This window comes from Nerophis ophidion, linkage group LG13 (assembly GCF_033978795.1).
Source record: "Nerophis ophidion isolate RoL-2023_Sa linkage group LG13, RoL_Noph_v1.0, whole genome shotgun sequence".
In the NCBI taxonomy this organism is placed as follows: domain Eukaryota; kingdom Metazoa; phylum Chordata; class Actinopteri; order Syngnathiformes; family Syngnathidae; genus Nerophis; species Nerophis ophidion.
This window is the reverse complement of record NC_084623.1, coordinates 20,882,269-20,988,245: the sequence shown is the minus strand read 5'-3', so window position 1 is coordinate 20,988,245 and position 105,977 is coordinate 20,882,269. Positions and strand designations below refer to the sequence as shown.

Here is a 105,977-nt window from a genome sequence, read left to right as displayed (position 1 = left end):
CTTTCATTAAGAAAATGCAGCTCATTTTTATCTTTCGGGTGGCGAGATGTATTATACCTTTTTGACACCCATGGCATAGATTAAAACCCAACCACGCCCCTTGTGTAACTTGAGTAGAGAGTGTGCAGCTTCACTGCCAGGAAGGGTGGTTTACTAAAATATCTGTTGCATGGCCTTTGAAAACGCAGTATAGGAGGATCAGATGGTGGAATATTGATTTCACTCGTCTGTGGCCCCAGCTGCTGCCTTTACAGTAAGATGCGATACCACAAATGCTACACAGGCTTGTTCAGAGTGTAATGCCGTAGTTTGGAGTTCAAACTGCAATTCACATTGAGTTAAGAAGGAGTGGACTACACCTGAATCCCTGGAGAATGGCTCAGGCCTTGACAGCTGCGGGAAAAGGGCTGAAATGTTGACATCAGAAGTCACGTGTAGGGATGAGGTTGGGTGGAGTCTCAGCAATGAGCAGCAGGTGTAGAGAGCAAGACACTCTCTTGTAGTGAGGAACGGAGGCTGTAGAGTGGAATCTCAACCAGCTCTTCACGATTCGATTCAAAATCGATTTTTTTCCCGATTTAAAAAGATTCTCTATTCATTCAATACATAAGATTTCAGCAGGATCTACCCCATTCTGCTGACATGCAAGCAGAGTAGGAGATTTTTGTAAAAAGCTTTTAGAACTGAACTCTCGCGGCTGTGTTGGAGCCACTATGGATTGAACTTTCACAGTATCATGTTAGACCCACTCGACATCCATTGCTTTCGGTCCCCCAGAGGGGGGGGGGTCCTCTCCAAGGTTCTCATAGTCATCATTGATTGATTGATTGATTGATACTTTTATTAGTAGATTGCACAGTACAGTACATATTCCGTACAATTGACCACTAAATGGTAACACCCGAATACGTTTTTCAACTTGTTTAAGTCGGGGTTCACGTTAATGAATTCATGGTATTGTCACTGGCGTCCCACTGGGTGTGAGTTTTCCTTCCCCTTATGTGGGTTCTTCCGAGGATATTGTAGTCGTAGTGGTTTGTACAGTCCTTTGAAACATTTGTGATTTAGGTCTATATAAATAAACATTGATTGATTAATTGATTGATAGAATTGTAAAGGACAATGTTTTATCAACTGATTGCAATAATGTAAATTTGTTTTAACCATTAAACAAACCAAAAATATGATTTATTTAATCTCTGTGAAAACATTGGACACAGTGTGTTGTCAAGCTTATGAGATGCCATACAAGTGTAAGCCACTGTGACACTATTGTTCTTTTTTTTATTTTTATAAATGTCTAATGATAATGTCAATGAGGGATTTTTAATCACTGCTATGCTGAAATTATACCTAATATTGATACTGTTGTTGATAATATTCATTTTGGTTTCAGTACTTTTGGTGTGTTCTGTGTCGTGTTTGTGTCTCCTCTCAATTGCTCTGTTTATTGCAATTCTGAGTGTTGCTGGGTCAGGTTTGGTTTTGGAATTGGATTTGCATTGTTATGGTATTGTTGTGTATTGTTTTGTTGGATTGGTAAAAAAGAAAAAAAAATTGATTACAAAAAAAAAAAATCGATTTTTTAAAAATGAGAATCGATTCTGAATCGCACAATGTGAGAATCGCTATTCAAATCCGAATCGATTTTTTCCCACACTCCTACTGAACAATATCCGGTGTTCTGGTATTTCAATTAACTGGAATCCAGTGTAGGTCAGCATGGTGGGACAGGGGTTAGTGCATCTGCCTCACAATACGAAGGTCCTGAGTTCAATCCCGGGCTCGGCATATTTCTGTGTGGAGTTTGCATGTTCTCCCCGTGACTGCGTGGGTTTCCTCCGGGTTATCTGGCTTCCTCCCACTTCCAAAGACATGCACCTGGGGATATTTTGATTGGCCACACTAAATTGGCCCTAGTGTGTGAATGTGAGTGTGAATGTTGTCTGTCTATCTGTGTTGGCCCTGCGATGAGGTGGCGACTTGTCCAGGGTGTACCCCGCCTACAGCTGAGATAGGCTCCAGCACCTGTGAATCCAAAAGGTACAAGTGGTAGGAAATGGATGGATGGATGGATGGACTCCAGTGTGCTGTGGGGCCCTATTGTAGTGAATCACACCTGAGCCATCATAAATTAATCAAATCTCTATTAGAAACGTAAACAATGTGATAAAGAACATTTTACAACAATCTATCTAAGGATCCAGATATGCAGACAAGACACTCTTCACTCTTTTGCCTTCACTTTCATTGTCCATTCGTTTTTGGTGACTTATATACTCTGGACCTATATGTTGAGTTTGCGACATACAAGGCAGACAATAACTGATACAGTCTGCTTTGCCAGTCCAAATGCATTTGTTGTTTTCTGTAGTTTTCCCTTGCCTTCCCTCAATGGCCAGGTAATACAAAGCACACACTAGCTTTTTTTTAAATCACATCCACGGGAGCTCGCATTCTCGTTGTCTCTCCTTCGACAAATGGACAAAGTTTTTCGCAAAGTAGAATCACAGTTGACATTCGAAAGTTCTCTTGCCATCTGAGAATTTATCTATCCGAAATAGCTGCAATCGCTTTCTCTTAAGGTATTCATGTGTGATTCCCACAACCCTCTGCACATGTAGAACAGGGGTCGGCAACCCGCGGCTCCGGAGCCGCATACGGCTCTTTGGCCACTCAGATGTGGCTCAGCTGCACAATTGCCGACTCCCCCGATTGTTACGGGGGATTCCGGTTCTCGAAGCCTCTTCCGGTCATCACCTGGGGTCAACATTCGTCGATTTTCACTTGGACAACAATATTGAGGGCGTGCCGTGATGGCTTTACTTTTAGCGCCCTCTACATTTTGACGCGTTTCACAAATTAAAGAAGACAATTGGAGCCGCAACCATTCTCGCGAATAACCGCTGGTGGTCACCCCTTAAACATTTATAAGGGGGTTCAATGAAGCCATTGCCTTTAACGCCTTCTACAACATGTACAGACAGCTTGCCAGTACAGTAACATGTTGTATGTGGCTTCCGAAGATACACATACACGACTGCAAGGCATACTGGGTGACACAGAGTACACTGAAGATTGTGATTAAAATAACTTTAACACTCTTACTAATATGCACCACACTGTGAAGCCACACCAAACAAGAATGACAAACACATTTCCGGAGAACATCCTCATAGTAACACAACATAAACGCAACACAACAAATACCCAGAATCCTTTGCATCCATGACTATGCCTGACTATATTATACACCCCCGCCCACCTCAACCGGCGCGCGGAAGGGGGGGGGGGGGGTTTGGTGCTAGCGAGGTGTATAATATAGCCTGAAAGAGTCATGGATACATAGCATTCTGGGTAATTGTTATGTTGCGTTTATAATGTGTTACAGTGCGGATGTTCTCCAGAAATGTGTTTGTCATTCTTGTTTGGTGTGGGTTCACAGTGTGGTGCATATTAGTAAGAGTGTTAAAACTGTTTATATCACAACCTTCGGTGTACTCTGTGTCACCCAGTATGCCTTGCAGTCGTGTATGTGTATCTGCGGAGGCCACATACAACATGCAGCTGTACTGGCAAACTGTCTGTACGTATTGTAGAAGGCGTTGAAGGCAATGGCTTCATGGCACCCCCTTATTACTTTTATATGGGGGACCACCAGCAGATATTCCCTAGAATAATTGCAGCTAACCTTGTCTTCTTTCATTTGTGAAACGGGTCAAAATGGCTCTTTGAGTGGTAAAGGTTGCCGACCCCTGATGTAGAAGAATGAGAAACGCAGGAATGTCTGGATGTCTCGTCTTCATATTTCCAGTGGTTAGCTCCGAGCTACGAAACCGCTTTATTATGAAGCTGGCTGTGGCACATTTTTTCTGGCGTCACTGCCTGTGTGGGCGCGGTCTTTCTGGCCTCACTTTCTTTCCGAAGTCACTTTGTAATGGATCAATGAGTCCATACAAAGCTAAGTGCCGGAGATTCAAGAAATACACGGCTGACTTACCCGTGTAAAAATTTGTCCGAAGAGGCGAATCTTTAACGCTGGTTTAGTGTGGCTGAAACGGGGCTTAGGCTAAATAATTAGTTGTTTAAGGGGATAAACGACTCAGTGTAAACATGGCCTTAGTGTAAACACGGCCTAAGTATTGCCTTTTTATATGCACTTTTCTACTTTGCTAGCTTCTGGGTGGCCTTTTGTCACCCGTAAATTTCAGTTGTAGTTTTTGTAGTGCGTTTCTTGTTATTTATTAATTGTATTGTTACGTCATCCTGCCTCTGCCTCTGCTTTGGGGGTCAGACTTCTGGCTTAGGGCCAGTCGCAACACTTTCTTTGTCATTTGGAGGCTCAGGTAGGCTGCATGCAGGCTACTTTACGCAGCTGCTTCATGTTTCTTCTGAGAGGGTTTTTTTTTAGCCCCTCAAAAGTAAAATTTAGGATTCAGGGCTTTTCAGAAAACATCCACGGCATAGGCCTAGGTAGCCACACCCTAATGGCGCCCCTGGGCCTGCCTAGGCATGCAGCTTAAAGGGACATGTCACATGTAGTTATTATTATGCTTTTCAAAGACTCTCCACAAGAACCACATACTATACTACATACTACAGTACTACTTATAACTAAGTTTTTTCATGACTGAGCACACACGCACAGTTTGACAGAAATTGCTGCCCTATTTTATTTTTTCTTTACCTTATCTGTGTAAGAAAACCCCAACCAACAAACATTACCTCCAGCCTTCTCCGAAGTACCGTACAGCAGTGGTCCCCAACCTTTTTGTATCCGCGTACCTTTTTGTATACGCGTACTGGTCAATGCTTAATAATTAATGAAAAAGTAAATAAATAAATTAAATGGGTTGTACTTGTATAGCGCTTTTCTCCCTTCAAGGTACTCAAAGCGCTTTGACACTACTTCCACATTTACCCATTCACACACACATTCACACACTGATGGAGGGAGCTGCCATGCAAGGCGCCAACCAGCACCCATCAGGAGCAAGGGTGAAGTGTCTTGCTCAGGACACAACGGACGTGACGAGGTTGGTACTAGGTGGGATTTGAACCAGGGACCCTCGGGTTCCGCACGGCCACTCTTCCACTGCGCCACTCCGTCCCAAAAAGGGATGTTTTTGTCATGAAAAAGGGAGGTTTTTGTGGTTGGTGCAATAATTGTAAGTGTATATTGTGTTTTTTATGTTGATTTAGTAAAAAAAAAAAAAAAAAAAAAAAAAAATTTTTTTTTTTTTAGTAAAAATGAAGAAAAAATTATTCTGCGGCCGGGTACCAATAGAGCCACGGCCCGGTGGTTGGGGACCACTGCCGTACAGGATAACAATCCTAGCTATCACTAGTTTGTTCAAGCCCATTTAGCTGCATGCCTACGGCGAACCTAGCAGGGGAAAAGTGCCAGCAGGGTATTCCATTGCTTATGTTGAGTTCCATTTGTACTGGAAAGTGGACATTTCCGTGTTCCTAGTTGGGAGTTTCAACTGGAACGCTGCATCTAGGTCAGGTTCCCTTTTCGGGAAGTCCAAAAGTACTCACCAACCCCCGAGTTGGCTTTCAAAGATGGCTGTTTTAAGTGTAAACAATAATAGAAGCTCCTGTAGTAGCCAATATTATCACTTCTGGCTAGTGTATGACGAAATACATCAGCCATACAGGTTGTATTGTTGGACGTATAAGGCAATGTTAGTGCTGTATAAATTACCTTTTTTATGTTGTATATTGGTGTCTACCCTCGACCCCAAAAGGGAATAAGCGGTAGAAAATGGATGCATGGATGGATATTGGTGTCTTTGTGTTTCCTTTTAGCCCACCATGTCTGAATGTCGCAAAAGGAGCGAATATTTGTCCAGAAGTTGTTTATATTCACACAAAGCAAGCGCTAGATTAGTGTTTGTGGATGTGGCTATTTTTATTTGTGACTTTGTAACTGCGATGTTCACACTGCAAAAAGTCAGTGTTCAAAAACAAGAAAAAAAATACAAAAATTAGGGTTATCTTATTGGAAGAAAGCAAAATTATCTGCCAAAACAACAAGAAAATGTGGCTTGTCAAGACTTTCCAAAATAAGTAAAATTAGCTAACCTCAAAGAACCCAAAAATACCTTAAAATAAGTATATTCTCTCTATTCGGGCGGTATAGCTCGGTTGGTAGAACGGCCGTGCCAGCAACTTGAGGGTTGCAGGTTCGATCCCCGCTTACACCATCCTAGTCACTGCCGTCGTGTCCTTGGGCAAGACACTTTACGCACCTGCTCCCAGTGCCACCCACACTGGTTTAAAATGTAACATAGATATTGGGTTTCCCTATGTAAAGCGCTTTGAGTCACTAGAGAAAAAGCGCTATATAAATCTAATAACAAGTGCACTTTTCTTGGTAGAAAAAAAATGAGACGTTTTTGCTCAAGATGTTGAAAAAATATCGTTAAATTAAGTGAATGCTAGTGCCATTATCTTGACATAATGATATGCGATCGGCATCATGATTTTTTTTTTTTCATGCTTGAAGTAAGAAATTATTTATTTAAAAAAGTAGTTTTATACTGGTCAGTACTGAAGACACAGCTTTGCAACAGTTGATATTCTAGTTTCAAGCATGTTTTACTCAATATACAAACGTAGGTCATAAAATCAGCAACAGGCTGTAATATCTTAATGAGATCATTTAGGACCAAAACCCTTAAAACAAGTAAAACAATCTAACATAAAATTTGCTTTGTGTGAAGAATTATCCTGTTAGACAGAAAATAAGCAAATATCACCCTTATTTGAGATATTTTATCTTACTTAGATTTCAGTTTTTCCAGTGCATAACTTGGCTGTGATACAAGTCCCATCTCCGACTAGTAACTTCCGAGATAAATGGGAAACAATGACATGTGGCATGGGGGGAAGACAAAAAAAATGCTGGTGTTCTGAAAAATGTGCTGCTTCATTAAAAAAAGGAACCAGTTGCGTATCCCGATAGTTAGCAACTTAAGTAATGGACGTATTTGGATGCAATGTTCATAAAATGTCTGGAATAGGTCCTGGAACAAGTGCTTTTGTAGTTGTTATTATCATTCATACATGAGCTTATCAAAATACTTATTGTTGACATTATTCAGTCACCATACGGTATAGACCAGTTATTCTGAAACTATAGTCAGAGTCGTGTATAGAGAGAATGTGGACAACTAAACAAGAGGCTCCATGTTTGGTCTCGAGGACGTGTGCGGCTGTGCCCGGAAGCATGCAACTGAGTCGTTCTGATGTTAGTTCTCCTGATGAAATAAATCAAAATAATAATTCTAAATATACAGTAGTTGTAAATACACTATATTGCCAAAAGTATTTGGCCTCCTAATCACTTGGCCCGGCCACAGGCATATATATATATATATATACATATATACATATATATATATATATATATATATATATATATATATATATATATATGTATATATATATGGATATATATATGTGTATATATATATATATATATATATATATATGTATGTGTATATATATATATATATATGTATGTGTATATATATATATATATATATATATATATATATGTATATATATATGGATATATATATGTGTACATATATATATATATATATATATATATATATATATATATATATATATATATATCCAGCCATTTTCTACCGCTTATTCCCTTTCGGGGTCGCGGGGGGCGCTGGCGCCTATCTCAGCTACAACCATGGGCTGTGAATCTTTGGGTGTCCCACGATTCGATACAATATCGATTCTTGGGGTCACGATTCAATAATATATCGATTTTTTTCGATTTGATTTGATTCTCGATTCAAAAACTATATTTTTCCGATTCAAAACGATTCTGTATTCATTCAATAAAATAGGATTTCAGCAGGATATACCCTAGTCTGCTGACATGCTAGCAGAGTAGTAGATTTTTCAAAAAAAGAAAGCTTTTATAATTGGAAAGAACAATGTTTTATCAACTGATTGCAGTAAGGTAAATTTGTTTTAACTATTAAACGAACCACAAATATGACTCATTTTATCTTTGTGAAAACATTGGACACAGTGTGTTGTCAAGCTTATGAGATGCCATGCAAGTGTAAGCCACTGTGACACCATTGTTCTTTTTTTATTATTTTTACAAATGTCTAATGATAATGTCAGTGAGGGATTTTTAATCACTGCTATGCTGAAATTATAATTAATATTGATACTGTTGTTGATAATATTCATTTTTGTTTCATTACTTTTGGTTTGTTCTGTGTCGTGTTTGTGTCTCCTCAATTGCTTTGTTTATTGCAGTTCTGAGTGTTGCTGGGTCAGGTTTGGTTTTGGAATTGGATTGCATTGTTATGGTATTGCTGTGTAGTGGTTTGTTGGATTGCTTAAAATAAAAAAAATAAAAAATTTATTTAAAAAAAAAAAGATTTTTTTAAAAATGAGAATCGATTCTGAATCGCACATTCGTATTCAAATCGATTTTTCCCCACACCCCTAATATATATATATATATATATATATATATATATATATATATATATATATATATATATATATATATATATATATATATATATATGTATATGTATATATATATATATATATATATATATATATATATATATATATGTATATGTATATATATATATATATATATATATATATATATATATGTATGTATATATATATATATATATATATATATATATATATATATATATATATATATATATATATATATATATATATATGTATAATATAGTCTATATAGGGCTTCACAGTGGAAGAGGGGTTAGTGCGTCTGCCTCACAATACGAAGGTCCTGAGTAATCCTGTGATCAATCCTGGGCTCGGGATATATCTGTGTGGAGTTTGCATGTCCTCCCCGTGAATGCGTGGGTTCCCTCCGGGTACGCCGCTTTCCTCCCATTTCCAAAGACATGCACCTGGGGATAGGTTTATTGGCAACACTAAATTGGCCGTAGTGTGTGAATGTGAGTGTGAATGTTGTCTGTCTCTCTGTGTTGGCCCTGCGATGAGTTGGCGACTTGTCTAGGGTGTACTCCGCCTTCCGCCCGATTGTAACTGAGCGCCCCCCGCAACCCCAAAGGGAATAAGCGGTAGAAAATGGATTAATGGATAGTCTATATATATATATATATATATATATATATATATATATATATATATATATGTGTGTATATATATATATATATATATATATATGTGTGTATATATATATATATGTATATATATATATATATATATATATATATATATATATATATATAGGTGTATATATATGTAGGTGTGGGAAAAAATCACAAGACTACTTCATCTCTGAGATGAAGTAGTCTTGTGATTTTTTCCCACACCTACATATTGCGCTCTACCACGGTATCGAGCACTATTCTCCGGATAATCCAATCAAGACATAGGTGTATATATATATATGTGTGTATATATATATATATATGTGTATATATATATATATATATATATATATATATATATATATATATATATATATATAGGTGTATATATATATATGTGTATATATATATATATATACATGTATATGTATATATATATATATATATATATATATATATATATATATATATATATATATATATATATATATATATGTATGTATGTATGTAACAACATGTAAAGCCATTGGCTCAAACAAGTTCCGTAAATAATCCAAATTTGGAACACAGTATCTTAGTGTAGGAGGGGATTGTGGTTTTCACAGCTTTTTGGTTGTTAGAGGTAGAAAGTGTTGTAGAGTTCTAATTAATTTTTTAAAGGCACAAAAAAACAGGTCGGGTATTGAGAAACTGACATTTATGAATATAAAACTTAGCCAATAGCATAATGAGGTTGCAAAGGTAAAATTCCTTTTCAACATTTTTTTCATACAGTGCAAAACCCAATAGCACATTGAAAAAAAAAAGCACAAATTTGTCATGAATATTTTCCAGGATGAAACGACAGATGCTGGACCCTGCTGTAATGGCCGCCACGTAGGTATGGTTAACCTGTAATATATGTTAATAAGCGCCGTGCTCTTTTTCTTTTCCGGCATGCATTAGCGTCATCGTTGACGTCATATGCTTTAAACCAATAGGAGTGGAGGGGGCGTGAGCGTGCTACTGTATTTATATGGAGGAGGCGCCAAACATGAGTCATTTCCTCAGACGTTCAGCTTGGGTCTCTTTTCATCTCTTTACACGCAAGGATATATTTGAAGCTAATATTGTGTCTCACCTAGCCGGACAGGATTGAGATGTTCCATTTTAGGTTTTCCACATTGCTTCAGGAGTTGCTAAAAGCCAACCTAAAGCGTCCTTCGGCCAGCTCCAGACAGACGAACTGCTGGGGGTTAGCGCCCCGCCGCCGCCGCTTCGGTACCGCCTCCGTGGACTGCAGATCGAGCCAGCAGATTCTCCTCCATGGCCGCACACTGCGCACATCATACCACGCGGCTACTTTCCGTCCGTACTGCGCGAAAGCCGAAGGGGAGTTGAAAGCGGACGAAGTGACGAAGAAGGATGGCGTCGTCAGTGAAGAAGCCGCCAAGAAGTAAGTCCTGTTTGAGGAGGAAAATATCCGACTCAATGACAGGATGTTATCTAGCTATGACGTGGTTAGCGGAAAATGTACAGGTTTTGCCTCTCTTAACACACCGCGTTAAAGTAGAGTCGTGTTCCTCTAGGTCAGTGGTTCTCAACCTTGTTGGAGGTACCGAACCCCACCAGTTTCATATGCGCATTCACCGAACCCTTTAGAGAAAATAATAATAATAATAAAATATATGTTTTTGGTAACGCTTTTGAATGGGGAACACATTATAAGTAACAAAGACTTAATATAGAGTTATTTGGACAGTAGTGGAACATATTCTAAGTAATAAAGACTTATTTTAGAGTTATTTGGTTTGGGTTTGTGTCAGGGTTAAAGGGTTAGGGTTTTGATAAATGTACAGGTTTTGCCTCTCTTAACACACCGCGTTTAAGTAGAGTCGTGTTCCTCTAGGTCAGTGGTTCTCAACCTTGCTGGAGGTATCGAACCCCACCAGTTTCATATGCGCATTCACCGAACCCTTTAGTGAAAATAAAAATAAAATAGATGTTTTTGGTAACGCTTTTGAATGGGGAACACATTATAAGTAACAAAGACTTAATTTAGAGTTATTTGGACAGTAGTGGAACATATTCTAAATAATAAAGACTTATTTTAGAGTTATTTGGTTAGGGTTAGTGTCAGGGTTAAAAGGTTAGGGTTATAATAAATGTACAGGTTTTGCCTCTCTTAAAACACCGCGTTTAAGTAGAGTTGTGTTCCTCTAGGTCAGTGGTTCTCAACCTTGTTGGAGGTATCGAACCCCACCAGTTTCATATGAGCATTCACCGTACCCTTCTTTAGTGAAAAAAATAAATAAATAAATAACAAAATAGATGTTTTTGGTAACTCTTTAGAATGGGGAACACATTATAAGTAACAAAGACTTAATGTAGTGTTATTTGGACAGTAGTGGAACATATTCGAAGTAATAAAGACTTATTTTAGAGTTATTTGGTTAGGGTTTGTGTCAGGGTTAAAGGGTTAGGGTTTTAATAAATGTACAGGTTTTGCCTCTCTTAACACACCGCGTTTAAGTAGAGTCGTGTTCCTCTAGGTCAGTGGTTCTTAACCTTGTTGGAGGTATCGAACCCCACCAGTTTCATATGCGCATTCACCGAACCCTTTAGTGAAAATAAAAATAAAATAGATGTTTTTGGTAACGCTTTTGAATGGGGAACACATTATAAGTAACAAATACTTAATTTAGAGTTATTTGGACAGTAGTGGAACATATTCTAAGTAATAAAGACTTATTTCAGAGTTATTTGGTTAGGGTTAGTGTCAGGGTTAGAGGGTTAGGGTTATAATAAATGTACAGGTTTTGCCTCTCTTAACACACCGCGTGTAAGTAGAGTCGTGTTCCTCTAGGTCAGTGGTTCTCAACCTAGTTGGGGTTATCGAACCCCACCAGTTTAATATGCGCATTCATCGAACCCTTCTTTAGTGAAAAAAAATAAAAATAATAATAAAATAGATGTTTCTGGTAACGCTTTTGAATGGGGAACACATTATAAGTAACAGACTTCATTTAGAGTTATTTGGACAGTAGTGGAACATATTCTAAGTCAGTGGTTCTTAACCTTTTTGGAGGTACCAAACCCCACCAGTTTCATATGCGCATTCACCAAACCCTTCTTTAGTGAAAGATAATTTATTTTTATTTTTTTCCAATTCAAGCCAAAGTTATATGTTTTCGGTAACACTTTAGTATGGGGAACATATTTTAAGTAACAAAGACTTAAGTTGGAATTTTTTGGACACTAGGGGAACATAGTCCAAGTAACGAAGACTTAATTTAGAGTTATTGGGTTAGGGTTAGAGAGTTAGGGCCAGGGTTAGAGGGTTAGGGTTATAATAAGTCCATGCCGAATAAGGCATTAATAAGTACTTAATAATGACTAGTTAAGAGCCAATATATTACTAATTTGCATGTTAATAAGCAACTAATTAATGGTGAATGTTCCCCATACTAAAGTGTTACCATGTTTTTTTACTGGTGCACAAAATGAACCGTGCATGAACATCACTTTGTTCAAAGAACAAAACCAACACAGTGCATAAACTCACAACAAATTACACACCTTTAAATCAGTGTGACTTCTGCTGTTGCCGTATCCTTAATACGCCGGTAGGGAAAAGTTTTTATTTACACGATGAGTCGGGTGTGTCTTGACCGCCGCCAAACCCCTGAGCCCGACTCACCGAACCCCTAGGTTTGATCAAACCCAGGTTAAGAACCACTGCTGTAGGTGTATTAGTATGCTTTTTCTGGAACTATGGAATGCAACTAAATGTAGGCTAAAGGGGAAACTAGGAATCCAAACTATGCACCGGTTGAACTTGTCTCAGGGTTGTGAAAATACAAGCACTGAACAAACTCATCTAAGTAAGACATCTTTCTTGCAACAACAATTGCGTCATTTTTACATGTGAAACATGTCAAGGTCATTGGATGATTTAGTATTATTTATTTGTTGCTAATAATTTCAGTCAAAATGAAACTGGAATTTAAGAATACTAAGAATCATTGTCATTTTTACACTGAAAAATGTCAAGGTCATTGAACAATTTTGTACTTACAATTTGTTGCTTGCTTGTGAAGTGAATTATATTTATATAGCGCTTTTCTCTAGTGACTCAAAGCGCTTTACATAGTGAAACCCAATATCTAAGTTACATTTAAACCAGTGTGGGTGGCACTGGGAGCAGGTGGGTAAAGTGCCTTGCCCAAGGACACAGCGGCAGTGACTAGAATGGCGGAAGCGGGAATCGAACCTGCAACCCTCAAGTTGCTGGCACGGCCACTCTACCAACCGAGCTATGCCGCCCCGTAAGTCAAAATGAAACCGAAATTTAAAGGCCTACTGAAATGAGATTTTCATATTCAAACGGGGATAGCAGGTCCATTCTATGTGTCATACGTGATCATTTCGCGATATTGCCATATTTTTGCTGAAAGGATTTAGTAGAGAACACCGACGATAAAGTTTGCAACTTTTGGTCGCTAATAGAAAAGCCCTGCATTTTCCCGGAAGTATGTGCGCATGACGTCACAAGTTGCAGGGCTCCACACATATTCACATTGTTTTTAATGGGAGCCACCAGCAGTAAGAGCAATTCAAACCGAGAAAGCGACAATTTCCCCATTAATTTGAGCGAGGATGAAAGATTTGTGAATTAGGATATTGATAGTTAAGGACTAGAAAAAAAATAAAAATAAAAAAATTAAAAAAAGGGACTGCTCCGGGCGGCGGCAGTGTGAGCGTTTCAGATGTAATTAGACACATTTACTAGGATAATTCTGGAAGATCCCTTATCTGATTATTGTTTTAATAGTGTTTTAGTGAGATTTAAAGATTGTAAAGATATACCTCGAGGTCGGATGGCTGCGGTGAACACGAATTGTCTCAGAGAGAAGCCGAGGAGCCAAGGTCACAGCTGCCTTTTAAACAGCTGCTGCAGGACGACGAATAAACCAATGATTTCTCCGGTAAGGTATATATCACAATTTGCCCATCCAAAAACATGCTGGTTGACGTAGAGAAAACATGTTCACTTGACCGCTCTGTGTTAAAGCTTCACAACAAACAATCAATCAATCAATCAATGTTCACTCATATAGCCCTAAATCATTATTGTCTCAAAGGGCATCACAAACCACAACACAAACCACTACGACATCCTCGGTAGGCCCACATAAGGGCAAGGAAAACTCACACCCAGTGGGACGTCGGTGACAATGATGACCCAGTGGGACGTCTGTGACAATGAGGACTATGAGAACCTTGGAGGGGACCACATATGTGGGCAACCTCTCCCAAAGAAACACCGGCTGTGTCTCGGTGCTAAAGACAGCTGCAATCCACCGCTTTCCACCAACAGCATTGTTCTTTATAGTCTCCATTATTAAATGAACACATTGCAAAAGATTCAGCAACACGGATGTCCAAAATACTGTGTAATTACGCCATGAACAGAGACGACTTTTAGCCATGTTTGGTGCAGCGCTAACATTTCCTTACAGTCCGTGACGTCACGCGTACGCGTTATTATTACGCGACGTTTTCAACAAGAACCTCGCGGGAAATTTAAAATTGCAATTTAGTAAACTAAAAAGGCCGTATTGGCATGTGTTGCAATGTTAATATTTCATCATTGATATATAAACTATCAGACTGCGTGGTCGGTAGTAGTGGGTTTCAGTAGGCCTTTAACAATAATGTACAGGGTTTCTAACCTGACTCTCGCAAGATCTTTGTAGTTCGCTGAGTTCCACACAAGGATCTGGGACTTCTCAATAGGAGATGTATTACAGAAGGCGGGGCCTTGTAAACAAAAATCATTGTATGTGATTGGATAAACCACTTGTCCGTTATCTTGAATGACGTGCTACTTCAACCATTCACATCGAAATCAAGCCGTGACGCTGATGAGAGCGATGCTGGGAAATCCAAAACAGAACAACCAACATATTGGATAATGACAGAGCGAAAAGTTAATAAATGCCTTCAAAACCGTTGTCTGTTCATCTTTTGAAGAATTCATATTCGATAAATTCGACAAAACAGTTACAATAGCAGAATCAATGTTCAGCACACGACTCCTCACTGCGTGCCGCCACTGTTGTGTGAATCAAACAGTCGCTTCGGCGCTACGTCACATGTATGAAATTCCACCCGCCGATCCTGATTGGTTCATTATTTTTTGCTATCTTGAAGGAGTTTGCATAGCCCTCAATCCCATATCCTTGTGTGGAGCTCAGTGAACTACAAGGATCGGCGGGAGTCAGATTACAGTGTTTCCCATAGAGTGACCAAATATGCTAGTGGCGGCGGGGTCAATAAGACGTCATAGTTTGATTTGCATAATTGGCAATGATGCATATATTTTCTTTAAAAAGGCCAGATAAAATGTTACTCATACATTCAAAGTTATTTCAGGTTTCAGGAAACGTTTCCAATCCTTTTTGTGACTTTTTCTTTATTAAAAAAGTCGAGCAACAAATATAGCATCTTTTTCCGGTGTAATCGGAGACTGTCCTCGTTGGGTTGTACAGTATACTGGTACTAACAAAGTACTGCGGTACCAATGAATTAAAAAAGGTACTATTCTGTGCTCAGCCGATGCACGAGTTGAGTGAATCAACACACGCACACAGCACATACAGGCGGAAACAGAGCAGAGACACAAGAGGAAGAATGGCAATCAATTAAGAAAAGAGGGTGCACGAAGCAATTCAGCTTCAAAATGAATGATTAAGGTTAAGCTACAAAACATGACATGTCCCCATGTTAACGTTTGTTTTGTTTTGCTCTCTGTTATCAATTTATGGATCGATCTGATTGTCCTCTTACGTGTCGTGCACTGGCTGTGACAATGCTGTCACACCAACAGTTGCTGCTATATTTATATAACATAGTAATTCCCTGTTAATAACTTAGTTAACTGCTTACTTTCTGTTGTAACGTGATTCCATCTACATTCTCAAATTTAAACTAAGGACTTATTTTTTGGTGTTGTGTAAATTTGGCATAGCGGTTAGCTTAGCTATTATCATGCCTGCAACTAGTTTTGTCTTCCGTGTGTAAGATGTTTAGACTCGTCCTCTGGAGCAGTAGTTCTGCTCTAGAGGACAGTGATGTACCCCCTGTGAACATTTTATGTAATTCAAGTACTCCGTAATCAGAACAAAGCATTTTTGGTTGAAAGAGAGATAAAGCGGTAAAATATGGCACTATGTCATCAGTATCTGATTTATTAAATTGTATAACAGTGCAAAATATTGCGCATTTGTAGTGGTCTTTTTTGAACTATTTGGAAAAAAAGATGTAAAAATAAATAAAAAACTTGTTGAAAAATAAACAAGTGATTCAATTATAAATAGATTTTTACACATAGAAGTAATCGTCAACTTAAAATGCCCTCTTTGCGGATTGTAATAGACATCCATCTGGATTCATGAACTTAATTCTAAACATTTCTTCACAAAAATATAAATCTTTAACATCAATATTTATGGAACATGTCCACAAAAATCTAGCTGTCAACACTGAATATTGCATTGTTGTATTTTTTTTCACAGTTTATAAACTTACATTCATATTTTGTTGAAGTATTATTCATTAAATATATTTATAAAGGATTGTTGAATTGCTGCTCTTTTTAGAATATTTAAAAAAAAATCTCATGTATCCCTTGGCATACCTTCAAGTACTCCCAGGGGTACGCGTACCCCCATTTGAGAACCACTGCTCTCGAGACTATAATACTTAATAATGACGAAAAAATGCAGTTTATCTGCTGTTATGGAGGTGATTATTAGTAGTTAGGGCTAGCAGCTTTTTGGCCACAGAGAATCTGCCTTTGTGATTGGCATTAAAAGTTATTAATTGGTAATGGTCAGTTACATACATTTTTAAACAAAATTTGGCTGATGCCGACGGGTGGCCGGTTGATCAGCACATTCCTAATTTAAAGGCCTACTGAAACCCACTACTACCGACCACGCAGTTTGATAGTTTATATATCAATGATGAAATATCAACATTGCAACACATGCCAATACGGCCTTTTTAGTTTACTAAATTGCAATTTTAAATTTCCCGCGAAGTGTCGTGATGAAAACGTCGGGATATGATGACGCTTGCGCGTGACGTCTCGGGTTGTAGCGGACATTGTTTTCCAGCCCCATCCAAGCTATAAGTAGTCTGCTTTAATCGCATAATTAAACAGTATTCTGGACATCTGTGTTGCTGAATCTTTTACAATTTCTTCAATTAATAATGGAGAAATCAAAGTAAAAAGATGGAGGTGGGAAGTTTTTAGCCTTTAGCCACACAAACACACGGTGTTTCCTTGTTTAAAATTCCCGGAGGTGAAGCTTTACTATGGATCAGAGCGGTCAAGCGAACATGGAACCCGACTACATGTCAACCGGCAGTTTTCGGTGACAAAATTGTGGTAATAAGTCTGCTCTTACCGGAGATCAGCGGAGCTTCTGTCCTGCTGCAGCTGCCGTGACTTCCCTCAGAGACTCTGGCGTCAACACACCTGTGGCCACACCCCTCCCACTTTCAGGTACTATTTAATTCACTAAAACACTAGCAACACAATAGGCAGATAAGGGATTTCCCAGAATTATCCTAGTAAATGTGTCTAAAAACAATCGCCTTTTTTTAAAAATGTATTTATTTTGATTTTTTCTAGTCCTTCACTCTAAATTTCCTCATCCAAGAATCTTTCATCCTCACTCAAATTAATGGGGAAATTGTCGCTTTCTCGGTCCAAATAGCTCTAGCTGCTGCTGGCTAGGATTGTAAACAATGTGAGGATTTGAGGAGCCCTAAAACCCGTGGCGTCACGCGCACATCGTCTGCTACTTCCGGTAAAGGCAAGGCTTTTTTTTATTAGCGACCAAAAGTTCTAAACTTTAACGTCGATGTTCTCTACTAAATCCTTTCAGCAAAAATATGGCAATATTGCGAAATGATCAAGTATGATACATAGAATGGACCTGCTATCCCCGTTTAAATAAGAAAATCTCATTTCAGTAGACCTTTAAACAATAGAAGAATAAGTGATTATTACATTTTTAACAGAAGTGTAGATAGAGGTATGTTACAATAGAAAGTAAGCTAGTAGAGTACCAGTAATTTAGCAAGTAGATCAATAATGGTTTTAAGAAAATTATACAACTGGAAATGATACAATTTGTTAATATGTAAGCAGCCAAACTAGGGACATTTGTAACCAATTTAAAATGGTTCTACTATCATTTAAATACCAAATAATATATTGTGATAGGATGCAATATTATAGTGAGAACATGAGCCATCTATCAGGTATTATGTGGTCCCAGTCCTAATAGTAAAGTTTCATTTAAACCACCTGATTTGCTCCATCTACATTAACTCCGGGAAGCACGGTGGTACAGGGTTAGTGCATGTGCCTCACAATACGAAAGTCCTGAATAGTCCTGAGTTCAGGCTCGGGATCTTTCTGTGTGGAGTTTGCAAGTTCTCCCCCGTGATTGTGTGGGTTCCCTCCTCCCACCTCCAAAGACATGCACCTGGGGATAGGTTGATTGGCAATACTAAATAGGCCCAATGTGTGAATGTGAGTGTGAATGTTGTCTGTCTGTGTTGGCCCTGCGATGAGATGGGGACTTGTCCAGGGTGTACACCGCCTGCCGCCCGAATGCAGCTGAGATAGGCCCCAGCGACCCCAAAAGGGACAAGCGGTAAAAAATGGATGGGTGGATACATTCTTTAACTGCTTAGGAGAAAATATACAAGTATGAACAACCGTTGTTGCCGCAGGCTGCTATTTACAGTATATCTTGATATAGATTTTAGGCCATATTGCCTATCCCCACTAAAGAGCCACTGGCTGATAATAGTTGAAAAAACATGAGCTCAGCGGTGGTGATAACAGGCTACAAGCATACAGTGTTTCAGATTGAATTTTGTCAGACATAAAGAAAATGTTATAAAACATTTATGTTTGTCTGGGTACATTATGCAGCTATATATATATTTTCACCCCTAAATACTCATGGATGTATTATTGCAGGTTATTAAGCACACTATATTGATAATGACAATATCGCCATGTCAGAATATTATTGTGAACGTCAGCCATGTATCAGGTATTGTATCATGTGATACCAAACCCTAAAATTCCCAGCCCTAATATAAAGTATAAGGGATAAGACATCATCAAAGTTTCCTTGCAAACACCTGATTAGTAGCTCCATGCACATTAACTTCATAGGAGATAACACACAATTTCACAGTTAAAAATGAAGCTCTTATCAGAGTTGAAGGGCAAAATTGCGCATCCAGAAGGTCAAAATCCTTGTTGTTTTGCAAAGTTCATAGACCAATATTTTTGTTTAAAACTGAACCTGATCTGGTTATTGATTTTGTTTCTTGTTTTAAGTTATCTACTAATACATGAAAGTAAAACACAATAAAAGGAGGATTTGAACTCTTGACGCAAAGTATTGCTTTTGTTTATCGAAGCCCCAGCAAAAGTGAAATGTAAGACTAGGCGTGGTTCGGCATGAGATCCTGATGGTATGGTAACCTCAGGCAAGACTATTACAGTTTCACAGTATGTGTTTTTTTTAACTACAGCTCTAAAATGGTAATTTCAAATATCTTCACTAATATAATGGTAGGGGAAACACTTTGAGAAACAGATGTAGCACTCTCTTTGAGTTAGACATGCCTGAAAAAACTTGCATTTCAGCTTCTTTGGATTTTAGCTATGTGTTCAGGACAGGTACAGATGGCGATTTGTGAAGTGTTTGCTCTGTGTTCCAAGAAGTACAGATGGAACTCTGGAATTTCAAATGCTGACGTGGCATATAGTGGGGATAATTATTGGTTTATTCTGAGTTTTTTGTGTGTTTTTTAAGGGGAACTGCACTTTTTCTTTGTGTCTATTATTCACAAACCCTATGTAAGTCAAGAATACATGTGTCTTTCTCTTTTTTTATACATTCTAATTTGTAATATACGGCAAGTACCACAGGTGGCTAACAACAACGCTAATGGGAGTCATCTATTGTGCCCATAAAACCGTCTATTTTCATGTCTTCGCCTGCATATTTACCAAGTATTTGTGCCATTTTTATTATAAGCGCTGATGCAGAAGAACTACTTTAAGCGGTGCCGTGATCACAGAGAGATAAGCTCATGCAGCTATTCACAAAGTGAGCTGCTACATTGCATCTGCGTTGGTGAAAGCTTGTGTTGAATTAGAAATCATGCTTCACACTTCTTTGGTAGGTTTTTGCTATAAACCAAGAATTTGGTCAACTTTGACATTCAACTTAGACCTGGAAATCACGAGAAAGACATTAAAAACTGCTAGTTTGTGCCCACCTTCTTTTAATTATGTGCGTGAGGATTTTGGATAAATTCTCTGAACGGGAAGATGTAAACATCTCATCAGTCTGCATCCCAGTGAAAGCAGACTGTACAGTAACTGATAAACAATCACTATTATGTTTGTATTTCACAAAATGTACAATGTCTGCTCTCATTTGGATGCCGACTGATGGGATGTTCATATCTTCCGTTTAGATGAAGAATTACTTATTATCCTCACGAAGTGTTAAAGAAAAAATTGTTGCATACAAGCGCCTTTTTGTGTCTTTCCCTGTCTTTCTCGCCATCTCTGAGTCCAAGTTGGATGTCAAAGTTGACCAACTTCTCAGTTTATGGCTACAAACTTGTACTATCTAGGTGAGAGACATTATTTATAATCTAAAATTGACTTTCACCAAGTCAGAGGCGATGCAGCAGCTCACCGGCTCAATATGTCAATATAGCAGCATAAGGTAGTTTGTGATTGATTGATTGATTGATTGATTGAAACTTTTATTAGTATATTGCACAGTTCAGTACATATTCCGTACAATTTACCACTGAATGGTAACACCCGAATAAGTTTTTCAATTTGTTTAAGTCGGGGTCCACGTTAATAAATTCATGGTAAGCGCTTGGTGATCACTGCGTGACTAAAAGTTGTTTGTCTGTGTTAGCTCTTATAATAACAATATTGTTAATACTTGGTTAATATACAGTTGATGACATGTAAATAGGTATGGTTGGTGTTTTTTTTCTTAGGGTCATGAGCGGCACTAGAGGACTCCCAAAGACGTAATTTTTCCACCTCGTACTAGCCGTATTTTACAAATTACAATACATTAAAAAAAAAAGACATATGTGTTCTTGATTTACATAGAGATTGTGAATGATAAGCAACATTAAAAAAAATTGCAGTTACCCTTTAAGTCATGGGTATTTACTAAGAAAAGGTGTAAGGGATAAATAAAAGCACAAGATACAAGTAATACATGAGTTATTCTTAGTGCAAGTCAATCAATTGAAGATAGTTAATATAATTGTATCAACATTCTCAGTTTTGCCCATTGAACATTTCTTTGTAATCAATCAATCACAATTTATTTATTTAGCCATTAATCACAAGTGTATCAAAGTGCTTTACAAACTATGATATCACCTTATCTGAACCAACATATTTAGGTTTGTTCCATCACTGTTCCTTTTGTTATGACCAGCGTGTGAACATGCTACGATGTTTGTTTTATAAATCCAAGTGTCCCAGTGAACAAGCCACAGCTAAGGACAAAGGAATCCATGGAATTTATTCTGATAGAGTATACCACTACACATTCAAACCAGAGAGTTATTATATTGTGTTGACAGTTTGGACTTTTGTAGAATGCAAATATATATACAACACCAACAATGGCACAGTTGTAAACTAAACGTGCAAATTTAAATTTCTTCAAGGCCAAATAAAACCTTTTTTTCTTTAAACAAAATTGGTTGAGACCCAAAGTGTTTACAGTTTGTTTGTCTGAAAGAACAAAAAAAACTTACAACATCTAACGTTAAATGAACTATTATTTTGCTCCCGCTAATATCACTTCTTGCTGGCTTAGAAAACAGATAACAGGTTGTCAATAAAGACTCCAGTTGAGGTCCTTCCTAAGAGTTTTCACTTTCACTGTAAAACTGGATGTACAGAAATAAAGTATGTCAATATACAGTAACTGACATAAAATAAAAAAATATCTTATCTTTTGACATTTCAACAATTGAAATAAATGCATTAAAGCAAATGCACTAGATAGAACAATCAACTACACAAATAAAATGCACATTACAATCAAATTATGGTTTGATTTAAAAAATGTTGTATCTTATGCAGATCCCAAATAGACAAAAAAAGATACCAATAGGTATTCGTATCAGAATTTTTCGATACAAAACCATTCGCTTGGCTCACAATCCTGGCTGGTAAAGATTAAATTCAGGGACAGGAAGCATGCCTTGTGCTAGGCGTCTACACCACAGACATGTATACAAAGACATTGAGAGGGCTGGATCGTTGGAGTAATACTTCATGTTTGCCATATTGGATGTCGCAAATCTTTCCCCTATACGAATGCAAGGCAATGGGCCAAACATTATAAAGCTCTTATCTACAAACTAGTGATTTGAAATCACTAGTTTGTAGATAAGGGCTCTATAATATAAGTGCCTCTTACCCATTCACACATACACTAATGTATTTGGGAAACAAATAGACATACAAATCAAAAAAGTATGTTATGATGACCAATTATTAACAAAACTAGTCTTTCAGTCGAAGCTGTGAAAGGTCTGGTGTGGGATATAAACACTACATCAATGAGGCATCTTCTCTGTGATGTTAACGTATTAATCGACGATCAATGCAATGTTTACATATATGTGTCAATGGCTACAGCATGATAAGAAATAAGCAGTGCAGCCCACTGCACAGCCTTTGACTTACAGGGATCAATCATGGCTAGCTTTGGTCCTAAAATGAAAACAGACTTGGAAACTCTTTCATCAGTTCCATCTTCGCCTTCTGGTGAAATACTTAAACGGACAAAGACAAGTGGATAAAACAAAAGCAGTGTACCACCATTACGTTGAGAATAGGACCAGTGCTACAAGTTGGAACTAATAATGCTGCACTTAAGCCAATGAAAGACTTAATCTACTAAAGATAGAGTAATCATTCACACTCTTTAAACTGTTACTGTTGAACTTCTTTCTAAAAATAATAGCTGCAAATAGTGAGTGCCCAAAGAGCGGCCCGTGGGCCATTATTGGCCCACAACTTTTTTTTATTGGCGTTAGGATCTAAAAATACGATATAATTTCCAAAAAGTTCAAGAATCACTGATGTATAGAATAGTGATGCCGTAACAAACAAACTGTTTAGTGGGACAAGGCCTTGGGGTGTGTCACTGATATTGACTCATATAGTACAGCGGTCCCAGATACGCATTGTGTTTTATGTTTAACTATCATGAGGCAGTGGATCAAAGTGTCGTGTGTGTGTGTGTGTGTGTGTGTGTGTGTGTGTGTGTGTGTGTGTGTGTGTGTGTGTATAGGGCAGCACGGTGAGAGAGGGGTTAGTGCGTCTGCCTCACAATACGAAGGTCCTGAGTCGTCCTGGATTCAATCCCGGGCTCGGGATCTTTCTGTGTGGAGTTTGCATGTCCTCCCCGTGACTGCGTGGTTTCCCTCCGGGTACTCCTGCTTCCTCCCACCTCCAAAGACATGCACCTGGGGATAGGTTGATTGGCAACACTAAATTGGCTCTAGTGTGTGAATGTTGTCTGTCTATCTGTGTTGGCCCTGTGATGAAGTGGCAACTTGTCCAGGGTGTACACCGCCTTCCGCCCGATTGTATCTGAGATAGGCACCAGCGCCCCCCGCGACCCCAAAGGGAATAAGCGGTAGAAAATGGATGGATGGATCTATATATATATGTGTGTGTATATATATATATATATATATATATATATATGTGTGTGTGTGTGTTTATATATATATACATATATTCGGTACTATACCGCCTCCAAAAAGTACCAGTCCCCGCCACCCTCTTCCTTAACAGGCATGATGGTTTGTCGTCGTGACATTGCTGGTTTTACAAGCAGAGGAGCATGTTCGGCAATGCACAATCCCGGAGTAGTTACAAGCAGACCATGTGTGTAGACTTTAAAGGGAGAATAGACGCATTTTGGCTTAAAAACTAATGATAAAGTTGAAGCTATGAATAACACTGTAACACCCTCAGGAAGAGGTGCTTTAAGACATGGCTAGCTAGGTAGCGACTAATGTCCAGTCGCAGTCTGCAGTGTTTTAGCTACTGCTAAATCACTAATCTTTGCCTCCATGCTGACAAATAAAGTAGGTTTCTTAAAAGTATCATCCCTGCAGGACGAGGAATAGCTAAACATGCTTCACTACACACCGTAGCTTACCGGCGTCACAATGTAAACAAACGCCATGGGTGGATCTACGTACACCTGCGATCCACTCTAATGTGTACACGAACGTATTTAGTCGATACTACTACAATTACATTAATATTTGTATAGCATCACAAAATCTTTTTTAGCCTAAAAAAATGTATATTATGTTTATAAACTCAGGAAATACGTCCCTGGACACATGAGGACTTTAAGTATGACCCTGTATTTACTTGGTATCGGATCGATAACCAAATTGGTGGTCTCATCCAAAACTTCCCAACAACAGAAGAATTAGTGATTATTACATTTGAACAGAAGTGTAAATAGAACATGTTAAAAAAGAAAGTACGCAGACATTAACAGTAAATGAAAAATTAGATTAATGATTCATTTTCTACCACTTGTCCCTCATAAGTTTGACTAAATAATAGAATGGAAAATGACACAATATGTTACTACATACATCAGCAGCTAAATTAAGAGCCTTTGTTTGCTTACTTATAATGAAAGAAAAGTTGTCTTGTATTTTGTAGTTTAATGTACCGTAAGATTTTTTTGTTAAAATAAAGCAAATGCAATGTTTCTACAATGTTTTGTGGTCCCCTTTATTTAGAAAAGTATCAATACATTTTGCTACCGGTACTAGAACCAAAATATTGGTATTAGGACAACCCTAGTGTATGTATTTACATTTGTATACATGTGTATATACATGTATGTTTGTATGTATGTATATATACATGTGTGTCTGTATATGTATGTATGTTAATATGGGTTTGTAAATACACTACTGTTTGTTCAAGTATCTGTCTCAAACATATATCTTTATCCAACCTAGGAGAAAGAAGGCTAATATTCTGCCGAGTCTGGAGGATTTGCTCTTCTATACTGTTGCAGAAGGTCAAGAAAAGATTCCTGCTCATAAATTTCTCACAGTAAGTCCTTCACATCTTATCAGTTATCATCACTCATTGTCTGACCTGCGCTAATATTCCTCGGTCAATGACAAATAATATTTGGAAAGGTGTGTGTAGTCACTATTTTCCTTACTTTGCAGTGGCATTTAAATATATTTCTTCAGTCATGAAAATGTTTATTTAAAAAATTGTAACATATTTAACTTGAAGCTGATACAGATTTACGAAATGTAAACTATAATCGTAGGCTTTTATATAGCATTATTTATTCCATAGAGTTACACCCCTTCCAATTGCGCCACAAAACTTAGTGGTTTCCCCACCTAACTTTGTAAAGTAATTTCCAAATAAACAGGCTTTTGAACATTTTATGAACAACACTGTCTCCAAATGTTATTTATTTCATATTTTTTCTGCCCAGGCTCTTGAGGATGTAACATATAATAAATACAGTGGGGCAAAAAAGTATTTAGTCAGCCACCGATTGTGCAAGTTCTCCCACTTAAAATGATGACAGAGGTCTGTAATTTTCATCATAGGTACACTTCAAATGTGAGAGACGGAATGTGGAAAAAAACTCCAGGAATTCACATTGTAGGAATTTTTAAGAATTTAATTGTAAATTATGGTGGAAAATAAGTATTTGGTCAACCATTCAAAGCTCTCACTGATGGAAGGAGGTTTTGGCTCAAAATCTCACGATACATGGCCCCATTCATTCTTTCCTTAACACGGATCAATCGTCCTGTCCCCTTAGCAGAAAAACAGCCCCAAAGCATGATGTTTCCACCCCCATGCTTCACAGTAGGTATGGTGTTCTTGGGATGCAACTTAGTATACGTCTTCCTCCAAACACGACGAGTTAAGTTTATACCAAAAAGTTCTATTTTGGTTTCATCTGACCACATGACATTCTCCCAATCCTCTGCTGTATCATCCATGTATCCATTTTGGTATAAACTCAATTTGTCGTGTTTGGAGGAAGAAGAATACTGAGTTGCATCCCAAGACCACCACACCTACTGTGAAGCATGGGGGTGGAAACATCATGCTTTGGGGCTTTTTTTCTGCTAAGGGGACAGGACAATTTATCCATGTTAAGGAAAGAATGAATCGTGAGATTTTGAGCCAAAACCTCCTTCCATCAGTGAGAGCTTTGAATTGTTGACCAAATACTTATTTTCCTTCATCATTTACAAATAAATTATTTAAAATTCCTTCAATGTGAATTCCTGGATTTTTTTTTCACATTCTGTCTCTCACAGTTGAAGTGTACCTATGGTGAAAATTACAGACCTCCGTCATCATTTTAAGTAGGAGAACTTGCACAATCAGTGGCTGACTAAATACTTTTTTGCCCCACTGTACCATGATTTTGCGTGTGCCACACTTATATTTGACAATATACAGATTGCCAAACTAAAGTGTTTCAGTTATCTAAAAAGCTTTCAAATAATTTGTATCTACAACTTGGTTAATCTGAAATGTTTTGAATGTAAAAAATTTTATTAAAGTATTTAATTTTATATTTATTACTAAATGATAAATGGGTTGTACTTCTATAGCGCTTTTCTACCTTCAAGGTACTCAAAGCGCTTTGACACTACTTCCACATTTACCCATTCACACACACATTCACACACTGATGGAGGGAGCTGCCATGCAAGGCGCCAATCAGCACCCATCAGGAGCAAGGGTGAAGTGTCTTGCTCAGAACACAACGGACGTGACGAAGTTGGTACTAGGTGGGATTTGAACCAGGGACCCTCGGGTTGCGCACGGCCACTCTCCCACTGCACCACGCCGTCCCTATACTAATGTGTTAACATTTTTAAAAACCATCATATTGCGTGTATTTGTGCAAACAGACCTATGCATGTTTCTCAGCAGTGGATTCACAATGTTTTTATGTTTGTTAATTTAATATTTTAGGCACTTAAAGCCACAGGACTTCGCACAGGAGATCCCAGACTAAAGGAATGCATGGAAACACTCAAAGAAACCCTCAGGAATACCTCCGATGGCGTTACACTGGATAAGCACTTATTCAAGAAGTGAGTTGCCTTGCATCCTGTGATTATCTTATTCGCCTATTACAATATCTTATCCTTTTATTGTCACACTTTAGGAGTTAAGAGGCAAACCTAACTACCTGGCACTGTAGCTATAGCTTTATCGAGATATATCTGATGTGGTACTTTGTAAACATATTGAGATTATAATTTTACTCTGTTAGATCGATTTAGTAAAGTAATCTGTTTCACACACAATGCAGTGCATGGTATTTTAGACAGTAATCTTTGACAGTTACCCAAAGTGTATTTGTGTAAGCATTCCATCATAATATCAATGAATGTTGTATTCATCAGTGTTTATAGTATTCACACCTAAATAATTGTATCCGTCGTTAAAACATCAAATTGTGTTCCTTAACATTTGTTTTTGATGCAGTCATTTATGCAGTAATTACTCTATGCAGTAATAGGGATGTAATATTAAGGGTATCAATGATTGATAGACCGCTGTAAAACTCCAAACGTTTAGAATAACTGTTCTAAATTAAAATTGTCATAACTGCACTTCGATAAACTCACAAACCGGTTATATTGTTCATTTACTGAAGACGCAAACTACCGCACTAACCATTAGTTAGCTTAAATGCTAAAATAAATACAAAAAAATAATTAAAGGGGCTGTGTGTAACCTTTGCACTAATGCTTGGTGGGCCCTTCCTTTCCAACCTGTTCTAAGCATTATATCCACAGCTTTTTATTATGTAATTATGTAAAAACATGTATGTAGATTTTTGTGTTGTTAGCTGATGATACTGGGTTTAGCAAAGTTTAACTACCAACGTTGGATATCATTGAATGCATTGAATGTAACCACAATGTCCAATACTTCTCTAGGACTGTTTTTGTCAGAGTATACTCGCTCCCTTTGTGTTCGTGTGGATGAGACAGTGGCGAGTGAACAGCTTAAAAGCCAGACAAATTATTTTGGCAGACAGGCAATTTTTATTTTGTATAATTTTTAATTGTAAAACATATGTTCTGTTAAACCACTAATTGTAAAATAAGGTAGTCTGTTAAGTTCTTGTCATATTTCTTTGGTTTATTTTTTTTCCTTTAAATAAAGCAAGCTGCATACAGCTTCTTTAATGTTGTTCCCTATTACAAATGTTATACCTTAATCTAAACTTGAAAAAAACACATTGTTGTCTTAGCAACTAAGATATTAAAGTGTGCACATTTAACCTCTACAGGCTGTGCTGTCACAATCAGGACAGAGAGATAGCTGTGAAGATCCATGTATAGACTTGTCTACAACCGAAAGAGAACCCGTTGCGTGACATAAAAAAAACAGATGTGTAACCATCGTTTTGCCTTTATCATTAAAAAACCCTCAAAAACGCTCATGAATTAAAACAGAAGAATATAAACATATTTAAACACTAAAATAACAATACTATGACTTATAATATGCCAGAACAGTAATTATTCCTCTGCCTAGAAAAGTTGTGTTGTATGTATATTTTGATTGTGCTATTGTATGTCTATTTATTTCTTTATTTTTGTAAATAAAACTCTGTTAAAAGATTTCCATGATGGTTTTAATACTTTTGGTCACAATAACTGTGATATGAAACGAAAATACGAGCACACTGGTGTGTGGGTGCCGGGATCTGCATGGCGCCAAACTGTAGAGAATGTTTTTCATTTCTATTAATGCACAGATGAAAGTACAATTTCACTGTTTGTGATATACATTTATTGAAAAGAAAAGAAAGAAGCGTATGGCAAGCAAATCATTTTTATTTTGAACTATTTCCCCCTAAAATACGCATCGAAGTTACTAAGTATGTTTTTTACAATTACTTGATTAATTGAACAAACTAATTGATAAAATTTACTACTAAAAAAAATTTATCACTGGAGCCCTTATATCCTATATAATGGTTACAATTGAGCTGCATTCAGTTGCCCTCTTCAAAATTTGGATTTATTTTTCAAATGCAGGTTTCTCTATAGTAATATTGCACTTTGATTTTTTAATACAATAAAAATGTTTATGTTTAAATGTTCCCAAAACCTTGGATAATTACATTATGTGCATGGTTTTATGCAGTTTGTTGTTTTTAATTCATCATCAGGTGATGTGGTTGAGCTAATAATGAAGCTTCATCATTATCCACATCTTTCAGTTTGTTGTAAATCAGGGTTGAAAACCTGATTGACAAACTTTTCCTCAGTTGCATGCAATCGCTGTGTTTGAGCATGCTATTTGTGGTTTGTACATCAGGTGTGTCCAGAACAACATTGTCCTGCTCACGCAGGCCTTCCGCAAGAAGTTCGTCATCCCAGACTTCCAGTCCTTCACTTCCCACATTGATGAGCTTTATGAGAGTGCCAAAAATCTCAGTGGAGGGCAGGTTTGTCCTTAAATCCATTACTCCTTTATCTCATGAACTGGATCTTTGATGTCCGTCTGATAGTTATTAGCCAGTTAGAAGTCGTTACAGGTTAGTGATAGCAATTTTAAAGAACAGTTCATTTCTCATTAATATATATGTATTTTTTTTTTTCTGCATGTGCATGAGCATTTAGCTCCATGACAAAATATGGGTCATCTTATCAAAATGAGCCATATAAATGTCTGCAGTCTTGGTCTGTTCATGCCAACCCTTAGATCACGATGCAGACATTTTAAATTAATGAGTTTCTTTTTAAAATGTCAATTTAGTTTAAGACAGACACTGTATGATCTAACTTGTCTCCTCATTTCGGTCTCGACTTTGACAGTGTTTGTCATTCCTGTCTTTATAGTGGATGTTATCTTTTGATCCACAAACTTCAAGCTGTAGCTGTGGTTCTTGTTTCAGTTAACTTATTATTGCGTCTTTCAGGTTGCAGACTACATCCCTCAACTTTCCAAATTCAGTCCAGATCTGTGGGCTGTCTCTTTGTGCACAGTAGATGGGCAGAGGTAAGACCAAGTAAAGTATTCAAAAGAGTGCTTTAAATCTTACTGACTTACTGGCTTTTCTACAGGCACAGAGCATTCAATTCAGACCCTCTGGGATTTTGCAATGTTGTAATAGGGCTAGTACATACAAATTCAACCAATCCCTGCTAATTTGGTGCGGTTTTGATAATTTCTTCAATCTCTGCAATTTTCCTGCATTATGTTCAATCATTGCCAATCATTATCAGTTTGCCATTGGATGTGGTTATTACTGAGCTAAAGGGGATTTGCACTTTTTTGGAATTTTGCCTATCATTCGCAAACCCCGTTGTTAGCCAAGAGCACATGTATTTTTCTTCATATGCATTCTAAGGCATGATATACGGCAAGTACGAGTTGGCTAACAATGCAGCTAATGGCGTACACTATTTCACCCATAAACCCCTTTATGAACCATCCAAAAACTGCCGACAATACTGCATTTACATCTGGTGACCTAAATATTAACCAAGTATTAGCGTTATTTTATTATAAGCGCTCATTTTTATGCTGCTTTATTGACATATTCATCCGGTGAGCTGGTGCATCGCCTCTGAGTTGGTGAAAGTTAATTTTAGATTATAAATAAATTTCTCTCACTGGTATAGTAGAAGGATGTGGCCATAAATCAAGAAGTTGGTCAACTTTAACTTTCAACTTTTACCCGGAGATGGTGAGAAAGACACAAAAAGGCTTTCAATTGCGGCATCTTTGTTTTTCTAACTGCGTGAGGATTATGATTAATCATTCATCTAAACGAGAAGATATGAACATTTTATCAGCTGGCATGCCAGGGAGAGCCAACATATTACAGTAAGTGATTGTTTTATAATGTTTGTAGTTTGTATTTTTTGGTTAGCACTTAGCAATACTGTTGCATGATGCTTAAGGTTTCACTTAAGCTGTTTAGCACACCTTTTATTAAACTGGTAGCCCATCTTCCTTATATTCAGGCTCAAAAATATAAGGTTCTGGATCATCATTTCTTTCTCAGTAGTCTTTGCTATTGCTTACAAAGTCTGCCATGAGTTGTAGCGTTGTTATTGAAGGGTAAGCCTGCTGTGAGGCGTCCATTAAACAAACACGCCGATGTATGCCTAAAATGAGCAAAATATGAAAATATTACATGTTATTATGAATGTGTCTCTTTTACAGTCTGAATGTAAAATGTTAAAGGCAGATTTTGCTTGGTTTTTAGTGAGCTTTATAGGCGGAAGAGAGCGACTCCCATTAGCTCCATTGTTAGCTGACTTTTTCTAGCGTCTATTCACGAGTTGGAATGCATAAAAAAGAAAAAAAAAAGTGTGTTCTTGTTTACCTTAAGGATTTTGAATGATTGACCTAATTCCAAAAATGTGTAGTTCCATTTTAAATGTGATTTACATTGCCAGCATACATTCTGTCCACGTGTGATGATCATTTTTCATCGTCTCATTCACCAACAAAGATCTCATTCATCCTGCCTGCAGAACTATTTCAAAATCAACACTCAAATGGCCCGCATGGGAAGCTTCTGTAAATAAAAAAGCCTCACTTTCCTTTACATCACCCACAATTTTCTAATAAGTTTTCACTTTTGAATACAACATATGATTGAGGCCACCATGGTTTTAATGTTATGCAGTGCACCAACCACTTACTAAGGCTGCTGGATTAGCACCAAAAGTCGTGTTGTCGTGTTTTGTCCAAGCCATTAATAGTAATCAAAGATGAGTCAAACATAACACCTATGTGCATCATTATAGTGAAGTACAACGGTGTATACATTTTTTTTTTTAAAAATCAGTGCACACTTTCAGAGTCCTGGAAACAAAATACATTTGTTTTAAAAATGCTCTTATGTCAGTAAGGATAACCGAACCGTAGTTAATTGTGTTTATCCTGTCTGGCCCGCAATCTAAATTGTTCTGGTAGACGAATAATGTGTAGTTCTGTTGAAGACAGACATTATAAAGCAGACAACAGGTGCTAATTTCTTCCCTTGCTTCTGTCAGACTTTAGCAGAGAACAGACTGCCTTCGTTACGCACTGGTGTATTGAGAATTGGAGTCACAACTGCTAACACAAAGAACCACACGACGTCCGTTGCATTCGGTCTCCCCTACAGGGGGTAGGTCACCCACATCTGCGGTCCTCTCCCAGGTTTCTCATAGTCATTCACATCGGCGTCCCACTGGGTCGTGAGTTTTTCCTTGCCCTTATGTGGGCTCTGAACCAAGGATGTCTTTGTGGCTTGTGCAGCCCTTTGAAACACTTGAGATTTAGGGCTATATAAATAAACATTGATTGACTGAATGATTGATAAATGTTCAATAATTCAAAAGGTTGCTATATAAAAAACATACTTTAATGTGACCACAAATTACAATGTGTCACAAAGAACACTTCAAACATGTATTTAAAAATCATAAAACCACAAGCTGATGCATTGTAATTGAAACTAAGAACCCTCAAAAGACTGAAATAGTTGTTCAACGTTTGTCAAAAAGCTCTTGCAAAATCAGGCATTTTAGACCACAAAGCTAACAAAATCCTGGAGGGATGTCTGTTAAACATGTCATTGCACTGCAGGTGTACCGAAATTAGGTGTCTGTAAAAACATCCGGGGCAATTATCAGCTGTAAGGAGTGTTGCAACAATTGGTTTGAACAAGTTGTTTTTCAAGAGGCTGTGAAATTCCATTGACATGAAATGTTTGTGTAGGAGCAGAAGTCATGAAGGTAAATGGTACTTAACACTGGGCAGTTACTGTTATCAACTGAACTTTAGACCTCCCTGAGTATTAACAATCTATAAAAGTATGGTAATGATATTTCACATTGATAAATATTTTTTAGCAGTTGTTTTGATGTATGTGTTGTTAATATAATTTTTTTTAAATTGGTATTTAAACTTAATAATTATGTGCCTTTTGTAGATACACAGTGGGAGACACAAAGGTCCCCTTCTGTATGCAGTCTTGTGTCAAGCCCCTGAAGTATGCTGTTGCTGTTCATGACCACGGCACCGAGTATGTGCACAGTTTCATCGGGAAGGAACCCAGTGGCCTCCGTTTTAACAAGCTGTTTCTCGATGAAGATGGTTAGTGGATTTATCTTTTTACAAATTATAGGAATGTTTCAGTTTGTATGTATCAATTGGCATCTCAGCCCAAATAAAGTGAAGTCAGCTTAAAACATTGATACATTGAGTTTTTATTCCAGAATTTAAAAAATAAACCATTTTTTGGGCTGTGAGGTGAATCGCCTGTACGTGCTGCTGGCAAATAGTTGGCCTTGTTATGTACACAGTGTTGATCCGTAACACTTTTTTGTGTATTATTATCTTTACGTATCTACCTCATAGCATATATAGGGCTACATTTTGACATCTAAAACTGTGGATTTTCCGATCAGGGTTTTAGGGTACTGATCATTCATGAGTTAGGCTGATACCGATCACATGTATAAACTGTGTACATTTTTCTATGTATATATGGTGAGTGCTCTTGACAGTTTAACAATATCGACACAATATTTTAAGTAGTTCCGTATTCTCTTGTATTACATTCAAATGGTTGAACAAAACAAAGTCAATAGTACCCAATAACAACAAAATCCACCCAAAATATTATCTACTATTCAGTGAAATCCTTTGTTTTTTTGCCCTTAAAGTCGTCCTGTGTCCAGGGAATTATTTTCTGAATATGTCAACATTAACAAAACTTTTTAAAACAACCCAAAAATTATTTTCAGAAAAAAAATATATTAACCAATTAACTAGTGTAGATCATAGACTGAGACCATGGTATTGTCACCCGCAATTTATGGATCGATCAGCCCTCTTACGTGTCATGTACGAACTGCGACAATGCTAACATACCAACAGTTGTTGTTATATTATCCTCTTTCTAGACTCTTATTAATCTACTTCTTGATTTACTCTTAAATATCTATACTTGTGTATGAAGATACATAATTGGCTGCCAGCCGTTTGTCAACCAGGGGAATACAAATAAATAAAGTATTAGCTGCAGTGGATTTGTGTTGGTGATCGACACTAGAAGGCATTGGCCAATCACATACAGTACTTTTTCATGAAAATCGGTGGTCGATCGAATCGGCACATCCATACCTAAAAGTTGACGTACAGCCTGCGTATTTTGCTTTTTAGTTATTAGTTTATGTTTGTTTTAGTTAAATGTGAGTAGCTAGCTGTTAATGCATTTTCTGCTAGTTCACAATGTTCTGTTTTTGAAAAGAAAACACCACCATTGCTTTGTTTGTCATCAAATCCTTCGTAGGGATTTTACCATCCTGGCAGTGGTGTTGTGCAAGTAGATCATGCTATTGAGGAATTAAAGGTGATGTAAGTGTGTCACATGAACTGCTAAAGAGTTCAGAGGCTTGCTCTCACCAGCTTGCTATATACCAACTATTCCTGCAACCGCTGATCGTTTGAGGCTTCACAGGGACAAGTTTATTTGTGTTGTTCGGACAGCATTGTCAGAATTTTTATGGTGTCACCAACTGACATATGATTGCAATGCAAACTTTAAAACACAAATGTTTTTAGGGTTTTTTTTTTTATGCACATGTTTGCCATGTGCTTTCTTTTGCAGGAGGTCATTGCATGTGTTTTGTTTTTCATTTAACACAGCTTTGTTTGATGAATTTGTATGCTTTGTTTAGAGACTTGAGGACATTTTTATACAATTACCATTGACCACATAATAACTGAACTCCTGTTGGTTTGCAGATAAGCCCCACAACCCAATGGTGAATGCTGGAGCTATTGTTTGTACCTCCCTGATAAAGGTAAAAAGGCAAAACGTTTTTACTGATTTAACACACTGGTTGTTTCCTGAAATTCTTTGTTGTTACCACTGTGGTGTTATTTTACATCCTACATCCAAGTCATTGGATGCTCGACTTTTATTGTGCCTTCTTAGCTGTGCTTGAAGAATGTCTTCTTCTCCAGTGCAGTTTCTTGTGTTCGTCAGTTGCAATTTTTCAACACAGAACAGTAAGGACCTGATTTACTAAAGGCTTGCGTGTACTAAAACACGTGTAAAGCTGATCTACTAAATATATGCAAAGTGGATTGCATTTGTTAAATGAGCAGAATAACTGGTGCAATCTATTTTGTGTCTCAGTCGTCGCAAATATGCAGAATATACGCTAGTCATCAACATGCCCACAATACTAAAGACAAGTCGCAAATATGTTAAATAGCACGCGCAATGTGATTTAGCAACACTCATTACTATTAAGCAGGCACTATTTTGCATTTTACTTAGCACATCTGAAAAGTATGTGAATATTGATTTGCTCGGTGCTCGCAGTGCGTGTGGGGGTGTGTGTGACAACATATTTGCATTGTCTTTCAGAAATATAAAATATTAAGACATTTTTCTATTCAGCAAAATGCTTTTGTCATTTTATACTTACTTGCTGGGCGAATTAAGAGCTGATTAAAACAAATCAAATTGATGCATTTTGCTGTCTGCTGGCATTTTTTTAATACCATTTGTGTTTTCATTTATAATATACAATATACTATATGCATGTTTTCTCTCTTGAGCGCAACTTCATGCGATACAAATAAAAAAGGACGGGGTAAATAAGTGGGTTCCGTTGTAGCACTTGAGACTGTGTCTAAAATGCCCATGAAAAGTGGTAGATGTTTCCTGCAAAACATAGCAACCGCCACAGGCAGGAGCATGATAAAGTGCATGTGCAGTAAAAAATTACCGTAAGTGTCTCTGTTGTGATGCCGCATAGTACACGCAAAATCCTCATTTAAATAAGGTGATCTGCACCACTTTTGAATTGTACATGGAGTGTAAGTAAATCACACACACAACGCCCACAAATAGTACACACAATTTTATAGATTGCACATACTGTTTAGGGTGTGGTACGATCTTAGTAAATCAGGCCCTTAGTCTTCTTGAGGAGTTATTGTCAACAGTTTGACATCAGTATTAGACTCACTGTAAGAATGTTTTCACTTTGGTAACTCGGTGCAAAATATGTGAGTATGTATAATTGCTGTCCTTCTACAAAAGTTTTATCCAAACAAGAAAATTCTGCAGCATGACTTACTGTAAATGTCGGATAAGTTTGAAATCCTTCTCTCATATTGTATTTACAGTGTAGCATGAGATTGGATGCCCGATAGGACTTTTCTGTTTAGTTGGATATTTTTTGGTGTGTACACTTTAAAACTAACTTCTCTTAAGTAAATAAATAATATGCTCTTACTAGTGTGTAGTTTACTGGCTGAACCAGGATGCTTTTCTATAAGGCAGTACAACCAGCTAAGCAGCCAAGGCAAATAATGTTTTTGCTGCGATACTATAGGGCAATTCCACCGCACCGATGCCAATTGCTTGTTGTAACTACAACTCTGTCTAATGATACTCACATTTAACTACTTTAAATGTGTATTGGCCAATCTACGGCAATTTTATTTCATTTTTATCAAGATTCTTCAAAAGACTAATGACAGGCTTCCTAAATATAATAGTACCTCAACTTACGAGTTTAATTTGTTCTATGACGGCGGTCATAACTCTAAACACTCGTATCTTAACCATTGAAATTAATCTCAGGACATTCAATCAATCGCAACGGGACTGTTTGGTTTGCCTTAGACGTTTTTGATGAGCGGCGAAGCGTCTTCTAAGACAAACCAAACAGTCCAGTTGCGATCGATTGAATACCCTGAGAGGACAATGACCTGGATGAATGAGAACATCCATAGAAATTAAAATTTAAATCAAATTATCAGTGCTTGCACCCACCCAAAGAAGACATTATTAACATGCAACATAAACAACTTGTACAATTTAAAAACTAACTTTTAAATACGAAATATTGTATGAAAAACAATACAACAGAATGTACTACATACAACTACAGTAGTTTTATTAAGTAATGTTTTAATGTAAATCATTTGTCTTGGAGAGCAGACTTCTACAGTGCCTTCTTCCAGGTGCTTCTCCATTTAATACACCATCAGCAGGTTTTCCATATTTTCATGGATAAATGTCTACCATTTAGAGTTGGCTCCATGATCGGCCATGTTTGGATGATTTTTCTTTAGTTTAATGAATATCGTCCAATTGTTCTTAACACTGCCTCACACTCACTGTCTTTGTTCTTATCGTCAAAAAAAAAAAATTAATTGTCGCTCTCTAGCAAGAAGCTATTGCTAGAAAGTACTCTTACGAGGTTCACTGTGACACTCGCTACACAAACAAGTGGCGGGAAGGCTCGTAGATCGAATTTCTGCTTGCAACTTAAAACATAACAAATAGCTTGGAGACCGCTCGTATCTTAAAACACTCGTAAGTTGGGGCACTATTAATTCGAGCAAGCAATACAACTAAAAGCTGTGAGGTGATTTAAATTTGTTCTAAGAATGCATTTAATGATACTATTAATATTCCGGGAGAACACAGAAAATATAATAGGACTCATATATTTTACAGGTGAAATAATTTTTTTCAGCTCATGACTCAAGTGTGTTGCTAATAATAACAACACTGACACTGTATCTACGTTTTGTATTCCGTTCTCGGATGAAGCTAATGTACTGGCACATTCACTGTGGTTTGCAGTAATGTACCCCTAAAAACATCTATACGCTACCTAGCTGTGTGACCCCACAATACTCGCAGGGGGTTGTATGTTGGTGGTTGGGGGGCAGTGTGTCAATTTAGTTATTTTTTGCCAATAACGAGCTGTTTGCCTAGTTAATATTAATTTTAACGGGAAAATTATTATATGTTTATTGTAGCACTATGCCCCAAACTGTTACCTGGTGCTTGAAGGCTACATATTGTTGCTGTTTTTGTATGTTGCATATTTTCCAGACTTAGGAACTGTGGGAAATAATGACTGCTGCTGCAGGTCAAATGACGTTGGTAATTTTTTCTTCCTTTTCCATATATTTCTCCTTGCACTCCCCCAACCCCTCCCCCTCCCCCTTTTACTTTTTCTTCTCCAATCAGCCTTTAGAAATCTCTCTGTAGTGACTCTCCATCAGTGTTATTGTTTTATTCTTCTGCACAGTTAAGGGTATAACTTTAAATGTTTCATTCACATGTAAAAACCTAAGGTCTAAACATGTAAACTCTAAAAGTAAAAACATGAATGGTTCAACGTGTTGAATGTACTGAAAATGTTACTGCGCCATAAAAGTGTATGCATGTCTATCTTTTGCAGTGTTTTGTTGGTGGGACTAAGCAGCATCTAAAAACATGTGTGCATTAAAAATTGTACAGAACACTAGGCCGGAGGTTTTAGACGAAATTCACAGATAAGGTTTCGTTAAATACCCAGCTTTACAGATGATATGTGAGTCCACATTTGACACAAAGATAACAACATCTGCATTATAACTCTTACAACTAAATTCATGTATCTAAAACCAGTACATCAAACCTAATTTATAAACATGTACACTGTTTAGTTGTGTTTTTGTACATCTCTTTTAATCCCTATTCATCTTCTTAACTGGTAACAGTAACACAGGTCCAAAAATGTTCCCACTTGTCACATTAACACAAAGCCAATCTATATCTGTTCTCATTCTACGGCATTACTATGTGATTTCACATCATATCTGCTTATTCTTTAGTACTCTGTAGCAGCATTATTTACTTTTATCGTCATATTTCACCTTTGATACTTACCTTTTATAAAATAAATAAACTAACTGTATTTTTTTATTGTCCCTCAGCAAGGCGAAGGCAATGCAGAAAAATTTGACTATGTAAGTATGGGAAGCTTGATGAAAGTAACATTTCATTGCGTTTGTATTAGGGGAGTTCCGATCAGATCCGATATCGGACCGCTATCCGATATCAGCAAAAAAAACAAGTATCAGATTATGTCGGCTTGCATCAAATCTTATGCGCTCTAATATAAGGAGTTCTACAGCGTGTTCATTTTTGCAAAGCTGAACAGCCAGTTAACATTAATGTCCTCCAATAAGTGCACAAAATTGGTATTTTCTTATATTTTAGTCAAGTTATCACAAAATGTATACATGGTAGGCTATACATAGTCTACTTGGAACAAGCAGCTGCACAACAGCTAAGCACACTATAGCACACAAGCTAGATATACGTAATAAGTGTCTTTAAGCAAAAAGAGTTTCAGTCTAGAACACATTGGACGATATAAACAACTATGAACACTTAGGTGTCTGCCTTGGAGACATCTGTAAATAACATGCAACTTTATCAGAAATTATTAAAAAATAAATATATATAATTGTAATTACATTATGCTTACACATAAAAAGTCTCAAAGGGCAGAAGCGTGTTTTAGGAAGTATCCAGTAACAAATGTGTCCACATCATTTAACTTACTTAATTTATTTAAATATTTTCGCCAATGGGTATTGCTAAATAGCAATACCACTCCACTTCAATTTAAAGACAGCACAAGTCCATTCCAGGAGGTTAATAATAAATAGGTTATTGTTTTTTCACATATGCTATAGTTCTCTGTTTTAGTCATGTTACTTGATAATGCTTTTTGTAACATTCATATTATGTATGATTTATGCTGCCATTGTATCGGATCAATATCAGTATAGGCAAATCAGGAATTTTGCTAAGTACTTGAGACAGTCCAATTTAGAATGACTCAGTCAACTTTCTGTCCACCAGTCTCATTGACTCACCTCATTGATTGAAATTCCCAACATAAATAATGATTGAATTTGTCACAGAAAATTTTAAGTAATACCTTCCCATCATTAAATAAGTTTAATGCTATGTTTCAATAAAATAGAATAAACCTAAAAATGTTTTTTTTGTTAATTGGGGACGAATTGCATTTCTCAGGAACCCACTCCAAACACTAACTGTGGGTCCCGGAGACTCACTACAATCAAAACCTATCAACATCACTGGCTAATACTCAAAGCTCCAATGTGGTTTTCTATCGGAAGTGAAAAAAGTTGTATCGGTACACCTAGAGTGTCAAAAATGTCTGACTGCTAATCATGCCACCTTTTGCTACTTTGTCAGGTAATGAACTTCTTGAAAAACATGGCAGGAAACGAGTATGTGGGTTTCAGCAATGCCACGTAAGTCACTCGAAAATGTGCACTAAACATTACCAAGAAGTAAGATTCATTGTCCTTGACATATTCAGTGCCACTTTAACTGAACACCTCGGCCCGCTGACCCCCACTATGACCTACAGATTCAAAAACCCCAGAATTAGTTTAGTTGTAAACAATGTTGTATGTTAATTGTTTTTTTTCTTTCATCCTACCAAGATCCAACAATATTATCCAGTAGTGATATGTATGCTGTAATTAATGTTTTGTATACTTGCCATAGCCAATGCAATATTAATAAACACACTATATTAAGCCCTTTTAAAGACAAACCTCTGACCCAGGCAAAATTAAGCACAATATACCTTGTTTGAAGATATTCATTATTTCTGTTATTTCACTCTTTGTAGTTAGCTTTTGCAATTCACAGCTTTATTGTGTTCACTGGACAATTATTTGATTTAATTACTTAATTATTTGAGGCGGCGTGGCATAGTGGGTAGAGTGGCCGGCTAGAAACCTGAGGGTTGCAGGTTCGCTTCCCATCTATTGACATCCCAAAGATCGCTGCCGTTGTGTCCTTGGGCAGGACATTTCACCCTTTGCCCCCGGTGCCGCTCACACTGGTGAATGAATGATGAATGAATGATAGGTGGTGGTCGGAGGGGCCGTAGGCGCAAACTGGCAGCCACGCTTCCGTCATTCTACCCCAGGGCAGCTGTGGCTACTGATGTAGCTTACCACCACTAGGTGTGAATGAATGTGAGTCCCACTTCTCTGTGAGCGCTTTGAGTGTTTAGAAAAGCGCGATATAAATCTAAGTTGTTTTTTTTTTTTTTTTTTTTTTTTTTTTTATAAATATAGAGGGGTAAAATTCCCAAGCACAATCCTTACTGATAAGAACTAAAAACTAAGTTTGCATTGTAAAGGTCTCTTGTCACATGTGCATGATTCATGATGGTAGTCACATTGCAAGACTGCATACTGGTGCCTATGTTGACATGCATACACACACACACAAACGGGGAAACATGTGCTTCCTCCTTGTGATACGGAGTATTCTGTTTGTGTGACAGATTCCAGTCCGAGCGTGATTCAGGAGACAGGAACTTTGCCATCGGCTACTACTTGAAAGAAAAAAAGGTTTGTCCTCGGATGAGTCATAGTGTATTCTACTCAGATGTTCAACTCTTGGTGTTTTGTTAAATATTCATCAAGTCCATTCAACTAAGCCAATTATATTTGTATAGTGCGTTATATAGCACATATGCTTGACCCATGGAACAGGTCTGGAACAACACTCGTACTGCAGAGCAAAACCATGCCAGCCTAAGGCCTCCACATCCATCATCTTTACATCTAAACTGGTATGAGACCAGCCACCTGACCAGTTGCTAAATCAATTGCATTGCATAACCAAATACAGTCAAATTTCACATTTTTAAGTGACTTATGTGGCCAGCCTAAGGCACATCTCTGCAATACTTATGTTGTATAATCATCATGTTGAGAGGTGTGGCCTCTCAATATGCTGTGTAGACATGATAGAGCAGGCATGATAGACATGCCTGCTCAGTGGCTGTTGTGGTTAGTGTCCGCCCTTGGGCGGTTGGTCGTGCGTTCAAACCCCGGTCGAGGCATACCAAAGACTAAATATTGGGACCCATTACCTCCCTGCTTGGCACTCAGCATCAAGGGTTGGAATTAGGGCTTAATTCACCAAAATGATTCCCGAGCGCGGCAGATGGGTCAAATGCAGAGGTTAACTTCACCACACCTCGTGTGTGTGTGACTACCATCGGTACTTTGACTTTTTTTTGTCAAAGGAAAAATGCTTACTAACACAAATTTATACCAATTAGCCTTTTGTGTACATTAAAATAGTGTATTTGTGTGGAAGTTGACTTAATCCATTGTACATAAAGTGAAATATTTCAAGACTTTATTTGTGTGATGGTTATAGCTTCCAGATAACAAAAATCTGAAATTAGGTGTCTCAGAAAAGTGGAATATTGTAAAACAGAATAAACAAAAATATTGATTCATCTAATTAATTGAAAAAAACAGCAAAGGTTTCCTCAGCCTTGAACTCAGAGGTGCCCAAAGTGGTTTAACTTTTTGAAGTGACAACATTTTTTTTTTTTTACAGTGAATGTACTGTATGGATGGGGATGACACAAAAGTACACTAACAATAGCTATATTGACAGCAAAAGCTATTATATTAATTTAAGCAGATGAAGATATAAATGTAAGAAAGATGGAAAGATGAAATATACACATATTCATGTTTAAATGCAGATCGTTTTTGCACAAAAGTTGCATTAATTACACATGGATACAAATTATTTCCTCTTTTGTAGTTTTGGGCATTGGAAAAAAAGTATATATATATATATATATATGTATATATATATATATATATATATGTATGTATATATATGTATATATTAATAATAATTAAATAGAATAAAAGGCCTGTAGTACATTTCAAACTTATTTATCCAACCATCCATTTTCTACCGCTTGTCCCTTTCAGGTTTATGTTTAACTGAAATCTCCTTTTGAAGATATTCTATATTTGTAAAGTGTTTTTCTTCTGCGTGGCTTTGAAAATTTGTTAAACAAGTTTTTCCTGCAGTGTTTTCCAGAGGGGACAGACATGACATCTATACTGGACCTCTACTTTCAGGTGACTTTGTGTGTGTTTATTTGCATTTCGCCGGGAGAATCCTGGCGCCACACCGTTGTTAGAGATATTTTGTATGTACCAACATCTCAACATTGACCAGTATCAATGCCGTAAATGTGAGTGCGAATGGTCATTAGTTTGTATGTGCCATGTGATTGACCAGCAGCCAGTCCAGGGTGTACTTTACCCCGCCCTTCGCCTGAAGTCAGCTGGGATAGGCTCCCACTCACTGAATGAGTCGCTAAAATGAAAGATTCCCTGTTTAATCAGTGGCAGAATATTCTATAAGAATGCTGTTTTACAAACCTGGTTTCCATATGAGTTGGGAAATTGTGTTAGATGTAAATATAAACGGAATACAATGATTTGCAAATCCTTTTCAACCCATATTCAATTGAATGCACTACAAAGACAAAGATATTTCATGTTAAAACTGATAAACATTTTTTTGCAAATAATAATTAACTTAGAATTTCATGGCTGCATCACGTGCCAAAGTAGTTGGGAAAGGGCATGTTCACCACTGTGTTACATCACCTTTTCTTTTAAAAACACTCTAAACGTTTGGGAAATGAGGAAACTAATTGTTGAAGTTTTGAAAGTGGAATTCTTTCCCATTCTTGTTTTATGTATAGCTCCAGTCGTTCAACAGTCCGGGTTGTCCGCTGTTGTATTTTACACTTCATAATGCGCCACACATTTTCGATGGGAGACAGGTCTGGACTACATGCGAGCCAGGAAAGTACCCGCATTCTTTTTTTACGAAGCCACGTTGTTGTAACACGTGCTGAATGTGGCTTGGCATTGTCTTGCTGAAATAAGCAGGAGCGTCCATGAAAAAGACGGCGCTTAGATGGCAGCATATGTTGTTCCAAAACCTGTATGTACCTTTCAGCATTAATGGTGTCTTCACAGATGTGTAAGTTACCCATGCCTTGGGCACTAATGCACCTCCATACCATCACAGATGCTGGCTTTTGGACTTTGCGTCGATAACAGTCTGGATGGTACGCTTCCCCTTTGGACCGGATGACACGATGTCGAATATTTCCAAAAGCAATCTGAAATGTGGACACGTCAGACAACAAAAAACTTTTCCACTTCGCATCAGTCCATCTTAGATAATCTCGGACCCAGAGAAGCAGGCGGAGTTTCTGGATGTTGTTGATAAATGGCTTTCGCTTTGCATAGTAGAGCTTTAACTTGCACTTACAGATGTAGCGAAGAACCGTATTTAGTGACAGTGGTTTTCTGAAGTGTTCCAGAGCCCATGTGGTGATATCCTTTAGAGATTGATGTCGGATTTTGATACGGTGCCATCTGAGGGATTGAAGGTCACGGTCATTCAATGTTGGTTTTCGGACATGCCGCTTACGTGGAGTGATTTCTCCAGATTCTCTGAACCTTTTGATGATATTATGGACCGTAGATGTTGAATTCCCTGAATTTCTTGCAATTGCACTTTGAGAAACGTTGTTCCTAAACTGTTTGAGTATGTGCTCACGCAGTTGTGGACAAAGGGGTGTACCTCGCCCTATCCTTTGTTGTGAACGACTGAGCATTTTTTGGGATGCTGTTTTTATACCCAATCATGGCACCCAACTGTTCCCAATTAGCCTGCATACCTGTGGGGTGTTCCAAATAAGTGTTTGATGAGCATTCCTCAACTTTATCAGTATTTATTGCCATCTCTCCCAACTTCTTTGTCACGTGTTGCTGGCATCAAATTCTAAAGTTAAGGATTATTTGCAAAAAAAAAAAAGTTTATCAGTTTGAACATCAAATATTTTGTCTTTGTAGCATATTGAACTGAATATGGGTTGAAAATGATTTGCGAATCATTGTATTCCGTTTATATTTACATCTAACACAATTTCCCAACCCATATGGAAACGGGGTCTGTAATTTGGTGTTGAGTATATCCTTGTTTGGTTTAATTGCATCAAACTATCATGTTGTACCAAAACTTCAAATAATAAGTTATATACTGAAATATCTGTATTTTGTCAGAGACAAACAAGAACAATGACAGCAGTAGATATCAGATTTAAGTATTTGAATATACTGTATGTCTTCTAACCCCAAATAAAGTTAATCCAACACTATTCAGGAGATTTGCTGATCTTTTTATATCACTGTGTTTGATTTCCAGCTGTGCTCCATTGAGGTGACCTGCGAGAGCGCCAGCGTGATGGCTGCCACACTCGCTAATGGGGGCATCTGTCCGATCACAGGTGAACGTGTGTTAAGCCCTGAGGCTGTGAGAAACACCCTGAGTCTCATGCACTCCTGTGGCATGTATGACTTCTCTGGACAGTTTGCCTTCCATGTAAGTCAAATGATTCTTGTTATATTCGTGGAAAAATGTGATTGATTTTAAATTGCTCTTTATATTTCCATTCTTGTGCGATTATATATAGTCTTGACCAATTAAGCTTTAGGTTACTGGCAAACATTCTTGATTATGAATGCAGTGGTTCTTTGGTTTTTGTATGTCCCACTTAATCCATGATTCCTATTTTGACTAAAACTTATTTGAAAAAAAATTGTGCCATTTATATGTATTTCAAATTTTTTTCTGCGCGGAAAACTATATTTAATCCCAATGAAATGTTAACTGGCAAACACCTTGGTACCACTGTTCAAGGGAATCCATGTATTCATACATTACATAGCCAGCTGATGCAAATTCGACCAATCCTCACAAGTTATGCACGGCCTTGTAACATTGTCCTAAGCCTACAACTTTCCTGCAGGTTTTTGCTGATTAGCGTCTTTTTTGCCCATCTAATTTGTTTCTGAGCGAGCAAACTGTCTAATCAGTACTTATTTCTTTCTTGTGAAGATGAAGCAGAAACAGCAGCGTATGACAATAATTCCAGTCTTTTTTGCTCAATCAGCACAATTGTATAGTTTTTTCCCGTCTACAGCGCTAAGCCTTCTAGGTTATATGATATACATATATTTACTTTCTACTTTATGTGATTTAACCTTTTATTTTGGGTAAGGGAATTAAGAACAGATTTTCATTTGCAATGCTGACCTAGCAAAGAGACACCATTTACATGACTGAGATGATGTGTGATGATAATTGCTCATTGTCTCTCAATTACAAAAAAAAATGAGCGCTCTACATCGCTCTCAACAGTTTGCAAATGTTCTTAATGTGCATATTAAATGTGCTGGAACATAAATGAATGTTTATGATGGAAAATCCCTTTTCAAGCATAAAATGAATATTGATTTCTGCAACTTGTGGACAACAGAGTAGATTGCAATTTAGAAGAAAATAAGAAAGCCTTTGGTGGTGTATCTTTTCGTAATTATAAGTAACTATTATTAGTTATGGTTAAATTAAACAGTACAGTAATTTGACAATGAGCTCAAAAGAATGGGCTTTTACTGCCATTTTGTTACTATTTGTAGGTATGTGTGGTATAAAATAATTAAAGCATCAATACAGTGTTTGTTTTCCAATTTTGTTGAGATCCTCTGTTTTTCTATAGTAAGATTACAAGGATCACTACAAACATGGATAACAAATTCGTAATATCACAAGTTAATCCAATGTTATTGAAGAAAATAGGCCTCAAAACATTGCCGCTTTTTCAGAAAGCTACGGCAAAAGTTCCAGAGAGTGTAAGCGCAGATAAACCTTGTGAAATTCTGGAGGGACTGGCGACCGAATGAAGAACCTAGTGCAGCGGTTAAAAGTAGAGCTCTTATCGGTGATAAAAAAAAAGTAATTTTGACATCAACACTCAATTTTACTGTACTTCTATATTTCCATTTGAAACCCCTGTTGTTTTATAATCATTTTTTAAAGGAAAACATTGTCATATGCTGCAGTGTAACATTAGAAATAATGTCAGCTGGTTGATATGTTTCTAATCATTTTTTTCATGGAATACTAGCATTGCGTATACTATACAGATTTTTGGTTGTTTTTTTGATCAATTGTTTTTGTTTTTTAGGTGGGTCTGCCTGCCAAGTCTGGAGTTTCAGGGGGGATCCTGCTGGTAGTCCCCAATGTGATGGGTATTTTTTGCTGGTCACCTCCCTTAGACAAACTGGGCAACTCAGTCAGAGGAATTCAGTTTTGCACGGTATGTAACACAGCACTCGATTCCTGAAGTATACAGTAGCAGTAAAAATATGTGGTTGTTTAAAGTGGGTCAAACAAGGAACCTTCTACACCTTTCCTAAACATGGTCTCAAGTTAGAATTTACAATGCTTATGAGAGACAAGACCACATACCGGTATGTATTTTTTTAAATGCATACTAACTTGTAAATAAACACTTACAATGGAACCAATGAGAGCCATTATATCATTGCAGCTGTTGTGCCTATTCCAACCACAAAACCCAATAAATAACCATGCAAAAAGCGCAATGATCAGAGAGTGGTTACTTCCTTCTGCTTCTGTTTTGACATCATGAGCCCAGTGAGCTGCTTTCCAGCCTCTGAGCTTGTGAAAGTTTATTCTAGATAGTCAATCATGTTTTTAACCTGAATAGTGAAATGATGTCAACATAAACTGAGAAGTTGGTCCGCTTTGACAGCCAACTTAGTGGTGAAAAAGAACAGAAAAGATGCTTCCTTCCAGTCCCCTTTTTTCTCTTTTTCCTTAGTCATTAAAAAGAAAAAAACGGAAATATGTGAACATCCTACCAGTTTGAATCCCAGTGAGAGCAGACATTGTGTTTTATAGTTTGTTGGCTCTCATGAAGTCTGCAGTGAGTAGTACTCAATGATGTTGTTAAAAGAAAAATTGACCGTTGTGATGCGTTTTTGGAATTAATGCGCCACCGCATGTATAAAATTATTAAAATACGTAAATATTACATGTTATTATGAATCTGCCTGTTACTACATTACATATATATTAAGAGGGTGTATGTATAAGGTTGATGGAAGTGTTTGGAGGTTTTTTTAAGAGCTTTTTAGGCAGAATAGAGAGACACCTATAGGTTCCATTGTAAGCGTACTTTTGCTCACATATGCAGTTATTTACGAGTTAGAGTGCATAAAAAACAAAACTTGTTCTTGTCTTACATACATTAAAGGTTGTGAATGATTGGCAAAATCTAAAAAAAAAAAAAAGTGTAATTCCCCTTTAAACTGAGCATAGAATCAAATAATACTACTGTGGGACCTCGATATAGGAACCCTTTTATATCCAACTTTTTTGGTTTACAAACCTTAAATAATACAAATATGCCTCTATGAGTGAACTTTGTCTCTGTGGATGACATTTACACACCTGCAGGCCAAGAAACAAGGCAAAACATTGTTGCGGAGGCATAGTTATCCACTTGAGTTGTTAAACAGGAAGAGTCATGTCTCTATACTCTCAGCATGTGTGTATTTTCCTAGTTTTTTCGCCTTTTGGCGAGTTTTGTCTTTTCAAAAGTGTTGATGAAATAGAATATGAATGCTCTTAAAATAAGTCAAAGAATATGAAAGCTCTTAAAATATTGACTTACTTTGTCCACACGTTGGTATTGTGACATAGCCACAAAAAACACTTAGACATTGATAACTAGAAAAGTTTATCTTCCGATTCCGTTGTCCTGAATCCAGACGGTGATCCGGATTAGCTCCAGCATGTATACATACACCTATTACTTATCCCATTTCTGACGTTTTCTAAAAGGTAGATTAATGGTCAAGCCTCTTGTCAGTATTTCACTGTCTTTGTGTCTGTTGGTGGAGGCGGGGTCGATAGCATACACACACACACACACACACACACACACACACACACACACACAATAGTAGAGGCTTGTAACGTTGACTTAATGTAATAACATTGTAGAAATGATCCGGATCGGTCCAAAAATTTAATGACTTGTTTTATCTCCCATTTTGGATATTTCCTGAAAAGAAGGCGTAAGTCCGCCCATAACTTTATGAGCTATGCAGAGAGAAATAAAGGAAACAGTTTCAACACTCTTGTCTGTCTCCACTTCTTTTTGTGGGGCCACTAGCATATGAAAACTCACTCAATGTACAATGGTCTGGTTGTTTATCTACCTTTATAATGTGTTACTTTCGCATTACAGGACCTGGTGGAACTTTTTAACTTCCATAACTATGACAACTTGAGGCATTTCGCCAAGAAACATGATCCTCGCAGAGAGGGCGGAGAACAGCGGGTAAGGACACACAACAGCTCTGCGTGAAAATGTGTGATTAAAAGCCATACTGTATATGAATCTTTGCCAGTAGCTTCAGCTGGTTTTGACAATTGCTGCATGCAGGTTTGTGCATTTTGTCATTTACTTCTTAGCTGACAAAGCTTTGGTTGTTCATCTGCTATCGTAGATTGGTGGCGACTAGGTCGAGGCGATATTGCCTAAATATAAAATTTCGGATTTTTTTCACCCAAAAATTAGATTTGTGATTTAAAAAAAACTTTGTACAAATGACAGCGATAATTCAAACCAAGTTTTTATTTTATTTGTTCAAAAACTAGTAGTTTGAAATATAAAATGTAGTGTATGCATTATATCTTAGAAAAATTGTCTTTTAATCTTTTTAGACCAGACATAAATTGTACTTTTTATAAAATGATTTTCAATAATCCAAATTTAGAGCTTCCTCTGGAAGGTAATACTTCTATCTTGAATAAATTACTTATTTTAACAAAAAAATTTAGCATTACACCATAAATCCAAATATATTATAACTTTCAACATTGAGATTGATGTAGTGCAAACTTAAAACTTCTATCTTTATAAGAATACTTATGTAAATAAAAAATATTGTATTGTACATTGTATGCAAATAATTAATCAAGTAAAACATGAGAGGACTATCGTTTCAGTAAGTGGATAAAGGCAGGCTTTTTCATTCACTCATCTTGGCAGTATGCAGAATGGCTGCTTTTGTGATCGTCCTCCACTGTGCTTCAGTCTCATCATACATGATATCGTCATACATTCCTGGTGTAAATGATTGCACCACAGTAAGTTGCTTTTTAGCTGGAGTTTGTTTGGTGTTAGTCTTGTTCGCCTCGTAAACAGTTGCATTTCCCACACTCAATTGGAGGCTTCTGTTTTAGATGCTGGAATAAGTTTGTTGTGCTGCTGCCACTTTTAAACAAACTTTGCAGTCTGCAGTGATTTGTTCCACACCTGTTGCCACAATACAAAACTACAGACAACACCTTTCTTTTTTTTTAGAAAAAAATCCTCGCTCTCGTTAGCATTATCCACGTATTGCTAAGTTTCGCTGTTGAGGTATTAAGGAGGGAGAGTGGAAGATACAAAAGCTTGTGGGGGCAAAAAGTATGCCGAAGCAAGAGCAGAAAAAAATCTATTTGTTTATTTTTTTGATTTTCTGCAACAAAACTCAAATTTATTGATAAATTGCACAGGCCTATTGGCAACCCTATTGCCCGGTTTGTGTTGGGCATATGCAACCAGGTTTAATTAAATTATTGCATTAAAAAAGCGACCATTATGACATCACTCTTGGTTGACTGCAGAAGAGAATGTTTTAACATGCGTTACTGTCATGCAAGTGTAAAACAATGAGTTCAACAAATATTTAAAAAAAAAGAAGATAAAAACTACATGGCATATTACACATCTGCATACCTTGCAAATGTCTAATAATAAATTAACAACCAGATATTTATTTTTAAAGTCATACTAAGGTGCACAATACTAATTACCCTGTCATATGTATATCAACACATTCATAATATTCAAGACATACATACACCTTTAAAAACAATCAATTAATTATCAATTTGAGTGCCCCTGTTACATTTCTACAAATCTTTTATTATATTTTATTATAATATTCCACCAAGGAAATGATTTTGATACAACATAAAATAGTCTATGTACAGCTTATAGAACAGCGTAAATGCACTGCCTCCTCAAATCAACTCAAGACACATCTATTAATGTCAAAACTGCTAGCAACAAAAGTGGGTACACCGCTATGTCCTATGTGTCATTTCTTCAGTGTTGTACCCATAAAGATACATAATAAAATATTAGCAGAATTGTGATGAATGTAGTCAGTTTTGAGATACTGTATACAGTACTTGCACTGTTTATTATATATATATATATATATATATATATATATATATATATATATATATACACACATACATATATATATATATATACACATATATCATATTTTCCGGTTTGTAAGCTGCACCCACTAAATTTTAGAATATATATTAGCCGCACTGGACTATAAGTCGCAAATAAACAGTATACCGCACGTTATGAAATTAGATATATTCACATAGTAAGATTTTGCAAATGTTTATTTTCATACCTTAATTGTTTCCAAACGGTGCCTGTAACACGGCAGTAAAACGGCTGATCAAACAAAACAGAAAAGTATTTGATGTCTTAATTTGATTTTAAAAAGATGTTCTCTTTTTCAATAGGGTTCAAGATGTCTATCACTTTGTTAAACACTTTGAACAGTTTCTTAAAGTGGATAATATTTGGATATTGTTCGATTTCTCGGCTATGTATATGTACATATATATATATATATACATATATATACGTGTATATATATATATATATATATATATATATATATATGTGTATGTATGTATGTATGTATATGTATGTATATATATATATATATATATATATATATATATATATATATGTATATATATATATATGTATATATATATATATATATATATATATATATATATATACACGTTGTGTAAATAAAAACAGAATACGATGATTTGCAAATCTTTTTCAACCTATATTCAATTGAATAGACTATAAAGACAAAATACTTAACGTTCGAACTGAAACACTTTATTTTTTGCAAATATTAGTTCATTTGGAATTTGATGGCTTCGACATGTTTCAAAAAGCTGGCTCAAGTGGCAAAAAAGACTGAGAAAGTTGAGGAATGCTCATCAAACACTTATTTGGAATACATCTCACAGGTGAACAGGCTCATTGGGAACAAGTGCGTGCTATGATTGTGTATAAAAGCAGCTTCCATGAAATGCTCAGTCATTCACAAACAAGGATAGGGCGAGGTAGGGTCACCACTTAGTGAACAAATGCATGAGCAAATCGTCCAACAGTTTAAGAACAGCATTTTTCAACGATATATTACAAGAAGTTTAGGGATTTCATCATCTACGGTCCGTAATATCATCAAAAGGTTCAGAGAATCTGGAGAAAACACTGCACGTAAGCGATGATATTATGGACCTTGGATCCCTCAGGCGGTACTGCATCAAAAAACAACACATCAGTGTGTAAAGGATATCACCACATGGGCTCAGGAACACTTCAGAAAACCACTGTCAAATTAGGTACTTCAAGATACATACATCTGCATAGCAAAGCGTTACAGTCAAACTACAATACTTATTTCACTTATATATGTATAATACAAATGAATGAGTCAGTTATTTTAAAAACCCCGTTTCCATATGAGTTGGGAAATTGTGTTAAATGTAAATATAAATGGACTACAATGATTTGCAAATCCTTTTCAACCCATATTGAATTGAATGCACTACAAAGACAAGATATTTGATGTTCAAACTCATAACATTTTTTTTTTTTTGCAAATAATAAATAACTTAGAATTACATGGCTGCAACATGTGCCAAAGTAGTTGGGAAAGGGCATGTTCACCACTGTGTTACATCACCTTTTTTTTAACAACACTCAATAAACCTTTTGGGAACTAAAGAGACACATTTTTGAAGCTTTTCAGGTGGAATTATTTCCCATTCTTGTTTTATGTACAGCTTAAGTTGTTCAACAGTCCGGGGTCTCCGTGGTGGTATTTTAAGCTTCATAATGCGCCATTCATTTTCAATGGGAGACAGGTATGGACTACAGGCAAGCCAGTCTAGTACCCGCACTCTTTTCCCATGAAGCCACGCTGTTGTAACAAGTGACTTGGCATTCTTTTGCTGTCATAAGCAAGGGCTTCCATGATAACGTTGCTTGGATGGCAACATATGTAGCTCCATAACCTGTACGTACCTTTCAGCACTAATGGTGCCTTCACAGATGTGTAAGTTACCGATGCCTTGGGCACTAATGCACCCCCATACCATCACAGATGCTGGCTTTTCAACTTTTTACCTAGAAAAATCCTGATGGTTCTTTTCCTCTTTGGTCCGAAAGACACAACGTTCACCGTTTCCAAAAAAACTATTTGAAATGTGGACTCGTCAGACCACAGAACACTTTTCCACTTTGCATCAGTCCATCTTAGATGAGCTCGGGCCCAGAGAAGCCGGCGGCGTTTCTGGGTGTCGTTGATAAATGGCTTTGGCTTGACATAGTAGTTTTAACTTGCACTTTTAGATGTAGTGACAGACTGTAGTTACTGACAGTGGTTTTCTGAAGTGTTCCTGAGCCCATGTGGTGATATAATTTACACACTGATGTCGCTTTTTGAATCAGTACCGCCTGAGGGAACGAAGGTCCGTTATATCATCGCTTACGTGGAGTGATTTCTCCAGATTCTCTGAACCTTTTGATGGTATTACGGACCGCAGATGGTGAAATTCCTAAATTTCTTGCAATAGCCTGTTGAGAAATGTTGTTCTGAAAACGTTTGACAATTTGCTCTCGCATTTGTTCACAAAGTGGTGACCGTTTCCCAATCCTTGTTTGTGAATGACTGAGCATTTCACGGAAGGTGCTTTTATACCCAATAATGGCATCCACCTGTTCCCAATTAGCCTGCACACCTGTGGGATGTTCCAAATGAGTGTTTGATGAGAATTCTTCAACTTTATCAGTATTTATTGCCACCTTTACCAACTTCTTTGTCACGTGTTGCTGGCATCAAATTCCAAAGTTAATGATTATTTGCAAATAAAAAAGGGTTTATCAGTTTGAACATCAAGTATGTTGTCTTTGTAGTGTATTCAACTGAATATGGGTTGAAAATTATTTGCTAATCATTGTATTCCGTTTATATTTACATCTAACACAATTTCCCAACTTTTCTGGAAACGGGGTTTGTATGTATAGAATGTGCATCAACTGCATGACATATTCACATTGGGAAGCGAAGAGACTAATTTGTTATTCATGTCAATTGAAACAGCAGCAATTCTTCGGACCGATGGACTATGACAGTCTACAACAAGAGCTAGCACTGAAAGCCCCCCTTTGGAAAAAAGTCTCTCCCACCGAGTCGCACCAGGACACCTCTACTACTGTAGTCTATAGGGTGGACAATGTCAGCAAGTGAAACCATAAAAGGTCAACTTGACATGATCGTTCCTCCTACCCCTGCCACACCCTCAAATATTTATGTAAATTATTTAGAGGAATATTTATTGTTTGTGAAGCGGTTACTGTTTGGGCTGACTGTTATTATTTTATGTTTTTCCATGATGGGATATGAAATGACAATTTGTGCAGAATTCTAAATGAAATTCCAACTCCCGCTAGTTGCCTTAGTGTGTCAAATCTGATCACTTTGTCATCTTGTTCAAATACCTATTTCATTATGATTGCTCATTGCGTCTTATTACCACTCAGTGGAAAATTGTTTTCTCCTTTTATAGAAAGACTATGTTCTGAAACCAAAGAGTATGTGTGTGTGTGCATGCGTGGGTGTGTGTGTGTGTGTGTGTACAGGTTTGGTACAACCAAGCTTTAGACCTACAAGCTGTTGCCTATTGTATCACCTTAGACTGGTTGTATCAACACAGTAAAATATCCACTCAGTGTTTTTTTGTTTTTTTATCGGTGATATTGTCAGGTCAAGAAGTATTCATTTGTCTATGAGATTAAACCTAATAGTCTGCTTTTCAGAATATTTCTGTAATTCAATCACAACGATGTAGCTATTGTTTTTATTCGACTGTATATGCTGGAACTTGAAGGGAAAGCGTTACTTAAAGTTGAAGTGCATACCTTTACATACCTCACACACACTAGCAACGTTTCTTCACTTTATGAGCTTTTGACCGACAGTTCTGATCCAGTTCTTTGGTTAAAGGCGAGTTTATCTGTGCTAATGCTGGCCTGTTGGTATAATTACAAACATAATCTGGATTGATGGATTATAAAATGACAAAGATTGTCATTGGCATCTTTTATTGACCTTTCTGTTAAATTTGTTCCGTTTTTATAGAGACGACCAGTATGGGCAACTGACTTATGAGAGATACCTCAGTTTTTGTAATCCGTTTCAAACGGATTAAAAACCGAAACCCGAAGTAGTTTTACCGAAGAAAACCTTTTTATGATACATTTTAGTGTTAAAAAAAAAATGCTTATCAATCACAATTGATATCATATTTATTGACCTGTTGGGAGTGACTATCTTTGGCTTTTTGTACTTAATAGGAACAAGTGTGTAACTGTGAAAGTGTCCAACATTGGCAGAGGCACGTGCTTCAGCATTGTTCGTCTTGACAAAAATAAAGCTGCTGTAAAGATTCTAAGAAAACTGCTGCTGGAATTGATCTTTTCGGGATTCCAACCTACCCTTTAATCACTCCGCAGTTATGTTTTTTCCTAAACGCCACATGACTGAGTGGCAGCTCAGTATGGATATGTAGTTCTAAATAAGTGACCTTAGCATGTATTACTGCTCAAATATTCCCAGTTAAGGACAGTTTTACTCTGTTAAAGTTCTCTTGAAGATGCTTTCCTTTTGATAACAAACTACCATATCATAAATATTTAGGAGATCAGACCTTACAGTAATTCGCAATTCACGAAAATCCACTACTCTCTGCAAATATTGCGCGGCCTTGCAACTGTGTCCAATCCCCTCAACTTCTTCACACATCGGCCAGTCATTTTGGCCAATTAAATTTATCCCAGAGCAGTGTTGTTACACGCTCAACTGTCTAATCAAATCATATTTGTTTTTTGTTTGTTTTGGCAAACTAGGAACGGCAACATTTTACAATATTTTAGCTCTTTATTGTTCCAACAAATAGCACTTATTCGAAGTTCAAAACGGCTCATAGTTCAGCGCGTAGCTTTCTGGTTAATGTAGTATTCAAACATTTATCAAAACATTGACAGAGAAGTTGATGTGTAATGATAATCGCTCATTTTCTTTCATTTACAAAATGAGAATCACCGCTATGATGGCACTTAACAGTTTCAACTGTAAAACTAAGATGAAGAATGTCTGCCACTTGTTGGCAACAGAGTAGACAACGGACATCAAGGGAGCCTTTTGTGGTGTTTGTGTTCATAATACAATAATTTGACAATAGGTGTAGAGAATGACCATTTACTGCTGTGTACCGCATTTTTCGGAGTATAAGTCGCTCCGAAGTATAAGTCGCACCTGCTGAAAATGCATAACGAAGAAGGAAAAAAACAAAAACATATAAGTCGCACTGGAGTATAAGTCGCATTTTTTCGGGAAATTTATTTGATAAAACCCAACACCAAGAATAGACATTTGAAAGGCAATTTAAAATAAAGAAGAGTGAACAACAGGCTGAATAATTGTACATTATATGAGGCATAAATAACCAACTGAGAAGGTGCCTGGTATGTTAACATAACATATTATGGTAAGAGTCATTCAAATAACTATAACATATAGAACATGCAATACGTTTACCACACAATCTGTCACTCCTAATTGCTAAATCCGATGAAATCTTATACATCTAGTCGCTTACATGAATGAGCTAAATAATATTATTTGATATTTTACGGCAATGTGTTAATAATTTCACACATAAGTCGCTCCTGAGCATAAGTCGCACCCCTGAAAAAAACTGTGACTTATAGTTCGAAAAATACAGTAGTAAGTTAGGTTTTGTTACTCTGTGTTAATCAAACAAGTGAAACATTAGTATTTTTACACATTTGTGCGCAACAAAACCCCACGTTTTGTCCGTTATGTTGAAATCCTGTTATGTTATAATGAACACACTGACAACAAATTCATAAAATTTCAAGCGGAAAAAATTATCCACGCAAGTTTTGGCAATATTTTTAGTAAGGTTGTCGCAAAATCAGGAATTTTACATCTCAAAAGCTAACAAGATCCTGGAGGGACTAAAAAACAAGCACTTTTGGTTGCTTACTGATTTCAAAACTGTCTTGCAGTTAAATCACATTTGATTGTTAGCATGTAAACACATATACACTTCTAGAGCATTTATATATTCAGTAGTGCCTCAAGTTAGTTGTATTCCTCAGGTGTGTCGAGCTTTAAGCAGTTTGCATTTATACACATTGCTGATTGGACTAAAAAGAGAATTTAAACAATGTGACATGAAAAGACTTGTCTGTTTGGAATGTCATACTGCTGAAATGGGAATGCTTGCAGGGTTTATACTTAAGTTCAATGTGAGATCTGTTTGTACGGGTTTTTGTTTGTTGTCATAGGCCCTTTTTGTTTTCTTAAATCTTTTTTGCAGTATTTTATTGTGGAAAGTATTCAACAGCCTCTACCAACATGCATTTAATTGGCCTTTTTATTGTATTTCTTGGTTACTTAATTTGTAAATCTAAAAAGCAGCATACGGGTAACACAATAATTTTATTGTAAACATTGGAGGAAACAACACTAAGGCTATTACAAGGGGTGTCCCGATCTGATATTGACTATTGGTCCAATGTCAGCAAAAACAAGTGTTGGGTTATATAATCTTGCATGCAAGATCTTCGATAAAAGCAGTCTGGCTGTACAATTACTTGTGCAAAGCTGGACAGCAAGTTAACATCTAAATGTTCTCCAATAAGCACATAAGGTTGCTCCTTTCTTGTATTTTAGTCAAGTCGTTTACCAGAGGTAAACATGGCAGGCTATAGGCAACTAGGAGCTGACAACAGCTAAGCACACAAGCAAGACGTATGTAATATGTGTTCTTAATTTAACAATATTGCAGTCTAAAACAGTACATTTTGTTAAAAAAAAAAAGTATCAAATACTAATAACTGCTTATTGTTACGCTCTCCAATGCAGAAGCATATTAGAAAGTATCCAGTAAAAAAAGTCTCAGCATCATTCAATTTACTGCAACATGAGCTTAATGAAATATTGTGGCCATTTGGTGTTGCCAAAAAACAATCACCATTCTACTTCAACATGGATAGCATAAGTTCATTGCAGATAGTTAATAATAAATATGTTAGTATTTTTCCTCCCTAACAATGTTCTTTGAGTAATTTCGGTTGATCACACCTTTTCTAACCTTCCACAAGTCTAAATAATAAAATAATGTATGATTCTTGTACAAATATTGATATCGATCAATACTCAAGGCTCCAAAATCAGGACCATATCGGAGAAGAGAAATCGGAGGGCTCCTAGTTATTATATAGGATAATGTGCTAACTTAGGACCTTAACTAAACATACAAACTGAGGAAATAATTTATGATGGTGATGGTGAGAATGCCTCCTGATTTGTCCGGCATTTACTCTAAAGTTCTGTCCTTGCATGTCAACTATTAGATCAGATTCATCCAGCACTGATACAAAGCAACCAATCTGGACTAATCATTTCAAACTTAATTATTCTGTTTCCCCAAAGAACCAAACAAGTCTAATGCTGTGTACTTGAGGCTGGACCTTGTAATATGAAACGATACAACTCTTGCATAAGAGGCTTTTGAATAGTTTCATCATCAGTTTCATGTTTGCTTAGCTGTCATACATAACTTTTGCACGCTCCTCATTTATGTATGAATTTAATTAGGATACTTTGTTGTATGTTCTTTTAATTTCTTTCACATTTTATGTTGATTTCTGTCTTGGACATTAATTTTATCCTGCGAGACACTGATTAGGCAAACATTTACCAAGGCTTTGGAAATGTAAAGTTTTGAATAAGTACATGTATTTATTTATTTATTTATATGTGTATGTATGTATGTTATTTATGTATGTATGTTTGTATATATGTGTGTGTATGCATATATATATATATATATATATATACACACACATATGCACAAATATACATATATATTTACAGTAGATACACATACACACATATTTATATACACATTTGTGTGTGTGTGTATATGTGTGTGTGTGTGTATATATATATATATATATATATATATATATATATATATATATATTATACCTATAATATTTGTTCATGAATGAACCTTACATTTCCAAGTTGGTACTGTCAAAGTTTTTTTGTCTGTGGATTTATTTTCTTTGTCCACATGGGTGTATTTGTGATATGTATAGATGTGTGTGTGTATATATACATAAACTATTTCATTGAGACTGTGTGGTGTTGCATGTAAAACAAAACATCAAATAAAGCACTTATAGATACGCATTATCCTGTTGCTTAATGAATCCATTTGCAAACTCTACCAGTGTTTCCCTACAGGCCTGCAATCTGTTTGTGTTAATTGTTTGATGATGCTATTGTCTAATTTGCATGATTGGCCATGACGCATGTATTTTATATGTGCTGGCACATTGTGTTATTTTGCAGGTAGTATAACTATTAATATATATAAATATATATGTATATACTGTGTGTGTGTTTCCTTACACATACAAGGTGGGTAAGGAAAGTATTCAGGCCCCTTTAAATGTTTCACTTTTTGTGGGAAATCTTGCCCATTCCTCTTTGCAGCACCTCTCAAATTCCATCAGGTTGAATGGGAAACGTTGGTTTTCATCCAGAATGTCTTTGTATATTGCTGCATTCAGTTTCTAGTCTAGTCTGGGAGTTGACCAAGAACCAGATGGTCACTCTGTCAGACCTACAGCATTCCTTTGTGGAGTGAGGAGAACCTTTTTCAGAAGGAGAACCATCTCTGCAGCAGTCCAACAATCGTGTCTCTCTGGTACAGTGGTCAGACAGCAGCCATTTCTTAGTAAAAAGTTTGCCAAAATGCACCTGAAAGACTCTCAGACCAGGAGAAACAAAATTATCTGGTCTGATGAGACAACGTTTAAACTCTTTGGCGTGAATGCCAGGCGTCATGTTTGGAGGAAACCAGGCAACCTCATCACCAGGCCATTACCATCCCTACTGTGAAGCATGGTGATGGCAGCATTATGCCTTGGGGAGGGTTTTCAGTGGCAGGAAGTGGGAGACTAGTCAGGATAAAGTGAAAGATGAATGCAGCAATGTACAAAGACTGCCTGGATGAGAACCAATGCTACACCTCCAATCTGGTGGAGCTCGGGAGATGCCGCAAAGGAATATGCAAAACTGCCCAAAGATAGGTGTGCCAAGCTTGTGGCATCGTATTCAAAAAGACTCGAGGCTGTAATTTCTGCCTAAGGTGCATCAATAAAGTATTGAACAAAAGGTCTAAATACTTAAGTATGTGTGTTTTATTTTTAATGAATTTGAAGAGAATATATATTTTCCTGTTTCCTTCTGTTAAGATGGGGCACTGATTGTGCATTACCATGACCAATTGTCCCTGATATAATACTACTAGTTATACTTCCTCCATCAAGTTTTCATTATTCGCATTTGTAATATCATAAACTAACCCACTATTCCAGGTTGGCTCGTAACCAGTGTTGCGTGTGACCAACCTTCCCTCCCAGGGAATTAAAGTCACTGGTCAATCCCAAATTCTTTCAGATGACGTATATGCAGAGTAAGAAGGACCATCAAGAAAGAATAAGAATATTATCAAGTTTTACTAAAGCTTTAGGAGACCAGCCTACACCTATGTGGTCATACCGGCATCTCGAAATGGTCTAACATTCAAACGGGAAGAGACAACTTCTTGAATACAAAAACAGCCCCCACCCTGTCCAGAAAGGAATACAGCCTCATTGTTCATATACAGATAAGATATAAAGGGAGTACTCCAACTCCAAAATTACAACTCTTCAAGGTAAAGCACGCAGTTTACTTCCGGATATAAGATACAAACAAAGAGAGTAAAAATTAAAGAATACTAGCTGCTTTAAACATGACTATGAATAAAGAAAGAACTCTTAAACATGTATGCATTCTCCACACCAGGTAGTCGTAGAACAATTTCTTCCAGCCAATATGCAAATTAAAATAATCCAAATTGAGATAGATAGATAGACAGTACTTTATTGATTTCTTCAGGAGAGTTCCCTATAAAAAATTAAAATTCCAGCAGCAGTGTACAGAATTGAGAACAAATTTAAAAAGTAACAGTAGGGGGTATAAATGGAAATAAAATAGAAAATATAACAATAAAAAGCAACAATAACAATACATATAACAGTAAAAATAAGAATTTAACAAGACAAACTAGGCAGTAGTGACCATGTTATGAAAATGTATTGCACTTAAACAATTTTTTTTATTGTTTTACATCCCGTCATCCTAGAAACCTTTATTTGAATTCATGAGTCGGTATATCCATCCATCCATCCATTTTCTACCGCTTATTCCCTTTCGGGGTCGCGTAGGGCGCTGGCGCCTATCTCAGCTACAATCGGGCGGAAGGCAGGGTACACCCTGGACAAGTCGCCACCTCATCGCAGGGCCAACACAGATAGACAGACATTCGGTATATATATAAAAAAAAGGCTTTATAATGGAAAAAAACAATCCATTTCTGCTGTTGAAATATTCCAGCAAGTGCTGCGAATGTTCTCACATTTGTTTTGTAATTCCATCCCTTTGTTGTTGTGCAACTTTGTCCTCTCTAATCTGCAGGTCAAGTCTGTCATTAACCTGCTGTTTGCTGCCTACACAGGAGATGTCTCTGCTCTGAGAAGGTAAACATGCAGAATTGTGTACTGCTCACACTTTTATCAATGCTTCATTCACCCAGGGAGGAGAGAAATCTTTCACTTTTCAACAGTGCTGTATATCAAGTTTTGGTAAAACCTTTCTTCGAGGCATGAAGTGCAATGATACAGCAGAATCGGTTAAGTCATGCTCCTGGACTTCCATGTTCAAATTTCAAAAAATGTTTTCCCCTCAACATAAACATACAAGCTGCACAGCCAGTTAACATCTTAAAGTCCTTAAATAAGCACACAAGGTTGGTCTTTTCTTTAATTGTATTCAAGTCATTTAGGAATGGTAAACATGATAAGCTATAGGCTACTGGGAGCTTGCAGCTACACAACAGCTAGGCACACAATAGTACACAAGCTAAACATGTAATAAGTGTCCTTAATTGAACAATATTGCAATTTTTAAAATAGTGGCCTATTATCTGCTGTTGTCCGTTTGGCCCGCAGTGGTACTCTGTTGTAATACAATTTTCCACCTCTTGTGGCAGTAATGACAATATCAAACAAGTCTGAAGTTAAAGTCATAAAAAAATTTAAGCGCAAACATTATGACTAAGTTATAAAGCAGTTGATTAGTATTTATTTTCAAATCAGCCTTACCTAAGCCACGATAATAATTTTTGTGATTAACACATGGTTTCGTATCATTTGACGAGGTTTATCCTGTTAAACTCAAAGTGTTAATATTACTTACTGATACAATGTCTCTAAGACAGAAGCGTACTAGAAAATATCCAGTAACAAGCGTGTCCACATCACTCAGATGACAACATCCATCCATCCATTTTTACTGCTAATTCCCTTTGGGGTCGCGGGGGGCGCTGGTGCCTATCTCATCTACAATCGGGCGGAAGGTGGGGTGCACCCTGGACAAGTCGCCACATCATCACAGGGCCAACACAGATAGACAGACAACATTCACACTCACATTCACACACTAGGGCCAATTTAGTGCTGCCAATCAACCTATCTCCAGGTGCATGTCTTTGGAAGTGGGACAAAGCCGGAGTACCCGGAGGGAACCCACGCAGTCACGGGGAGAACATGCAAACTCCACACAGAAATATCCCAAGCAGGGGATTGAACCCATGACTACTCAGGACCAATTTTCCCTCCAATTTTTCATATGTGTGAGCAAACGCTAAAACTTCTTGAGCATTCAGTGGCGCACATGTGAGCGACTGCATACGTGCACACTGTTATGCACTTATCTTTTTATTCGACTTTGTGCGCGGCCTAGATTTGCCGTGCGCAGAGGACGCGTGAGCATTGTGCAATTGCACAGGCGCGTACTTTAGAGCAGTGGTTCTCAACCTTTTTTCAGTGATGTATCCCTTGTGAATTTTTTTTTAATTCAAGTACCTCCTAATCAGAGCAAAGCATTTTTGGTTGAAAAAAAGAGATAAAGAAGTAAAATACAGCACTATGTCATCAGTTTCTGATTTATTAAATTGTATATAAGTGCAAAATATAGCTCATTTGTAGTGGTCTTTTCTGAAATATTTGGAAAAAAAGATATAAAAATAACTAAAAACTTGTTGAAAAACAAACAAGTGATTCAATTATAAATTACTTCTACACATAGAAGTAATCATCAACTTAAAGTGCCCTCTTTGGGGATTGTATTAGAGATCCATCTGGATTCATTAACTTAATTCTAAACATTTATACACAAAAAAAGAAATCTTTAACATCAATATTTATGGTACATGTCAACAAAAAATCTAGCTGTCAACACTGAATATTGCATTGTTGCATTTCTTTTCACAGTTTATGAACTTACATTCATATTTTGTTAAAGTATTATTCAATAAATATATTCATAAAGGATTTTTGAATTGTTGCTATTTTTTAGAATATTTTTTAAAAATTTCCCATACCCCTGGGCATACCATCAAGTACCCCCAGGGGTACGCGTATCCCCATTTGAAAACCACTGCCTCAGAGGGAACGTTACTCAGGACCTTCGTATTGTGAGGCAGACGCACTAACCCCTACTCCACCGTGCTGCCCAGATGACAACATGATAAGCGTAAATGAATCAACTATTGTGGCCACTAGGTATTGCCAAAAAAAATACTGTTTTTCACATCAACCATGGTTCTTTGTTAAGCAAATTGCACTTGATTAAGCCACTTTTAACATTCCATGACAAAATAATACAAGTATATACTGTATATACTTTTATTCAACATTGGAATCAGGCTTCAATGTCGGTAAACTTTTTGAAGCATTGAAATAATTATACTTGTTAATAAAGTCTATATTATTTACTTTAACATTCTGGCCACTTAATTTTAAATTTGTTGGCCCTTTTTTGTACAAAAAAATGTTTTACTTTTTATTTCTTCCAAAACGGCAGCACGGTGTAACAGGGGTTACTCCATGTGCCTCACAATACAAAGGTCCTGAGTAGTCCTGAGTTCAATCCCGGGCTCGGGATCTTTCTGTGTGGAGTTTACATGGTCTCCCTGTGACTACGTGGGTTCCCTTCTGGTACTCCGGCTTCCGCCCACCTCCATAAACATGCACCTGGGAATAGGTTGGTTGGCAACACTAAATTGGCCCTAGTGTGTGAATGAGAGTGTGAATGTTGTCTATCTATGTTGGCCCTGTGATGAGGTGGGGTCTTGTCCAGGGTGTAATACGCCTTCCGCCCAAATGCAGCTGAGATAGGTTCCAGCACCCACCGCGACACCAAAAGAAGCGGTAGAAAATGAATGGATGGATTTCTTCCAAAACAAAACTTAATTATTTGTTATATGTTAATTCCATTCTTGAAACATCAAAACTTAATTAGGTTTTTACGTCGGTTTTAACAAAGCTGGTTTTAACCAAATCCATGCAATAATTTGTTTTTAGTGCACACTGCAAAAAAGCTGACAAAATATAAGACAAAATGACTAGATTTGAAGGGAAAAAACGATTGAAGACTTGTGAAATTATCTGTCCATGCAGCTAGTTAATTTTACTTAATAAGACACCCTAAATTAAGATTTATATCACTGGACTTTTAAAATTTAAATAATAATTTTATTTTGAAAAGAATATTTTTTCAATTTGCTGTTCTTAACTTAAACATCCTCGGGATGTGGCATAATCTTTTAAGAAGATTTTCTATGTGGGGAAAACTAAAATAGTTTCAAATAGTTCATTTCCCAATGTTAACATTTTTAAACTAGAATAGACAAAATATAATTATTCACGCAAAAATTAAGATTATGATGTAAATCTCTTAAAACTAGGGAAATTTCAACACCACTAATAGTCTTGGCAAGTGGAAAATAATTTGAAATGTATAGGAGGCGGTGACGTTGGGTTTAGGGTGGAATGGGGTGCCCTATAGGAGCCCCTAGACTAAGGGTGTCAAATGAACAGGTTTTACCCGGCCCGCGGGATCAGTTTGCGAAGAAAAAAATGAGCTGAAATGTTTTAATGAAAAAAAAACGCTGTTCTAAATGTGTCCACTAGATGTCACAATAGCAATTCTTTGTATCTTTGTTGATAATGGTACATATGTAAAACAAATAAACCACATGTGAGTGCACCAATTGAGCCAAATGAGCAAAGTATATAAATAACATCCTGTAATTTATTTTTTGATTTATTTTTTTTGATAGATTTAAAATTAACACCAAAGAGTTGACTGATTAACATTATCACATAATTTATTTAAAAAGTATAAATAACGATAGAATACTGTTAACCGCAACATGTGAGCGTAAAAAAAACCCCCCAACACTATTATGATTTGTACATTTTCAGAATCTGAAGTTGTCTTTATTTTTAAGATATTGTGCCGTGATTTTACCCACTTGGGAGTAGATTTTTCTCCATGTGGCCCGCGATCTGGAATGAGTTTGACACCTGTGCCCTTAAGGCACTGATTTCATTTGAGGTTAGTAAACAAAAGGATTTGTTGCTGTGTGTGTATGTGCAGGTTTGCCCTGTCATCCATGGACATGGAGCAGAGGGACTATGACTCAAGAACAGCCCTTCATGTGGCAGCAGCTGAAGGTAATAAAATCATGCTAATAAGAGTAATAGTTATACTCGTAATAATTACTTAGTTTATTTCCAATCACAGTGGAACCTCACTTTAAGAACTTGATTGGTTTTTGAACATGGTTCACGAACCAAAATGTTTTATAGTAAAGCAGAGTTCCCCCTAAGAATCAATGTTAATATTTGATTACAGTATGCTTTTTACACTGCAAAAACTGAAATCTAAGTAAGATCAAATATCTCAAATAAGGGGGACATTTTCTTATTTTCTGTCTAATAAGATCATCCTTCTCACTAAGCAGATTTTATGTTAGTGTTTTACTTGTTTTAAGGGTTTTGGTCCGAAATTATCTCAGTAAGATATTATCAATCAATCAATGTTTACTTATATAGCCCTAAATCACTAGTGTCTCAAAGGGCTGCACAAACCACCAAGACATCCTCGGTAGGCCCACATAAGGGCAAAATATTACAGCTTGTAGCCCAGATTTTATGACTTATATTGAGTAAAACATGCTTGTAACTACAATATCAACTGTTGCAAAGCTGTGCCATTAACACTCACAAGTATAAAACTACAGTTTTAAAGTAATCATTCCTTACTTCAAGCATGAAAAAAATCATCATGCGGAGCGCATATCATTATGTCAAGATAATGGCACTAGCATTTACTTATTTAATAATATTTTTCAACATATTGAGCAAAAAAAGGTGTATTTTTTTTTTATACCAATAAAAGTACACTTATTAGTGAGAATACACTTATTTTAATGTATTTTTTGGTTCATTGAGGTTAGATAATTTTACTTGTTTTGGAAAGTCTTGACAAGCCACATTTTCTTGTTCTATTGGCAGATCATTTTGCTTAGTTCAAGTAAAATGCCCCTAATTTTGTATTTTTCTTTTTCTTGTTTTTGAACACTTGCTTTTTGCAGTGTAGTGTCATTGCACAAGTACAACATTTAATTTCTATCATAAACCCGTTCAATATAGACAAACATTGTACAGGTAGGCAGAACAGGAACGATGATGAGTCGCCACTACGGCGCTCTGTAATAGGAGGGAAAAGGGTAGGCGCTGGGGTTGGATGAGTTAAAAAAAAAAAAAAAAAGTCAATCTCCAACTGGGGTCCTATGGGGGTATAGCGGACCCTGTATGAAGTGACAAAAAAAAACTTGATAGCAAAGTACATATACATATTACAACATTCAACTCGAAATTTGCATTGAGGTGTCTGGGGCGGATATCTGACCCGAAGCTGCTCCATGTTCCAACATACAACGTGGGGTGAAGCGCCGAAGGGGTGTCGGGTGGGGTGTGTGTGTGTGGCGTGTATTTTTTGTGGATGCGTATGTGTGTGTGTAAGCCTGTTGTTGCGCGTCTCTGTTCCACACTGCGTAAAGTCAGTGTTCAAAAACCAGAAAAAAAAATACAAAAATGAGGGGAATTTTTTTGAACTGAGCCAAATTACCTGCCAATAGAACAAGAAAATGCGCCTTGTCAATACTTTCCAAAGCAAGTAAAATTAGATAACTAAAAATATCTTAAAATAAGTACCGTATTTTTCGGACTATAAGTCGCAGTTTAGAACAAGAAAATGCGCCTTGTCAATACTTTCCAAAGCAAGTAAAATTAGATAACTAAAAATATCTTAAAATAAGTACCGTATTTTTCGGACTATAAGTCGCAGTTTTTTTCATAGTTTGACTTATACTCAGGAGCGACTTATGTGTGAAATTATTAACACATTGCCGTAAAATAACAAATAATATTATTTAGCTCATTAACGTAAGAGACTAGACATATAATATTTCATGGGATTTATCGATTAGGAGTGACAGATTGTTTGGTAAACGTATAGCATGTTCTATATGTTATAGTTATTTGAATGACTCTTACCATAATATGTTACGTTAACATAGCAGCCACCTTCTCAGTTGGTTATTTATGCGTCATATAACGTACACTTATTCAGCCTGTTGTTCACTATTCTTTATTTATTTTAAATTGCCTTTCAAATGTCTATTCTTGGTGTTGGGTTCTATCAAATAAATTTCCCCAAAAAACGCGACTTATACTCCAGTGCGACTTATATATGTTTTTTTCCTTCTTTGTTATGCATTTTCGGCAGGTGCGACTTATACTCTGAAAAATAGGGTATATTCTCACTAATAACAAGTGCACTGTTCTCGGTAGAAAAAAAACGAGACCTTTTTGCTCAATATGTTGAAAAATATTGTTAAATTAAGTAAATGCTAGTGCCATTCTCTTGACATAATGATATGCGCTCAGCATCATGATTTTTTTGTCATGCTTGAAGTAAGAAATTATTATTATTAAAAAAGTAGTTTTATACTTGTGAGTGTTAAAGACACAGCTTTGCATCAGTTGATATTCTAGTTTCAAGCATGTTTTTACTCAATATAGGTCATAAAATCTCAGCAACAAGCTGTAATATCTTACTGAGATCATTTCGGACCAAAACCCTTAAAACAGGTAAAACACTCTGACATAAAATTTGCTTAGTGAGAAGAATTATCTTATTAGACAGAAAATAAGCAAATATCACCATTATTTGAGATATTTAATCTTACTTAGATTTCAGTTTTTGCAGTGCACGACCTTGGTGCCTTCGCAAACGCAATAGCACAGCCAGTCAGTCAACAAAAGTCAACAAACGACAGGTGTATGTATGTCCATGAGGGACAGGGAAGGAGTTTGTTGCATGTTCGCTGCACTGTTTTCTTCTTCTCTAAACAACGACCTTGCCATGTCGCTTGCAGCCAGGGAAAACCATCCCGATTAGAATGATTGTGTTTGAGCGAGGGAAAATAAATTCAAGCATTTCCCTCAAATTGTCATATTTCTAGTCCTCAAATTCATCATACTTCACCATCAGAGCAGCCGGCGCCTCCAAGATGTTGTCAAATTACTTTAGCTGCTGCTAGCATCTTCCAATTTGTCGATGCCCAGAGCAACACTTACTCCAATCAGCAGATGTCCTGTTATCATGATTTCGATTAAATATATAAATCTTCAATGTCCTCGATGTGAAAGGATCACCAGGCAGGCGGCACTCCTCTTCTCCCAAGAGTCTGTCGTGTGTCCAGCAACAACCGTTCCGTCGAGATAGGGAGGTTCCCCCACACCTGAGATCGTGTCAATTTTGTTGAGAGGAGAGTTGATCAATTCTATTGTTTAGATTTTAGACAGCAGTGCAAAAATAAGCAACGAGAAAGTAAAGACAAGACAAAACAAAGAAACAAGCAGGAGAGATAAGGGAGAGGGAATAGGGAGCATTCGCCTTCGATGAGAGCCAGTGAGAAGAGCCTGGACAAAAGTCTTTATTTTAATAAAAACAAAATGCACACTTTGAAGACACTATAATGTGTCCATCTATCAAACCAACATAACAAGGGGAATAATGGCTCAACAGTCTCTTTTTTTTTATCCAAACAACCCAACAACATATATATGTGTGTGTGTGCGTGTGTGTATGTGTGTGTGTGTGTGTACACACACACATACATACAAATATATATATATATATATATATATATATATATATATATATATATATATATATATATATATATATATATATATATATATATATATATATATATATATATATATATATATATATATATATATATATATATATATATATATATATATGTATATATGTATATATAGGGACGGCGTGGCGCAGTGGGAGAGTGGCCGTGCGCAACGCGAGGGTCACTGGTTCAAATCCAACCTAGAACCAACCTCGTCACGTCCGTTGTGTCCTGAGCAAGACACTTCACCCTTGCTCCTGATGGGTGCTGGTTGGCGCCTTGCATGGCAGCTTCTGCCATCAGTGTGTGAATGTGTGTGTGAATGGGTAAATGTGGAAGTAGTGTCAAAGCGCTTTGAGTACCTTGAAGGTAGAAAAGCGCTATACAAGTACAACCCATTTATCATTTATATGCTTAAATGTCAACACATCCACACAAGTAGTCTCTTGAGTGCACTCCAAAACCAAAAAAACACTGAGAAATGGTTCGCACACAGAGGCATGTTATGATGTAAATGTTTGTACAAACCCCGTTTCCATATGAGTTGGGAAATTGTGTTAGATGTAAATATAAACGAAATACAATGATTTGCAAATTCTTTTCAACCAATATTCAGTTGAATGCACTACAAAGACAAGATATTTGATGTTCAAACTCATAAACTTTTTTTTTTTTTCAAATAATAATTAACTTGGCAACACGTGCCAAAGTAGTTGGGGAAGGGCATGTTCACCACTGTGTTACATCATCTTTTCTTTTAACAACACTCAATAAACGTTTGGGAACTGAGGAAACTAATTGTTGAAGCTTTGAAAGTGGAATTCTTTACCATTCTTGTTTTATGTAGAGCTTCAGTCGTTCAACAGTCCGGGGTCTCCATTGTCGTATTTTACGCATTATATAATGCGCCTCACATTTTCGATAGGAGACATGTCTGGACTGCAGGCGGGCCAGGAAAGTACCCGCACTCTTTTACTACGAAGTAACGCTATTGTAACATGTGGCTTGGCATTGTTTTGCTGAAATAAGCAGTAGCATCCATGATAACGTTGCTTTGATGACAACATATGTTGCTCCAAAACCTGTATGGACCATTCAGCATTAATGGTGCCTTCACAGATGTGTAAGTTACCCATGCCTTGGGCACTAATACGCCCCCATACCATCACAGATGCTGGCTTTCGAACTTTGCGCCTATAACAATCCGGATGGTTATTTTCCTCTTTGTTCCGGAGGACACCACGTCCAAAGTTTCCAAATATAATTTGAAATGTGGACTCGTCAGACCACGGAACACCTTTCCACTTTGCATCAGTCCATCTTAGATGAGCTCAGGCCCAGCGAAGCCAGCGGCGTTCTTGTGTGTTGTTGATAAATGGCTTTCACTTTGCATAGTAGTTTTAACTTGCACTTACAGATGTAGCAACCAACAGTAGTTACTGACAGTGGTTTTATGAAGTGTTCCTGAGCTCATGTGGTGATATCTTTTACACACTGATGTCGGTTTTTGATGCAGTACCGCCTGAGGGATCAAAGGTCAGTTATATCATTGCTTACGTGCAGTGATTTCTCCAGATTCTCTGAACCTTTTGATGATTTTACGGACCGTAAATGGTAAAATCTCTAAATTCCTTGCAATAGCTCGTTGAGAATTGTTGTTTTAAAACTGTTCGACAATTTGCTTACAAAATGGTGACCCTCGCCCCATCCTTGTTTGTGAATTACTTAGCATTTCACGGAAGCTGCTTTTATACCCAAACATGGCACCCAACTGTTCCGAACTAGCCTGCACACCTGTGGGATGTTCCAAAAAAGTGTTAAATGAGCATTCCTCAACTTTATCATTATTTATTGCCACCTTTCCCAACTTCTTTGTCACGTGTTGCTGGCATCAAATTATAAAGTTAATGATTATTTGCAAAAAAAAAAAGGTTTATCAGTTTTAACATCAATTATGTTGTCTTTGGAGCATATTCAACTGAATATGGGTTGAAAATGATTTGCAAATCATTGTATTCCGTTTATATTTACATTTAACACAATTTCCCAACTCATATAGAGGCGTTTGTAAGTCGGGGTTTCACTGCACATTAATTTTTTTTTTTTTTATAGATAAGAGTCAGCTGCCATGTGGCCAATAAATTCTAGGTGGATAAAGTTAGTGTATTACTAAAATGATGAGTCAAAAGTGTCATGGCATTTTTAAACTAATGTAATAATGCTGTTGGAAATCATGAAAATGTTCATTATTTATACGTTATAGTTTCTATGTATGCACACACAAACTCTTTGTGCTTGCAGGACACACTGAGGTTGTGCATTTCCTGCTGGAGGCCTGCAAGGTCAACCCAGTCCCCAAAGACAGGTGAGTGCTGTCTCCGCAGCAGTAATCCTCCCCCTATTGGCCAACTTCATGCACTGCATTCAACAGTTCCCGCCTTACCTGAGCTATTCTGTTTCAGCTACATGAAACATGATTCCAATCAATCATCTCACAATCAATGATGAATCATTTATATGCGTGTGGTGTTTGTGTGTTCTCTCCGCTTGTCGTTTCTGCTCACTGTCCAAAAATATGCAAGGTTGGGTCACTGAAGACCCGCAAAAGAGGATAAATCAATGAATATATGCTAAGAGGTATGACAAAACAAAACATATTAGCTTTGTGTTATCAGTGCCAAAAGTATGTATGTCCTGCGTGCTGCTTCTCCGTCTAACACACCAGTGGCACCTTCTCCATATTTTCATGGATAAATGTCTACCATTTGGATATTCTAATATCTGCTGATCCAATATTTATATCCTTCCGATATGAACACAAATTGGATTTTATCGGATTATACTTATGTACATGTTTTTTGTTCGTTTGCTTATTTCATACATTTGCAAAAAAAATATTTAAAAAAACATTTCCACATTGTTATTATGTGGTATTGGGTGTAGTTTTTTCCCCCATGTTGGAATAAGGCTGTAACATAGCAAAACATGGGGAAAGAACCCCACCATGAATACGTAACGTAATAAGTGACCTTTTCGCTTCCGTTACAATTCCAATATTGGAGCTTTGAGTGTAGGCCGATAGCGATAATGATTAGATACAAGATCATACTTTCATCATTTTGTAGTTAGAAAAGGCTTGATCAAGTGAAATTAGTCAAAAACGTATTCAGTATTACCATCTGGAATGGGTTTATCCTGTCTATAATCTGAAGTAGAGTAGTAATTCTTTTTAGCGGTGGACTGGCTCAACTGGAACTAGAGGGTTCCTGGTTCGATTCCAGCAACCGCCCCCTGAGTCTCTGTCCTTGTGTCCTTGGGAAAGATACTTCACCCAACTTTCTCCCAGGGCCACCAACACTGGTATAAATGTAGCTCACCACCACCACTCTTCAATGTATGCGTTCCTCTGTCAAAAGCGCTTTGAGACAATTGTGAAAAAGCGCTCTATATATAATTAATTCATTCACCTGCTGGTTAAGTTCAAGACACAGTAAGTTGAATGACGCAGACACATTTGTTACTGGATACTTTCTAATGCTTTTGGAGACTTTGTATGTGTAAATATCAGCCAAATATAAATCGTTTTTTTAGTTTAGTCTTTATTTGAAGGGACAATGCACAGTTACATTAAGCTCAAAGACAGATATGTTCTGTACCAGATTATAGCTACTTTCCATCTGCAGTCCCTGGCTACCTAAATTAAAGGGATACAAACATCATGCAATAAAATTATTACAATAAAATCCTACCACATCACATAATCAAATTAAGAAAAGTCATAAAATGCCCTTTCATGGATACATACTTAATATACAATACAACCACATCTCATTTACATCATCACACAAAGACAATACATGCTCTTGTTCAGATCCGTCATCATTTGTAAAAACAACCATGATTTTAACACACACACCTCCCAATTTACAACAAAAATGCTGTCATGTATAAATATAATACACATTAAGTTGATGTGTCAAACATAGTGTCCACCTTAGTGACCGTGTGAGCAGCTTTGATTGCTCCAAAGCCACTTTTTAACTTCAATTGTAAATGAAGAGTAATCTGTTATACTTTTCAAGTTTGTTGTGAGGTTGTTCCATTCCTTTATGGCTTTATATGAAAAGGCTGATTGTGCAAAATATGTTTAACATCTGGATACGCTACACTCTAGTTGTCACAGCAGATGTAAACTGGACAAAGAGTGGACTTCCACCGTGTGTCCTGTGTGCTGCTTCTCCGTCTAACACACCAGTGGCAGCTTCTCCATATTTTCATGGATAAATGTGCACCGTTTGGATATTCTAATATCGGCCAGATTTCAGCAAAATTGCAAGCATCGGATGATATCAGCTCGCGTGTAAAATCTCCAGTTTGGGTCATTTTTGACATTTCATGTTTGGGACCCCATAAATAAAATATTTTTTCCCAGAAAATTGCTGAGTTTTCATGTATGTTAAGTGCTTCCAAAATGCGATCGAAGTTGGAAAATAACGAGAAACTTCGCAACTTTTGCTGTTATGGCCCTAACCAGCAGTGGAGGAACTCATAACTCCAACTATTGCCTGCGACCTAAACCTAAACAATTAGCTAAGTATCCCTCAAAAAACGTGTGCGTTGGTACCGCTGTGTTATACTTCATGCATGCATTAATTCTTTTTCCACACTTTGTGATCACGTGCTTGTACAGATGGGGAAACACACCGATGGAGGAGGCGGCGCACTTTGGCCACCATGACGTTGTTGCGATCTTGAAGGAGCACAGCGACAAGTTCAGCCCGCCTGACGACTCTGCTGACAAGGGGAGGGCGGAGAAGAGTTTAGACAGTCTGCTGTAGGAATGTCAGTGACAGTGTTGGACTGTTGTGTCGGGGAGGGGGGGGTTCTTGTATTTTGGGTACATCCCTCTCATGCTGTACATCGTCGCTTCCTGCTGACTTACTGAACTTAATCCTCTATTACATATCCATGGAAATATCTCTACATGGAAAGGGACAAGTGGTAGGAAATGGATGGATGGGTTTTGAGTCATTTCACTGTAGTGCTTGTGTTAGATTTGTTGGGGAATGTATAATTGTGTTATGAGTATTTAATTGTACAATTGTAAAAGTGTATTGAAAGTTGAGTATGTTTGATCCAGTTCTAGTCAATATGGTATCTATTTTCAGAATAATATATCTGCACAGAACACTATTCCGCTCATAAAGAATGTATTTTACAATGTAGGATAAGGATTGTTTTGTTTCAAGAGTCAGTAATTGGCAACGGTAAACAAGAGCATTCTGCTCACGCTGCTTGGTGTTTACCAAGCACACATGATTGGTGTCAAGCAGCAGAAAAGGGTGTAAATCAGTGGGTGTCAAACGTACGGCCCACGAATAGGTTTTATTCGGCCCGCGGGATGAGTTTGCTAAGAACAAAAATGAGCCGTAATTTTTGAATGAAATAAACTCCTGTTCTAAATGTGTCCACTAGATGTCGCAATAGCAATTCTTTGTATCGTTGTAGCTTTTGCTACATATATAAGAAAATTAAATAAAATAAACTACATGATGTTAGTGCACCAGTCGAGGAAAATTATCAAACTTCATAAACAACATCCTGTAATTTTATTTTGACATTATTTTTACATCTTGTTGGATTGAAAATTAACAACAACAATGAGTTGATAGATGAACATTGTCACATAATTTATTCAGAAAGTATAAACAACAACAAATAAAGATAGAATACTATTAACCACAACATGTAAATGTAAAAAAACAACAATATGATTTGTACATTTCAGAATGTGCTTGTTTTATTTTTAAGCAAAGAAAACAGTCTGAAGTTGTCTTTATTTTTAAGTTATTGTCCGGCACCCACTTGGGGGTAGATTTTTCTCCATGCGGCCCCCGATCTAAAGTGAGTTTGACACCCCTGGTTTAAGTGCAAATGCATCACATGTTAATAAATAAAACATTCCAAATATGACCATTGCAGAAAATCTTTTGCCAATGACTTGACGATGAAGACAAGAAATGTTTTAAACTGATGTCCAGAAGAGATTTCAGAGGAGGGGGGGAAATGTATTGTTCAATATGATGTGTGGACTTAATAAAGACAACAGTTATGCAGCTATAGTCATTCTCTTGGTAAGTCATTTGTAAGGCCTTACGCTCTTATTTCGGCGAGCTCGTCTGCGCCGTCATTTCCGGTTGATCACTTCCGCTAGTTAGTCGGTGTAGTAATTGATGGCGATTGGTTATGGTTTGAGTTTATTTCGAACATGCAATCAATTACAGCACGATACATCACAATTTCCAGTTTCTCTTTTTAACATGTTCGAGACCAACATTGCTGATCAAAATGTAGATTCATGGCGACTACAGTGCTGCTATTCGTGTTGAAACCTTTATAACGTTTGTTCAATGTAGCCTCAATTCATATTTGTTTGCAACATACTTGACTTCAGTCCACACATTGGTGACGTACTTTCTTTTTTAATGCTGTAGTTATCTCATTTGACCGCTAGATGTCTCTAGAGACCATGTAATGCCAGAACTGTGAAAACAGAGCGGAAGGCCAACTAAAGTGCATCCGGCAGTGGAAGCTCCTCTATGGGGTCTTGGGACACAAGGAGGTTAACCCCTTTAATACTGCTACCCCAAGGTGGCCCTTGGCAAAGGCCCAGTACCTGACTGCCCCCTAGCCAGGGATACGTTGAAGACCTCAACCGCGGAGCAGGCGGAAGACGGTAGATTTAAAGGCCTTCTGAAATGAGATTTTCTTATATAAACGGGGATAGCAGGTCCATTCTATGTGTCATACTTGATCATTTCGCGATATTGCCATATTTTTGCTGAAAGGATTTAGTAGAGAACATCGACGATAAAGTTTGCAACTTTTGGTCGCTAATAAAAAAGCCTTGCCTTTACCGGAAGTAGCAGACGATGTGCGCGTGCCGTCACTGGTTGTAGAGCTCCTCATATCCTCACATTGTTTACAATCATAGCCACAAGCAGGGGTGCCGCTAGGGATTTTGGGCCCCATGAAAATAATCTTTACAGGACCCCTCTGTATTATAATTTCATCATCATTAGGGGCCTCTCTGGGCCCCCCTCCATCATTGGCCCCTGGAATCCGTCTCCTTTACCCCCCTTTTCAGCGCCCCTGGCGATTCGGACTGAGAAATCGACAATTTCGCCATTAATTTGAGCGAGGATGAAAGATTCGTGAATGAGGATAGTGAGAGTGAAGGACTAGAAGAAAAAGAAAAAAAAAGGCGAGGGAATTTGAGAGAGATTCAGATGTTATTAAACACATTTACTAGGATCATTCTGGAAAATCCCTTATCTGGCTATTGTGTTACTAGTGTTTTAGTGAAATTATAAAGCCATACCTGAAAGTCGGAGGGGTGTGGCCACGGGTGTGGTGACCGCCAGTGTCACCGGTGGGAGGAGGTAATAGTCCGCAGCTGCAGGCTCCGCTCAATAACTACGGTAAGAGCCGACTTATTACCACAATTTTCTCACCGAAACCTGCCGGTTGACATGTGGTCGGGATCCATGTTCGCTTGACCGCTCTGTTCCATAGTAAAGCTTCACCTTTGGGAATTTTAAACAAGGAAACACCAGCTGTGTTTGTGATGCTAAAGGCTAAAAGCTTCCCACCTCCATCTTTCTACTTTGACTTCTCCATTATTAATAGAACAAATTGCAAAAGATTCAGCAACACAGATGTCCAGAATACTGTGAAATTATGCGATTAAAGCAGACTACTTACAGCTTGTATCGGGCTGGAAAAAAATGTCCGCTACAACCGGTGACGTCAAACGCACGCGTCATCATACCGCGACGTTTTACACAGGACACTTTGCGGGAAATTTAAAATTGCAATTTAGTAAACTAAAAAGGTTGTATTGGCATATGTTCCAATGTTAATATTTCATCATTGATGTATAAACTATCAGACTTTGTGGTCGGTAGTAGTGGGTTTCAGTAGGCCTTTAAGAACTAACACAACGGCTGCAATGGTGGAAGAAGGCTGCAGTGGAAAAGGGTCCCCAGTCGTCTTGGACTCCATGCCACTGGACTCTGACCCGATTCTTCCTGCGTCCAAAATCCGGCCCACGGGAAATCCATCCATTTCATACCGCGTATCCCCTTTGGGGTCGCAGGGGGCGCTGGAGCCGATCTCAGCTACAATCGGGCGTAAGGCGGCGTACACCCTGGACGCCTCCCAGTCCCATGTTAAAAATGTTTTATATATATATATATCCATCCATCCATCCATTTTCTACCGCTTATTCCCTTTCGGGGTCACGGGGGGCGCTGGCGCCTATCTCAGCTACAATCGGGCGGAAGGCGGGGTACACCCTGGACAAGTCGCCACCTCATCGCAGGGCCAACACAGATAGACAGACAACACTCACACTCACAGTCACACACTAGGGCCAATTTAGTGTTGCCAATCAACCTATCCCCAGGTGCATGTCTTTGGAAGTGGGAGGAAGCCGGAGTACCCGGAGGGAACCCACGCATTCACGGGGAGAATATGCAAACTCCACACAGAAAGATCCCGAGCCTGGATTTGAACCCAGGACTGCAGGACCTTTGATATATATATATATATATATATATACATATATGTGTATATGTAGGTGCGGGAAAAATCACAAGACTACTTCATCTCTACAGAACTGTTTCATGAGGGGTTCCCTCAATCATCAGGAGATTATATATATATATATATATATATATATATATATATATATATATATATATATATATATATATATATATATATATATAAAGTCGCGATCAAAAGTACGCTGAGGAAATGGGTTCCAACATTAGCACGTATAATACGTCTGGAGACAGCCAAATCACATGATTAAAGAATTCCTCATCCGTGTTTGCATATTGTGGACGACAAATACCAAGTTATATGACAATCTGAAATAGAGATGTCCGATAATGGCTTTTTTGCCAATACATGATATTCTGATATTGTCCAACTCTTAATTACCGATTCCGATATCAACCGATATCGATATATAAACAATCGTGAAATTAACACATTATTATGCCTAATTTTGTTGTGATGCCCCGCTGGATGCATTAAGCAACCTAACAAGGTTTTCCAAAATAAATCAACTCAAGTTATGAAAAAAAATGCCAACATGGCTTTGCCATATTTATTATTGAAGTCACAAAGTGCATTATTTTGTTTTAAAGGGGAACATTATCACAATTTCAGAAGGGTTAAAACCAATAAAAATCAGTCCCCAATGGCCTATTTTATTTTTTGAAATTTTTTTCAAAATTTTACCCATCATGGAATATCGCGAAAAAAGGCTTTAAAGTGCCGGATTTTCGCTATCTTTAAATCCATCGACCATTTTCCTCTGACGTCATTTAGTGATGCCAGCATGGCGGATAGCACAGCAAGATATAGCGACATTAGCTCGGATTCAGACTCGGATTTCAGCGGTTTAAGCGATTCAACAGATTACGCATGTATTGAAACGGATGGTTGGAGTATGGAGGCAGATAGCGAAAATGAAATTGAAGAAGAAACTGAAGCTATTGAGCGAATAGCTATTGAAGGTATTCGGCGATCGACTTCTAACCAACGATTGAGTGTCGCAGGGTATCCATATATCTCTGTGCCATGTCTGTCGTAGCATCGCCGGTAAAATGTGCAGGAGCAACTTAAATCCGTCGATTGGTAAGTGTTTGTTTGGCAATAAATGTGGGTGGAGGGAAATATAGCTACAAATGTACATACAGCTAGCCTAAATAGCATGTTAGCATCGATTAGCTGGCAGTCATGCCGCGACCAAATATGTCTGATTAGCATATAAGTCAATAACATCATCAAAACTCACCTTTGTGATTTCGTTGACTTTATCGTTGGAAATGTATCTTCTTTGAGTGTCGCAGAGTATCCATAGATGTCTTTTTTTTTTCAAGAAAGACGATTTTGATTTGTGTCTCTTCTTTGCAGCATTTCTCTTTCTCTGCGCTCATCGTGCACATTTTTAACACCGCCACACGACAGCAGCAGTATGATGTAACTCAGTGGTTCTCAACCTTTTTTCAGTGATGTACCCCCTGTGAAAATTGTTTTAATTCAAGTACCCACTAATCAGAGCAAAGCATTTTTGGTTGAAAAAAGGAGATAAAGAAGTAAAATTCAGCACTATGTTATTAGTTTCTGATTTATGAAATTATATAAAAGTGCAAAATATTGCTCATTTGTTGTGGTCTTTCTTGAACTATTTGGAAAAAAAGATATAAAAATAACTAAAAACTTGTTGAAAAATAAACAAGTGATTCAATTATAAATAAAGATTTCTACACATAGAAGTAATCATCAACTTAAAGTGCCCTCTTTGGGGATTGTAATAGAGATCCATCTGGATTCATGAACATAGTTCTAAACATTTCTTCACAAAAAAAGAAATATTTAACATCAATATTTATGGAACATGTCCACAAAAAATCTAGCTGTCAACACTGAATATTGCATTGTTGTATTTCTTTTCACAGTTTATGAACTCGCATTTATATTTCATTGAGGTATTAATCAATAAATATATTTATAAAGGATTTTTGAATTGTTGCTATTTTTAGAATATTTAAAAAAAAATCTCACGTACCCCTTGGCATACCTTCAAGTACCTCCAGGGGTACGCGTACCCCCATTTGAGAACCACTGACGTAACTGATGCCGGAAAACCTTCGAAGAAGAAACGGGCCCGATTAAAGATGTGATATTTGGATTTACACTGTATGAAAAAAACATTTGAAAAGGGATTTTACCTTTGCACCCTCATTATCCATCCATCCATTTTCTACCGCTTATTCCCTTTGGGGTTGCGGGGTCGCTGGTGCCTTTCTCAGCTACAATCGGGTGGAAGGCCTTACTCCAGGGGTCAGGAAACTTTTTGGCTGAAAGAGCCAAGAATCCAAATATTTTAAAATGTATTTCCGTAAGAGCCATATAATATTTTTTCAACACTGAACACAACTAAATGCGTGCATTTTAAGTAAGACCAACATTTCCAGAGTATAATAGGTCTCTTATTCTTTGTAACAACACTGTTATTCTGAAGCTAACTGTGGAGGGGGCATGGCCTGGGGGCCTGCAGCGAAGTGGGGTGTTGCCAAGATCGGCCTCGAAATCAGCGACAGGTGTGTAGATGGCCCACCTAGGCCTTGTTATCTAATCACCTGTCGCTCTGTTTATAAGCAGCAGCCAGGAGGAGAGACGGGGTTGGGGCTGGAGCCAGAGCGCGAGCGAGAACGAAAGAGGAAAAGACAATTGCTGGAAAGAAACTGAGAGACTTATTGAAAAATAAAACAATATTGTAACCCTGAAACAGGCTCTCATGTCGGTGCTTGGTGGTCTGAAAACCCCCCAGGAGGGCAAGCCCTACACTAACCAATAACAAATAAATCACTTCTTACCATTAACACAACTTCTTGAACTGGTGCGGTAGGAAACGGATGGATGGATTAAAAATGCATGAGAATGTTTTATATTTTGAACTTTTTTTTTAACACTGTGATTACATGTGGAATTATTTATTACTTATCGTGTTACGCAATGTCAGCTCGGATTTATCCGAGAGCCAGATGCAGTCATCAAAAGAGCCACATCTGGCTCTAGAGCCATAGGTTCCTTACACCCTGGACAAGTCGCCTCCTCAACGCAGGGCCACCCTCATTATACTATTGGCTAAGTTTTATATTCATAAATGTAAGTTTGTCAATGCCCGACCCGTTTTTTGTGCCTTTAAAAAAGATTTAGAACTCTACATTAAAACACTCTCTACCCCTAACAACCAATTAAAAAGCTGTGAAAACGATGATGCTGTCTTCCAAATGTAAGTTATTTACTGACATTGAGTGAGTTTATGGCTCTGCACTTTGTACTATTTTGTACTTACTTTGATTATTATTTCTCAACTGCATGTAAAAGTTAACATTTACAAATAAAGTTTAAAAAAAATATAGGGCGGAAGCAAGACTCATTAGAGAGGACGGACCACTTTCTACACGAGACGAGCGTACACAACGCCAGCCTGATGGAGTGTAGTCGAGGTAAACCATTACAAATGTTGAAAACATGTCTGCAGGATCGACTAATGGAGGCAGCTGATGAAATATTCGCGCTGTTTGAAAGAACAGTGGCGTCGTACGAGGAAGAACTCTCTCGGACAAAAGAGAAGGAGCGACAACTGCAAGCTGCTGGCGAGACTCAAACAGTGTTACACATTAAAGGTATTTGTTTCCTAATCTTATTTATTCGAGTAAATGCTTAGTGTTGCTGGTATACGGAGCCCGGGAAAGACCTTGCATGAGTTGTATATACACAACATTCATATTTCATCACAGTAACGTTAACAAATAATCCAAAATGGCGGCCAATGTACACCATGTTTGCTTCTAGTTAGTTATTGTTGAATTACATTAGAAAAACACGCGCCCTGTAGAGCATAGATCAGTGTTTTTCAACCTTTTTTGAGCCAGAGCACATTTTTTTCATTGAAAAAATTCGGAGGCACACCACCAGCAGAAAACATTTAAAAAATGAAACTCAAAAAGCTGTTCTCGCAAGTGTTGGATATGAATTCAAATCATAACCAACCATGCACCACTACAGCTCTTGTCTCAAAGTGCTGTCACGATTTGTCACATCACACCGTGCGTTATTTGGAGTTTTTTTAGTGTCTTCCTGTTTGTAGTGTTTTAGTTCTTGTTTTGCACTCCTATTTTGGCTTTTCCTGTTTTGTTGGTATTTTCCTATTGCACAGGGGTGTCAAACTCAAATACAGAGTGGGCCAAAATTTAAAACTGAACAAACACGCGGGCCAAGGTTGAACAAATTAACCTTTTAATAGAGACCCAAACAAGTTTTCCATTGAATAATGAACAAGCAAGGCTTATATAACTTTATAATGACATGCAAAATAGAGTTTTAAATAATAATAATTAAAAAATATTTAATGGCATATCAAATAAAATTTAAATAAAAATGGAATGCCTCTTTTCTATTTGCAGCCTTCTGAGGTAAATATCAAAATAAACTTTTTCCACAGGCTAATATATTTGAAAATAAAATAACAAACAATAAATCAACCATTCAGGCCTTTTTACTGCTCAGTTTGCGACACACTGATCTAATCTGATGTGCCCAAGCCAGATACCTGGCATCTTTTCTTGGATGCTAGTTCATTAATGTTGGGACTCACGCTTTGAACTGAGGCAACCTGAGGTGGGCGGAGTTTGGTGGTAGCAGGGGTGTATATTGTAGCGTCCCGGAAGAGTTAGTGCTGAAAGGGGTTCTGAGTATTTGTCCTGTTGTGTTTATGTTGTGTTACGGTGCGGATGTTCTTCTAAAATGTACTAGTCATTCTTGTTTGGTGTGGGTTCACAGTGTGGCGCATATTTGTAACAGTGTTAAAGTTGTTTATACGGCCACCTTCAGTGTGACCTGTATGGTTGTTGACCAAGTATTCCTTGCATTCCCTTGTCAGTGCATGTATAAGCCACATATATTATGTGACTGAGCCGGCAAGCTGTTTCTATGTAGGAAAAGCGGACGTGACGAAGTGTTGTAGAGGACGTTTAAAGCAGAGCCTTTAAGGCACGCCCCCAATATCGTTGTCCGGGTGGAAATCGGGAGAAATTCGGGAGAATGGTTGCCTCCTGGAAATTTTCTGCAGGGGCACTGAAATTTCTGAGTCTCCCGGGAAAATCGGGAGGGTTGGCAAGTATGAGTATTAGTGGTGAATGCTGTGTTATAGCAACACCGCCGCTGTATAATACTGACGGGCCAGCTCTAATGTTAATTTGATAATGCCTCAAGGGCCAAATTAAATTACACGGCAGTCCAAATTTGGCCCGCGGACCAGAGTTTGACACCCATGCTATAGCAGTTTCATGTCTTCCTTGCAGCACTATTCTCTGCCTCAGCTTTGTTTTAGCAATCAAGGCTATTTAAGTTGTCGCTATCCTTCTTTACGGGGACATTGTTGATTGTTATGTCATGTTCGGATGTACTTTGTGGACGCTGTCTGCTCCACACGCTGTAAAGGCCTACTGTAATGAGATTTTCTTATTTAAACGGGGATAGCAGGTCCATTCTATGTGTCATACTTGATCATTTTGCGATATTGCCATATTTTTGCTGAAAGGATTTAGTAGAGAACATCGACGATAAAGTTCGCAACTTTTGGTCGCTAATAAAAAAGCCTTGCCTTTACCGGAAGTAGCAGACGATGTGCGCGTTACGTCACTGGTTGTAGAGCTCTTCACATCCTCACATTCTTTATAATCATAGCCTCCAGCAGAAAGAGCTATTCGGACCGAGAAAGCGACAATTTCCTCATTAATTTGAGCGAGGATGAAAGATTTGTGGATGAGAAAAGTTAGAGTGAGACACAAAAAAAAAAAAAGAAAAGGCGACGGATTCATGTGGCAGCAGTGTGAGCGTTTCAGGTGTAATTAGACACATTTACTAGGATAATTCTGGAAGATCCCTTATCTGCTTATTGTGTTAATAATGTTTTAATGAGATTGTAAAGTCATACCTGAAAGTCGGATGGCTGCGGTGAACGCCAGTGTCTCTCAGAGAAGCCAATGGAGGAGCCAAGATCACAGCTGCCTTTTTGAGCTGCAGGATGAGGTCGCACAATCCACTGAAGTCTCCGGGAAGAGCCGACTTAATATCGCAATTTTCCCATCCAAAAACTTGCTGGTTGACGTAAAGAAACATGTTCGCTTGACCGCTCTGTGTTAAAGCTTCACAACAAACAAACACCGGCTGTGTTTCGGTGCCAAAGGCAGCTACAATCCACCGCTTTCCACCAACAGCATTATTCTTTATAGTCTCCATTATTAATTGAACAAATTGCAAAAGATTCAGCATTCAGCAACACAGATGTCCAAATTACTGTGTAATTATGCAATGTAAAGAGATGACTTTTAGCCGTAAGTGGTGCTGGGCTAATATGTCCGCTACAACCCGAGACGTCACAAACACGCGTCATCATACGCGTCATCATTCCGCAATGTTTTCAACAAGAAACTCAGCGGGAAATTTTAAATAGTTTTTTAGTAAACTAAACTGGCCGTATTGGCGAGTGTTGCAATGTTAATGTTTCATCATTGATATATAAACTATCAGACTGCGTGGTCGGTAGTAGTGGGTTTCAGTAGGCCTTTAAGGACTCCAATTTAAGGTGCGGTAGTGGGAACAAATATGGGATGAAAATTAATTACACAAGAAGTAATAAAGATAAAACTAAGAATTGAAATAAATAGACGACTATCCAATAAAAATAATAAGAAATCCTGTACAATATACAAAACAATATACAAAATACTGTACAATATACAGAACAAGACAAGAGTACCAGAGTGATAACAATCAATGTCGAATGTATTGCACTAGAAGGGTGATATTGCACTGTAGGGTGTTAGGGTAGGATATTGTTTAAGTGTGATATATTTATTATAAGTTAGAGTTCAAGATGGTGACAGCTGTGGGAAAGAAGCTGTCTCTGAGCCTGTTTGTTCTGGCTCTGATGCACCTGTAGCACCTGCCCCATGGTAGCAGTTCAAATAGGTGGAAGCCAGGGTGTGTACTTTGCGCACTATTGACAAGTGATGCACAGAAAATTTGGTTAACTTAAACATAAACTCAGACAGGATGTTGTGATGAAGTATATATTTCAGCTGGAGACTGCGTCTAACCGGCACACACAAATGACGTAGCTCGCCCAAAGCTGACGAAAAAATCAGATTAATGTCATATTGCGTAGACTGCAGGCACATTTGAATGGATCAGATTCCAATCAAATGTAGAACTACCTCCTGGTGTGTCCTGAATCTGATGTCCACAGGTTAGATTTAAAGCACTTTGTAACATTTAGACTGGCTAAAACAATCAGATCTGTGTCACTTGAAGGCAAAAAAATGGGATTTGCCGTGCAGTGTAAATGGGGCCAAAAAGGCAGCCAAAAGGGGTTGGAAGATCAGAATTAATCTAAAGTTAAAATATAATGTAGAAATGTACCCATTTGCAGGAAGTAAAAGTTAAATTTTCAAAAATGTTCTTTTTGGGTTTGCTTGGCAGCACTTCGTGTTGATAGAAATCTTCCTCGTTTAAAAAAAAAAAAAATTCCACACAGAGTGCTTAAATCCTTGTACATTGTGAACAAGCACTTGTCTTTAAAATCAGAGTAACTACTAGGCTGCAACCAGTCGTTGGCCTTGTCGACAAAAACTGTGAATATTAGTTGGTGATATGATCGTAAATGTCTTTCAGAACATATTTGAACTACGAAAATGGGACCACTGATTGCCACATTAAGAGACAAATGCATTGCGTCCAAATACATCTGTATACACTCATGATATGTGTCTCTATATGCGGTGATTTCCACCCTTTTGGCATTTTGGAACGGGTATTTTAATATACAACCCAGCAACTCTCCTGTCCTTTCTTATTGGTTACTATTACCTTCCTGCTTGGCACTCAGCATCAAGGGTTGCAATTTGGGGTTAAATCACCAAAAATGATTCCCGGGCGCGGCCACCGCTGCTGCTCACTGCTCCCCTCACCTCCAAGGGGGTGATCAAGGGTAATGGGTCAAATGCAGAGAATAATTTCGCCACACCCAGTGTGTGTGTGAGACTCGGGAATCATTTTTGGTGATTAACCTCCAATTCCAACCCTTGATGCTGAGTGCCAAGCAGGGAGGTAATGGGTCCCATTTTTATAGTCTTTGGTATGACTCGGCTGGAGTTTGAACTCACAACCAACCGATCTCAGGGTGGAAACTCTAACCACTAGGCCACCGAGTAGGTTAGACTGGCATTTAACATATTATTGTCTCACGTTGCGAAGCATTACAACAATGTTGCCGGAGAAGACGCAGCAGAAGGGTTCTGTGGTGCCAATTTTGCGATTTTGGCGCCGCATTTAGCAAGGAGAGATATGTATTGAAAATGAAAGAGAGAAGTATGTATTTGCGTCAAATACAAGCGCCCACGAAAGGTGAAGTATTAGCCGCACGAGTGGAGATCCTCCTCCACAGCAAGCATACATGCACAATAAAATGTTTGTTTCGCTAATGCAAGAACAACAGCTTTCAGTTAACACAGGAACTCTTAATTTACAATTCTTCCGGATACATTTGTTCGCCCTAGGAATGTCCGATAATATTGGACTGCTGATATTATCGGCCGATGAACGCTTTAAAAAATAATATCGGAAATTATCGGTATCAGTTACAAAATTACCGGTATCGGTTTCAAAAAGTAACATTTATGACTTTTTTTAAACGCCACAATATACACGGATGTAGGGAAAAGTACAGAGCGCCAATAAACCTTAAAGGCACTGCCTTTGCGTGCCGGCCCAATCTCATCATCATCCATCCATCCATCCATCCATCTTCTTCCGCTTATCTAAGGTCAGGTCGCAGGGGCAACAGTCGAAACAGGGATACACAGACTTTCTTCTCTCAAGCCACTTCATCCAGCTCTTCCCGGGGGACCCCGAGGTGTTCCCAGGCCAGCCGGGAGACATAGTCTTCCACAGCTTTTCACACTCACAAGTGAATGCAAGGCATACTTGATCAACAGCCATACAGGGCACACTGAGGGTGGCTGTATAAACAACTTTAAAGGGGATCATTATCACCAGACCTATGTAAGCGTCAATATATACCTTGATGTTGCAGAAAAAAGACTATACATTTTTTTAAACCGATTTCCGAACTCTAAATGGGTGAATTTTGGCGAATTGAACGCCTTTCTATTATTCGCTCTCGGAGCGATGACGTCACAACGTGACGTCACATAGGTAGTCAATCCGTCATTTTCTTAAACACATTACAAACACCAAGTCAAACCAGCTCTGTTATTTTTCGTTTATTCGACTGTTTTCTGTACCTTGGAGACATCATGCCTCGTCGGTGTGTTGTCGGAGGGTGTAACAATACGATCAGGGATGGATTCAAGTTGATTTACGTGGAGTGTGCATCGATTAGCACGGCATGCTAATCGATGCTAACATGCTATTTAGGCGAGCTGTATGTACATTTGTAGCTATATTTGCACCCAGCCTTTCCTTCCACCCACATCTAATGACAAACAAACACTTACCAATCGACGGATTTAAGTTGCTCCGGTGTCAAAAGATGAAAAGTCCCTCGTTTGGTCTGCACATTTTACCGGCGATGCTAAGACAGACATGGCACAGAGATGTATGGATATCCTGCGACACTCAAAGCAGATGCATTTCCAACGATAAAGTCAACAAAATCATAACGGTGAGTTTTGTTGAGGTTATTGACTTATGTGCTAATCAGACATATTTGGTCGCGGCATGACTGCCAGCTAATCAATGCTAACATGCTATTTAGGCTAGCTGTATGTACATTTGTAGCTATATTTGCATCCAGCCTTTCCCTCCACCCACATTTAATGCCAAACAAACACATACCAATCAACAGGTTTAAGTTTCTCCAGTGTCAAAAGATTCGAAAGTCCCTCGTTTGGTCTGCACATTTTACCGGCGATGCTAAGACAGACATGGCACAGAGATGTATGGATATCCTGCGACACTCAATCGTTGCTCGATAGCTTCAGTTTTTTCTTCAATTTCGTTTTCGCTATCTGCCTCCATACTCCAACATCCGTTCCAATACATGCGTAATCTGTTGAATCGCTTAAGCCGCTGAAATCCGAGTCTGAATCCAAGCTAATGTCGCTATATCTTGCTGTGCTATCCGTAGGGGTGTAACGGTACACAAAAATTTGGGTTCGGTACGTACCTCGGTTTAGAGGTCACGGTTCGGTTCATTTTCGGAACAATAAGAAAACAACAAAATATAAATTTTTGGGGTATTTATTTACCAAATTTGTAAACAATGATTTGATCCTTTTAACATTGGGAACACAATAATAATTCTGCCCACGTTAATCCACATTAAACTGCCTCAAGTTGTTTCTTTGATTAAATAAAATGACACAACTTTTCTTCTACATATAAAAAGTGCAACATTAAACGGTTTCAAGTCAACTCATCATGCTTAATTTATTACAGCATTGGGGAAGCCTGTAGTTGATTTTTATTATGTAAATGTTATATTTTTATCAACATATGACAGCATGGACCCTGCCATTCAAAACTAGGCTGCTACATTACTAATGATTAATGTAACTATAGCCAAAAATTCATCCCTGACCACCATGGAGTTTATGTAGGCTTTATGATGTACTTAAATTATTTTATACATTGTCAGAGACAGAAACTCTTCATTTAATATAATGTCCTTTTTTGGTGCTTCAACACCTCAATCAACACTGTCCGTAACACACGCACACACACGCGCGCGCGCACACACACTACCCGCAAAATGAGTTAACGTTTCACTAAAAGCTAACTAGCCTTCACCTAAAGCCAGGACTGCGAGTGAGCTGAGCTGCAGTTTGTTTCTAGAAGGTCAACGGGCTCATAGTGATGTTTAGAAAGTAGTTGACTTGGAATATAATTTGGGGAGAGTGAGTTGCTCCCCTGTTAAAGACCTATCTGCTCGACATCGACACTGAAGCCCTGACGACATGCGCTCTGAATACGCATTGCTGATTGGCTTTGTATGTAACCAATCAGATGGTTGTGTGGGCGGGACAATGCAGGGTGCTGTGTACAGACACAGAGGCAGAACGGAGCAGAGCAGATTGTTAAGACTTTAGAATAGGCGGCTACTTCATATGTACGTGTTGAACTCGTTCGGTATTCCTCCGCACCGAACCGAAACCCCAGTACTGAAACGGTTCAATACAAATACACGTACCGTTACACCCCTAGCTATCCGCCATGTTGGCATTACTAGATGACGTCACAGGAAAATGGACGGTGGATTTACAGATAGCGAAAATCAGGCACTTAAAAGCCTTTTTTCAGGATATTCCATGAAGGGTAAAATTTTGAAAAAAACTTCGAAAAATAAAATAAGCCACTGGGAACTGATTTTTATAGGTTTTAACACTTCTGAAATTGTGATAATGTTCCCCTTTAACACTGTTACAAATATGCGCCACACTGTGAACCCACACCAAACTAGAATGACAAACACATTTCAGGAGAACAGCCGCACCGCAACACAACATAAACACAACAGAACAAATACCCAGAACCCCTTGCAGCCCTAACTCTTCCGGGACGCTACAATGTACACCCCCCGCTACCCTTTACCCCCCACCTCAACTCCGCCTCCCCATCCCCCAACCCCGCCCACCTCAACCTCCTCATGCTCTCTCAAGGAGAGCATGTCCCAAATTCCAAGCTGCTGTTATGAGGCATGTTAAAAATAATGCACTTTGTGACTTCAATAATGAATATGCCAGTGCCAAGTTGGCATTTTTTTCCATAACTTGAGTTGATTTATTTTGGAGAACCTTGGTACATTGTTTAATGCATCCAGAAGGGCATCACAACAAAATTAGGCACAATAATGTGTTTATTCCACGACTGTATATATCGGTATCGGTTGATATTGAAATTGGTAATTACGAGTTGGACAATATCGGAATATCGAAAATCGGCAAAAAAGCAATTATCGGATATCTCTACTCATATCTCTGCTGGCATTTCCATACTTGTTTTGCTTTACTGCTCAGGCTTCTGGGTATTCAATTTCCACCAAACTTGACTCCTCAATAGCTGGTTCTGACACCCGATGGATTGCTACAGTCTTAATTTACCAAAGTGGGTCTTGAGTTTTGAAGCAACAAACATATCTGCAATTAATTTTTATAAACTACAATTTTAAACACACATATTTTGCTCACACATTTTTATTCAATGACATTGTCAGCATAGTTTGATAAAAATCTGTTACATTAATTCAGTGTCAAAAAGCTTTGGGAATAAAGCCACAAATTAACCTTCTTTTGTGTCCTACAGACTTCCACCAGTTGACTAGTTGTCAAGAAGAACGTCCTTTGAAGCCACAGGGGGGGAGCCCCACTTTAAAACAGGGGGACCTAAATCCCCCCCACATTAAAGAGGAAGAGGAGGAACTCTCGACCACTCAAGGAGCAGAGTGTCTTCAATGGCCAAATGAGGCCAATCTCACCAACTTGCCATTGACTATTGTCCCTGTGAAGATCGAAGATCATGAAGACAAACCTCCTGAGCTCTCACATTGTCATCACAGTCTAAGTGAGGAGAACAATGGGGAAGAGCCTCCCAGTAACAGCTTAACACAATACATGACAGGAGCTGATGGAGACCATCATGAAGAGTCACAACCAGATAATCTCATAGCTCCAGTATCAGATAATGATGACAGAACACCACTCTACTCTACCGTATCTGACGATGAAGGTGTCAACAACGCTCAAGAAGTATTGGGCACCAATATAGACTGCGAAGGTGATATAAATACTCTCACTGACAACAAATGCTCAAAGTATTATAAAAAGAAGACAGGTACAACATTTGCAAAATATGCAGTTTGTGCTAAAAAGAGTGATTGGACTCAACACTTAAGAAGGCAAGCAGGAGAAAAGCCTTTTACTTGCTCAGTCTGCGGTCATGCATTTTCCCACAAGTCCTCTCTAAATTGTCACATAAGAACACACACAGGTGAAAAACCTTTCAGCTGCTCAGTTTGTCAAAAAACATTCTCGGTCAAAAGTAATATGTTGTCACACATGAGGATACATGAAGGCGAAAAACCTTTTAGTTGCTCAGTTTGCGGCCATGCATTTACCCAGAAGTCTACCTTGAAATGTCACATGAGAACACATACCGGTGAAAAACCTTTTAGTTGTTCAGTTTGCCATAAAACATTCTCTGTAAAAAGTAATATGTTAACACACATGAGAAGACATGGAGGCGAAAACCCTTTTGTTACTCAGTCTGCAGTCATGTATTGGGCCAGAAGTCCACTTTAATGTGTCACATAAAACCTTTCATTTGCTCGGACTAGGACTGCTGTAAAAAATCCTCAGAAATCCCAATGGACGAGACACAGAAGAACATTTTAATTATGCAGATTGGGACAGATTTTCTAAAAGTTATTCTATGTGAAGGACACAAAAACACAGGCACGAGAAAAACATTTAGTTGTCAATTTCATGATAAAAGATCCCCTAACAAAACTAAGGGTGCCCCAGTAAGATAATGATATCAGATTTTGGTACAAGCCGCCCTGTAATATGTTTACTTGTGCAAAGTCTGATATTAGATAAACTTCCTCCAACAACTACACAAGGCTAGTATTTTATTGTAATTTAGTAAAGCAACTTACAATGGGTAAACATGCTGGGCTAAAGGCTACTAGGAGTTAGCAGCTACACAACAGCTAAGCACACAATACAACACAAGTTAGTCATTCTTAATAAGTGTCCTTAATTTAACATCATTGTAGCTTATAACACATTTGTCAAGATAAACAAGTGTCAAATAGTTATAGTTGCATATTAAACAAACCAAGTCTCCAAAGCACAAGTGTATTAGGAAGAATCTAGTAACAAACGTGTCCACATCATTCAAATGTTTGCGTCATGAGCTTAATTATTGTAGCAACTAAGTTTTGCCAAAAAGCAAATTACGACTGCACGCCCAGTTAAAAACATACGTCCATTCCAATTAACAATAAATAGGTTAGCGTTTTCATTGCCTGCCATTGTTCTCTAAGTAATTTCACTTGATCAAACATTTTTTAATATTTCACACTACAATAATAAATTAAGTCAATTAAAGTTAAAGTACCAATGATTGTCACACACACACTAGGTGTGGTGAAATTTGTCCTCTGTATTTGACCCATCCCCTGGGAAGTGAGGGGAGCAGTGGGCAGCAGCGGTGCAACGCCCGGGAATCATTTATGGTGATTTAACCCCTAATTCCAACCCTTGATGCTGAGTGCCAAGCAGGGAGGCAATAGCTCCCTTTTTTTTTTTTTATAGTCTTTGGTATAACTTGGCCGGGGTATGAACTCACAACCTACCGATCTCAGGGCGGACACTCTAACCACTAGGCCAATGAGTAGGTACAAGTATTTACTATGATCCGGGCTGATATTGTATCGGATCAATTTCCATATCAGCCAATATTCAATGCTAAGAACTCACATTGGTGAAAAATATTTGAGTTGTACAGTTTTTGGTCAAAGGTATGCTAATAAAACTAATATGCTATGTTAGAAGACACACAACAAAAACCTTGTAGTTTTACAATATGTCAAACATGATTCACATACAAAAATATAATTGTGAACGGCTTCCTGCCGTCATCGTGTGGGTTGCAGGGACCATTGAGGACGGACATCGCCGAGCAGGTTTGATTGTTGTTTTATTTTTGAATAAAGCTTCCGTCTTTTGCTCAGATCGCTTTTCAGCGCCTCCGATGCTGCTCGCTCCTCTCTCGCCTTCAGTCGGCCGCATCTTCGTCGCTCTCGTCGGCTCGCTCTCGGTCGTTCTCCGTCTTCAGGTTCTGTTGCTGGTTCTCCTACTCCTTCCGCCCCGATCGTTCCTCCTTCTCCCCTTTAATGCTGCAGGAGAAGATGCAGGGATTGAGAGCAGGTGTGTGATCTACGCACCTGATTTGGATTGCCGCAGCATCGCTCCAAGCGCGCCCCGCCTCTCCGTTCTGCCGCACACTCCGCCCCCTGGCCGCCGTCTTGAGTAGGACCGCCGTTTGTCCTACCCTGCTGTCGGCTTGTCTGCTCCGTCTCTCCACAATAATGTAATCACCACTTTAAAAAATTAATTAGTTACTCGTTACTTTCCCCAAAAATAATTTAAATATTAAAATAATTTAATTTAATTAATTATTGCGTAGTTTTTTTTTATTTATTTTTACTTTCATACATCTGGTGTATGCAGTTGAGAGATGTTTCATGAGAGAAGAGTGCGTGAGTGTGTGCTTTTAAAAGCCTGTTGCCAAATGAAGCGTGACGTCAGTAATGGCGCCATCATTGTCTGTTTTAGCTCAGCATTGGTAGTCTGTGTGCTCGAAGGAGAAGTGAAGAGCTATTTCCTAAAGTGAATTTGCTGGGATTCTAAAGGTGTCTTGTCTGCACCAAAAGTAGCGTGCCACGTTACATCAAACATATCAGTAACGGCATTGTAACATAGATGTAAGTAATAATTACATTTCTCTTTACTGGAAAAATTATTATATTGTGCCTTTTTATTAGAACACTGGTGAGCAAACCTTGGAAAACACCCCAGTATTGTTTTTGGCAACTATCGTTAGTTTTAGTATTTGTTTTTTTGGGACAAAAAATGCTTGTATTTTGCCATATTTTAGTCGTTACATATGTGATACTTGTATTCAAGGTTTATTTGACAAAAACTCAAAGGTTTTAATAATACAAGTTTTTTGTATTTTACCAAATTAATTTAGGTCTATAAGACTTATAAATTACTCCGGCTTCCTCCCACCGCTAAAAACATGCACCTGGGAAAAAGTTAATGGCAACATTAATTTAACCCTAGTGTGTGAATGTGAGTGGGAATGTTGTCTGTCTATCTGTGCTGGCCCTGTGATGAGGTAGCGACTTGTCCAGGGTGTACCCCACCTTCTGCCCGAATGCAGCTGAGATTGGCTCCAGCACCCCCCATGACCGGTAGAAGAAGCGGTAGAAAATGGATGGATGGAAGACTTTTAATTTGGAATCAAGGTTGACATGTTGTATCAAGTTCTCAAGTTCTGCAATTCAACCAGTCTGCCACCAATCAGTTTCGGTCAGAATCCGTGAAAAAGTATGCCATGGCCAATGCGGAGTAACGCTTTTAAGTGGCAATTACAAAAACAATCCCCTCTGACAGAATACGGAACCGCTGCCCTCAGTTAATATTAATCATCTTCATTACGGCAAATCAACGATCACATTCAAGTAGGGTTGTAACGGATTAGTTAAAGGCCTACTGAAATTAGATTTTCTTATTTAAACGGGGATAGCAGGTCCATTCTATGTGTCATACTTGATCATTTCGCGATATTGCCATATTTTTGCTGAAAGGATTTAGTAGAGAACATCGACGATAAAGTTCGCAACTTTCGGTCGCTAATAAAAAAGCCTTGCCTGTTCCGGAAGTAGCAGACGATGTGTGCGTGACGTTACGAGTTGTTGAGATCCTCACATTGTTTACAATCATGGCCACCAGCAGCGAGAGCGAGTCGGACAGAGAAAGCGACGATTTCCCCATTAATTTGAGCAAGGATGAAAGATTCGTGGATGAGGAAAGTTAGAGTGAAGGACTAGAAGAAAAAGGGAAAAAAAAGGCGAGAGCGGTGGGAGCGATTCAGATGTTATTAAACACTCTTACTAGGATGATTCTAGAAAATCCCTTATCTGCTTATTGTGTTACTAGTGTTTTAGTGAGATTATATGGTACCTGAAAGTCGGAGGGGTGTGGCCACAGGTGTGGTGACCGCCAGTATCTCCAAGGGAAGCCACGTTTCTCGACGAGGTGAAGCGAAGGTAGCCGTTAGGGCCAAGATGGGCTTTTTTCCCCCCTCCTACACGGTGGTAGCATCCTACGTTTGGGGGAGGCCGGTCGGAGGAGGCAAAGAGTCACGCAAGCTCATGTTTACGGTAAGAGACAACTTATTACCACAATTTTCTCACCGAAACCTGCCGTTTGACATGTGTTAGGGACCCATGTTCGCTTGACCGCTCTGTTCCTTGTTAAAGCTTCACCGTCATCTTTAGGGAATGTAAACAAAGAAACACTGGCTGTGTTTGTGTTGCTACAACTGCCCGCGATACGCCGCTTTCCACCAACAGCTTTCTTATTTGTAGTCTCCATTATTAATTAAACAAATTGCAAAAGATTCAGCAACACAGATGTCCAGAATACTGTGTAATTATGTGATTATGTGACTTATAGCTGGGATCGGGCCTGGAACAACATGTCCGCTACAATCCGTGACGTCATGCGTACACGTCATCATACCGCGACGTTTTCAACAGGATACTTCGCGCAAAATTTTAAATTGCAATTTAATAAACTACAAAGGCCGTATTGGCATGTGTTGCAATGTTAAGATTTCATTATTGATGTATAAACTATCAGACTGCATGGTCGGTGGTAGTGGGTTTCAGTAGGTCTTTAACTTACGATACAATACGAAATACAATACAGGGCTCATGTTATGAAATACTCAATATGATTTAAAAACATATCAATATGATATATCTCGACTGGATTATCCAGAGAATAGTGCTCGATACCGTGGTAGAGCGCAATATGTATGTATGTGTGGAAAAATCACAAGACTACTTCATCTCTACAGAACTGTTTCATGAGGGGTTCCCTCAATCATCAGGAGATTTTAATGGAAGCATTCACATACAATGGTTTATATAGGGCACAGAGTGGGTGGGTACCTTGGAGGTGTTTCCGTCTGTGGCGGCATGTTGAAATAATTTCACTGTGCTTGTTAAGGGATGACAGGTCTGGATGATATATAATAAACAGTTTCTCTTTTAAGCATAGGTTGCATCTTTTATTACCACTGTTGTAAGGTGTGCTGGATGCAAGAATTTGCCATGTTATTGAATAATTAACATTATTGTCTCTGAGGTTCCAAATGTGCTTGCTGAGTTCTGTAGAATTCCGCAAGGTGGATGATATATAATTAACAGTTTCTCTTTTAAGCATAGGTTGCATCTTTTATTACCACTGTTGTAACGTGTGCTGGATGCAAGAATTTGCCATGTTATTGAATATTCAACATTATTGCCCTTGCGGAATTCTACAGAACTCAGCAAACACATTTGGAACCTCAAAGACAATAATGTTGAATATTCAATAACATGGCAAATTCTTGCATCCAGCACACCTTACAACAGTGGTAATAAAAGATGATGATTGAGGGAACCCCTCATGAAACAGTTCTGTAGAGATGAAGTAGTCTTGTGATTTTTCCCACACATACATATCAATATGATATATATATTTTAAAAAATTGGTAAAGATCTGTTTACCACATTTTTGTTGATAAGCAATTTGTCTACAATGGTTAGAGACAGTGAATGAAAGTTTTTTGCAAAAAGGAATAAAAACATTTACCAATCACACTTCTTTGTTTTTTACTATCATTTCTTAAACATTTAAAACATATATTTTTTAGTGCAGGCAATGAACATGCAGATAAACCTGTTTCTGCAATTTGCAAATGTTGGTGCAACATGCAGGTTTCAGGAAGCTGAAAGAAGGTGTTCATTAACTTTATCCAAGTAAACAAGTGTTTTTGCCAGATGCAACACATTTACTTGCACCGTGAAGGGAGGAGAACTTCTCCGACGCATGTTTGTTTAATCTCTAATAACAAGTATTTGTAAATTTTCAGATTTACTTTACAGTGTAGTTGTTTGAAGCAAAACAATACAATTCCCTCACAAGCAGGGAAAGGCAGACATCCTGCCAGCTTTTGCCAAATGTCCGTCTTCTCCTTCTTCCCAAAGACTGATAAACTGTTATAATGGGGTGTTATGTTGTCTTTGTCCCATCTGACTCTAGTTTCCACGGTAACTGCTCTTTCGCTGAAAATATGAAATAAGTTATGTAATGACTGTACAGTCAAACATTTTTTATTATTATGGTAGTCAATGGGAACTATTTTGTCCCCATGGCACTTCACTGTGATACAGTTTGGAAACTAATCCTACAAAAAATACAACGATGTATCAAAATTGAGGATGACGTATTGTGGCTTTTGCAGCCCTTTGAGACATTTGTGATTAAGGGCTATACAAATATTGATTGATAAATAATAAATAAATAAAATTTGATAAATAAACTTTGATTGATTGATTGAATACTAATCTTATGATAAATGAATTTAGGCCAGATACAAAAGTACCTCAGCCCTTTAACATTTACTGTATGGATGATAACTCATGTGCCATTTTGATAGTTATATGATACTCTGAGTTAAAGGCCTACTGAAATGAGATTTTCTTATTTAAACGGGGATAGCAGGTCCATTCTATGTGTCATACTTGATCATTTTGCGATATTGCCATATATGAAAGGATTTAGTAGAGAACATCGACGATAAAGTTTGCAACTTTTGGTCGCTAATAAAAAAGCTTTGCCTTAACCGGAAGTAGCAGATGATGTGCGCGAGACGTCACCGGTTGCAGGGGTCCTCACATTGTTTATAATCATAGCAGCTAGAGCTATTCGGACCGAGAAAGCGACAATTTCCCCATTAATTTAAACGAGGATGAAAGATATGTGGATGAAGATCTTGAGATTGAAGGACTAGAATAAAAAAATTAAAAAAAAAAAGGCGATTGAATATGTTATTACACACATTTACTAGGATAATTCTGGAAAATCCCTTATCTGCCTATTGTGTTAGTGTTTTAGTGAGATCAAATAATACCTTTAAAGTCAGAGGGGTGTGGCCACAGGTACGTGTGTTGACCCAGTGTCTTTGAGGCAAGTCACGCTGCTGGAAGCTCTGCTGATGTCACCAAGTTCGCCAGTAAGAACTTATTACCAGAATTTTCTCACCGAAAACTGCTGGTTAACATTTAATCGGGATCCATGTTCGCTTGACCACTCTGATCCATAGTAAAGCTTCGCCTTCGGGAATTTTAAGCAAGGAAACACTGTGTGTTTGTGTGGCTAAAGGCTAAAGCTTCCCACCTCCATCTTTCTACTTTGACTTCTCCATTATTAATTGAACAAATTGCAAAAGATTTAAAAGATGTCCAAAATACTGTTTAATCATGCGATTAAAGCAGACTACGAAAAACTTGGATCGGGCTGGAAAATAATGTCTGCTACAACCCGAGACGTCAAACGCACGCGTCATAATACATCATTCAGCGACGTTTTCAACACGACACTTCGCGCTGCGGGAAATTTAAAATTGCAATTTAGTAAACTAAAAAGGCTGTATTGGCATGTGTTGCAATGTTAATATTTCATCATTGATATATAAACTATCCGACTGCGTAGTCGGTAGTAGTGGGTTTTTCAGTAGGCCTTTAATTGTGATCTTTTAGCAGCGTTTGGCAGCTGAGGAGTCTTCATCCAACCCGCCGCAAGGTGGCAGCAGTGTGACGTTATGGCGGATTCAGCTGCCGTGAAACCTCGAACGAATAAAAAAAAAAAAAGGCGAAAGTTAGCACTCGAAAGCTTCAAGGCTGACGCGAAACAAAAGACGGACAGACGACGAAGTGCCATCGAGTCAAACACTCAAATTGTAGGTAGGGTTAATGAAAAAGTGATTATTGCCGGATAATTGGGACTGTTTCAAAGAACGAGGAGGGGCTTTCTCGCACAAGGGAGTAGAAGGAGCGACTACCACAACTGGAAGTTAGCAAGGCTCCAGGTGTGCTTCACACTAAAGGTATGTCGGCAATTTAACCAGGACTGCAAGGATTAGTCCATGATTTGTTGACTGCCTAATTATTCGACGACTCTAATAACGCAGACTTGTTTGTGACGTCATTGCGCATGTATTTAAAGGCCTACTGAAACCCACTACTACCGAACACGCAGGCTGATGGTTTATATATCAATGATGAATTATTAACATTGCAACACATGCCAATACAACCGGTTTAGTTTACTAAATTGCAATTTTAAATTTCCCGCGTAGTTTCCTGTTGAAAACGTCGCAGGAATGATGACGTGTGTTTGTGACGTTATTGGTTGGAGGGGACATTTTAGCCCAGCACCACTTACGGCTAAAAGTCGTCTCTTTTCATCGCATAATTACAAAGTATTTTGGACACTGCGTTGCTCAATCTTTTGCAATTTGTTCAATTAATAATGGAGACTATAAAGAAGAATGCTGTTGGTGGAAAGCGGTGGATTGCAGCTGCCTTTAGCAACCAATACACAGCCAGTGTTTCTTTGTTTGTTGTGAAGCTTTAACACAGAGCGGTCAAGCGAACATGTTTCTCTTCGTCAACCAGCAAGTTTTTGGATGGGAAAATTGTGATATTAAGTCTGCTCTTACCGGAGACTTGATTGGATTATGCGACCTCCTCCTGTAGTGTCTCAGAGACACTGGCGTTCACCGCAGCCTTTCGACTTTCAGGTATGACTTTATAATCTCACTAAAACACTATTAAGACAATAAGCATGTATGGGATTTTCCAGAATTATCCTAGTAAATGTTTCTAATAACATCTGAATCGCTCCCACTGCCGCCGCCTGGAGCTGTCGCCTTTTCTTCTTCTTTTTTTTTTTGTGCTTCACTCTAACTTTCCTCATCCACAAATCTTTCATCCTCGCTCAAATTAATGGGGAAATCATCGCTTTCTCGGTCCGAATTGCTCTTACTGCTGGTGGCTCACATTATAAACAATGTGAGGATGTGAGGAGCCCTAACACTGGTGACGTCACGCGCACATCGTCTGCTACTTCCGGTACAGGCAAGGCTTTTTTATTAGCGACCAAAAGTTGCAAACTCTATCGTCGATGTTCTCTACTAAATCCTTTCAGCAAAAATATGGCAATATCGTGAAATGATCAAGTATGACACATAGAATGGACCTCCTATCCCTGTTTAAATAAGATAATCTCATTTCAGTAGGCCTTTAACCCTTGTACAACGTTCATATTGTTGTTACTCAGCCAGCATTTGTGGGTCTGAAAAACAAACAACCTAGGAACTAGGAATAGCCAAACTGAAAACAGGAACCAGCAAACAGAAAAACTGGAAACAGCTAATGGCTAACAAGATCTAGCTAACAGGAAAACACGAAACAAAAGAAGTAAGAGACAGCAAACTATTGATGGGCATACTCGCCAACCTTGAGACCTCCGATTTCGGGAGGTGGGTTGGTGGGGGGCGTGGTTAAGAGAGGAGGAGTATATTTACAGCTGTTGTGTGCGCAGTTGTGCACTGCACTCTCTAAAAGCCATAGATGTTCTTGTCACATATGCATGACTGATTAATTGATTGAAACTTTTATTAGTAGATTGCACAGTACAGTACATATTCTGTACAATTGACGACTAGATGGCAACACCCGATTACGTTTTTCAACTTGTTTAAGTCTGAGATGAGGGGCGACTTGTCCAGGGTGTACCCCGCCTTCCGCCCGATTGTAGCTGAGATAGGCTCCAGCACCCCCCGCGACCCCAAAAGGGAATAAGCGGTAGAAAATGGATTGGGGATGGAACTTTTTTAAGTCGGGGTCCACGTTAATCAATTAATGGTACAAATATATACTATCATCATAATACAGTCATCACACAAGTTAATCATCATAGTATGTACATTAAATAATTTATATTATTTACAATCCGGGGGGTGGGGTGAGTAGCTTTGGTAGATATCTGTACTTCAGTCATCAACAATTGCATCAACAGAGAAATGGACATTGAAACAGTGTAGGTCTTACTTAGTAGGATATGTACAGTGAGCAGTGAACATAGTGAGTTCAGATAGCATAAGAACAAGTATATACATTAGAAATACATTCGATTATTTACATTAGGTTATTTACAATCTTGGGAGATGGTATGTGAATGGAGGAGGGTATTAGTAAAGGGTTGAAGTTGCCTGGAGGTGTTGCCCGGAGGTGTTGTGGTGCATGTACACTAAATGGCAGTGTTGTCCTGTTTAAGAGTGTCACAACATTGCTGTTTACGGCAGACAAACTGCTTTACGGTAGATGAAAACGTGACTGCTGTTGTTGTGTGTTGTTACCGCGCTGGGAGGACGTTAATGAAACTGCTTAACAATAAACCTACATTAGAAACCAAGAACTCGCCCTCGATCATTCTACAGTTATAATGTCATTGGGCAGACACGCTGTTTATATTGTGGGAAAGCGGACCGCCTGGAGCTGGAGGTGGCGTGGTCTCCAGCTCTGCCGGAATTTAGCGAGATTTTCAGGAGAAAATTTGTCCTGGGAGGTTTTCGAGAGAGGCGCTGAATTTCGGGAATCTCCTGCAAAATCCGAGAGGGTTGGCAAGTATGTTGATGGGTCTGGCAACAGCGATGCATCGGCGCATGCGTCGAGCTCATAGAGCAAAACCATGTGTCGGTGCGCGTACCGCTTTTATAAAGTCATGTGACCACCAATGAGCTGTTTCAGTCACGTGACTGACACGCGAACTGTGTCGAACTTATGCCTGCGCGCCAAACTGTGTTTATAAGGAAGCGCATCTGTCAACGAGATGCTGCCAACAGAATCGCCGCACTTCTGTCGTTGGTCAGTTGTAATTTATCGTCGTCGGAGATCATGGAGCAGCTTCAGGCAAAAAGAAAGATTTCCGCCGTGAAATAATAACTAAAAAGATAATTTGTCTAAAATTTAATACGTTGGAAAAACAGTTAATAAAAATGTCATCCTCATTCACAACATGTTCTCTTATATTTCCATGTTATGATACATGCTCACATTATTTATTGACTGTATCTAAAAAAGATAAAAATATATTTTTATTTAAATGAAGATATGAAGTAATCCTAAATGAAATACAATGACTTGGTTTATATTATTGTATATACTAGGTCATAAAATCAGTGTCAGTTGAGTCGGTCCATAGGTTGCCTGTAGGGATTTTTAATGTCCAGCAGATGTCAGTATTTAGTGACACAGTATCGACACTGTATCAACACAGTTTTGCGATGTGTCAAAACGCTTCATGAGGCCTCATCAACCCATCACTACAGCAAACTGCAAATAGCTATTAGGAACTATCAAACAGGAACAGCTTACCGCACTGACATCGACAATGACAAGTCGTATTGACAATACTCCAGCACAGACTAGATGGCATGGCAGGTTTAAATAGCAGCTGGCTGATTGACACCGGGTGTGGCCAGGTGCCAATCAGCCGCAGCTGAGGGGAAACAGCGCTCAGGGAGACAAGCAGGAAACGACCAAAATAAAAGCGCTGACAGGAAACAAAGACAAACAGGGGAAAAAACTCAAACATAACCAACCTGTCAGGGACAAGCCGGACAGTTGCACCCCTACTCATGAGAATACTGCTCATGTCCTGAAGAATCAGCTGGTGTGCTAATAGTTTCCTTGCTTAAATGCTAATATGAATACAAGAGCCATTAATGTTGTAATACTTTTGTCTAAACTAATAAACACATTACTGCCTGAGCAACTATGATGTTCAACTGTGTACATTGAATATACGGGCTGTGCTCTCTGGTAAGTGTGAATATTTATGCAGAACATGTCTACAACAGGAAATTGTAGACACACCACCATTCAGCCTACTAAATCCGATAAATAACCATTCAAAAAGTGGCAACAATACTCAATTTAAATTTTCTGACTTGAATATTAACCAAGTATTAGTGATATTGTTATTATAAGCGCTAACGCAGACCAACTATTTAGAGCTGTGCCATGATCACTACCATATGTGCCTATGTTTACAACGAGTGGTCTGCTGTTTCCTCACCTCCCTGCTCCCTGTAAGTTTATTGTAGATCATAAATCATGCCTCTCACCTGAGAAGTAGATGGCTGAGAATAAAAACTAACAAGTTGGGAGACTGCGACAGCCATTTAGGACCTGAAACTGGCGAGAATGACAGAAAAGCCCTTTTCCCCCAAAATTGTTCAATGTGTTTGCTCTATAAGTACTTTTTGAACACATTCAGCAATACCGCGCTAATAATGAGAACCATGATCATTTTTGATCACAATGATCGATATGACATTTTCATAACGGTAAGACATCAAATCCATACAAAATGCTGAAGTCAACACATCAGAAACCTGTACAGAGATTTTTCTGAGCAATACAAAAACAATTATTGTTGTAGTGTGGTTTTTCCTCTCTCTCAGATAATATAGAATAAATAACACGGACCCATCAGTTATGGTGTCGTAAGTTAAAACTCATATACAGAGGTTGACCTTAGAGATTATATCTTGGTTTGCCAAAGTTGAAGAATGATATCCAGATAGGAGGATCACTTCTTGTAATACAACATTAGTTGTTATTGTTTAGAACTTTGGCATGTGTACTTCTGTTTTAAAGCCCTAAACCAGGGGTCCCCAAACTTTTTGACTCAGAGGCCGCATTAGGTTAAATACATGTGTGCGATGATGTCACATTATCGATGGGAAAATGCATTTTTAGACAATATGATTTACCTGGGCTGCTAGGAAACACTGAGGGTAACACGCGGTGGAAAATGGATTAAAAAGGACAGATTTTAAAAAAATGACAATAAAGGAATAAATAAAGGCATTCATTTTCTGGCCCGCGGGCCGTAGTTTGGGGACCGCTGCTCTAAAACAGAAGAGCACTGCAGTGAGCAAACTAGTCCAAAAGATGGTGACATAGCACAAACAGTAACACACATTTTCAGCATTTTTTTTTTTTTTTAACCATTCGCATTACAATGGCTGTCAGTGAAGAAAAATCCGATATTTAGCCGCACCGTTTTATAAGCCGCAGGGTTCCAAGTGGCCTATTGTCCGTTATTTACGGTACTTATTTTTGCTATAATATATTATTCATACATTAACTTTTCTAAAACATGTTTGTCTTTTTGTGTCTTCCAGACATCATTGATGAAAATCTTTCCCCTGAGAAGCAGCAGTGGAGATCCAGGGTGACACAGGAGGAGCCACATTCTCACCACAACAAAGAGGAAGAGAAGGAGCCACAGCATTCCCATATTAAAGTAGAAGAGGGGGAGCCACAACCTCCGCATAGCAAAATGGAAAAGACAGAGCCACAACCCCTACAAATCAAAAAGGAGGAGGAGCCACTAATTAAAGAAGAAAATGAAGAACACAGCATCAGTCAGAAGGGAGAGTATCTTGAAGGACCAGAGCAGTTTCCAGTGATTAATGTCATTATTAAGAGTGAAGATGAAGACTACAAAAGTGAGGAGAAGAAAGAGGTAGAGCCTCCGAGGAACAACTCACCTCAACAGATGACAACAAATGCTGATGTAGATCAGTGTGGGGGATCACAAGCAGACAACCTCTTCGCTCCACTATCTGATAGTGATGTAACATGTCACACTGACATTGACAACACACGCTGGAAATGCTCTCAATGTGACAAAGCCTTCAGTGAGCGTCGTTACTTGAATAGACACATGAGAGTACACACAGGAGAAAAACCTTATTGCTGTTCAGTTTGTGGTTTGTGTTTTGTACAAAATCAAGATTTGAAAATGCACATGAGAACACACACTGGAGAGAAACCATTCACCTGCTCAGTATGCAACAAAAGATTCTCCCAAAAGAGTTGCATGAAAAGACACACAAGAACGCATACTGGAGAAAAACCGTACTCCTGCTCAGTCTGTAAGAAAGGTTTTAATGAAAGTTCGGCATTAGTTAATCACACAAGAATGCACACTGGCGAGAAACCTTTTTCTTGTTTAGTCTGTGGTAAAAAATTCTCTCGAAATGAACGTTTGACAAGACACACAAGAATACACACTGGAGAGAAACCGTTTCCTTGCTCTGTGTGCGGTAAAAGATTCTATGATAAAAATGACTTGGACAGACACTGTAGAATACATACTGGAGAGAAACCCTTTCTTTGTTCGATTTGCAATAAGAGTCTCTCAACAACGGACAGTTTAAAAATGCATATGAGAACACACACTGGCGAGAAACCTTTTTCCTGTACAGTGTGTGGTTTACAGTTTAGACTAAATCAACATTTGAAGTTGCACACTAGGCTGCACACCGGGGAACAACCATACTCTTGTTCAATCTGCAACAAAAGGTTTTGTGACCGAACACAACTTGTAAGACACACAAAAACACACTAGTGAATAAGCGTTACATTGCTGTGGGTGTGATGAAAGTTTCTATAAGTAACAAGTTGACTATCACAAGTGTGCCTTAAGTGCAAATAATTTGACAAAATGTTAAAACAAATTTCAATTTTATTCTGTAGCCAGGGCGTTTATTTTCATATTGGTCGATAGAACCCAACTTTACGTGGGATACCCATTTTGTAACATGATGATTTGATATGATATCGAATATTATCCCAGTAATGCAATACGTTTTGTGCTCTTTCTACCTTGATGAAACTGATGACAACTACTGGCCCTCTACTACCTTTTTAATGTGTGTTTTTTTTTTATATTTTCAAATGAATCAATCATTCATTCAATAACCAACATCACTTCCTTGCCTTCTCTCCCCCTCCCAGGATGGGACGTTTCACCCCAACCCCTTTCTCCTCTCTCATTCCTGAAAATTTGTGTACTCAAACAAATATTAAAAATATCTTAAATTATCTATGTATGAGTCTTTGATGAATATGAAAAAATGCAAAACAGTCACATAAGTTGCACCCTACTATTGTTTTTACTGTCAGAGTAAAGTAGGTCCGCGCCACAGTCCTTTTCTTGCTTGGGCAAGGACATTACTGTTCCATATCCTTTAGCACAGTGGTTCTCAAACTTTTTTCACCAAGTACCACCACAGGAAACATTAGGCTCTCCAAGTATTACCATAATTATCAACATCAAAATATTGTAGTGTAGTTGACATAAGTATTCTTTAAAAACAAACTAGTGGTTGCATTTGACATATACAGTAT

At 37.9% G+C, this 105,977-nt stretch overlaps 2 protein-coding genes across 7 annotated transcripts; both read left to right on the top strand.

The window, feature by feature from the left end:
- The first annotated feature begins 10,183 nt into the window (after positions 1–10,183).
- On the top strand, positions 10,184–75,537 carry glsb (glutaminase b). Of its 6 annotated transcripts, XM_061918554.1 has the most exons (20): positions 10,406–10,587; positions 17,641–17,706; positions 23,597–23,735; positions 25,305–25,401; positions 27,316–27,437; positions 29,686–29,815; positions 30,290–30,369; positions 33,305–33,468; positions 35,125–35,183; positions 39,118–39,150; positions 40,418–40,476; positions 41,529–41,595; positions 43,093–43,143; positions 45,296–45,472; positions 47,118–47,249; positions 49,212–49,304; positions 61,765–61,826; positions 65,791–65,867; positions 71,717–71,780; positions 74,106–75,537. In XM_061918554.1, the coding sequence occupies exons 1-20, from the start codon at positions 10,557–10,559 to the stop codon at positions 74,251–74,253; spliced, it is 1,851 nt and encodes a 616-aa protein (XP_061774538.1). In that variant the 5' UTR covers positions 10,406–10,556; the 3' UTR covers positions 74,254–75,537. The 6 variants fall into 6 exon arrangements, with proteins under 6 accessions (XP_061774536.1, XP_061774537.1, XP_061774541.1 ...); XM_061918552.1 differs by lacking the exon at positions 23,597–23,735 and having other exon boundaries at positions 10,184–10,587; XM_061918555.1 differs by lacking the exon at positions 17,641–17,706.
- A 5,888-nt stretch (positions 75,538–81,425) lies between these two features.
- LOC133564327 (zinc finger protein 260-like) lies at positions 81,426–105,673 on the top strand. Its single transcript, XM_061918546.1, has 3 exons — positions 81,426–81,687; positions 90,389–90,859; positions 103,964–105,673. The coding sequence occupies exons 1-3, from the start codon at positions 81,492–81,494 to the stop codon at positions 105,193–105,195; spliced, it is 1,899 nt and encodes a 632-aa protein (XP_061774530.1). The 5' UTR covers positions 81,426–81,491; the 3' UTR covers positions 105,196–105,673.
- Positions 105,674–105,977: the final 304 nt, after the last annotated feature.

Coding starts and splice junctions, on each gene's coding strand:
- glsb (XM_061918552.1), top strand. CDS start 10,292: ATGTTCCATTTTAGGTTTTCCACATTGCTTCAGGAGTTGCTAAAAGCC. Junction 17,707..25,304: donor CACACCCCTCCCACTTTCAG/GTACTATTTAAT, acceptor TATCCAACCTAG/GAGAAAGAAGGCTAATATTC. Junction 33,469..35,124: donor GCTGTTTCTCGATGAAGATG/GTTAGTGGATTT, acceptor GTTGGTTTGCAG/ATAAGCCCCACAACCCAATG.
- LOC133564327 (XM_061918546.1), top strand. CDS start 81,492: ATGGAGTGTAGTCGAGGTAAACCATTACAAATGTTGAAAACATGTCTG. Junction 81,688..90,388: donor AACAGTGTTACACATTAAAG/GTATTTGTTTCC, acceptor TGTGTCCTACAG/ACTTCCACCAGTTGACTAGT. Junction 90,860..103,963: donor CACCAATATAGACTGCGAAG/GTGATATAAATA, acceptor TGTGTCTTCCAG/ACATCATTGATGAAAATCTT.